The sequence below is a fragment of the Bubalus bubalis genome, chromosome 11 (assembly GCF_019923935.1).
Source record: "Bubalus bubalis isolate 160015118507 breed Murrah chromosome 11, NDDB_SH_1, whole genome shotgun sequence".
Taxonomy (NCBI): Eukaryota; Metazoa; Chordata; class Mammalia; order Artiodactyla; family Bovidae; genus Bubalus; species Bubalus bubalis.
Genome location: NC_059167.1, coordinates 97186293 through 97329719, shown reverse-complemented (window position 1 = coordinate 97329719; position 143427 = coordinate 97186293). Strand labels below are relative to the sequence as shown.

The 143427-nt window shown below is 48.4% G+C and overlaps 1 protein-coding gene across 10 annotated transcripts; it reads right to left on the bottom strand.

Annotated features, from left to right (window-relative positions):
• Nucleotides 1-59515: 59515 nt before the first annotated feature.
• HRH2 (histamine receptor H2) lies at nucleotides 59516-114575 on the bottom strand. 10 transcript variants are annotated; one of them, XM_044925483.1, is made up of 5 exons: nucleotides 91904-92246; nucleotides 90843-91052; nucleotides 85438-85610; nucleotides 82794-84402; nucleotides 59516-62260 (listed from the first exon to the last, which is right to left on the bottom strand). In XM_044925483.1, the coding sequence occupies exons 4-5, from the start codon at nucleotides 83867-83869 to the stop codon at nucleotides 62077-62079; spliced, it is 1260 nt and encodes a 419-aa protein (XP_044781418.1). In that variant the 5' UTR covers nucleotides 83870-84402; nucleotides 85438-85610; nucleotides 90843-91052; nucleotides 91904-92246; the 3' UTR covers nucleotides 59516-62076. The 10 variants fall into 10 exon arrangements, 5 of the variants coding, with proteins under 5 accessions (XP_044781418.1, XP_044781419.1, XP_044781420.1 ...); XR_006543092.1 differs by lacking the exons at nucleotides 85438-85610; nucleotides 90843-91052; nucleotides 91904-92246 and adding exons at nucleotides 75624-75731; nucleotides 75891-76025; nucleotides 114221-114575 and having other exon boundaries at nucleotides 62127-62260; XM_044925484.1 differs by lacking the exons at nucleotides 90843-91052; nucleotides 91904-92246 and adding an exon at nucleotides 114221-114574.
• Between the last annotated feature and the right edge of the window lie 28852 nt (nucleotides 114576-143427).

Genomic DNA, 143427 nt, shown 5'->3' with positions numbered 1-143427 from the left:
CAATTCTGTTGATGCATCGTTTTTCTCCGGAGCTCCCCAAGTGCACGGCAATGTCCTATTCTACTTTGTATTCTCAGCGTCCCTCGATTAGAGTGAGAATCCCCTGAATTTGTAGAATTAAATCATCTTGTACCTCTTTGATGTTAATAATTTTTGAATCATCATCAGGGGCCTTAGGGTGCTTCCTTGAAAGTTTCAAAGGGGATGAGGGGAAGGAGAGAGGAGTCAGAGTTGGGAGGAAGGCAGAGGGAGAGAAAAAGAGAGGCAGGACCTGGGGCGTCAGGCTGGCTCTTCCACCCTCTCATGGCCTCATTAGCGGCCGGTGACCAGGTGGAAGGACACTGCTGAGGAAGATGCCTGAGATGGGGGCAGGCTGATGGAGATGGAGCTGCTCTGTCAGCCAGAATGTCAGTTTACGTCAGTCACTCTGGTCCCTCTGGCTGGGAACGAAGCTGGTGCCAGGAGCCCCAGGGGAGGCAATAACAGATGTACGGATGGGGACAGGAGAGGGAGTGATGGCATTCTCTGAGGCCTTGCTGTGACTTTGGCACGGTGCTAGGCCTTTTTACCCCATCTTCATTTCCTGCTCGTGTTGACCCCAAAGAGGAAGGCAGTAATTATACTGCCAAGTTAAATATGAGAAGCTGAAGACTAGAGAGGCTAAGGATACCAGCCACAGTCACACAGCTGCAAGGAGGGTTTGAAACCAGATTAGCCTAAAGCTGGGTACTAGGCTTTTTTTTTTTTTTTTTTAGCAAGATGTCATCCAGTCTTCTGCTCTGGCAGAGCCGACCAAGAGCCAACCAAGAACACAGGATCCTGTGAAATAAATTACCTTAGGACTCTTGTCATGGATTGTCACTGACTTAGGGTCAGGAGACCAGTGCAGAGTGCCAACCTTGCCATTTCCTGGCTTTGTGACCTTGAGCACACCATTCCACCTCCTTGAGCCTCACTTCCATCACCTGCAAAAAGGGGCAATAATATGCATCCTGACTAACAAGGGGACATGTTGGAAAGGTGGAAAATATTAATAACAGTTACGGAGTGCTTGTCCTATGTCAGGTACTGTGACAAGCCCCTAAGAGTTTTATTGCATGTAAACTTCACACAAACCTGGGATAGAGGTTACTGTTAGTGCCATCTGAAGAATGTGGAAAATGAAGCTTTGAAATGTTATATAAACTTCTCCCTGCTCACACATTTAGAGTTGGAGGCAGGCTACCTCATAGACCATATGATGCAGAGCCTGGATGCTCACCTTCCCTAAAATGTGGGTAAAAGAGCTTTTTAGAATGTAAAAGAAGCACAGAAATCTATTACTTAGTGAGGCTACCATGGAGCAGGTCTTTTGCTTATGGCTTCATCTGCATCATTTTACATACTCCCCAACTGCCCTGGAAACCAAGGTCCAGCACACCACACCTCAGAGAGGCTGATTCATCTGCCCAAGGTCACACGGCCAAAAGTGGGATACAAATCAGGGGTGCCTGATCCCAAAACTCTAGGGTTGATGCTCCCATTGTAGACAATGATGGCGGTTGACTTGGTCCAGGGGTGATGAATCCAGAACGTGGCCCCAGAGTGAAGCCGTCACCTCCTGAGCGCCTGGATGAGGTCGTGTCCTCAGTGGCCCTCTTGCACTTCCGCCTGGAGACAGCCCTGTGGATGCTGCTGTTTTGTTTTCCTTTTAATGTTTTCACTCATGTTTCAGCTCGGCTTTTCTGTCCCAAGGCGCTTTAATCACCAGGGGCCCTGTTCCAAATGTGCCATGCATAAATAATGAAGGAAATAAAGAACGCCTGCTGCTTCCACTACCAAGTTGAGCCGGGGGTGGGGGTGGGGGGGGGGCAGGTGCAGTGGGGGATGCGGGATGCTGGGGAGTGGCAGGGATCTCCCAGGGTTTGAGCCCCACCCTGCCTCTGTCCTGCGGTGTGACCTCTGCCAGCTCTCGGAAGCTCTCTCTGCTTCAGTTTCCTCACTTGCCAAATGGGGAGGAAAGCACCCCTGCAATCCTCACAGGGATGGCCAAATCAAACCGTCCTCAGGACGTTTGGGGAAATGTGAGCAGGTGAACAAGGCAGGCCGAGGGTGTGCGGTGGTGACTGCTAACTACCCGTGCAGTTTAGGTGGGTGATCTTCCGTCTGCTTCTCTCTGTAGCCCAGCCAGGAGGCACCAGGAGCCCAGGTTTACTGGCACTCAGAGGGGAAGGCTCCAGCACGACACCCCCGATCTGGGATCACGTGTCTCCTAGGCTGGCGCTTTTTACCTGCAGGATGCAACCCCATGGGGAGTGGATGTCTCAAGCTGCTCTTCCCCAGGGAGGAGGTTTTTCCTTTGAGCAGAAACCCAAAGACCTGCAAAGCTCCTGCCTGCTCAAGACAAGGGCTTGTCAGCTGGAATGGAAGGGGCCCGGTGCCTGTCTGCACCTTGCACGTGCAAGCCAGATGTCCTTAGAGGCACTCAGGATGGTCGGGGTAGTGAGTGATTTCAGAGGGAAGCATGCTGAAGCTAGGCCCACTGTTTAAAGAGCAAGGACCACCCAGGGCCTGGAGGTAGGGGACAGGCATGGCACAGAAGAGGCCCCAGGAGACCATCCCTGGGACAGTGGTGGACCTCGGGGTCCTGGAGGGGTCATCCAGCCATATCCCTTTGCTCTCAGGATTGCAGGCTCTGAGGCTGGTGGGATTGTATCCTATGGTCTTGTCACCTCTCAGCTGTGCCCTTGAGCAAGCGACCTAACCCTTCCGAACTTCACTTTCCTCATGTTGATACTCTTGTCTCATAGACTGGTCATGAGGTTGAGTGAAGATACATAAAAGGCTTGGCGTGATGCCTGGCAAGCTGTGACTATTCAAGAATTTCTGTTGGTTATTCATGTTTGCAAAAGTAGAGTTTGAATATCCTCCCATCCATACACTAATCCATCTGGTCATTTGTCCTTCCACCCATTGGTAAATCCATCTATCCACCTATTCTTTATTCTTTCATCCATTTATTCAATGAACTTTCATTGAGCCCTACCCACGTTCTAGCTCTTATCAGTGCTGACCCCTGGAGTCCTGCGATTAAAAACAAAACCAAGCAGAATGGAAACACACAGTTTTCATGTGCTGGGAGCTCATAGTTGAGCTGCGGGGTTAGCTATGTGTGTCAGATCAGGGCCTTGTCAGGAAGAATGTGAGTCCAACTGCGAAAGGCTCAGTGGAGGAAACATTCACAGGACAGGGACCAGGTTAAAGGGCTAACAAGAGATGGTGTACTACCTGGGAAACTGTTACCACCCTCAGGGGACAGAGGACAAGAGGAAGAAATGGTTACTGGAGCTCTACCAGAGCTGTGGCACAAGCTGGAATGAAGCAAAGCTGGAATCAAGATTGCTGGGAAAAATATCAATAACCTCAGATATGCAAATGACACCACCCTTATGGCAGAAAGTGAAGAAGAACTAAAGAGTTTTTTGATGAAAATGAAAGAGGAGGGTGAAAAATCTGGCTTAAAACTCAACATTCAAAAAACAAAGATCATGGCATTCGGTCCCATCATTGCATGGCAAATAGATGGGGAAACAATGGAAACAGTGACAGACTTTATTTTCTTGGTCTCCAAAATCACTGCAGATGGTGACTGAAGCCGTGAAATTAAAAGATGCTTGCTCCTTGGAAGAAAAGCTATGATCAACCTAGAGAGCATATTAAAAAGCAGAGACATTATTCTGCCAACAAAGTTCTGCCTAGTCAAAGCTATGGTTTTTCCAGTAGTCATATATGGATGTGAGAGTTGGACCATAAAGAAAGCTGAGTGCCAAAGAATTGATGCTTTTGAACTGCGGCATTGGAGAAGGCTCTTGAGAGACCCTTGGACGCAAGGAGATCCAACCAGTCCATCCTAAAGGGAATCAGTCCTGAATATTCATTGGAAGGACTGATGCTGAAGCTGAAGCTCCAATACTTTGGTCACCTGATGTGAAGAGCTGACTCATTGGAAAAGACCCTGATTGAAGGCAGAGGAGAAGGGGACGACAGGGGATGAGATGGTTGGATGACATCACTGACTCCATGGATATGAGTTTGGGTAAACTCCGGAAGTTGGTGATGGACAAGGAGGCCTGGTGTGATGCAGTCCATGTGGTGGCAAAGAATCGGATACAACTGGGTGACTGAACTGAACCAAACCAGACCAGAGCTATGACTCTAGGAGGAGCATTGCCTGAGGGTGGGGTGGGGTGGGGAGCAGCTGGAAGGAAGCCAGAGACTCAACCCCCACCCAGTCTCCTCCTCACTCCATCCTTTACTGGTGTCTCCCATTTGCTAAGCCAACCAGATTAAGGGGGTGAAGGAGCCCAGCTGCGAGGAAGGTGCAGAGGGGGAGGGCAAGCGGCAGTCAGTGTGGGATCTCCACTCTGTTCTGTAAACAGCCGGGAATGATGCTCGCATCTTGCATGGGGAGACAGTTCTGTGGCATCACAGCAGAGGACTCTAAATGCTGGTGGGAGTGACGAGGGTTTCTTGGACGACAGGACCCTGGGGTCTAGGGATGAGTACGTGTTAGATTGCATTCCTGACCGAGAGCTGCCTGAGCATAGAGATCTAGGTGCAAAGCAGGGCAGCATAGGGTGCATATGCAAGAGGAGGGGCAGACAGAGAGGCTCCCCTGGGGCAGGGCGGTGGGGGGGCAGAATGGGGTGCAAGTGCTTACTGGTGGTCCTAGAGCAAGGAGGGGAAGGACTGGGATTGGCTCCAGGTCCAAGGGCTTCTCCAGTCTTTTCCTCCCTCTAGGACTGCATTTCCCAGTTAGAGTCATTTTTGAAAAATTAATTTTTAATGACACAAGTAAGCCCTGAATATATTCTCCTTGTCAAAAATGAAAGTGCTGTGGATCCATCACTCCTGCTGCACTGCGTGCCGCACGGCTGGGGTTTGGTCTGTGACTTCCTTTGTCTAGTAGTTCTCCACCAGGGGCAACTGTGCCTTCCAGGGACATTTCTGATTGTCACACGTGGGCTTTGGTACTACCTGCAGCGAGTGGGTAGAAGCCAGGGAGGCTGCCAAACACTCTGCAACGACAGGACAGCCTTATACAATGAAGACTTCTCTAGCATGTCAGTAGGGCTGAGGCTGAGAAATACTGGCCTAGGCTAGGAATTCTTAGCTTGTTTTTTTCACTATTGCCCCCCTAAAGAGTCTCTCTCTTTTTTCCTAAATACTAAAAAAAAAAAAAATACTAAATACATCTCCTCTCACCCATGACGTATTTTTATTATATCATTTATCTGCTATGTAGTCTATGCATATCTGTGCTTTATATACAAGGAGGGTAAGACTTCTTAGCCTCCCTCAAATTGACTTTTGACCCTTGGTAATTTTGAACTGTGGTGTTGGAGAAGACTCTTGAGAGTCCCTTGGACTGCAAGGAGATCCAACCAGTCCATTCTGAAGGAGATCAGCCCTGGGATTTCTTTGGAAGGAATGATGCTAAAGCTGAAACTCCAGTACTTTGGCCACCTCATGCGAAGAGTTGACTCATTGGAAAAGACTCTGATGCTGGGAGGGATTGAGGGCAGGAGGAGAAGGGGATGACAGAGGATAAGATGGCTGGATGGCATCACTGACTCAATGAACGTGAGTCTGAGTGAACTCCGGGAGTTAGTGATGGACAGGGAGGCCTGGTGTGCTGCAATTCATGGGGTCGCAGAGTCGGACGCAACTGAGCAACTGAACTGAACTGAACTGAATTGAATATTGCTGTCATTGAGAACATAGGGTGTGGGTATTTACACAGTAACCACGCTCTCTGTGTGTGTGAATTTTAATCTAAATGGTACCATGCTACATAAAGAGTTCTGTGACATAGCTTTTCGGGTCAGAGAGAGGTTTTTTTCGTTTTCCTTTAGGTTCTACACAATATTTCATTTTATGGAGCTGATGTTATAGACAACCATTCCCCTTCTTGAAAGTGAAAGTGAAGTTGCGCAGTCGTGTCCGACTCTTTGCAATCCCACGGACTGTAATCTACCAGGCTTCTCTGTCCATGGGATTTTACAGGCACGAGTACTGGAGTGGGTTGCCATTCCCTTCTCCAGGGGATCTTCATGACCCAGGGTCATGAAGGCAGGTTCATTGCAGGCAGACGCTTTATCCTCTGAGCCACAGACAACTATTCCCCTTCTTAAGAATATGTAATCTGTTTCCAGGTTTTTTCCCCTGAATACAAGCAATATTACAATTATTTTTTAATTAAACGGTCTATTTTGAGATAATTGTAGAGTGACATGCACTTGTAAGAAATGATACACACAGACCCCATATACCTTTCAATCAGTTTCTCCGATGGGAACACCTTGCAAAATTATAGTACAGTAACAAAACCAGGATATTAACAATAATAGAGCTGAGATATAGAACAATTATAACAGTGAAATGTATATATATTAAATTATATTATATAGTATATATAATGTTATTATATATAAATTACATACTCTTAGAACTTCTCAAATAATACATATAATAAATATATTCTTCATTTACCCTAGATACTCGTCCTTGTTGGATACGTAGTTTGTGATATTTTCTCCTAGTGTGTAGCTTGTCTTTTCATTCTATTAACAGGATCTTTCACAGAGAAACATTTTTTAAAAAATTTTAATGAGATCCATCCAACATATCAATTTTTCCTTTTATTGATTTGACTTTTCACATCAAATCTAAGAACTCTCTGCCTGGCTCTAGGCCCTGTAGATTTTCTCCTATGCTTTTTTTTTTTTTCCAGAAAGTTTTATAGTTTTACATTGAACACTGAAATTCATTTTTAAGTTAATTTTTATATAAGCGATGAGATTAAGGTTGAGTTTTTTTCTCCTAGGAATGTCCAATTACTTTAGTATTGTTTGTTGAAATCCAATGAAATGCTTTTGCACCTCTGTCAAAAATTGGTTGAATGTATTTATGTGGATGTGTTCCCCGGTTCTCTATTCTCCTCTTTTGTTTGCTGAATATTTATTGGAAGGGCTGATGCTGAAGATGAAACTCCAATACTTTGACCACCTGATGCGAAGGACTGACTCATTGGAAAAGACCCTGATGCTGGGAGGGATTGGGGGCAGGAGGAGAAGAGGACAACAGAGGATGAGATGGCTGGATGGCATCACCGACTCGATGGACATGGGTTTGAGTAAACCCCAGGAGATGGTGATGGACAGGGAGGCCTGGCGTGCTGCAGTTCATGGGGTCACAGAGTTGGACACGACTGAGCGACTGAACTGAACTGAAGTGAATACCTCCATCAATCCCATACAATCCTGATTACTATAGTTAAATAATAAGTCTTCAAATCAGCTAGAACACTTTTCCCACTCTGTTTATTTATTGAGGCCTCACTGCATGGTGTTCAGGATCCTAGACCCCTGCCCAGGGATGAAACTCTGAGACGGAAGCATAGCATCGCAACCACTGGGCCGCCAGGGAAGTCTAGTCTTCTTTTCAAAACTTGCATTAACTATTTCAGCTCCTTCACCTTTCCACATAAATTTTAGAATAATCTAATCTATATCCACAAAAATATTGCTTAGATTTTGATAATAATTTTTTTAAAACTTAAATGTTAATTTGGAAAAAATTGACCTATTAAGTCTTCTACTCTATGAACAGAGTATGCCTTTCCACTTATTTAGATCTTCAGTTTCTTTCATCAGCATTTTATAATTTTCAGTGCACAAGTCTTATACATGTTTTATTAGATTTATGCCTAAATATTTCTCTTTTTCCAAGTGTTTCTAAATGGCATTGTGATTTTAATTCTGGCATCCATGTGTGCATTGTTAGTATATAAAAATACAATTGATTTTTATGTGTTTATCTCATATCTTATGACCTTGCCAAACTCATTTATACTCAATATGGTATAGGTTTGCTTTTGGCTTTTTTTGTTTGTTTTAAATTCCTTGGAAATATTTGTGTGCTTATGTGTGCTCAGTCATGTCCAACTCTTTGCAGCCCCATGGGTTGCAGCCTGCCAGGCTCTTCTGTCCCTGGAAAAATACTGGTGTGCAGTTCTGCTTCCTACTCCAAGGGATCTTCCAATCCTGGGATCAAACTCGTGTCTCTTGTGTGTCCTGCATTGGCAGGCAGATCCTTTACCACTAGTGCCACCTGGGGAGCCCAGGAAATGTTTACATATAAAATTACAATCATGTCATCTGCAAATACTGACAGCTTTATTTCTTACTTTCTGGCCTCATGCCTTCTTTTTATTTCCTTATCTTGCTTTATGCTGCTGCTACTGCTGCTGCTGCTGCTGCTAAGTCGCTTCAGTCGTGTCCGACTCTGTGCGACCCCATAGACGGCAGCCCAGCAGGCTCCTCCGTCCATGGGATTTTTCCAGGCAAGAACACTGAAGTGGGGTGCCATTTCCTTCTCCAATGCATGAAAGTGAAAAGTGAAAGTCAAGTCGCTCAGTCGTGTCTGACTCTTTGCAACCCCATGGACTGCAGCCCAGCAGGCTCCTCCGTCCATGGGATTTTTCCAGGCAAGAACACTGGAGTGGGTTGCCATTTCCTTCTCCAATGCATGGAAGTGAAAAGTGAAAATGAAGTTGCTCAGTCCTGTCCAACTCTTCACGACCCCATGGACTGCAGCCTACCAGGCTCCTCCGTCCATGGGATTTTCCAGGCAAGAATACTGGAGTGGGGTGCCATTGCCTTCTCTGTCTTGCTTTATTGCACTGTCTAAAACTTCCAGCATTGTGTTGAATAAGAAGAGTGATGAGATCAGACCTCTTGGCCTTGTTTTTTAATCTTACATTGGGCTTTCAACATTAATGCTAGCTTTTGATTTTGTGTAGAAGCTTTCATCAAGCTGAGGAAGTTTCCCCCATTTCTGTTTTTCTGGGAGTTCTTATCATTCATCATGAATGGATATTGAATTTTATCAAATACCTTTTTTGAATCAGTTGGTATATCCTGTGATTTTTCTTCTTTAGGCCGTTAATATAGGCTTCATTAATTGTTTTTCAAATATAGACCAGTGTGGTGTTTAATTCTTTTCATATAATGCAAATTCTATTTGCCAATATTTTGTTAAGCTTTTTGTGTCTATATTTAAAAAATTTTTGTACTGCATTTATCTGATTTTGGTATAAGAGTAATAGTAGATTCATAACATGAGTTAAGAAGTTTTTCCACCTGTTCTGTTTTCTGGAAGATATTGTGGAGAATTAATGTTAACTTTTCTTAGACGTTTGGTAAAACTCTCTGGTAGTCCAGGTCTGGAGATTCCCTTTTTGAAAGTTCTAATATTAAATTATGAATTTAATATCTTTAATAATTTTGAAAGTGAAAGTCATTCAGTCTTGTCCAACCCTTTGTGACCCCATTCACTATACAGTCCATGGACTTTTCCCGGCCAGAATACTGGAGTGGGTAGCCTTTTCCTTCTCCAGGGCATCTTCCCAACCCAGGAATTGAACTTAGGTCTCCCACATTGCAGGTGGGTTCTTTACCAGCTGAGCAACAAGGGAAGCTCAAGAATACTAGGGTGGGTAGCCTGTCTCTTTTCCAGTGGATTTTCCTGTCCCAGGAATTGAACTGGGGTCTCCTGCATTGCAGGTGGATTCTTTACCAACTGAGCTATCAGGGAAGCCCTTAGGGCTATTCAAATGATCTATTTACTCTTTGATGAGTCGGGGGTAGTGTGCGCTTTGCAAGGACTGACCCACTTTATCAGAGGTGCCAACTGATGTGTGAAGAGTTGTCACAGTGTTCTCTTCTTCTCCTTTTGATGACGCAGGATCTGTAGCGATATCCCTGCCTTTAGTCCTCATTTTCCCTTCTTCCCTTTGTTAGTCATGCCAGAAGTTTGTCAATTTTATTGACCTTTTCAAGGAACCAGCTCTTTCTTCCCTTGACTTTTCTCCATTTTTTAAATGATTTTCAGTCTTATTTATTTCCCCTCTTTATTATTTCCTTTTCTTTGCTTACTTGGGGTTTATTTTGTTTTCTTTTTTCCTAAGTTCTTGAGGTAGGAGCTTTGATTACTGTGAGGCTTTTCTTATTTTCCATTGTAAGCACTTAGTGCTATAAATGTCTGTCTTACCCTGAATTGTGGCACAAATTTTGATATACCCTACTTCCATTTTTACTCAGCTCAATGGGCTTTTTTGACACCCCTTGAGACTATCTCTTTGACTCATGAATTCTTTGGAAGCATGTTGTTTATTTTACAAATGTTTAGAGATTTTTCTGCTGTATTTCTGTTATTGATTTCTAGGTTTACTTCATTGTGTTTGAAGAGCATACTCTGTGTAATTTCAGTTGTTTTAAATCTGTTGAGATTGGTTTTTGTGTTTGTTTGCTTTTTAATTTTTTTGAGTATTGATGGCCCAGAGTACGGTCTATCTTAGCACATGTCCTGTGGGCACTTGAAAAGAATGTGTATTCTGCTAGTGTTGAGTAGCTGCTGCTGCTGCTAAATCACTTCAGTCGTGTCCGACTCTGTGTGACCCCATAGATGGCAGCCACCAGGCTCCCCCATCCCTGGGATTCTCCAGGCAAGAACACTGGAGTGGGTTGCCATTTCCTTCTCCAATGCATGAAAGTGAAAAGTGAAAGTGAAAGTGAAGTCGTGTCCAACTCTTAGCGACCCCGTGGACTGTAACCTACCAGGCTCCTCCATCCATGGGATTTTCCAGGCAAAGTACTGGAGTGGGGTGCCATTGCCTTCTCCGAGTGTTGAGTAGAGTGTTCTATAAATGTCCATTAGACCCTGTTTGTTGTTGTTAAGCTCTTTAATATCCTTACTGGCTTTCTGTCTAATTGTTATGTCTAATAGTTTTCTCAGTTATTGAGAGAATATGTTAAAGTCTCCAGATATACATTAGAATTTGTCTTTTTGTTTCAGTTCTATCCAGTTTTACTTCATATATTTTGCAGCTGTGTTTCTTTGTGGCATACACAGTTAAAACTGCTATCTTCTTATTGAACTGACTTTGTAATCATTATAAAATGTGCTTCTCTGTCTCTGGTAATTTTCTTTGTTCTGATGTCACTTTATCTGATATTACTATCACCACTCCTGATTAGTTTAGAAAATTTCATCTTTGTCTGGGACTCCAATGATGTAAATGTTAGATATCTGTTATAATCTCATATGTCTCCAAGGTTCCCTTAATTATATTTTCAATCTATTTTCTCTCTGTTGTTCAGATTTGGTAATTTCTACTAGTCTATTCTCAAGTTCTCTGATTCTTTCTTTTGTTCTCTAATTCTACTGCTGAACTCCTTCACTGAGTTTTTTGTTTTGTTTTTGTTTTTAAGTTCAGTTACTGTATTTTCAGTTCTAAAATTTCCATCTGATATTTTTTTATAGATCTCTACCTCTTGCTGAGGCTCTGTATTCCTTTCCCCAGCTTTCTATATTTGAATTTCCTTCAAGCATATTCATGATTGTTTGTTGAAGCATCTTTGGGATGGCTACTTTAAGATCCTTGTTATATATCTAACATCTTTGTCATGTTAGTTTTCGCATCTGTTGATGCCTTTTCTTGTTCAGTTTGAGATCCTCCTAGTTCTTGGTATGATAAGTGATTTGATTGAAACCTAGGTATTTTGAGTATTATGTTATGAGACTCTGCATCTTAGTTAAGCTTTCTGTTTTAGGTTGTTTCTTTTGAAACTCCTCTGGCAAGAGAAAGTAGGTGCTATTGTGTAGTTGCCAGATGGGGACGAAAGTCCAGATTTCCTGTCTTGTCTCTTTGATACCTGAGGTGGTGGGAACTCCTCATTACTGCTGATTGCGTGTGGAAGTTCCAGATCCCCATGCTGGACTCCACTGACACCTTCCTGGGTGGGAGAAATAGGAGTCTGTATTACTGCTCCCTATATGGCTTCTGGGACGTCATGGGGGAGTGCGGGCTCATTTCTGCCCCCTGCTTGGTTTTCTTTGACATCAGCTGGGGTTGATGGGGTGGCAGATTGGGGCACATTCTTACAGCCTTATGAGGACGTCACTCTAGGCTTCCTGATTGGTTGGTATGGGTGACGCTGGAAGGATGATTTTTCTGGAATAGAGTGGTAATTGTCTAAAAGTTTTTGGTCTTTCTCAGTTGTCCCTTTTCCAGTCCACTGGCTACAGCAAGCAAGCTTTTGTTGAGCCTTTTGTATCTATGCTTGTTGGCATTTCTTGGTTGCTGGCTTCTTCAGCTCTAAGTCAGGAATGTATGAGGCAAACAATACAAAACAAAACAAACAACAAGAAAACCCCAAACCAAAGCAAAAGAAAACAAAAAACCCTGGGGAACTTACCATCATGTTGTTCCTTGGATTCTGAGGTCCCTAGCCAATTTGCCTTCTCTCACCTTTCCATCTTTTAATGTTTGTCTTATGTATAACATTCAGGGTTTTTAGTTGTACTTTGCAAAAGAAATAGGGAAAGTACAATATATTTACTCCATCTTCCTGAAAGTGAGAGTCTTCTTTTGTTCATTTATAATTGTTAACATTCCATTTTATGCAGACATAAGAATTTTTTTTACAGGTAGCTGCTGAGAAGTGGAATTGCTTGGTCAGGAACTGTGTGTGTTTTAAGGTTAAAATTACCTTCTGAGATGGTGGGCTCATTCACACTCTCATTAGCTGAGTGTGCAGTTACCCCTTCCCCATATAGTCTTGCAATATGCAGCACCCTCAAACTTTAGAAATTTTACCAACTTACGTGAAAAAGTAACCTGTCATTACTTTATCCTGAAATTTCTTTGATTACTAGTGAAGGCAAATATCCTTATCATAGATGTATTGACTGATTACATGGATTTTACATTTTAATAAGGGAGAGGAACAAAAGGCAAGCAAGCCAAGTAACCAGGTAATTTCAGAATGATAAGTATTATGAAGAAAATAAAATAGAGTAGTGGACAAGAGTATTTGTGGTTTAAGAAATTTGGGCCTCTTCATAGGAAAAAGATGTGACTGAGAGGTGGTAATGTGGTGCTTAGCCAGGGTTGCATATGGTGTGAAGTCTCTCATAGTAGGAGTCTGTCCAGAGGCTTATGGCAAGGAGGCCACATCCAGAGGGGAACTCCTGGGGGGCCAGACACAAGGTTTTAGGTCTAAATGGCGTCACTCAGCATCAGGGTGAGGAATCCCTGGATCAGAGACTTTGGAAGAGCAATAGTAACTTAGTTTTTGCTTTTTTTTTTTTTTTTTTTTCTGTTTGCACCATGCAGGATGTAGGATCTTAGTTCCCTGATCAGGATGAAACCAGTCCCCCTGCAGTGGAAGCATGGAGCCTTAAGCATTGGATCACCAGGGAAGTCCTAGTAGCTTTGGTCTTATAAACTCAAGCCCTATCTTGTCAATGACCAGTAGATACTAGGTATAGTTTTGTGGAGTATGCAAATCAATCAGGCCTTAATTGACTAAAATCTGTCTGTTGGTTTTTAAAAATTGGTACATCTATAAAAATTTGAGTTTGGTGGGCTTTTGAGCTAACAGGTCTCAAAGAAATAACCTAGGGGCCAATATGCAGTGGCTGTCTTTGGCTGATTTATAAAACAAAGAGTTATGGGGGTCAGAGGACTCCTTTAGATGGGGCAGTTAGGGAAAGCTTCTCTGAACAGGGGACTTTGAGCTGACACCTGAGGAATGAGAAGGAGGCAGCTGTAAGAAGATACAAAGGCCTTGGAAGTAGGAAAAAGCTTTGCCTGTGTGTTCAAGAGACAGAACAAAGCCAGAGGGGCTGGAGCTGAGTGAACAAAGATGGACCCATGATCAATGAGATGAGGTGGGAGGACAGAACAGGGGATAGGAGACGCTGGTATGCCAGGATAAGGAGTGGGCTTCTATTTTAAGTCCAGTACAAAGCCTTTGGAGGATTTTGATTAATATTTTAAATATTCCGGTTTATATTTGGAAAAACCTCGGGCTGCCATGCGGGGAAGGAAGCGGGGACAGGGGAAGCAGGGAGACTAATGAGGAGGCTCTAGATAATAGAAGATGGCGGCTTGCATCGGGAGGTGGAGCGGAAACGGCGCGAAGAGAGCCGCTGGTGGGGGCTGGGGTGCACCAGAGGACTCGGGGATGGGTGGGCCGGGGAGATGTGAGGCAGGGAGATGACCGAGGATGATGGGGGTTGGGGGATGGGGTTCCATTTCCCGCGATGGAGTAGTCCAGGAGAGGAGCAAGTGTGGAGGAAATCAAGAATTGCCAGTGTGAGTCTCATCCTCCTTGCTGTGTGGATGGATGCTGAGGGGCAAGATGATTCTTCACTGGGCCATTGGCTCCAGAGACGACCTGTTCTCATGTATGGATTTAACTGGGGCATCTGGACTATGTGCAGAAGACTCCAGAGGACTCTGTGTAGCCAACCAAGAAAATGAGATACCAGCCATTAAACTGTTACTCGATCAAGGAGTAAAAATACATTCTGAATTAGCCTCTGCTGACTGCATGTGAATTACAGCTCCATTTAAATGGCTTCTTCTTAAAGGCAGGGTGGTGGGGGGCTTGGGTGGGGTAAGGGAGGGCGAAGGCAGTGTCTCAGATCACACAGGGCATGCCAGCATCTGTCTCCTCCCAGGAAGCCCATCGTGTTGTTTCTGTTCTCTCTGTATTACAGGTGGAGAGTCTGAATCTCCAGAAGGGAAATAACTTGGCCAGGGTCTTAGAGCCTGTAAGCAGCAGCACCAGGTCAGAATCCTGCTCTTTGGTTTCCAAAGCCTCTTCCTTTGTTTTACCATCCCTGTCACGTGCACACCTTTCTATATTCCTTCATTTTCTTTAGCTTGGTTTAAGTTAAAATTCAACCCCCCATCTCATTTGACAGACCAGAAGGTCAGTGTTGGTCATTAGGGGAGCAGCCTGCCCCTTGGTTTAAGGCAAAGACCACACATTCTTAGGCCTTGTCGCAGCTTCCGAGGGGTCCCCACTCTCACTGGGTGGGCATCAGTGGTGCCCGTCAATCACCATGGAGACGTCCCTAGTCCTGGCTCCAGCAGAACTGGTAGTTCTGAGGTTTCTATGCTGCCTGTGGGATTCAAGGGACTTTGTCAAGGTGGAGCGCTGTCCAGATTGAGAAAGCCTCTCCTGCTCCTCTCTGGCCAATCAAATTCTGCCTGCCTGTCACTGAAGACCTAAGCAGCCTGCCTCCTGCCCTGCCTCGGCCTCTCTGTGAGTCAAGGAGCACAAAGTTGCCAACTTGTATGAGATGCAGGAAGAGAAAAACCTCTCTTTGAGCAAAAAGCACAAGTGATTATCTCCATCAATTATCCAGGAACACTTCTTTCACTTCGCTTGGGCTGGGCCCTGTCCCAGGTTATGGTGGAGCATGTTGAAACATGTCAGAGCAGCCCACACTGATAGCAAGCCAGGAGGCTTATTTTTATTTTTTAACATTTTATCTTGGACATATCAAACCTATACAGAATTAGTTGTTGTTCAGTCGCTAAGTTGTGTTCCTGTCATTCACTTTCTCCCCGTTTGCTCAAATTCATGTCCATTGAGTCAGTGATGCCATCCAGCCATCTCATCCTCTGTCACTCCCTTCTCCTCTTGCCCTCAATCTTTCCCAGTATCAGGGTCTTTTCCAATGAGTTGGCTCATTGAATCAGGTGGCCAAAGCACTGGAACTGTTCCTTTGGTATCTCTAATTTTCTTGAAGAGATCTCTAGTCTTTCCCATTCTATTGTTTTCCTCTATTTCTTTACACTGTCCATTTAAGATGGCTTTCTTATCTCTCCTTGTTGTTCTCTGGAACTCCACATTCAGTTGGGTATATCTTTCCCTTTCTCTCTTGGCTTTTCCTTCTCTTTTTTCCTCAGCTGTTTGTAAATCCTCCTCAGACAGCCACTTTGTCTTCTTGCATTTATTTTTCTTTGGAATGATTTTTGTCACCACATCCTGTACAATGTTATGACCCTTTGTCCATAGTTCTTCAGGCACTCTGTCTATCAAATCTAAAGCCTATTCATCACTTTCACTGTGTAATCGTAAAGGATTTTATTTAGATCATAACTGAATGGCTTAGCAGCCTTCCCTACTGTCTTCTATTTAGGCCTGAAATTGGCAATAAGGACCTCATGATCTGAGCCACAGTCAGCTCCCAGTCTTGTTTTTGCTGACTATGTAGAGCTTCTCCATCTTTGGCTGCAAAGAGCATAGTCAATCTGAGTTTGGTATTGACCATCTGGTGATGTTCATGTGTAGAGTCATCTCTTGTGTTGTTGGGAAAGCATGATTGCTATGACCAGCATGTTCTCTTGACAAAACTCTGTTAGCTTTTGCCCTGCTTCATTTTGTACTCCAAGGCCAAATTTGCCTGTTACTCTGGACATCTCTTGACTTTCTATTTTTGTATTTCAATCCCTTGTGATGGAAAGGACATCTTTTTTGGTTGTTAGTTCTAGAAGATCTTGTAGGTCTTCATGGAGCCAATCAACTTCAGCTTCTTCAGCATAGAGAAGTATTTAATAAGCATCATATATCCATTACCCCATTTTCAACAGCTCCTGTCTATTCTTGTTTAATCTATACCTCTATCCATGCTCTCTCTTCCATACAATTTTGAAGCAAATCACAGACCTAGTATCATTTCACCCATAAATATTTCAGTTTGTGTCTATAAGAAGTGCATATATATATATAAGTACATATATAAATATATATTTACATTGAAGTATATCTTTGCCACTCCATGGACTGTGGCCCACCAGGCTCCTCTGTCAGTGGAATTCTCCAGGCAAGAATACTGGAGTAGGCAGCCATTTCCTTCTCCAGGGGATCTTCCTAACCGAGGGATCAAACCTGGGTCTCCTGCATTGCAAGCAAATTCTTTACTGTCTGCGCCACCAGGAAAGCCCACATAATTAAGTTACAATATTACATTAGTTTCAGGTATATAAAATAAATAAGCAACAAGGACAGATATGTTTTTAGAGGAAGAAAAACTTCCCAGTTGAAAACCTTTACTTATTTGGAAATGGAGGACCATGATCCCCAGTGAGAGATGGGAGATTCCAAGCTCTTCCTGACCCTTCCACTGTGCAGGTTGATCAAGTTCTGTCCCCTTACTGCTTCCTTTTCCTCATCAGCAAAATGCAAATGAAAGTATCCACTTTACAGATGAAAAAACTGCGGCCCAGAGAGGGAACAGGATTTTTCCAAAGTTACCAGATTTTAAAGTCCTCAGGCTAGCTGGAGAAAAGGTCACTTAAGCAGGCTAATAGTTTCTTCAAATCAGTATTTTTTAAATACGTGGTCAAGATTTATTTAGAGGTGATGCTTAGTGTTGCCCAAATTAGGATGAAGAAAGGGGATTCTGGTGGCTGCCTCAGCCTATCCTTCTCTCTAGCAATTCCATTCTAGTCCCAGCTTGTGTAACTTACCTGGCAGAAATCCTGCAGTTCCCCTGCCCACTCTCCTTTGAAGGCAGTTTAGCAACTGCTTGTTATTCAATCAGCCCAGGGCTGGGGGGTGGTAGTGTCTCACTCTTGCCCCAGCTTCTTCAGTGATTCCTCTCAATCTCACAGAGTTCTCTCACTGAGATGAGTAGAGGTGATGCAAGTGACAGAAAACCCAACTCAATTATCTCAGCAAAAGGGAAAATGTATCGGTCAATATAAGTCCAATAGAATCTCCTTCAGGCTTGGTTGGATCCAGGAGGAATCTTTCACTTCCCCCTCTGGCCTTGCTTTTCCTGATGTTGGTGCCCTTCTCAGGCAGGCTCTGCCCTCTGGGGCAGGATGCTGGCCTCTTTCTGGCTTACATCATCTCCTTTCATCAGCCCAGCAGAAGGGAGAGATTCTCTTTTCTGGCTCTCATTGGCTCATTTTGGGTCACATGCTTATGCCTGAGCCAATCACCATGGCCTGGAGTTGAGGTGTGCTGGTTGGATTAGATCCAGATCATCTGGGGTGGGTCAGCCTCTCACAAACCCCAGTGGAGTGGGGCTAGAGGATTTTGATTCCCAGAGGAGAGTCAGTAGGTTGGCTGAGGAAGAGGGGTAGATACTGAGCAGCAAATAATGGATTTCCACTCTCCAGTTATATTTCTAGGGATGTTTAATGCCTCTTAGTTGAGCTCTGGGCAACCACCAGCTGCTCTGTCCTTTACTGCAGCGCTGGCTTTGTCGGGGCTATAATTAGAGGCCGGGACTCCCGGCTCTCAGCCCGTGCTCTTCATGTCCTTTACCTCCCACTTGCTGCAGATATGGTCTACAGACAGACTGCCTGGGGCATCTCTTCTCTGGGCAGGGCCGCCTGTGGCAGGCCTGCCTCTCATCTTGACCAAAAGCAACTCTCAGCCTCTTAACCTGAGACTCAGGGAGCTCTTTCCTATTGAAACTGTCATCTGGTTTGCTATGACCTTGAGCAAGCTCTTCACATCTCTGAGCCTCAGCTGTATATTTTAAGACATCTGTAAAATGGAGCTAGTAGTGATACCTATCTCCCAGGGATGTGAGATGCTAAAATGAGCTTATGATTTGTAAATGAGTGTAAAAATGGAAAGAATAATACTAACCATTACTATTGCTACCTGCTTCTTCCTCCAGGGAAATTTTTTTTCTCAGCCTACCCGTTTTTTTTTTTTTTTTTCCCTCCATTTCCCCCAGGGGAGCAGCCACTTGCTCATGGCTTTGATCAAGATGAGTTTTGATGGCTTGGAAGCTTTCAGAGCCTCCCACTCTTCCTCCTCTCATCCTGCTGAGCTGACAATTTCGTATGACATCAATTCCTCTGACAGCCGTGTAAACAGATGGTGGTCTCCGCTGCCCGGGGTGCTGGGGGGAACGATACCATGGTAACCTGCTAAACTGTGACAGGTGCCAGGACGGGGGGAAATCCAGGGCCTTCAGACGTGCACGCACATGGCTCCGGCAGCAGGCCCTGGGTTACAGGTTTATCTCAGACACGGGGAGGTGCGACTGGCCCTGCGGCAGCAAGGTCATGGGCTCGAGTGACAACCCGCCCCCTTCCAGCCATGTGACCATAGCTAAATTGCTTCCTCTCACCTGGTCCATGGGGGATAAACAGCGTTATCCTAGAGTCAGCAAGGGTATGGATGAACGTGCCTAACTCTAGAATGGGCATGTGGCTGGTGCCCAATAAACGTTTGTTGAATGAATAAAAAAATGAGTGAAAGAGACCCAGAAGATCAACTCCCTAGAAGCTGGTTGGAAACAGGGCTCCTGGCAAGTACTGGCTGGAAAAAGTCAAAGTGTGTGAGTATTTGGGATCTGGCCACCACACCAACTCTTTCTCTGAACAGTTAGGACCCGGTGCTTTGCAAGTGGTAGGATCCATTCCCAAGTGCCCCCAGGCCAGGAGGATAAGCCCTCACTCCCAGCTAGCAATCTGGTGAGTGGACCTAGCTTTTTATAAGTCTGCTTAATGACCTTAGTTTCCCAAATTGTCCTCTCATCCCTGCTAGGCCTGGAGCTCTGCTTTAAACTGTGGGCTATTCCAGGCTCAGAGAGAGACAGGACTTGACTAAGGCTACACAGCTAGCCATACAAACCACCTGAACCTGGGGAGCCTCTCTCATTCTACAGCCAGGCTCGGTGTGGGTGTGGACGTGACCTCCCAGCCTCCCATCAGCCCTGTGAGCCCTGCTCTTTCACATGGCGGCCCCAGACCAGCCCCATCCCCTCCCCTTTCTCGCTGTCCTCCTCTTGCTCCGCATGCATGCCTGCTGGGTTTGCCCCCTGCCTGAATGTGCTTAGTCACTCAATCATGTCTGACTCTTTGAGATCCCATGGACTGTAGTCCGCCAGACTCCTCTGTCCATGGGGATTCTCCAGACAAGAATACTGGAGTGGGGTTGCCCTTCTCCAGGGGATCTTCCCAACCCAGGGATCAAACTCAGGTCTCCTGAATTGCAGGCACATTCTTTACCATCTGAGCCACCAGGGGAGCCCTGACTGAATAATAAGGATCAGAATGAAGCGGAGCTCAAGCTCACAGTCAGGCTGACTTGGCCAGCTAGCTGTAGCCTTGGGCAAGTGACTTCAACTTTGGAAGTCAGTTCCTTCATAAGTCAATGGAGAAAGATAATTTAATAGATGGATTAAATTAGATAATTTCTGCAAAGTGCATGGAAGAGTGCCTGGCACATAGCCAACTTTTAATAACTTGTAGTGATTTTTGATGTTATGAAGACAGGGTCTCTCTTCCCTGTGGAAAGATTGCTTTCCGCCAATGGGACTGACTTCAAGCAGGATGCAGAGTGGCAAAAGCACAGGTACAGGAGACAGCAGGACGTGAGTCAAGTTGCGTGACCCCGAACAAGCCATTTACCTTCTCTGAGGGTCTGTAAAATAGGCCCAGTGACCCCGACCTACAGAGTTGTTGGGATCGGATGGGTGTGTGGAGCAGAGCAGGTGCTCAGTTCGTGCGAGCGTGATGCCGACTGCGGTACTCTCCTGGAACAAGGGTTGTTTTGATACCACTGAGTGCCAGGATCCCTCACATTGCATTCCAGGAAGGTGGCAGCATGGTGGCCTCTGCTTGCATACCTCTGGGGACAGGCAACTCGTTCCTGAGTATTTGGATAGCTCTGCTAGAAGCTGAACCTCTGTGGAGTTCAGATTTGCTCTGTGTGGGTGGCGCTAGTGGTAAAGAACCCACCTGCCAATGCAGAAGACATAAGAGACGCAGGTTTGATTCCTGGGTCGGGAGGATCCCCTGAAGAAGGAAATAACAACCTACTCCAGTATTCCTGCCTGGAGAATCCCATGGACAATGGAGTCTGGCGGGATACAGTTCATGGGGTCGCAAAGAGTTGGACATGACTGAACGGCGGTGGACATGACTGAACGGCTTAGCACTTAGCACAGGCATCTTCTCTGGGGTCTCTAGATCTGCCCTTGGGGCCACCAAGACCAGCTTTCCCTCCACTCTCTCAGGGCTTGGCAGCCTGCTCCTCTGAGCTGATAGGAACCAGCATGGAGGAGATGGCCCAAGCCCATGCCTACGGCACCCCCTTCTCTTCCCTCCTCACCCCCAAAAGCTCTTTCTGACCTTGTTGGCCAAGCTGGAAGGTTTGTGAGCTGACAGGCAAGTACAGAAGATTGTCTTTGGGAAGGCTAAATGGGCCATCTGTCCTGGCTGAATCCCAGAGTGGACCTGGGTGAAGGACCAGATCACAGCCGTGCCCAGGATGGATACCAAGGCATGCACGGCTGTCTCACAAGCCCATGTATGCATCCAACTCCTGTATTCACGACTGGGTTGGAGGGAATGGTGACAAAAATTCCTGCATCATAGAGTTCTTCGAAGGATTAAATGGTTGGAGATATTTTAATGTCTAACAGACTTTTTGGAATCTGCTAATAATCACTTTTTTTGAATCCCTAATCAGTGAATGGGTTAATCTGCTCCAGTGAGAAGCTTCAAACGAGGCAAGCTTTTAAACATTCATTACTTTTTCAGCTTCAGGTTTTTTTTTTTTTTTTTTTTTTTTTTTAATTATTTTATGCTTCTTTTAAGATTCATCAGCTTGGGGCAAGCTGGCTGCCTTAATAACAGCACTAAAGAAACATTGATAAAGTTCTGCCAATAACAGCTATCCTCTGGCTGGAAGGCAACATCAAAACAGACTCTGGAGACTTCCAGTCTTCCCTTTAGGTTTTCAGGTGAGACCTGACACCTCTAGACCCTTTTCCATGACTGTGTGAGCCATGTGGCTCCTGCCTTGTCTACAGGAGACAGGGGGATTGAAAAGAAGGCAAGCAAAGACCACAAAGAAAGGAGGAACTAGGTCATAACCTCCCTTTACTTGTGTTTCAGGTTCCAGTAAAATTTGAGGCTTCGACTATCTGCTTTTCCCACTTTTGTTTGCATTTCCATCACACATCGTTATACTCACAGGCATTACCGGGGAGGACACAGATGGGAGAAGAAAGACTTTCAATCTTTCCTTTACATTCTGGTTCTGAAAAAGCTATGGAATCCTGAACTTGGAAGAAAACTAAGAATTATTCAGCAGAGCTGACTGCCTACAGAGGGGTGCTGTTGTTTGAATGTTTGTGTTCCCCTCCCCCCTCCCACTGCCAAATTCAGAGTTAAATCCTATTCCCCAAGGGGATGGGTGTGGGAGGCAGGGCCTTTGGGAAGTGATTGGACCATGAGAGTGGAGCCCTCAAGACTGGGAGTAGTGCCCTTATAAAAGAGGCCCCAGAGCACTCCCTGACCCTTCCTCCCTCTAAGGACACAGTGAGAAGTCTGGCCCAGAAGAGGGCCCTCCCTTGACCATGCTAGCACCCTGGTCTTAGACTTCCAGCCTTAAGAACTATGAGAAATGAATTTCTGCTGTTTGTCAGCTACCTAGACTGTGGTGTTTTGGTATTGCAAGTTTAACAGACCAAGATAACTGCAGGAAGTGTCCCTGGAAGGATGTGGGCATCCAAGGCCCCTTGCACACTTCCTCTGTGATGGAGCTTCCAACCTTGCAAAAGGCTCAGGAGAGGGGAAAGACCTCTGAAGCAAGAATGTTGAAATATGAATTCTAGTCTTGCCTGCACTGCTGAGCTACCTGATTTGGACAAGTTGATTCCTCTCTGGATCTCCATTTCCTCACAGATCAAATCAGAGGGCTGGACTATCTGATAACAATAATAATCTAGAAGTCATCTTTGCTTGGGCTTCCCAGGTGGCTCAGTGGTAAAGAATCTGCCTGCCAATGCAGGAGGTGTAGGTTTGATCCCTGGGTTGGGAAGATGCCCTGGAGAAGGAAATGGCAACCACTCCAATATTCTTGCCTAGGAAATCCCATGGACAGAGGAACCTGGCTGGCTGCAGTCTTTGGGGTCACAAAGAGTCGGACATGACTAATTGAGTGCACACACAGGTCATTGCTTGGGCGCTTTGTGTGGACTGGATTCTGAATTACATTTATGATATAAATGATCCATTTTCACCCTCCCAACAGCTCTAAGTTTCTTTGGAGAATCTGAGTGTCAATAAATATCATATTAAATCTTAGGTCTTTTATGTATCTGAAAATTATTTCAGTCACGTTTTTATGTATTTGCAGACATCGGCCTCTTGATAAAGAACAAAGAATTTGCAATTAGATATGTATCAGATAGGATTAGGTGCAGCTGTTTGTAACAGAAATCCCAAAGAAACAGGGGCTTAAACACACAAGGATTCACTTTACTACATAAAATAGTCAAAGAAGTTGGAGTGCAAGGTTGGTATGGAAGCTTTAGAAATTCATCAAACCACAAGGGAAGCCCAAGAATACTGGAGTGGGTAGCCTATCCCTTCTCCGGTGGATCTTCCCTTCCCAGGAATTGAACCAGGGTCTCCTATATTGGAGAAGGAAATGGCAACCCACTCCAGTATTCTTGCCTAGAGAATCCCAGGGATAGGGGAGCCTGGTGGCTGCCGTCTATGGGGTCACACAGAGTTGGACACGACTGAAGCGACTTAGCAGTAGCGGCAGCAGCTTCTGTATTGTAGGCAGATTCTTTACCAACTGACCTATGAGGGAAGCCCCTTGTGGCTCAGCTGGTAAAGAATCCTCCTGCAATGCGAGAAACCTGGGTTCAATCCCTAAGTTGGGAAGATCTCCTGAAGAAGGGAACAGCTACCCACTCCAGTATTCTGGCCTGGAGAATTCCATGGACTGTATTGTCTATGGGGTCGCAAAAAGTCAGACACGACTGAGCCGCTTCCACTTTCTTCACTGACTACTAGAAACAAATAAATAGAATGTGATGTTAGAAAGAAGTGTACTTTGGCTGAATCAGTTCCCTAGAGGCAGCCTGCCTGGAGTGCCCACAGTTCACTGTCATTCACATGCCAGAACTTAGTCCTGTGGTTACACCTACATGCACGGGGACAGTGGGAAATGTAGTTTGTTTTTAAACTGGGCATGTTGCTACCCTCAATGAAATCTAGGTTCTGTTCCTAAGGAATAAGAGACCAAGGGACGCTGGCTGACAAATGGGACTCCGTTACAGCTGATTATCTGCAAAGGGCTATCTGCATAATCACAAACCAAGTGGACCATTTGGCAGATGTATTGATGTACTGATTTGAACCTGGAACCTAAAATACCAGTGTTTGTATGTATCAGTTAGGATTCTTTTGGTTGTGAGAGAAACCCCATTTCTAACTGGCTTACACAATAAGAACGTTTGTTAGGACACATGTTTTACTTCCAGAGGAAAGGTTAGCTTCAGAGTTGGTTGATTTAGCAGTTCAACGTCATCAAGCCTGGGGTTTGCCCACCAATCTGCTCTCTGGTACTGATGTTGACTTTTTCTTTTTTAAGTTTATTTATTTATTTTGGTTGCACTGTGTCTTTGTTGCTGCACATGGGCTTTCTCTAGCTGTGGTCAGGGGCTGCTCTTCAGTGCAGTGCTCAGGCTTCTCGCTGTGGTGGCCTACTCGCTGTGGGGCACGGGCTCTAGGGGCATGGGCTTCAGCAGTTGCTGCCTGCGGGGTCAGAGGCTGTGGAGCATTGGCTTTAGTTGCTCTGCAGCATATCTAATCTTCCTGGATGGACCAGGGATCAAACCCGTGTCTCCTGCACTGGCAGGCAGATTCTCATCCACTGTACTACCAGGGGAGTCCAGAGTGAACTCTATCAGAGGTAACTGGCTACACTGGTTCCAGGATTCCCATCCAGACCCAACAATATCCAAGCAAGGACAAAAGAACCTTATTCAGTGACTCTCTCTTAGGAGCTACTAAGTCTTCTCAAAAATCTCTAATGGCTCAGTGCCAGCCTTGGATCACAATCTACCTTTGGCCAAATCATTGGCAAAGGGAAGGGGCAATTAGGCCATATCCAGAGCTGAGAGCAGCTTTCCTGAAGCTTGACGTGACCTGGGGGAGCAGTAGAGACCTTAAAAAAAACTGGGTTCTATTCACAGGTGCTGAAGGAGGAAGTGCGCTGATAGGCAGCCTACAGGGTTAACTACAGTTTGGAGACAGGTACTGTCATCTCCATTTTGCAGCAACAGGATAGAGGCCCAGAGAAATGAAGTGCCGCCAATGCACAGCAGAGACAGAGCCTGAACCAGGGAGGGTTGTCCCAGATTTAACATGCCTAGCACCATGTTCTGCAACCAGAGGAGGGAAGGGTTTCAAGAGTCAGCCATATCCATGTTTCCGAAACTTCAGCCACTTGTCCACCACCTCTGTGGCACTCTCCTCATATTTACTTCTATCTGCACTATGATTTAGTCAATATTTTTATTTAGGTAATACAACTTTATAATTCTTGTTCAAGTAAAATCACATTTTTACATCAACAACAGTGTTTAAAAAGAAACTAACACACTGACATAAATAGAACATTAGTCCAGTCCTCTCGCCTGGAGAATCCCATGGGCGGCGGAGCCTGGCGGGCTGCAGTCCATGGGGTCACTACGAGGCAGACACGGCTGAGCGACTTCACTTTCACTTTTCACTTTCATGCATTGGAGAAGGAAATGGCAACCCACTCCAGCCTCTTGCCTGGAGAATCCCAGGGACGGGGGAGCCTGGTGGGCTTCCATCTATGGGATCGCACAGAGTCGGACACGACTGAAGCGACTTAGCAGCAGCAGCAGCACTGCTTGCCAGAAATGGAACGTAAATCATCAGAAGACGCACAGTTGAGACGGCACTCGTGTCTATTCTAGGGAGATGCCTCACCTGATAGAGGGCCTGAGCGCAAGTTCTGCTCTGTTATGAAGACATGACCAGGAGTGAGGAAAGAGTGAAAGACTTACCAGGACCAAATTGAAACCTCCTCCATGATGAAATAAGGAGTTTAAGAGAATGGACCACAGCAGTGCTTTCTTATGATGCAATGAACGTCACGGAAGGCTCCTCCATGTTCTTGGGAAACCATCCCACATGCCATTATTTGAGAAACTTTAACTTGGAGCGAAGCCCTACAGGTTAGAATTTGCTGCATTACTCTCTGACAGGATCTTGGGGGCCATACAATAGTAACACTCATTCTCAGAGATCTGTGCTTTAGCAGGTGCTTGGGAATTGATTAGGTAACTCTTCTGTCTAGCTGAGAACAGGGTCAGCAAACTTCTGTAACAAATCAGAAAGCAAACATGTTAGAATCTGTGGAGCACACAGTCTCTGTTGCAACGACCAAGCACTGCTGTGGTGGTGTGAGGGCAGCACAGACACCACGGAAATCAGTACTCAGGCATGTGTTTCAATAAAACTTTATTTATGAACACTGACATTTGGATTTTTCTCAGACAGTAGAGAATCTGCCTGCAATGCAGGCAATAAGGGTTCAAACCCTGGGTCAGGAAGATTCCCTGGAGATGGGAATGGCAACCCACTCCAGTATTCTTGCCTGGGAAATTCCATGGATAGAGGGGCCTGGTGGGCTACAGTACATGGGGTCATAAAGAGTCAGACACAAATGAGCAACTAACACCGCACTTTTCAAATGCCACATCATGTATTCTTCTTTTGATTTTTTTTCCCAGTCATTTAAAATGTAAAAACTTCCTTAGTTGCAGGGTCAAACCCAAACAGCTGATGGACAGAATTTGACCTAAAGAATGTCATTTGTTGGCCCCTTATGGCAGAAACTGAAGAAGAACTAAAGAGCCTCTTGATGAAAGTGAAAGAGGAGAGTGAAAAACTTGGCTTAAAGCTCAACATTCAGAAAAACTAAGATCATGGCATCTGGTCCCATCACTTCATGGCAAATAGATGGGGAAAGAGTGGAAACACTGTCAGACTTTATTTTTTTGGGCTCCAAAATCACTTCGGATGGTGATTGCAGCCATGAAATTAAAAGACACTTACTCCTTTAAAGGAAAGTTATGACCAACCTACAGAGCATGTTAAAAAGCAGAGACATTACTTTGTTAACAAAGGTCCATCTATGGTTTTTCCAGTGGTCATGTATGGATGTCAGAGTTCGACCATAAAGAAAGCTGAGCACCGAAGAATTGATGCTTTTGAACTGTGGTGTTGGAGAAGACTCTTGAAAGTCCCTTGGACTGCAAGGAGATCCAACCAGTCCATCCTAAAGGAGATCAGTCTTGGGTGTTCATTAGGACTGATATTGAAGCTGAAACTCCAATACTTTGGCCACCTCATGCGAAGAGCTGACTCATTTGAAAAGACCCTGATGCTGGGAAAGATTGCAGGCAGGAGGAGAAGGGGATGACAGAGGATGAGATGGTTGGATGGCATCACTAACTCAAAGGACATGAGTTTGGGTAAACTCTTAGAGTTGGTGATGGACAGGGAGGCCTAGCATGCTGTGGTTCATGGGGTCGCAAAGAGTCAGACACGACTGAGTGACTGAACTGAACTGAACTGATCTAAAACAAAAGCTATCACTGCTTCTGCCAGGGCTGGCTTCCTGGGTATGTGTGCTGTGAAATTGCACAGGGTCACGCGTTAAAAATCATTGATCTTTCAATTGTGAGTACTTTCAAAATCAGAGACTATACCTTTGCATTTTGCAGTGAGGACCTGCTAATTATGTAGCCAGCTGTGGCTCTGCTCACAAGATGTGTGGTTTGTAGTTGCTCAGTTGCTCAGTTGTGTCCAACTCTTTGCGACCCCATGGACTGCAAGGCATCAGGCTTCCTTGTCATTTACCGTCTCCCAGATCTTGCTCAAAATCATGTCCACTGAGTCGCTGTTGCCATCCAGCCATCTGGTCTTCTGTCATCCCCTTCTCCTCTTGTGTGGAGGAGACATGGAGAATTAGCCCCCAGCAGTGGTCACACTGGCACACATTCTCCCGGTGGTGATGACAACCCTGCGAGAAGCTTAGTGGAAATGCCTGGGTCTGGTAACGTCTAAGCTTGGGACAGGCTCATCTTCACTTCTGTCCACCGGTTTTGGCCAAAGCAAGTCATATGGCCAAGCCCAAAGTCAAATAAAAGGCAACTACGCCCTACTCTTTTGATGAGAAGGACTCATCATATGAAAAAGAGGTTAGATGCAGGGAGAATTGAAGAACTGGAACCAATAATCTACCACCAGCCCAGGACAAGTATGTTAATCATTCTGGCTGTTTGCACACTTCAGTATCAAAGAACTCATTACTCAGTCCTATTGTCTCTTAAGTTCTATTAGTCCCCTATGACTGAAGCGACTTAGCAGCAGCAGCAGCAGCAGCCATCAGCCCAGGCAGAGACAAGGACAAAAGATTTGTGTGTGCCCTGAGGTTGATTTCAGGGAGCAGCCACACACTAATAGACTTTCTTCCCCGTCTATAGGAGAAGGGAGACAAACAGCACAGGACTGATTCAATTTGTGCAGAAATAAGGGACTAGAACTAGCTGGCATTTTGAATGTATGAGCCAGCATGCCAATCTCCTCCCACAAGACTTAGCATGCTTCCTTTCCTGGAAGAGTCCTCTTGGGGATCTCAGTACCTTGGATAGCACCTTCGTGCAGAAAAACTGGAGAAGAAAAACGTCTGGCTCACTTCCTACTTGGGGAAGTCTTTCTAGGTTTTAAACACATTTGAATAAACAGAGTGAGCCTACAGATATATATATCTGATTATACCACTCCCCTGCTTAAATTCCTTTTCTGGTTCCCATCACTTATACTTGGCTTAACATTACAGCCCTCTGTGACCTGGCCACCAGCCATCTATAAAACTGCATTTTCTTCCACAACCTGCTGAGTGTGAGTATCTGGACACACTGGCCATCTTCCACCTACTGTCACAGGTCTTTGCACTCACTGCCACAACCCTGGAGGTCACCAGTGTGATAAACCACCTCAAATACTTAAAAAAAATAAAAGAGAAAAAATTGGCTGTGCAATTGAATATCTAATGGTGGAGGGAGCTTCAGTCATGCAGAGGGCTTATGCAATGCCTTTAAGAGGATGCTTTCCTCTGTGTCAGCTCCATTCTCAGGCAGGCACTCCCTTCACAGTGATCAGTAGCAGCTCCAGAGGAAAAAACCAGTCTCTTTGCTAGACATCCCAGCAAAAGTCCCAGGGTCGACTCTGGTTGGCTGATTGAGATCATGTGTCCATTATCAAGCCAATGACTGTGGGAGCTGGCATGGACTAATTAATTCGGCAATGTCAGAGTCTGTGCAGTTCACACCTTCCTTGATTTCTGCCTGCTCCTGGCTTTCTTCCTACATGGCCCTCAACTTCTGCATCTGTGCATGTCCCTTAAGATCAGTTACTGGTGTGTGCACCTCAGCATACCCTTCATATCCACAAAAAAAAGAAAAACCCTATGACTTGTGATTTTATGATTTTAATAGCTTGACTGAAGATTCGCACCTTCTGCCATTAGGCTGGCTCACCACCTGCCTCTTGCCCCCTTCCAAGAGCACCTTTCTCCCCAGTGTGGCACCGCCCCGGACTCAGCCTTGATTCCTCCTGTCCCCCTGCAAGGCACTGTCTGTACTTACTGCTGGCCCTCCCCACACTGGCCCCTCCTCCTAATTCTGGTAAATAATTTACATGGTGCAGTTCTAATGGTCTGCTGAGTCTCTCTCTCTCCTCTGCAGGATCTGAGTTCCCTGCGTGCAGGGCTGTGTCCAAATCATCTCTGTGTCTCTGCTGCATAAGACTGAGCGCAGCACTGAGGAGGTGCTTGGTGGAGGGTAAATACAAAAAGTATTTTCAATAAAAGACTGCATTTTTTAAAATCAGAAAGAATTGCTTTGGCTCTGCAGGAGGCACAGAGAGTGTGGGTGAGTGATGATTTCAGCAGAAATGCCAGGGAATGCACGGGTTCCCAATTATTTATGGGGCTAAGGAGACGTGTTCCCAGAGCAGGGCAATATATTCTGAGGATGTCAGGGTAGACTGTGAGTGACTTTGTTCATTATCGTCCCTGCAACCCTATGCTGCACATGAGAGGGAGGGGGCCTATTAGCTTCTTTTTGCGCAAAAAAAGAACTGTATCTTTTGGAGCTCAGCTCTGCTCCTGCTTGGTTACCATTTCTCACTGAGCTGGAAGGGTGCGAGTGTGCAGTGAGGGGAGAGTTGCAGTCTCTGGAGGCAGAGGGATCCAGGTTCAAGTCCTTCTCTGCCCTGGGTCGCTCTGTGCTTGCCTCTCTCTGGGCTGCCGTTTTCTCATCTGTGCGACTGAGACCAGCACTACTTCCCTGCTAAGGACTGGGGCACTCGGGAAGCTCAACCCAACACAGGGTACAAGAGCAGATGCCCACTGGACTGCAGCCCTGTGCTCTGTCCTGCCTAAACAGGGTCCAGCATGACCTTACCTGAGTTCGTCGTATCTCCCATCAGTGCAGAGTTTCTGGATGCAATGTTGAAAGAGATTTACAAAAGATTTGTCTGTCATTTGAACCAGTGGGTAGAGACTGTATAATGACCTATGCAAAGGATTTCTTCCTTTTTTTATGGAAGAAAGAGACAGTGGGTTTTCAGGGAAGACTACAAGTGCTTTTGTTGAGAGCAGCGAGTACGTCAGTTCTGGTCTTGGGGCCAGAGGGTGTGCTGGTCCTATAGGACATGCATAGACTCTGAAGTCAGTCTTGAACCTTCATTTTGTCCTTTGGAGACCCCAGAAGGGGTGGGGGATGGAGGCCGCCTTTGGAGTCCAGTCCCCGTTGGTAGTGGCCCTGATTTTTACCATGGATTTCTACTTTGGGGTATTTTCTATAATGTTCCTGTGATGACCACAGAGGCTGTGATCAAAGAGGTATCTTAGGTGCTGGTAGTAAATTATTGTTGAATGCTTTATTTGATCAGGAAATAGACTTGGTGTGAAATGGAGTTTGGTGCAAATTTTATATGTGCTTGGCTAAGTGTCTATTCCTTCTGAACATCAGTTTCCTCATTTTTGAAAGTGGGTGTAGAACCACTAAGTGTGCTGGCTGTTTTGGGATGGTATGTAGTCACAGTCAGAGACCCACCTACCACCGTTAGCATGTGTCTTAATTCATGATGGCTTCTCCACGATGATTTCTCCCTGGGAGCGCCCCGCTGCCTTCTTCAGAATTTCAGAAGTCTCCATTTTCCCCTTATGCTTCCCTAAATAAATCATTTTCTCCTTAAGTACTATCTTCTGGATAAATAAAACTCTCTTGATTAATTTCATTGTTTTCCCGTTTAATTACTACCATTAACATGTTAGTGCTCTCTTATACTTTTTTCATGGCAAATGTGATATGTTAGCTCCTGTTTGGGTTACTGTAGTCATCAAGTTTCTGCTGTTGCTAGGATCAGAAACTTGATTCAATATGGTTGAAGGAAAGTGGGACATTTATTGGTTTCCATAATTAGATATTCTAGAGGATTGCTTAAGCCAAAGATAAGGCTGTGTCGGATCAGACGATGGGCCCAGGATGCTGCGTCTGTTCCTGGCTCTGCTTCCTTTGCTGTCCTCACTGGTGGGTAGACCAGCATTTTTCTTCCATCTTCATTTCCTAATAGCTCCATTGAAAGAGCTTTCCTTTCCCACTAGAGACACCAGGAGTCTTGGGTCTGGAGTCCTAACCCTGCAGCTGGGGGACTGTGACATGCTGGCCAGCCCTGCTGGGTACTGTGCCTACAGCTGGGGGTGTTGGCTCAGCCCCATCCTAAGCTCCTAGGCTGTGAGAGGCATGGGGTGGATTCCAGAGGTAAATCAGGGCAGGGCTCTGCTCTCCAAGACAAGGGAACATCAAGCAGTAGGATTATTTTCATTCCTATTTTACAAGTGAAGAAACTACCTGTATCCAAGCAGCTAACTCACCCCCTTTTGATAAGCTTATTTCCTCTGAAAGATGGAACTTTGGTTTCAAATAGTCAACCGCCCCCCATTTGGAGCCAGCTTGCCTGTGTGGACTTTTGGCTCTGTCCAGGGCTCTGTTTGGAGCCAAGTAGCTGAGGTGCTCTAATAGGAGTGGGGAGTGTGTTGTCCTGATCTTGTCAAAGGGGGTCCTTGATGATCTTGTGCAAGAACCCCATCCTGGGTCTTCGTTCCCTCATTCGTGAAATAAAAGCAGTCACTTCATCCTCTTAAAGATGTTTGGAGGATTTGCCAAGGCAGCAAATCTCAGAGCACTCTTGGCAAGTGCTCTGTGAGCACGAGGTAGACTCTGAACCAGTGTGGCCTTAGGCAAGTTGCTTCTGCTCATTGAGCATCTTTGCCTGTACAATGAGATCATGGTTGATCTCTGCATCCAGGATCAGGCATGCAGGAGGCACTCAATAAGCATTTGGAGACTGAGAGGAGAGAGAACTTTGTAAATGATAAATACCTACCAGGTGCCAGATGTTTTCATCTACCTAGTCTCACAGTTACTAAGCTGTTTAGATGAGGAAACAGAAGCTCAGGAGGTGAACTTATTTCTCTAAGATCACACAGCAGAGGGACAGAGCCAGCTTCTGAGCTCTGTCCCTTAACTACTGTTCCAGTTGCTTCCTATATAAAGGTCTCGCCCTCAGGGCCTGGCTAAACGTTTACCTCTTGTGCAGTCTCCCCAGGGCTCCCAGCTCCCCAGGGTTGGGGTTGCTCCTCCATTGCTTGCCTTTCCCCCGCTCTCTAGCTCCCTAGGCCCTCCACCACAGCTCTTACTCCCTGGAGTTGGAGCTATCTGTGTGTGTGTGTCTCCCCACTGGACAAGGGATCAGGTCTGTGTGCCTGAGAAGCCCTGGTCCCTGGTGTGCTGCTGGGAGTGAAGATGGAGCAGGTAAGAAGAGAGTTTCTGGTTTCATTCCCAGATCTCCCTAGATGGACCTTGAGCAGAGTTCTGCACCTGGCTGAGCTTCAGTTTTCTCTTCTGGGGAATGGGAATAACAGGACCTTCTCAGCTGAGTTGTTGTCAGGATAGAAGTAGTTTAATAGTAGTAAGTAAAAGGAGTACGTCAAGGCTGTATATTGTCACCCTGCTTATTTAACTTATATGCAGAGTACATCATGAGAAATTCTGGGCTGGAAGAAGCACAAGCTGGAATCAAGACTGCCGGGAGAAATACCAATAACCTCAGATATGCAGATGACAGCACCCTTATGGCAGAAAGCGAAGAAGAACTAAAGAGCCTCTTGATGAAAGTGAAAGAGGAGAGTGAAAAACTTGGCTTAAAACTCAACATTCAGAAAACGAAGATCACGGCATCTGGTCCCACCACTTCATGGCAAATAGATGGGGAAACAGTGGAAACAGTGTCAGACTTTATTTTTTTGGACTCTAAAATCACTGAAGATGGTGACTGCAGCCATGAAATTAAAAGACGCTTACTCCTTGGAAGAAAAGTTATGACCAACCTAGATAGCATATTGAAAAGCAGAGATATTACTTTGCCAACAAAGGTCCATCTAGTCAAGGCTATGGTTTTTCCACTGGTCATTTATGGATGTGAGAGTTGGACTGTGAAGAAAGCTGAGCACTGAAGAATTGATGCTTTTGAAGTGTGGTGTTGGAGAAGACTCTTGAGAGTTCCTTGGACCGCAAGGAGATCCAACCAGTCCATTCTAAAGGAGATCAGTACTGGGTGTTCATTGGAAGGATGGATGCTGGAGCTGAAACTCCAATACTTTGGCCACCTCATGCGAAGAGTTGATTCATTTGAAAAGACCCTGATGCTGGGAGGGATTGGGGGCAGGAGGAGAAGGGGACAACAGAGGATGAGATGACTGGATGGCATCACCAACTCGGTGGACATGAGTTTGAGTGAACTCTGGGAGTTGGTGATGGACAGGGAGGCCGGGCATGCTGTGATTCATGGGGTCGCAAAGAGTCGGACATGACTGAGTGACTGAACTGAACTAAACTGAACTGAATATTGTTTGAGGGTTTACTCATTTTCTTTAGTTCTTCCAACAGTCTTTTAAGGCAGACACTAGAATCGTGCACACTTTATAGAAAAGAAACAGACCAAGAGAGAGGAACAGATTTGCCCAGAGTTGCAATGCTGGAACTTACAACATGCATGGCGGGAACCTGATGAGTGGGATCTACAGCAGGGATAAGTGTTCGTGGAGTGACTGAATGAAGGCGCCTCACACTGACTCTCTCTCCTCTGCCACCGTGTGCCCCTTTGCTGTTTTCAGTCGCTCAGTCTTATCCGACTCTTTGCAGCCCCATGGACTGCAGCACGTCAGGCCTCCCTGTCCTTCACAGTCTCCTGGAGCTTGCTCAAACTCATGTCCATTGAGTCGGTGATGCCCTCCAACCCTCTCATCCTCTGTCATCCCCCTCCCCTCCTTCCCTCAATCTTCCCCAGCACCAGGCTCTTTTCCAATGAGTTGGCTCTTTGTATCAGGTGGACAAAGTATTGAAGCTTCAGCTTCAGCATCAGTCCTCCCAATGAATATTCCCTTGGCCCTTGTTAAGTACAAAGCTTACCCAGGGCAGGTTACTGGGCTGTGAGAGGTTGGGAAGGAGAGTATGGCTTCATACCCCAGGGCTGGGGTGACTTCTGGAAGGAAGGTGGTTTGGGGCAGAATAGACATCTTACTCGGCCAGCTCTGAGAAGCTACCTGGCTTGTGAAATCTGATGTTCTGATCTGGAGAAACAGGGTGCCTCTTCTCCCATCTCAAATTTTCCTTGCCTCTTCCCCTTAGCCACACCCTCCTCCTCCCACAGGAAGAGCTGCAGCCGCCACACGTAATCTTTCAGGAGCAGCTGGTGACATTGCTGGAGCATTTATAGTCTGTGCTCTCCTCAAAGAAGGAAAGGCAGAGAGACAGGGGGGCCCAACACTGAACAGGCTGGATTCAAACCCCCCACTCTGACGTTCACAGACTGTGTGACCTTGGCCTTGTCCCACTTTCTCTCTGAAGGCGGGAGAAACTGCCACCCTGTCTCAATGGATAAAGTGAGTGAGGTCTCAGTAAACGCCCCCAGCATATAGTAGGTGCTCAGAAATGCTTCCTTCTCCTTCCTGCCACTCCCCTTCCTTCCTGAGACATTTACTGAGAGCCTGTACCAGCTGTATCAGAGGGATCACAGGTTCTTTGGAAGCCTGGAAGAGCTGTAGTGTTGGATCCAAGGATCAATGCTGAGCCCAATACATCACCTCTCCTGGGCTCAGTGTCCCTAACTGGATCCAACTAAATGTCCCTCACCACCAAATGCAGTGTCCTAGCCTCCCTGGAGGCCCCAGGTGAGAGACCATCTGTCTCCTTGGTCCCCTAGGTGAGGATCTCTTAGGATTCAAGGAAAGAAGGTGGTCTGAGGGTGGGGACTCTTTGCTAATCTCTGCTTGCCTTGGCTAAGGTCAGGCACTTAGCTAGGTGAGGTTGGGAACTCTGGAGGTTCTGGAACCTTCTGGTTCATGTCATGGCTACATGACATGCCAGGGATCCCTCAGGAAAGAGCTGGAGATATTTGAAGTAAAAGGGTGGGAACTATGGAGATATGGGGGGCAGAAGTGATGAGGAACTTGAGAGACATTCCCAGTGCACCGCTGTGAGTGCTAGGACTGGGCCCGCATGGGGAGTGGAGGGGCAGTGGGAGAGGGACGCGCTCAGGCTTTCCCAAAAGACTGGAGGAAAAGTAAGTTTAGGGGGCAGACTTGGACCCACTGTCCAGGGAGAGGATGATTTGCCAGAGAAATGGTAAGCTCCCTGTCTCTGGAGGCGTTCAAGTAGAACCCGTGCCTATCAAAGACATGGAAGGGCTAGGTCACTAGGAACCTTGAGGATCCTTCCTGATTCTCTGTCCAGGGCTGATAGATGATCTGCTGCTCTTCTGCTGGGTGACCTTGGCCTTGCAGAGAAGACCCCAAGGTGAGAAGCATTGAGCTGCCTTTTGGGATCCTTCAAGGACAGGGCACAGCAACCCCCGGCAAGGTGCCAATGACTCCTCCTTTTCCCTGATCTCGAGGATGGCAGCTGCTGCCTCTCGCGCAGCTTAGCATCTGGTTCCGACGGATTCGTGCTCCAGGAGCTGAGTAGCCAGAGAGCAGACGGGCAGCTCACTCCCTGAGGGTGAAAGGACAGGGGAGGTCAAGAGGGCTCTGGGAAGGTACTTAGGTGACGTGGTCACCTGGAAGAGGTCAGGATCCTATGGGAAGCATTCCAACCAGGGCCAGGTGAGTTGGGAGTGTGGAGAATCAGGGACACCTTCCTTGGAAAGGTGGCATGAACCACAGTCTTGAAGAATTGGGGAAATTGAGGAAGAGTGGAGAGATGTTGGCTATACCCCCTAGACCTAAGAGTAGTGCTGGAGACTGGCCATGTCAACATCCATTTGGTTGCCACTGCTAGAAAGAGGATTAAGCCCAAATGGGATTTTCCTGTGTTGTTATTGTTCACATGATTGAGATGTTGGCTTCAGGTATAGCTAGATCTAGATTCTCAAACAATGTTATGATTTCTTTCAATATGACTCAAGTCTTCTTTCTCCATGGATTATCTCAGAGGAGTTGGCCCACGATGGTCACCAGCAGCAATTTATTCCCCAGCCACTCCACAATAACTTACAAGAAATCTTTCACTGTCCTGGCTTGGACCAGTCCCACCACTAAACCAGGCATGAAAGACTCTGGTTGGTTTCAACTTGGTCATGGTCCAACCTCCAAGTTAAGAATGTGCGAGAGTATCTCCATGAAGAAATTTGGGTTGCAGTTACCAGAAGGGGCAGAGTGAAGGTAGGCAAGGCACAAACAGCTGTCCATGCATAGGGGTGATGAACTTCCCTCTGGGGCTCTGCCGCCTTGCCTTCTGACTTCTGAATATGCTCATCTTCCTTGTCACTGCGCTTGGTCACCTGCATGGATGCTCGTTTTCTTGTCTGATCATCCTCTTGGTGATCATAATGCCCCCCAAAGATGTCCATATCCAAAACCCTGGAACTTGTGACCTTATAGAGAAAAAGGGTCTTGGCAGATGTGATTAAGTTAAGGATCTTGAAATGAGGAGATGGTTTTGAATTACCTGGGTGGGCTCCACATAATCCCCTAATTATGTAAGATTGCTTTAAGTGAAAGAAGAAAGCAGGAGAGCCTGGGGTTGGGGGGGGGTGGTGGATATGGGGGCAGAAGCTGAGATGGGAGGGATGCAGCAGTAGGCTGGGAGCCAGGAGCCAAGGAAAGCGGGCTGCCTCTAGAAGCAGGAAAGGCAGGAAACAGACTCTGCCCTGGAGTCTTCTTGAGGCTCCTTTTGGACTTCTAACCCCTCAGAAAGGTCAGAAAATACATTTGTATTGTTTGCAGTCATTAAGCTTGTGATAACTTGTCACATCAGCCCCAGGAAACTAATAACCCCCTCAGTATCTCGTGTGTCCACCTTGTGAAGCTCTGCCCCACTCCGGTTCCCTCCATCAGCCGAAGATTGAACCATCTCCCAGGGACTCACTGAGGAAGGCAAGCGAGGACTCCAGTCTGTTCTTCTCAACCCACCGCACTCTGCCTGGCAGGCTGGGCCAAGCTCTGCACTGCCACCCTCCGTCGGGGCCATGGTCACACATCTTGCAGGTCTCAGCCTAAATGCCATCTCCAGGGAGTCCTTACACGTGTTATCAGCCGTCTTGCTGGTACTATGTCCATCAGTTCCGTCATCCTGGGGTGCACAGTTTTGATCATACTTTGGTGCAATTGCTCATTTTTAAAGTCTCTCCATTGAGCTTTGAGCTCACCGAGGACACTGATGGTGTCTGATTCACTGATGTATTGTTGATTTCCCTCACTCAGGGCATGAACACAATCGGGTACTAAGTAAATATTTATTAAATGAATGCATGACAGTAGATGCATCCCCGGCCATGTGAAGTGGGCCAGAGAGACATCTCTAAGGAAGGGGTTGGACTTGGCCGTTGCCTGTTCTCCTCAGATTCACCTTTCTCACTTCCTGGTTCTTCCGCCCTTGTGGCTGGATGTGGTCATGGGCTGAGTTCTGAGTTCTGGCCCATGAAACGCAGGCAGAAGCAATGGACTTCCTTTGCGAGGCTGAGCCTCTTAAAGAGCAGGTGTGTCCCTCCTCATTTCCGCTCCTTCCTAAAGCTGAAGGAGACGGTGACAAGGCCCTTGTTTTCAAGGGGATGCGGCTACAAAGTGAAGCCTGCTCCCTGGTCACGAGGAAGAGGAAGCTCCTACTGACTAGGAACACAGGCTCAGGACTCTCATGCAAAGAAGAAACCAAATTCTGATGCTTTTAGCCCTTATTTATTTGGATCTATGTTTCAGCAGTTTATATGATTCTAATTAATACTCTAATAAATTGGCACCTTGAAGTGGAGGTGTTGCCATAGCAACAAGCCTAGAGTGTGTGGCATGGCCCAGCGCTGGGCAGTGGGTGGGGAGGACGTGGAGGTCACAGGCAGGAAGGCGGGGCGCTCGTGTCCTGCAGTTGAGAACACCTAATGAATAGTTGCCTAAAACGGGCATGGATGTGGTTGTCTCCGGAGAAGGGGTAAAGAGTCTGAAAGCTAGTGGGCATTCACTTCTTTCTGCTGCCTGTATTAAGGCAATACAAGAAAGACATGCGTTTAGGCAAGAATGGTCCAATCTGTAAACCAAAATGAAAGGAAATAGAGTTTGGAAATGCAGGGCCTCTCTGGCTGGATTTTCCAGACTTGCACATTGTGCGAGAGAAGAAACGAATGTCTGCTGTGTTTGAACAGTCTTCTCTGGGTCTCAGTTTTGTGGCTAGCCCCACACACGTGGCGCTGGCTGAGTCATCTGGCATGTAAGCATGGACCACACTGAGCCATCTTCTCACGGGGTGGCTCCCCAGGAACCGGCGGCATGAGTCTGCAGACTGAAAGCAGGACTCAGGCAGCTGCGGGATTCCTGAGAAGCAAGTTGCAAAACCCAGAGAGAGAAAAAAAGGGCTTTGTTTATTCCTAAATAAAAGGCCCTAGGCTTTGTTTTCAGAACCAGCTCCCACATCACCAAAGGGAAAGGCAAAAATAACAACTTGGAAATACACAGTTTAGAAGCTATCTTGTCTTTGCTTAGTTCCACAATTGACAGAGTTCTCACACATCTGTAATCTCATCCGATGCTTCCACCAAACCTGTTTGCAGTAAGATGTTAGTCACATCACATATTTTAGCTGAAGAAATAGAAACTTCTTCAGACGTAGATAACAGACTTATGGTTACCAAAGGCAGAAGGGGAGGGGAAAGTCAGGAGTTTGGGATTAGCACCCCACTCCACTACTCTTGCCTGGAAAATCCCATGGATGGAGGAGCCTGGTGGGCTGCAGTCCATGGGGTCGCTAAGAGTCGGACAAGACTCAGTGACTTCACTTTCACTTTTCACTTTCCTGCGTTGGAGAAAGCAATGGCAACCCACTCCAGTGTTCTTGCCTGGAGAATCCCAGGGATAGGGGAGCCTGGTGGGCTGCCGTCTATGGGGTCGCACAGAGTCGGACACGACTGAAGCGACTTAGCAGCAGCAGCAGCAGAAGCACATGACTACATATAAAATAAATAAACAACAAGGACCTACTGTGTAGCACAGGGAACAATCTTCAACATCTTACAATAACTTATAATGGAAAAGAATCTATATATCTATAACTGGACCACTTTGCTGTACACCTGAAACTAACACGTTATAAATTATGCTTCAATTAAAAATTGCAGTTCAATTCAAGATTAGTGGCAGCTAACGAACAAAGGGGCTAAAGCTCAAGGCTAGCTTCCCATCTCTGGGAGTTTGCTGTTTAATGAATGAGGTATGGAGGGGCTTCTGTTCCACTGGGGCCTGGTGAGTACGTGTGAGTGCGTGTGAGAGGTAGTGGATGACAGAGGAACCCTGGCATCGCTGTAGGCCGTAGTGACCCCATCTATTGGGATTCTGCTGGACGGAGGGGTCAAAGTGGCAGAAAGGTCTTTACTGACGATACAGCTGAGGCCCAGAGGAGGCAGAGGTCTGCCTGATGTTGCACAGCAAGTGGCAGGTGCGCTGCCGTGAACACCCAGGACTGTCTGCCCCAAGGGCCTCTCTCTGCCCGCCATCCTCTGTGAGCCTCACCCGCTCAGCCAGCTCTCACACTCTCAGAAGGAGGAATCTTGCCTGCTTCCCCCACACCACAGCTTTCCGTGTTCCACACTGCAGAGCTGGGCAGAGGGACAGGAGAGGACGTTCTGGTGGCCCAAACTCGCTGTATCAAATGATGTCGCGGATTTTCTCTGGTCTCTAGCCTCCCTGCCCCTTCCTCTGGGGGCCTTGCCCCTCCTGAGCTCTCTGGGGGTGTGGTCCTGGGGCTGCCATCAAGATGCACGTGTTTCCCAGGCCAGGCCAGGCTGGGGGTGGTGTTGGGGGCTCACTCCAGCAGTCTTGAACCACAGGGAGAGACCCTGAGAGGTCACTCATCCCAGGGATGGCAGCCGGGCCGCCAGGAGAAGAGTTCTCTCCATCTGGGGCCCCCAGAAATGCTCCAGCGTTTGCTCAGCTCCATCCCCTGAGCTCCTTTCGTTTTTTGAGCTGACATCCTTCCAACAGATTCAGTTCCCTTAAGTCAGGGTTTAGGGCTTGCAGCCAAGTGCTGCTGAGAATGCCGTCAGAAACCCTAGTGGGTAGTTGGGGAGAAAGTGTTTCCCAACGCCCTCCTCAGAGCAATGCAGTGTGGACTGATTGAGCTCCGACTGTGCGTGCAGGGCGGCACTGCGGCTCTCCTCTGTAACAAGCCCAGGGAGCTCCCGTCTGTGGGCAGGGGGAGAAGGCAGGAGAGGGGCAGGGCCCAGCGGAAGGGCTCTGCCGAGCCCGCTGTCTCTTATAGAATAAACTCCCAACTGCTAATTCAATTGGCACCCCGAAGGGTTTGCTTCTGTTTCCTCTCATTTCCCTTAAAACAAAATCAATAAACTGTTCACGATGTCTTTAATAGAGGCTAAATCAGAGCTTTTCATAAGCTTGTTATGGGGCTTGGCATTTCAACATTTCTCCCCTAAAGCCAAAGTTGGGTTAATGTGGCATGCTCTGGGAATCAGACAGTGGACTGAGACTCTGGGTGAATGATAATTGGCCGATCACCAATCCGCACGTGGCAATTTACCATTTCTGGAGGCTCTCCAGGGCGTAGCAAGAACCCCAAAGGTTAGGAGACGGAGGCTCAGAGAAGGGAAGGAACTTGCCTAAATTCACACAGCCAGGAGGGAAATGAGAGAGCTTGGGTTTGATCCGGGATCTGCTTGATCGCACAGCCTTGATTTTCTTGTTAAACAGTGCAAAGAAGCGCGGGAACTCAGAACTGCGGGGTGGCCGCGGCTGGGCGGAGACGGTTTCTGCAGGGAGATGGGAACCTTAGGGAAGGGCGTTCGCAGGGGCTGCTGATGGGCATGTGTGTTCCCGCACTGCCCCCTGGTGGCCGCCCCGTGCTTGGCCTCTGGGGGCTGAGAGTACTGAGTTTCGGAATTTCAGGCTGGTTGGAGTGGTAAGAGGAGGCTTCCCTGGTAGCTTAGAGGGCAAATAAGCTTTTGCCTGCAATGCAGAAGACCCGGGTTCGATCTCTGGGTCGGAAAGATTCCCCTGGAGAAGGAAATTGCGTCCCACTCCAGTCCCACTCCAGTATTCTTGCCTAAGATTCCAGGAGAAGTTTAATTCCTGCTTTTGGAGGGGTTCAAGACTGGATAACAGATGTTCATGTATCACCATATTTGTGGGAAAAGTGTTCCTTCATTAGATCAGTTCCTCAGGTCTCCAGAGACATCTGTCTGTAAGCCCCAGGCCTGCCCTCAGGGAGCCCCCAGCCTGTGGGAGGGTAGGGTCCTCAGAGAGACAGGAAAGATGCAGAGAGAAGTGGACACCATGTAGCCACGTGCAGAGCATGCTGGGAGCCTTAAGCTGGCAGGAATGGGGTGTGGAGGGGGGGTCAAGGAAGGTAGCAGGTGGGGTGCAGGTTAAAAGGGAGGGGTCCAGCTGACCCCAGCAAGGGAGAGGTAAGTCAGCTGTGATCCAGTGGCTTGAAGCTTCGGGGGCCCTCACTTTCCAGGGTTCTGGAATTCATGTTGCATTCATCATTCTGTGTTCTTTTCTCTCAGGAAACCCACCTGCTCCCTCTGCCAGATGGAATAAGCTTCAGGGGCTCCATCAGATCTGGAGGAGCCAAGGCGGCAGCGGGGTGGGGTGGGGAGCAGCAGAGAAAAAGTGACAGAAGCAGAGAACGCAGGTTGGCCCAGCCAGAAAGTGTGGATTCTGTCCACCCTCCTTCCCTGCCCTTCCCCGGCCCCTCCCTCCACTCCCCATTCCTGCCAGCTTAGGGCTCCCAGCATGCTCTGTGTGGCTTCAGAGTGCCCACTTCTCCCTGCGTCTTTCCTGTCTCTCTGAGGGTCCCATCCTCCCACAACGCTGGAGGTTCCCTGAGGGCAAGAGCTGGGCTGGATCATCAGCCTTTTGGTCTGAGGCTTACAGGTAGGTGTCTCTGTAAGGGCGTGCATGCACGCATGTGTGTGTGTGTGTGTGTGTGTGCACTAAGTCACTTCAGTTGTGTCTGACTCTGTGTGACCCAACAGACTGTAGCCCGTAAGGCTCCTCTGTTCACGGGACTCTCCAGGCCAGAATACTGGAGTGGGTTGCCATGCCCTACTCCGGGGGATCTTCCCGACCCAGAGATTGAACCTGCATCTCTTATGTCTCCTGCATTGGCAGGCTGCCTCCTTACCACTAGCGCCACTTGGGAAGCCCTGTCCTACGGACAATGAAAGTGAAAGTCGCTCAGTCGTGTCCGACTCTTTGCGACTCCATGGGCTATACAGTCCATGGAATTCTCCAGGCTAGAATACTGGAGTGGGTAGCCTTTCCCTTCTCTAGGGGATCTTCCCAACCCAGGGATCAAACCCAGGTCTCCCACATTGCAGGTGGGTTCTTTACCAGCTGAGCCATAAGGGAATCCCAAGATTACTGGAGTGGGAGCCTAGCCCTTCTCCAGTGATCTTCCCGACCCAGGAATTGAACTGGGGTCTCCTGCATTGCAGGTGGATTCTTTACCAACTGAGCTATCAGGGAAGCCCTTTCAAGGGCTATGGGGGCCTATTAAAAGCTTGGAACAGGTCAGGCCACTCCTGAGTTGGAAAGTTTTCTACAGAACAAGGAGCTCTCACAGTGCAATGCCCAGTCCCAGGCAAGAGGGACCCGGGCCATGGTTCCCAAGCTTTGAAAGACCCTATCTTGGTATTCCAGCTGCGCCGCTCCCCACAGGCGAGGAGTCTGTGGGCCCAGAGGATGTGCCCACCTGGAGCCCATGGCCTTACCCTCTTCCAGATCACACCCCAGGGAACTGGGATCTGATTCCAGAATCTGTTCAGGCCTTGCCCCAGCTACGGTCTCCCAAAGGTGAGCCATATTGACAGAGTGTGTATGGCTTAGGCCCAAGGATGGCTATTTAGGGGACATAGCGGGGGAGTTGGAGGAGGGCTAATGCAGGCCAGCGGGCAGCTGGAGCTGCTCTCAGTTGGGGGAGAGGCCATTCTCTGGCCTCCCTGCGTGGACCTTCATCCCCTCTGTGGTGACTTCTGAGCTCCTGCACTGTGCCCTGTGCTAGGCTGACCCGGGGCCGGGCCAGACTTGGCTGGGTTGGACATGCTCTGCGGGCCTGGGTGCAGCAAATGCCCAGAATGGGTCCTGCGGGTGGGTTGTGGAAGCGGTGAGGCTGGGGCGGGGCGGGGTGGGGAGGCTTATTCCAAGAGGAGCCGGGCTGCAGACAAGCTCCAGGCCAGACAGGGGAGACAGGGCCTCCAGGCTGACCGTGTCTGCCGTGCCGACCCGTGGGGGAGGGCAGTGCAGGGTGAGGGCCAGGACCGGATGCCAGCACACAGCAACCTCTGCTCGCGGTTGGTGATGGACTGCAGCACAAGAGTAGGTCTAGCGACTCAGGAGTCCTTGGGCAGAAACCCAAGGGGAGAAGCCACTGTCCTCTGGGAAGCTTGATCTGGGGTTGCCTTCTGGTCTCTGGGATACAAGCCAGACTTCTTGTTTCCTCAAGAATGGGATTCCCACCATGTCTGTAGACCCCAGGAGGCAGCAGGATCTCCCCAGAGGTGGGAGGAGGCACTATTCTGGCCCAGCCTGGTAATTAGATTCTTCAATTGCAATTACTTTTACAATTAGCTCAGCTGGTAATTGGAACTGGAGGTGGTAATTTCTGTCCTTCATGGAAGCTGCCTCTGAATGGGGCTTTACTGATCCATCCAGGGGGCAGGGTGGAGCTCCAGGAGCCCTGGGCTCTGTGGAAGAAGCCGCACACACTCAGCCCAGGGCTTGGCTCAAAGTAAAACCAAAGTCTGGGTTCTGCTGGAGCCCCTGGGGAGGGGTGTTTGGGGCCTGGCTCCCTTGAGTGTGGACTGGCTTAGTGACTTTCTTCTTACCAGTAGTGTATGACAAAGGTGAGGGTGCCCCTTCCATCAGAGTGCACAGAAGACTGTGCCTCCTGGCTTGCTGGCAGACGCTTTCCTGCCTCTGGCTTGCATGCTTTCATGATGTCAGCTTCCATGTCGGGGAGGCCCATGTGGCAAGGAACTGACCTAGGGCCTGCAAGAGACAGAATGCTGCCCACAAACCCTGAGTGAGCCCAGTCGGGCCTTCAGATGAGACCATAGCCCCTGGGCCGACATGTACCTTAACTGCAGCCTTCGGAGACTGAAGCAGAAAAGTCAGCCTAGAAGGCCCCAGCTTCCTGACACGAGACACTGTGAGATGATAAATGTGTGTTGTTTTAAGCTGCTAATGGGGGGCAATTTATATACAGCAATAGGTAAGCAGTACACAAACTACTAAAATTAAGTATGTTCTATCCTTTGACCTTGACCAAGTATACTGTAAAAACTACCTGGAAGGTCAGGCTCAAATCTAGAATCTTTGGGCTCCTTGGGGCTGGGTACCAGAGCATGATGGGAGGGGAGGGCTGGACCTTGGCATGAAGCCATCCCTCCTCTCTTCCCAGCCTGGCTCCGCCCCCTATACCCCCAGTCTTGCACCCACTCAAGGGTTAAAACCCCACATATCCCCTCCTGCAAACAGTCACTCAGGGACTTCCTTGGTAGGGTCCGTTGGTTAAGAACCCGCCTGCCGATACAGGGGACATGGGTCCGATCCCTGGTCCAGGAAGATTCCACATAGTGTAAAGCAATTAAGCTTGTGTGCCATAGCCACTGAAGCCCATGCGCCCTAGAGCTGTGCTCTGAAGCAAGAGAAGTCAGCACAGTGAGAAACCCTACCACACTGCCGCTGCTTGCTCACGGCAACTGGAGCAAAGCCCAAGCAGCAGTGAAGACCCAGCGCGGCCAAAAAAAAAAATTAGCCAGCCGGGCCCAGGCATGTGTACGGTGCCTAAGTCTGTCCCATGGAGGCTGGTTCCTGGTATAGAGCCTGCACAGACCCTACAGTGGGCTTTAGCGAGTTCGGCTGAGGAAATCCAGGGGTCTAATTCCTCCAAGTGTGCTTGACAAGGAGGAGCGGGTGGGCTATCGTGGGCACAACCTTTTGGCCCCACAGACCCCGACTCCGGGAGGTGCAGCTGGAGGGCCAGGGAAGGATTTTCCAAAGCACAGGAACCACAGGAGGGGCCCCTTGCCTGGGGTCCAGGCCCAGGCAACCAGGCATCCACCTTCTCAGTGAAGCAGGGACGACGCACCTGAAGCAGATCCAGTGCTTTCCCCCAAGCATGCACGTGGGTTCTTGAAAAGCTGTGCCCAGCAGAGGTTTTGGTTCGACAGACCCTCATTCAATGAGAATTCACTGAATACCTAATACATGCCAGGAGCTGGGTATCAAGCAGAGAGGGATTTATCAGCACAGGGGTTATTAGAAAGCTCATAGGTTTGTGGCAGAACCGGCTGGCTGGAGCTGTGACTGCGTCCCACCCTCCAGCCCGATGCACTGCCTCCTGAGTCCACTGCTTTTTGCACACAGCTTCTTTTTAAATCAAAGGTGCTCCCTGCCTTTGATCGGGAGATTCTAAGTCACATGTCTGCATTCAAGGAGTGAAGGAGGCTGGCAAAGGCAGATGTGTGCATTCTCCATTGGGCAGGAGAAATTCACAACAGAGAAAACTACAGAAAAAGGGAGAGAATGCTTACAGATTTGGGCAGCCATGATTGACAGCTGCCTGCCAGGGCAAGAAACAGACTAAATAGACTGAAGAACAAGCTGAGCAGTGGTAAACCCAGCAGCCTTAACTCAGCAATCTACAAAAGTGAAGCATTTACATTTTCTCCTAATAGCATGTCACTTTTGTTTTTGGAGACCACTGGTTGGAAGAAGAAAGATGGATCTGATCTTGCCAAATAAAAGATTTCAATCCTTTCCAATTCTTTGCAAGTCACATTCTATTTAAATGTTGAGTAAATATTTAAACAACCTCATGAGTGCTCCTATGGCAGTTGCTGCCGTTTATAACCTCCGGATCAGCACTTCCTGCCCTTCTCACTGGTTCGTCACCCTCCCCCTGTCTAGCTTCTGCCTCATTTTATTCCAGAATGTAAAAATAAGACTGCAAAATCAAAGCCAATCAATGTTTATATTTAAACATATTCTGCAAGCAGTAATATTAAGCCAGCTGGTGAACTGTAATTGAATTTAACACTAATCGAGTCATTTAAGGTAGGGTCTGAAAACATCCTCATATGTTGATAAGATGTAGAGAAAATCCCCTAGATGGTATATCTTCAGCACTCATCAAACTACAGGATTATTTTAAACCCAGAAAACTTTACTAGCTTCAGCTGGTGACATGTGAAAGTTATTCACTTTAAAATTGTGGGACTTTTAGAGCAAATATTTATGAGGTACCAAATAGGTGCTGAGTACTGGTAAACATTATCTCCTTCAATCATGACCTGATCCTTAGACTAATGGCCACTCCCATTTTATAGATGGGGAAAACCAAGGTACAAATTAATAAATTATACACTCTCAAGTTCCCTTAGAACTTGAACTGGAATAGGAATTCAGCTCTTACGGTGTTGAGGCTTAGAGAGGAGTGTATCCTTCTTAGCAAAAACCTTGAGACCTGCAACTTGTGTGTTTGCTTTCTCCTATCCTGGGTCAGAAGAGAATTTGGCTTTGTCAACAACGATATGGTGGGTTTGACTGTAGTTTCAGAGAAGTGAGAAAGGGAGCCTCAACCTCCACCCCATAGTTGTAAGAGTGACCTTAGAGGGATTCAGTTTCTTTTGCTTGAAAGAGATGGTAATGCGAATGGTGGATCCATGGTGAATCAAAATTGATACTTGTAGATGAAGATTGATAATTCTAGATGAAGATTGAAATGAGGATCTTAAAAAAAAAATTAGCTAAGGACCTTGTGGACATGAGGATGTGAAATCCCTGTTGAGACTTCTTCTTGGCCCCTAAGCATTACCATGGATACCAGTGGTGAATGGATTCCCCAGAAGACAGCTCAAGACCAGAGTACTCTTAGCATTTCTTATTGCCAGGTCCTCAGAGCCTGCAGCAAAGATCCCATGAGGCCAAATCAGTTGGATGTCCGTCATCACCACGTAGAAGAAGGAGCCTCCTATTAGGATGCTCTCCCACGAAGTCTGGCGGGTTGTGCGAGGGGGCAGTGGATCTTGTTGCCAGGATGCACAGCTGACGTGCATCTTGACCTGAGCCTACGCCAGAGGCCCTGAAGCATGGCAACTGACCAGAGAGAGAGAGAGGACAGAACGTCCTGGAGAGGCAGGAAGTCAGGGGAGGGCATGAACTGTGCCCACCCTCTCCTGCCAGATCCTGGGAGCCCAGGCGGGTTTGGTATGTGGACCTGGGGTTCTGTAGAGTCGAGTCAATCTCATCTCAGAAGCAGGGCAGGTGGGACCAGCTGTCCCTCTAAGAGATTGTCTCCAAGTGCGGAGCTATTTTTATTTCCATTTTGCTGCTGGTAAAACCAACACAGAGAATATGCCTCCCCTTCTGTCTTAAGGGATTCCTGATATCAGAAGTTGTGGCCACAGAGATCTCATATTAAAAGTAATTTCTATATAATCCTGAGTGGAAGTGATCTATGGTTGATAAGCTATACTTTACATAGACACTTAAAATAGTGTCTTTTGTCAATATTTAACTAAGAATCGATCGATTCCTTGGTTTACATGTTTCTTTTCATACTTTGGAGGCTCTGAATTTTTTCAGGCCCCAAATATCTTTGTACATCTTGGACAAGCTTGTGCTCATTGGAGCTTCCCTAGTAGCTCAGCTGGTGAAGAATCTGCCTGCAATGCAGGAGACCCCGGTTTGATTCTAGATCAGGAAGATCCCCTGGAGAAGGGATAGGCTACCCACTCCAGTATTCTTGGGCTTCCCTGGTGGCTCAGCTGCTAAAGAATCCACCTACAATGTGGGAGACCTGGGTTCGAACCCTAGGTTGGGAAGATCCCCTGGAGAAGGGAACAGCTACCCTCTCCAGTATTCTGGCCTGGAGAATTCCATGGACTGTGTATAGTCCATGGGGTTGCAAACAGTTTGGACACGACTGAGTGACCTTCACTCTCACTTTCTTTTTCATGGTGTCTGAAGAATACAACCACCCCACCAGCAGCATTGCTGCTCACTGGCTGTGGTGAGAAACCTAAGGTTTTGTTAAAGCATAATTTTTGAAAGATTAAAAACATGACTCCTACAAATGTATAGTCAACATGTGAAAGATTAATTTATCCCATTAGTAAGGGAATAAGCAGGAAGGTAGAACCAGCTCAAACAAGTGTGTGAGAGACAGCTAGATATCTGGAAAGGAAGAATCTCTAAATAAGATTGTTAAGTTAGATCCCAAACTGGTTGGTGTTCCATAGAACAAAAAACCATAACTTTTAGCCTTGTCTTTTCTATGGGACAGAAGTCCTCTGCATTTCTTCTGGGCCAGAAGAAAATTATTTGCAGCTTAAATTACTCTTATACAAGCTGGGTTCAGTCCCTGCTGCTGCTAAGTCGCTTCAGTCGTGTCCGACTCTGTGCGACCCCATAGACGGCAGCCCACCAGGCTCCCCCATCCCTGGGATTCTCCAGGCAAGAACACTGGAGTGGGTTGCCATTTCCTTCTCCAACGCTTGAAAGTGAAAAGTGAAAGTGAAGTCACTCAGTCGTGTCTGACTCCTAGCAACCCCATGGACTGCAGCCCACCAGGCTCCTCCATCCATGGGATTTTCCAGGCAAGAGTACTGGAATGGGGTGCCATTGCCTTCGCCTGGGTGGGGAAGATTCTCTGGAGGAGGGCATGGCAACCCACTCCAGTATTCTTGCCTGCAGAATCCTGTGGACAGACAAGCCTGGAGGGCTACAGTCTATAGGGTCACAAAGAGTCCGACACGACTGAAGCGACTTAGCATGCATGCACATACTCTTATACAAGTTAACCTGTAACTTTGCAGAGTCTGGTCCTTAATCAACAGTAAATAGGAAATAAAGGGATGTGTCCCAAGAGAATCAGCTAATTAATCCTGGTCAGGCCTGCTAGGTATACTCACGTATGACATTCAGAGACGTGTTGTCTTTGGTTAGCCTTATTCCCAAGTTTTGATGAATTTTTGTAACAAGAGAAAAGGGGTTTTCTGAGCAAGTCTTGCCAGCGGCAGGTCTGGACCTAGGTCCAGGTCAGTTCAGCTCAGTCATACAGTCGTGTCTGACTCTTTGTGACCCCATGGACAGCAGCACGCCAGGCCTCCCTGTCCATCACCAACTCCCAGAGCTTGCTCAAACTCATGTCCATGAAGTCAGTGATGCCATCCAGCCATCTCATCCTCTGTCATCCCCTTCTCCTCCCACCTTCGATCTTTCCTAGCATCAGGGGTTTTTCCAAGGAGTCAGTTCTTTACATCACGTAGCCAAAGTACTGGCATTTCAGCTTCAGCATCAGTCCTTCCAATTTATATTCAGGACTGGTTTCCTTTAGGATGGACTGGTTGGATCTCCTTGCAGTTCAAGGGGCTCAAGAGTCTTCTCCAACACCACAGTTCAAAAGCATCAATTCTTTGGCACTCAGTTTTCTTTATGGTCCAGCTCTCACATCCATACATGACTGACTTTGACTAGATGGACCTTTGTTGGCAAGTTAATGTCTCTGCTTTTTAATATGCCGTCTAGGTTGGTCATAGTTTTTCTTCCTAGGAGCAAGCATCTTTCAATTTCATGGCTGCAGTCACCATCTGCAGTGATTTTGGAGCCCAAGAAAATAAAGTCTGTCATCGTTTCCATTGTTTCCCCATCATTTGCCATGAAGTGATGGGACCAGATGCTATGATCTTAGCTTTTTGAATGTTGAGTTTTAAGCCAATTTCGATCTCCTCTTTCACTTTCATCAAGAGGCTCTTTAGTTCCTCTTCACATTTTGCCATAAGGATGATGTCATCTGCGTATCTGAGGTTATTGATATTTCTCCCAGCAATGTTGATTCCAGCTTGTGCTTCATCCAGCCTGACATTTCACATGATGTACTCTGCATATAAGTTAAATAAGCAGGGTGACAATATACCACCTTGACATACTCCTTTTCCTATTTGGAACCAGTCTGCTGTTCCATGTCCAGTTCTAACTGTTGCTTCTTGACCTTCATACAGATTTCTCAGGAGGCAGGTCAGGTGGTCTGGCATTCCCATCTCTTTCAGAATTTTCCACAGTTTGTTGTGATCCATACCAGGCAAAGAAGTGGTTTGGTACTTCTTTAAATCCATGTCTTTCAGTCTCTGTTCCACATTTATACAGATGGATCAGTGGAAAACTGATTTTTCTGTGAGTAAAAACTACATACAGAAGGAAAATCACTTAGTCGTTAATGTCCATGATCCTAGTGGAGTCAGTTCTGAAAATATTCAGCAAAACATTTCCTTTTGTGTGTATGTGTGTGTGGTCAGGAACTTCCTTAAGTTCCTTTGGAGAGTATCCAAATCAGATAGCTTAGTGGGACGTATAGCAAAGAGTTTTAATTTTACATCATATATATTTTATTGGTAAGCAGCATGATTTTTATTGGTAAGCAGCAGAAATGACTGAGGTTCTGAATTTCAGCAGATATCACTGTGGATTCCACTGCTCTCTGACTGTAATGTATGTGTGGCAAAATGTACCGAAGAGGCAAATCCATGGAAAAGAGAAAGATCAGTGGTTGTCAGAGCTAGGCGGGTGACCGCCAGTGGGCACGGGATTTCTTTAGACAGTGGTGAAGGCTGCCCAACGTTGTGACTATATTACAAAGTACTGAACTGTATACATAGTTTAAAATGTTTAATTGGAGGATAATCGCTTCACAATACTGTGTTAGCTTCTGTTGTACAACAATATTGAATCAGCCCTGAGAGTATGCATGCTCAGTCGCTTCAGTCGTGTCCAACTCTTTGCAGCTTCATGGACTGTAGCCCACCAGGCTCTTCCGTCCATGGGGATTCTCCAGGCAGGAATACTAAAGTGGGTTGCCATGCCCTCTTCCATGGATCTTCCCGACCCAGGGATCTAACCCAGGTCTTCTGCATTGCAGATGGATTCTTTACCACTGAGCCACTGGGGAAGCCCAGCCATGAGTATCTATCTATCTATCATCTCCCCTTCCTCTTAAGCCTCCCTCCCAAACCCCTATTCCACCCCTCTAGGTCGTCCCAGAGGGCTGGGCTGGTCTTCCTGTGTGATATAGCAGCTTGCTGCTGCTGCTGCTAAGTCACTTCAGTCGTGTCTGACTCTGTGTGACCCCATAGACGGCAGCCCACCAGGCTTCCCCGTCCCTGGGATTCTCCAGGCAAGATCACTGGAGTGGGTTGCCATTTCCTTCTCCAATAGCAGCTTACTGCTAAGTATCTATTTTATACATGGTAGTGTGTACATGTCAATGGTACTCTCTCAACTGAATTATATATTTTTAAAGGGTAAATTTTACAGTATATGAGCTATATCTCAATTTAAAAAAATAAAGACCTGGAGAAGAATTAGCACAGAAAGAGTTTTTTTTTTTTTTTTTAATTCCAAAAATCATTTACTTTGTTGCAAGTATAGGAGTCAATGCACATTTTGCCATTTAAGAGGAAAGAATGTCTGCATATCTGAGGGGACATATTTGTGGCTTGTTTCCATGTTATTTCAGAGCTCCCTACCCTGCCTGCCTGGTTCAAACCAGAGTTCAACTTGGTCTGAGTCTGTCTTTAGTAACCTGTTGCTGGGGAGACAGACTCCAAGAACTGAGGGGACCCTTCCCTCTCCTCTACTCACATGTAATATGAGTCTAAACTTTTTCAGACCATTTGAAACACCTGCTTAGATCCATCCGGTGCTTTAGTATTTTATGCTGTATGAGGCCTGCTCTTCACGTTGGAAACTCCAGTTTCATTGTTTCTGGTGCTGTGAGGCCCGCCATTCTCTGCAGGATGTAACCATGAGGAAAGAGCACTTCAAACACTTGTGTCTCCATGTATCCATTAGATGCTTTTATTAATCATATCTCTTAAATCTACAAGGAAGGTTTTATGAATACTCTATAACCAAAATGACATCTGAGGCTCCCCAGTCGCTTGAGATCCGGACAAGGTTGGTTTGACCCCACTCATTCCTTTCTCTCTAGGAAGTCCAGTCTTCCCCCGACTCTGGTGACTTCCCAAAGGGCTCTGGTTCTCAGGTCCTCACAGTGTTCTCTGCCTCTGGGCACCTACACCCTCTGGGGTCCCTTCTGTTCTGTTCTACACGGACCTGGCTACCCCCTTCCTGGATGCCCCCCAAGAGCCATATGTACTGAAATATGCACGAGGACAGTGGACTCTTCTGGAGATCTTGTTGTCAGAGGAATTGTGCAGAAGGAGTTGCCTCACATCAATGCTCACAAAAGTAACCCGCACGCTGGGCTTTCCCTTTTCACTGACGTGTCCTTTTGGAAATGTGCGTGGTCTCCACCTTGGTGCCTCTCTTCTCTTCCCTCTTTTCCCATCCCTCCCCCACACCATTTGCTACCCCAGACCATGCCTCAGGGACTCCAGATCCTTCTCCTATCATTTTTCGAATAGAAGTTTTCAGACTCATCCAGGTGCTCAACAAAAACAAGGGGACTCAGTGAACAATAATGGCCTTCTCTTGGAAAGGCCATGCAGGTTAGAGAGAGCGTAAAGGAAAGGTCCGCAGCACTGAGGTCTCATGGGTGAGAAAGTGATGGCCAGAGAGGACTGCGTGTATCACTCTCAGCCCTGCCTGGCTCAGCCCACCAGGTCAGATGCACGCTGGGTCCCTGGGACAAGGGTTCGGAGTAAGCTCAGCATATTCTCCATCCCTAAATCTCTGTGAGATATTGGATGCCTAGGGCAGCCCTGAGTCAGTCTCACATCCTGGGCTAAGCTCCAAGGGTGGTGGTAGATTTCCCCAACTTTGGGGAAGGGATCGTTTGCCAGGTCTCAGTATTTAGAAGACTCAGAACTGACAAAGCAACAACGCACAGCCATTCAGAGTAGGGTGTGTGTGTATCTCAAGGGTGTGTGTGGAACCTCTGTCCACGTGGGAGCACCAAGGGACAACGTGGCCTAGATTAGGCAAGGCTGTGAGAGCCGAGCCAGGGAGCCTGGTCTGTATCCACAGGTGATGAAGGCCCCAAAGACATTTAAGTACGAGAGTGCTTAGAATGATTTGCCTTTCAGCAATAACAATGGTTGACGTTTATCAAGCATGTCCTCATATCTAAGTTCTTTTATTGCATGGTTCGAAGCCCCTTGCGAGCCTGATCTCCAACAACCCTGGGAGATACTGAAATTACTCCCATTTTATGGGGAAGAAACTAGTGTGCAAGGAGGTCAAGTGTTCATACAGAATCAGATTTCAAACCCAGACCGAGATCATGAGCTACTCCCCCTTTGAGGGTGTAGTGAGGTGGCCAGACATATTAGAGGAGGGGAGAATGGGAAATAGAAAGCTAGTAAGGAGCCCAAGAAAGCTGCAGCAAGGCCTGATCCACGGCGCTGACCACGGAGAGGCGAGGAGTAGGCACCGCGAAGACCCTTTTGGAGGACCAGGAGGCTCTTTGGATCTTTTGAGCACTGAAGAGAAAGCTTTTTTCAAGGCAGAAGCAATTCACATTCTCGCCAAGAGTTTTCTCCTCTGCTCTCTCCCGCTCTGTCCACCTCAGCCACAGGGAGAAGGGTAGCAGGGAGGCTGGGAGTGTGGGCAGTGGGGGGCGTCCTCAGGGGGGTCTGCTCTGAAGGGGAAGCCACATGCCATGTCCCCACTCTGTCCTCCAAGGGTTCCAACAAAGAAACAGGGCACTTCTCCTGCTCTGAGTCCAAGAACTGGTCCTCTGGTCAAATGTGGCCTGTGAAAAGGCTTGATTTTGTCTGTACAGTGTTTTTTAAAAAAAATTTTTGCCATCTTTTCAAAGATCTTTATATTATCTAAGTTAGTTTTCTATTATCATTATTAATTTGTCTGTCTTTCTATTATGATCTGTCTTTTCACCCATTTATTCTAATACTTCTATAAAACTTATTACATGCCCATCACTTTTCTGAGATCTTTAACATGTTAATTCATTAAAATGAATTAAAAATGAATTAATTCATTAAAATGAATAAAAATTACTAATAGAAATCCAGACTATGGCTTCTCCTAAAAAATAGGCTCTGGCTCCACATCCCCATCAAGTTACATCACTGTGCACAGAGTTGCTGCAGCCCCTTGGTAAGGTGAATATATATGCACACAAAATTAGTATGGCAGGGGCATAAACCAACTGCAGGGATATTATTCAAAAACTACCAGTGTGTCGTTTTCTGTTTTTTTTCCACCAGTGAACTTTGATGGTCCCTGAGAGCATCTGAGTCTGGGAACCCCTGGGATAAGAGAGATGTGTCCTCTGACAGAGCGAGCACCTAGGAGAAAGTGATTAGCTCTTCTAGGAAGGGGCAGGGATAGTTTTGAAATGGAGGTGAGGGCCAAGCTGAGATTGCAAGAATGGCTAAGAGGAATTCTGAAGATTGGGAAGGACATTCTGCAGGGGACATAGCCATAGAATGAGACTGTGTAAGAGGTTAGGCCCTTGGGCTGAGTGGGCAGGATGAGCAAAGGGAGAGAGGTATGAGGTGAGCCTGGAACTTTAGGCAGAGCCAGACCATAATGTGACCCTGAATGCCCTGCCCAAGTGCTGATAATTTGAGGGGGCGGTAAAATGGTGGTGGTGGAGCACAGAAGGGTCTTCAGCTAGCAACCAGATTTGAGTCTTGGAGACCTCGCTGTAGGACAGGATAGAGAATGGGCACAGGGTGTGTGGGGTACTGGAAATGGAAGCAACTACAATACTGTGGTGTGCAAGGTGCGGAGAGCTCTAGGGAATTTCTAGTAGTTGGGAGATCCAGGTCTCCTCCATCCTGAGGATGCTGAGCTCTAGAGTCAGGCAGCCTTTGGTTCCTATCCAGGCTTGGCCACTGTAGTGGATTAGATGGTCATCCTGTAACATGCATCCCTCTCTCCACCTCACTTCCACAGAAGGGGTAGATATACTCACTCCATCTTTGCCTGGGCCATGCAACTGACTTTGGCTAACAGTGTGTTGGCAGGCACGATGCTCAGGAACCTGAAGTGCACTCATGCTGCTGGGCTTGCTCTCTCAGGTCCCTGCCATTTCTGCAAGCAGAGAATACCTGGATGGGCATTCGGTCCCAGGAGAGGATAAGAGACTTGTGGAGCTAAGATGAGCCCCCGCAGCAGAGCCCGTCCTCCATTAGCCAGCCTACAGATTTCCAAGCTACATAAATGTTACTGTCGTCTGCTGAGCATGTTTGTGGACGTTTGTTATGCAGCACTACTGTGGCTTTTGTGAAATGATACGGTCTTTCGCCAGTGATATGACTTGGACAAGTCTGCAATGGCACCCCACTCCAGTTCTCTTGCCTGGAAGGTCCCATGGACAGAGGAGCCTGGTGGGCTGTAGTCCATGGAGTCGCTGAGAGTCGGACATGACTGAGCGACTTCACTTTCACTTTTCACTTTCATGCATTGGAGAAGGAAATGGCAACCCACTCCAGTGTTTTTACCTGGAGAATCCCAGGGATGGGGGAGCCTGGTGGGCTGCCGTCTGTGGGGTTGCACGGAGTCGGACATGACTGAAGTGACTTAGCAGCAGCAGCTGTCCTCCACAGAGAGCCCAAGGAGGAACATGAGGCTTGGGAAAGCTCGTGGGAAACCCAGGGTGAGCCAAGGGAGCCTCTGCTTGCCCTGACTAGAGGTAAGGCATCTCTAGAAGGACTATTGTGACTTCCTGGGGGTGAAGGATACCCCACAGGGTATGGTACAAAAGGTACAAGTGGATGATGGAGCTGTGAGGAGTCAAGCCCTGCCTCGTGCTTTTGGTGGAGTCTGAATGAGCTGTGCCTCTCTGGAGGACTACTTAGCAACACATATCCACAGTTATATTTGTAGGTGTGCTAAACACACATGCACAGACACACACAGACACAAACACAGGCAGACAGACAGACAGACACACACACCAATGATAACAAACCCACTTGCAGGTGTACACGAGGAAGCATTGTTTCAGATGATCAGCATATTGTTACTTTTTAAATTGAAATATAGTTGACTTACAATAATGTGTTAGTGTCAGGTATATACCAAAGTGATTCAGAAGAGCTTATTTACAAGACAGAAACAGACTCACAGACATAGGAAATAAATTTATGATTACCCAAGGGGAAAGGGCCAGGGGAGGGATGAATTAGGAGTTTGAGATGAACAGATACAAGCTACCATATAAACGATAGGTAAACAACAGGGGTCTACTGTATAGCACAGGGAGCTATATTAAATATCCTATAATAACCTTTAATGGAAAAGTGTGTTATTATTTAAACAGAAACTAGAAATGATTCAGATGTCCATGGCTAGGGGGAACAGCTAAATGAACTGTGTGTACCAATACCATGAGACAAAATAAGTAAGGAGGCCCTTTATGTGCTAATGCAGTTGAAACTTGAAGACAGATTATTGAGTTCAGTTCTGAGGTGCAATATAACTTTTATGTTGAAAACCAAACAAAATTGAACCAAACACCATACGGCAAACTTCGTAGCAGCGGTTGCCTTGGAAATTGCTCAGGGCTGGGGAGAGGTGGTCCAAGGAACTCTGGCTTTTCCTGGAATGTCACAATTTTGAAAAGAGGCTATATCTGGTTATCGCTTAATCCTTACACATACATTTCATAATATGAATGGTTAAAAAAAAAAAAGGTCTGGACTCAGGAGACAAGGGGGTCTGGGTTGGAAACCCAGCTATTTCACTTGGATTTGTAACTTGGGAGGCACCCTGTCTCTCTTCAGGCCCCAGGTGCTGGGGATGCTCCCCTCTGCCTGTGTCCAGGGGAAAGACCAGCTCTGTGGAGGAGCTGACCTAATGTCTGGGTGCATGACAAGGCTTCTAAAAGTTCAGTTGAATATGAAGGATGGGTTGATTTGGGAAATGTGCAGCTCAAAGGGCGTGTCCTCTGGGGCCCTATTTCCTTGGGAATCCTGCCAGGCCCACCAGATAGTTTTGGCAAAGCCCCAGGGAGTAAGGGCCGAGGGCCAGCCAGGCCTGTGCAATGGCTCACTCTGGCATCTCAGGGCCTGAGAAACACTGTTCTCCACGACCCTGAGTGGAGAGGCTGGAGCCCTGGCGTCAACATCTGCAAAATGCTGTTCATAATAACAAAATTATGAGCCCCGGAGGGCTGCTGGCGCCCAGAGAGGGCCTTTCCCCAGTTGTCCTGCTGGTTACTGGTGACTGTTAAGGGCTCTTAAATTATCACTGGAATTCTTAGAATTCTGGTGGGATTTGGGAACTGTGGTGGGAGAAGGGTGTCCTAAGCTGTCATTCCCTGCTTGCGGGGCCTGGAAAGAGCCCCCTCAAATGGACAATGAAGATGATAAACTCTCCCCCAAACTCCAGCTGGAGCCTGAACAGCCAAGTGTCATCCACTAGTGGCTTAGCTGGGGTGGGGTGCCAAACGGGTGCCCTGCATCTGCCCTTCCCTGATGGCTCAGTGGGGAAAGAACCTGCTTGCCATGCAGGAGACACAGGGGAGGCGGGTTCGATCCCTGAGTTGGAAAGATCCCCTGCAGAAGGAAATGGCAACCCACTCCGGTATTCCTGCCTGGAAAACTCCATGGACTGAGGAGCCTGGCGGGCGTAGTCCAAAAGATCGCAAAGAGTCGGCCATGGCTAAGCATACAGGCAAGGGCTCTGAGCGGTCTACCGCCTACTGCGTGTCTAACCCGAGTTTAAACGCAGTTGCGTGTGCACCAGGAATGTTTCCCCGTAGAAGTTCACAGCTGCCTTGGTCCACATCTTTCCACACTATAGACACACACATTTTCTTCTCTGGGTGACCCCAGCCCTGGCCTTCATGTCCCATTCCTTCTCTGATTCCTGGCAATGTTTAGGCATCAGCCCATCTCTCTGGAGGGTGGGAAGGGTCTGGTTCCTTCGGGTACCTGGCCTGGAGCCTGAAGTCTGGTCTAGGGTCTGGGGTAGATCTGATGTGACTGTCGACCCCTCCTCCCCCCACCCCCAAAGTGGGGCTGCCCTTGCTCACTCTGCCTTCACCCCTTCCCAAGCTGGACTCTGAAAGATCTCATCAGCTCTCTGTCAATGCAGGCCTTTCGAAGCCTTCCCACTACTCACAGGATGAGGCAATGTCCCTGGATGCAGCTCCATCTGGAACCGCTCTGCTCCATGACCCACAGCTGTGTTCAAGCCTCCCAGCGCCTCCTTCCTCTCCTCCTGTCCCTCCCTCCTTGGCCTACTTAGCAACAGTGGTTTTGCTTCTCCTCCACTTCCCATTGGTGGAATCTGAACCTGTTGGGGTGAGATTCTGGAAACTTTGGTCCCCAGGCTTCTGGCCCTGGCTGGGCTTCTATAAAGTGCCCCAATATTCAACACACAGAGTTTTCCTTCAGCAGACATCTCCTCATTCTTTTTATACTGCCTACATAGAACTGTATGACATTATCTAGTGACTGCCTCGGTCTGCTACTTTCGTCTTCCCCAAGGACCCCTTAACACACTTTGTCTTCTCTGCTCTAAAATATATGAAAATCCATTTCAGGCAGATCAGCTCCTGTAAACTTTGATTACGATTTCTTCAAACGATTTCTTCTCTGCTTCCTGTGGGAATTCATCAAGGTATGTCTTGGTGTGTCTTTCTGCGAGGCCCCCGAGGTTCAGGATTCCACGGCCTCCCCCTTCCACCCCAGGGAACACTACTCAGTGCTGATGCTGCTTTTGCAATGGTGACCTGGACTCTGGTCAGCTCCCTCCCTCCCTTTTCCAAGCCCTTTCATGAGTGCCTTTGGGAATCATTCCTTGCATAGAATCCTTTACTTGGTTTTTCACTTGCACTTCACTTACTCTCCACTGCAGAAGACTTCTTTGATTGACAGGTTTTCCATTTTAAAGATGTCTTTGTCTCCCACCTAACAAAGGCATCACTGAATCTGACAATTTCACAAATATTCCCTTCTGCAAACACTGAACGAGTGCCTACCACGTACCTGGCTCACCAGGTGAGTCAGATGAAGATCTGAACTTCTGACCAGCCTGTCCTTCATTTCCAACACGATGTTTCAAGATAAGACCTCCTTTCCTGAGGACTCTTTTACCTTTCAAGGCAATTTCTCAGTTGGCTTCTACCCCAACATTTTATCATAATTCTTTTTCTAAATCAAGACACACTGTATGATGAAGTTTGGGGAGTATTTCCTCACCAGGAAGTTAAAAAATAAAACCACAAGGCAGCATCTGTTTTGATAGCTTTATTGGAACATCATGATAACACAAAATGTGGATTTGGGGGCGCAGTGCAGATGCTTCTCCTCTGGGCAGCACACGCCCCACTTCTGCAGCCAGCAGGGGACGCAGGGGGTCTCCAGGAGGGTGGGGCAGCTCAGAGAAAGGTCTGCACTGGCAGGTGGCACGTAGGCACCCTGACATCAGCCCTGACCAGCTAAGTCTGTAATCAGCCAGACCCGTCTTATGCTCCATCTACCTGGGCCATAACAGAGAAACCCACCTGTCTCAGATTCCTGGGAAAATTTCCAAAAGAGGGATTCTGAGATTTCCAGAGGAATCCAGCCAATAGATTGAGCATCTCTGGGGAACGCTGGGGCAAATCATGCCTTCAGGTGTATTGGCAGAAAAATTGCTTAAAGCTCCCACTAGGTGGGCCAAACAGTCTCCGAGGAGCTAGACAGACAATGGTCAACAGAAACAGGCAGGAGTCACTGACAGGCAAGGGTCAGGGGACCACACAGGCATGACAGACATGCCCGTGGCTTCCGAGGACAGCTCCAGGGGTGTGGGTGGGAGGCCAGACCCAATAGGGACAGTCAAGGAAGACTCCGGAAGACTCCCTGAAAAGTGATGTTTCAGCTGAGATCCCGTGGCTGAAAGGACAAGAGCAGCTTTTCAAGTGATGGAAACAGCTCTGTGCGAGGCCTAGCTGGAAGGAGCAGCGAGATAAATAAACCCAAAGGAGAACGCCGGTGGGGCTGGGGTGAAGAGGTAGAAGCCAGGGTCGGGGGAAGGAGGAGGCTGAAGGGCACGTCAGGGCCCACCGCGCGGGGCCTGCGGGCTGGCTTTCTCCGCGCCTTTGCGTTTTGCACAGCCCTCTCTGGCTGGAGGACAGGGAGTGGTCGGGGAGGGGTGGGCCAGTGGGGAATGCGGGAAGCTTTCCCATTTTCCTGAGGGAGGGGATGGCAGCGGGACCAAGTGAGGGCTGGACAGGTGAGAGAACCAGGTGGAAACACGTGGGAGCTAAGTCCATCGAAGAGCGTGGAGCCTGAGGAGCCAAGAGGAGGGTGGGGTCAAGACGGACCTTTGAAATCAATGGTAGGGTTTCTGTCTGAGGAGGGGGACCCTGGGGCAGGAGCAGATGCAGGGCAAAGGTCAAGGTGCAGAAGCGGACATGCTCCAGGTGAGGCTGAGAAACAGCGAGAGCTTCCAGCAGGAACCTGGAGGAATTTTCGAGCTAAGCTTCCTGGTAGCTTCGGCAGTGCTGATGAGGCCACAGAGAATGAGGAATGGCAGTGAGGGACAAAGGCTCAAGACTGAGCCTTGGGCAATGGCCACGTGTGAAGACTGGGGAGGGGGACTGAAAAGGCATGAGTGGGTGGGGAGGGGGACCCCAGGAGGGGGTCTTGCAACCAGGGGAAGAGGAGGCTCAGGGAGGGGCAGTGGTCATGCGGGGAGCCCATGGACACCCTCATCTCCTCCACCTCCTTGGGTCTCTTCAACAACCCTGAAAGGAGGAAAGGGGAGCGGGGAGCCCATGGACACCCTCATCTCCTCCACCTCCTTGGGTCTCTTCAACAACCCTGAAAGGAGGAAAGGGGAGCGGTGCCCCCCGGGGCAGAGTGAGTAAGGGGCTGGTCCAAGGAGGAGGCCGCCGCAGGTCACCCCGCCTCCAGCAGAGGGCGCACCGGGGCCAACTTCCTGACTCGAGCCTGTTGGGTCCCCCTCCCCCAACCTGACCCTCCTTGTTGCCCCTCACGTTTTCCCCAGCAAATCTGCTCCACGCCACTCCTTCTTGATGGAAAGCACCAGAGAGAGTCAGAACTGCAGCATGAAGGGCGCCCCCCCAGGCTCCAGATCTGAGCCTGGCTTGCTGGAGGGTCGGCTGAGTCAAGGAAGTACCGAGGCCTCTCTGCAGAGGCAGGGTAGGGTCCCGTTGAAGAGCATGGGCTGGAGGCCTGGATTTCTATCCATCCTCCTGTTCGTCTGTTTGTTCCCTCCTTCCACAGCGATTCTCAAGTGTCCCGTGCGAGACGCACCTTCTAGCTGAGCGGCCCCACACTTCTCTGAGCCTGTCTCTACCCCAGATCCCTGCCGCGCGTACTAAGGACGAAGTGAGCCGACTCCGGGGAAGTACCAGGCACACAGAAGGTGTTCACTGAAGACCGACGTCCTTCCCTTCCCTTCCCTCCCTGCATCCTGCAGAGCGCTGGGATGGCAACACCCTCTGTGGTGCCCACACGGTACCCGTGTTTCTGCACACACACACAGGTCCTCAGAAGTCCCGCCGTCTCTGCTGGTGACTCAGGGCCAGCACCAACGTGAGCTTTGAACCCGTGGCATTCGGCAGACCTGGACCCAGGGAAGTCCTAGTGCAGGGCGGGCCAGCTCCATTCCAGCCCAGAGGACCCCAGCACCCACCTGCCGGGTGCTCTGGGAGTCCCCAGACTGGAGCTGGGGTATGTCCTCTGTGGTTTGTGGGGCTTTGGGGTCTTTAGTGGCTCCGGGAGTCAAATCCTGGTGCTGGGGAGCAGTTATCGTCAGCATCCTGGGGCCGGGTCTACACCGTCTAGGAGGGCAGCGTCCTCCCCGATTCCTGGGCGGGTGCTGTTGGCGGTTCCTCCGACAGTGGTGCCCCTGGCTGCTCCTCCCAGGGGCCTCCCTCGTGTCTCTGGAGGAACCTAAGCGCCCAAAGGCTCTTGCAGCAGCTGAGAAGGTTGCTGGAGCACACAGTGCGGGACCGTGCTGGATTCCTAGGGGGATACAAGCACAGGGTGGGCTGAGGTGAGCGCCACAGCAAGGCCAGTGGGCCAGACCCGGCCTCTGGCCTTTGCTTCTTCTCAGCTGGGCCCTGGGGAGGGTGGGGTGAGATGGGACAGAATTTGGTGAGGGGGAGCGGTGGGACCTCCCACGTCAACAGGGCTTCCAACACGGAGGAACATTCAGGAGACTGGCTTTCAACTCCCAAGTTGGCTTCTAAGATGCTGTGTACCCTTGGTCGAGTTACCTAACCCCTGTAAGCAGAAGTAAAGATAACCACCTTTCCAATCCTTGCAAGGATTAAGTGTTATAAAATATGTCTATAAGTATCCCATACATTGCCTGGCTCATAGTTTGAACCTAATGAATGTTTGCTATTTCTGTGTCTAAATAAAAGGATTCCTGAACACCTACATCCCGTTTTGCATGAGTGGGGGGAGGCTGGGAGAAGACACGAAGACTTGTTCAGCCTTGCATTAAAACCGATTGTGAATACGTCTGCCTCCCCATTAGAATGTGTGGTCCCTGAAGGAAAGGCGCTTGCCTTTCAAACCCCTACTGAGCGGCCAGCACATAGTAGGTCCTCAGTTAATATCTGCTGAGTCAAGCTGATTGAAGGTCACTGAAGGAAAGTTAGCCAAACACTTTGGAGGAAAGGTTTTAACAAAGTGTTTGATGTACGTTTTCAGAAAGGATGTCCCCCACCTCCAGGTATACAAAAGTCCTTTGCCTGTTTCGAGCTGCAGTGTGGACGGCTGACCTGCTTTTTCCTTCCACCACGTTCAGTTAGTAAGAATTCCTTTATCGTTTTTATCTCGAGCCTTCTGAGGTCAAGAGAGAATGGCTCCACACAGCGGGCCTGTTTTTCAGCACCCAGCATGCAGGTCTCCCTTTATAACCCGGAGCGAGGGCAGGCTCAGAGCTTTACTCAGGCAGTGAAATCTGGACAGACTTGGGGGGCATTGTCTTGTGTCACTGTTTCTGTGTGCACAAGTACTTCCGTTTCCCACAAGTGATATTGAGTTTCCATCTGTGGTGATAATATAAAGTCCTATCAATCTACTTTGGTGAAAACAGCCAGGGGTGTGGAGATCTTAGGTGCACATAATACAGTTGGGAGAGGACCGTGGGCTGCACAGGGAAGGGGATCTGCCAGCAGCTGTGGTTCTGGCGGTGTCCTTGCAAGTCCTGGCCCACCCTGGCTCACCCATGGCCCCTGGAGACTCTGCCCGGGTCTCTGCAGCTCCAGGGCAGGCAAAATCTGGCTTCGGCTCTGTCTAAGGCAGCGGCTGCCGCCTAGCTTCGTGCTTCCCTGCCTAGGCTGCCGGAGCAGTGGCTTTCCGTGTCCAGTGTCAAGCTGGGAGCTAGCCTTCGCTTTGTCCTGAGATCAGGTCCTCTCTGGATGTCTTACAGAAGCTCGTGCCTGGCCTCAGCTCTAGTCATGATCTGTTAAGGGATTCTGGCCAGCAGAGGAATCAAACTCACTGCCTTCCCCAGAGAGAGAAAGAAGAGCATCATTGCTCTTCTTAGAGTCCTTCCTAGTGACGCTGTAGATACGGCTGTGACTCTGTAAGACGTTGTGGACAGGGACTCAGCCAACACCCGAGCCTCCCTCAGCGCCTGGCGTGTCCTGGCTTAGTCAGTACTGAAGGCCTCACGTGACCCAGCCTCTCGCCACGGGTCTGGCCAGCCCCACTCTCACCTGGACGTCAAGGTCACACCCCTGGCATTTCAGAGGCTCCAGTTCTTCTCCATGCCAGCAGGGTACATATTTGACCAAGCAGGCAGGGATCTAACCTTGGATTAACATACCAGATGGAGCCTGAAGTGTGATAAAATGACTTTCACTGAGATTAGTGAAATTATGGAAGACAGGATAGCTCTAGGCTATGCAATTACCTCCCTTCTCCTAAAAGGCTTACGAATCCCTTAAAATAATGTGATTGTGAAGTATCACATGTTCATAGTAAAAGATTCAGAACATAGATGCTAACAAAAAGAAGACAAACATCTCAAATAACTCGTCTACTCAGCTAGATCTTTTTGCTACATGGCGATTCTGTCCTTAAATATTTTTAAATAAAATACATCAAAGAGATTATATAAAAAACACAGATGTGTGGCTTAAAATATTAAAATGCATGCCAGCGTAACCACCTCTCAGGTTAAGTAACAGAATTTACCAGCCTCTGACTTGTTTCAGCAAATATGTATGTGTTCGTAAATAATACTCTGTGTTGTTCTGCCAGCGTTTTACTTTTATATAAATGGAATCATGATTTAGGGTATTTTTTTTATGTACTACCTTTTTTTTAAGTTGTTGTTTAACATTATATTTTGAGATTGAGCTGTGTTGACCCGTGGACCTGTGGTTCATTCTCACTGTCGTAAGGTATTCCAGCATGGGAAGGTACTCCAGTTTATCTATCTGTTCACCTTTTGATGGACATCTGAGTTGTTTCTCATTTTTATGATCTTCCCTCGCAGACTTGTTTTTCAGTTTACACTCTGCTGGTCTCATTAAATGAACAGGAGAGTTTCCTCTTTTCTCCCCTCTGAACAGTCTGAGCAGCACTGGAATGGTCTGTTCCTCGAGTGTTCGGTGGAACTCCTTAGCAAAACCAAGAACTACTCATGTTTCATTCACTTTATTTTTAAAGGTTATAGGATCACTCACGTTCTCTATTTCTTTCCAAGTCAGTTCTGGCAAATTCTGTTTTGCTAGGAATTTGTTTACTGCATCTGAGTTTTCCCTTGTTTGGAGCATAAAATTAATCAGGGGTTCTTATTATCTTTCTTAATCTTTGTAAAATCGATAATAGTATCTCCCTTTCATTCTTAATACTGTTCATGTTAATGATTAATCTCTATAGTTCTGACAATTTTGCCTTTTGAAGCAAATTTATTTGGTATATACAGGTCTAGAATTCTTATCCTTCTAGTGAACTGAATCTTTTTTCAAAAGGTGGTGACCATCTTTATGTTTAGTAACCCTTTTTGCTTACAGTTCACTTTGATATTAATACAGCTACCCAGATTTCTTTTGGTTACTATTTGCCTAGTATATCTTATATTTCCTTCCTTATACATTCTACATTCTTGTTTCCTTAGGTCTATGTCTTGTAAAAATATTTGTTTGGATTTAAAAAATCATATCTGACAACCTTCACTTTTTAAAAATTGGTACAACTTACTCCACCTATATTACCTATGATTACTGATGGATTTTGACTAATTTATTCAATGAGATTTTGTGTTTTATATTTGTCCCATCTTTTCTAAAATTTCCTGTCCTTTTATTTATTTTTTGCCTGTTTTAAACAGCCTTTTTTTCTCCTTCTGTTTGCTCCTCACCATATAGAATTTCTATCCTCTTATAAAAGAGTGTTGCCATGCATATTTAACTTCACAGTGTCTGGTGGTATGGAGCTCTTCTGCCTTTACTTAGCTTGCCATCCATGCCAGAGAAGTTGGATTCCCATCCTATGTAGACGTTCTTACATTACACATGTCTAGAGACCCTAGTAAGGTTAATATTCCTTCATGGCCCATTTTTGCCCTGACACTTGAAGCTAGAAGACATTAATGGGGTTGGAGAAGGAAATGGCAACCCACTCCAGTGTTCTTGCCTGGAGAATCCCAGGGGCAGGAGAGCCTGGTGGGCTGACGTCTATGGGGTCACACAGAGTCGGACATGACTGAAGTGACTTAGCAGCAGCAGCAGCAGGAGAGCCCATAACAGAGTATCTGCCATTCAGTACCGGCTTATGGAAACATCTCATTTTTACTTTCCCCTCATCAATTCCCCTTCTTTTGGTAATGGTACCTGGATTCTTTATTGGGATCCAAACTTCCCGTACTCTATCCATGTGGGTGAGGTGAGATTTACCTCTTATTCATTGCCCTGGCTCCAGATCTGTGTATAGCAGTAGAGATATGACCCAAACCAGCCAATACAACTTAAGCCTAAAACTTTCCATTGGAACAGGAGGAAAGGGGCATATTTTGCATGGACGGTGGGTACTAAGGTAGCAAGATGTAAAGCTGGAGCTTCTGGCGGCACCCCAGGGAGACTTTAACTGAAAATGAAGCAGGCTGGGATGGAACTAGTTGCAAGCTGGAGAAAGACAAATGTATGATGACATTTGAGTGACTGAGTCCAGCTTTAAGCTACTCTTGATCTCTTCCGTTCTAAGCCAGTTCCCAAGCTCCACCAATCCCAGCCTCTTATAACTGGGTTTCTGCTAAAGGCATTTAAGCGTCCTAATAGCATTCCTAAGGAAAGTCCTTTGAATCTCCATCTTTTCTCATGAAGGCACTATAATATGTTCAGCCACCAGGGGTCAGGACTCAGTTTCAGTGAGAAGCCTTGCTCTGGCATGCTGTGAGCCTCGGTTTCCTCATCTGTGAAATATGTTAATAGTAGCAAGCTTACAGGACTACGTGAGGACTCCAGACAATGAGTGTCATTGCCCTTTCCCATTACCCTCTGCCTCTTAGAGTACAAATGATCACACAGAACCACCATACCCATACAAGAATCCGCTATTTCTTATAAATACTTGCCCAATTATACATGTCATTGTTTGAAATTCCTTTATCTTCCTTGCTGCGCACTTTGGAGTGATTCAAGGTTCTGTTCAGGCATAGCCTCCTCTGGGGAGTTGTCTCTGAGGTCTCCCAAGGTTACTGATTCCCTCCTGCCTCCTGGAGCCCCTCTGCTGAGACACTAACCTTCTTGGGCTAACGCTCCGTTTACCTGTCTCCCAGACCACAGACAGGTGTAGAATCTGTCATCGTCTACCCAGTGTCCAAGTTTATAGCAGGGTTCAGTCGTGTGTGTGAACTAGTGAACGAACGGCCCATCACTCTCAGTTTAGACGGTGATGCTCCTGTCTTCTGACTTTCCGATTTCACAGATGGGCCGCAGCACTGCTCCTGGCTGCGTGGCAGCCTGTAGCCCTCTGGGTGATGTCACCTGCTGGTCTTGTTTCTACCTTCCCACCGCTACCAGCCCAGAAGAGCACTCTGAGCCAGGGCCTCGGGACCGAGAGGCAGCATTTCAGCCAATCCCTGCTGAACACCAGCCCTGTGTTGGGCTGACTGGGACCAAATGTGAGATCTGGAAGCTGGAGTCCTGCATTCTGGTTGAGGCTGCCTCACTCCCCTGCTGTCGGTCTCGGACAATTCCACCTCCTGCTGAAACTCATCTCATCTGTGAAATGGGTGTGGTCCCAGGGGAAGGCTGTGGAAGCCAGGAGAAGGGATGGGAGAAGGGAAAGGCTGAGGAGTTCTAGAAGATTCTTCTCCTCTCCCTCTTCTTCTCTTTCCTGCGATGGGTACAGTCGTTAGCTGCTTTGCCCTGAGGGTCAGCAAGGACTGGTGAGTGAGGGACTGTGTGCTGAAGGCTGGGCTGGCCCCTGAACCCAAGCACCTGGGAGAGCCGGCACACCCAGGCGGGCTACCTACATCCTGGGAGCCGGCTCCCTGGGAAGTCCTATCTCGTTCTTGAGAAGAGGGAAGTAGAGGAGCTTACAAAGGGGAAGTGATCCCCTAGTACCCTGGGAATCAGCTACAAACCATGTGTCTGACTCCTTGCCTTGTGCTTTTATGAAAATCAGAGGTGACCCCTCTTCTCCAAGGAGACCTAATTTCTGGTTGTCCTAAAATAAGCTTTGAGGTGGAAATTCCCAGATGCCAAGTTACCAGAGCCCACTCGCATGAGTGTTATCTTCATTGAACTGTTTACTATCACAAACCAGTATTACCCAATATTTGGCTGAAATAAACAAACTTCCGCCCTTCGCCCATGAGAGAACTGATTTTTTTTTTCAGTGCATTCTCATACTTTTCTGCAAGTAAACACAGAGCCTGCTTTGAAGAGTGGAGGGCCAGGACAGGCTAGTGGGCACTCAAGACTAAGTCCACAGATGGAGCTTTCTGTCTGTCCTTCAAGCATCAAGAGCAAGCTGGGCAAAGGCTTCCTGCAGGAGCTTGGCAAAAACGGTGTTCATTTTCATTACAGATAAGACACCCACAGAACTCCCCGGGACTAAGTTGAGGTAATAAGTAACAGTCACAAACTATTATCCCTTTTTAGTTTTTTTCCTGTGACAACGGAAAGGATAGTGAGGGTCAGGGTACTTTAGTCTCCTGAAAGTGATCTTGAGTAGAGACCTCCCAGAACATACACCCCTAAATGCTGGTGGGCCACAGCCTGGGACCAGACTAGGAGCTCAAGGGAAGGGCTGGTAGTGACTCTAGCAACCCCGGTGGCCTGGTACACGGCCAGCATCCGTGACTTGTACTGGTGAATGGCTAGTAAGTGAGTGAGTGACAAGCGAGCCTTTACTGAGTGCGCCTGTGCTAGGTCCTGAGCGGGGTGCTTGGCATCCTTTTTCTAGTTAGTGCCACTCCAAGGTAAGTGTGGGTGTCCCGTTTCACAGACTAGGAAACTGGGGCTCCAGGCGAGTAAGTGATGCCCCCAGATTACTCAGGAGCAAAGCTCAAATGTGAACCAACAGCTGTGGACTCCCAACTCTGATCCCTTCCAGACCAAATCAGTACGACAGAGAACTAATATGAGAGATGCGGAGATGGTCAGGGCAAGGTCACTGGTCTCGAGGTGCTCAAGGATGTGAGTGGGTATGTGTGTGTGAACACACACATGTGTGCACCCAAGAGCGTGTATGCCAGTGCCTGAGTGTGCATGGCAGTGTATGCATCAGAGTGTGAGTACGTGTGCGTGGGCAGGCGGTCTGGAACAGCAGCCATTTCTGGCCCTGGGGATCCGGGCAGGTGTCGTGGAGCAGATGTCATTGGAATCGGGTCTGGGGCAATGAGTGGAAATTGAACAGGTGTGTTGGAAAGGTGGGTAGTTTCTCAAGGCCCAGGGAGGCAGCACGAGCCGTGCGTTGTACTCTGAGAACTTGGAATGGTCTAGGTCAGCTGAAGTTGCAGTGGAGGGGAGTGGAAAGGTTTTCAGGGGCCAGAACAGCTTGGCCTTACTGGAGCTGACAGGCACCTGAGCACCGCTGAAGGCTTTCTGCTTGGAGAGTGTTTTGAACTGACCAAGGTATGGTCTCAGCTGTAGCGTGGCCTGGCTGGTCTCCAGGAGTTGCTGACTGCATGGGTTAGTGTGACTGTACCTACCTGTGGGTGTAGGAGCCCTGGCGGGTGGGGGGCAGTGTGCACCTCTGGTACGGAGCATGCACCCCCACTGGGGGAGCCGTGGCTCCGGGGCTGGGCTCTGCTGGTTTCCGTGGGGTCCTCTTTAAGGCCCTCAGCCAACAGTCACACTGAGCGCTCACTGTCAGTCTGGCGTGCCACGGGGGCCCCACGACCCACATCTTTACAGAGGAGGGGACCGGCTTTTTGTAGGGTTAAGCAATCAACCTAACCAAGGTCACACAGCCAGTGGGTGGAGGAACAGGGCTCTGTGCCACAGTGGTGAGGTCTGAAGCCTGTGCTCTGGGCCCTGCGAGCAGCCGGGTGACAGCAAGGCCCAGCTCTGAGCATTTTGTCAATAGTGGCTCAGTTTAATTCACACATCCACCTCTATGTGATGGAGGGGGAAACAAAGGCACAGAGAGGTTAGGCAACTCACGTGAGGTCACACAGCTGGTAAGGAGCGCTGGGCATGTCACAGCACATTGGGTTTGCTGCTTCAGGGACATCTAAAGGCGTGGCAAGCCCTACTTCCGCTCAACCCTTCCTCTGCCTCCGCTGATAAGTGAGGTGGCAGAATAAGAAAGGATGGGAGTGATCACAGGTCAGCCTTAACACTGAACTCTCATAACATCCATGTGATAAGTTTGATACTATGATACTCTTAACCTCCAGCAGTGGAGGGAGTTCCCAAAACCCTTCAGTCACTCCCACAGCAAGTAAGTGGAAGCGGCTCGGGAGAGCGCAGCTTGGCCGCCCGCTGGAGTTCCCTGCCCCGGCTCCTCCCCGGCCAATGGGCCTGGCTCAGATCTCCCCAGTCCTGGGGGGAGCTGGTGTTCACCCGGTCCGGGTGCTCCAACCCTCCAGTAACCTCCATGTGAGACTTCCCTGCTTGCTCAATCCTCAGCCTGAAACTGGCGTTTCTTTTAAAAACTGAAGTCACCTCCCCCCGCCCTCCCCCGACTCACGCCAGTGGATGCCATGGACAAAGAACCCACGGTACCCGAGGCAACTCTCAAAGTCATTTCCTATCATTCATTCCATTCCCATCCCGCCCACCCCACCCCACACCCCGACACCCACCCTCCCCCACCACCCCCTCGCTGGGAGGCAGGCGAAGGGTCACACCCATTTCACGGATGTGAAACTGAGGCCCAGAGAGGCTGCCATTTGCTCCAGGCCAGTCGGGCACTATATCCCAGGCTTGGCTCCTGGCACCATCATGTCAGTCCTTTAGATTTGAGATTTATATGCTCCTGTCAACTACAAACCGGCACTTGCCATGAACCTCCTACAAGGATTAAACCATGGGCAGCCGCAGCTGCTGACTTTCAACAGCCCCTGAAGGAGTTCAGGGTGGAGAGCACCAATGAGGTACTCTGCCCTGGGAAAAACTGGCAGAACTGGTCCTCAGATAGATCCTCTCAGGAGCTGATTCTACGAGCCTAATTCTTGCATCTCCTCATATCTAGAAAGCCCTGAAATCCTTCATGGCGACGAGTCCTCCTCGTGACTAGCAGAAACCTTCTGCAAAAAAAATATGTGCTTGACTGCATGTAAACTCCCTTCACCAAAATCACATAGATACTGACTTTCCCCTCTGCCTCTTTGGAGAAGCTTCTCAGAGCTGTCTGAAATGCTGTCCCGCCAGCTACAGTCTTCATTTTGCCCGAATAAAATGTAATTTTCAACTCACACGCTGTACATTCTCTAGTCTCTGAAGGGCTCAAGCCCTGGATGTGGGCACCCTGATGGCTCCTCCTCAGCCCATTCTGCTCCCCTCTTCTCTCGCCCCTGTCCAGCCTAAATGGCAGAGCCCTCTCCTCCTTGCTGAGGATGCCCTCTGTCCTCGTCAGCCCCCCTCACAGTGGCTCCAGGGCCCTCCTGGCTGCATGGTCAGAAGTGGCTGACAGCGACCCCTCCCCCGCACAGCACAGCCAAGCTAGAAAACAAGTAAAGTGTAACAAGGCCGAAAACATCCCTCCCCTTTCACCAGCAATTCCTGTTCCAGAAATTCAGTTTCTAGGGAAATAATCTGAAAGAAACAAAATGTTATTTGCATGGAGATGTTCATCACAGGGTTGCTTATAATAGCAAAAATAATGCCTAGACAAGGGCAAAATGCAAACACAGGGGAATATTTCAGCCTGTCTCAGGCTCTGTGGGCAACCCCTCCCTGACCAGAACTGCTGTGGGTGACTCTCTTCTCAGGGCCTGTGGGTCTGTTCTCTCCGTGAACCCCTGCAACTCCCATTTGAAGTGGGCACTTGCCCCGTGCCCATTTGACACTTGAAGGAACGGAGGCATGGAGAGGTAGCCTGCCTGAGGTCAACCAGCTCCCAGGCAGTCAGGCGCTACCAGGCTCAGCTTCTGGCAGGGCAGCGGGGGTACTGGTCACCACCACCGGCAGCCTGTTGCAGGCCGGTGTGTCAGCTGGGCGCTGTGTCTCTGGCAGGGCGGGGGGACACTGTTTGGAGACACACTGGCGGCTGGGCGCTGTGTCTCTGGCAGGGCATGGGGGATGCTGTTTGGAGATGCACTGGTGTCTGGGCGCTGTCTCTGGCAGGGCAGGGGAGACACTGTTTGGAGACGCACTGGCGTCTGGGCTCTGTGTCTCTGGCAGGGCAGGGGGGACACTGTTTAGAGACGCACTGGCATCTGGGCGCTTATCTCTGGCAGGGCAGGGGGGACGCTGTTTGGAAATGCACTGGGCTTGCTTGGGTTCTCACCTGGGCCGGTTGTCCCGCCATTCAGGCCACGATCCAGAAGGGAAACAGACTCATGTGGGAGGATCCGAGGGCATCCAGCCTTCAGGAGCCTTGTTAAGAGCGGCTTCCCCACCCAGAGAGGAGGCTGGGCACCAGTTCCCTGCTAGAGTGGGCCCTGCCCCCAGCCCCTCCTTTGGGGTCAGAATGCTCATTGGAGGTGAGGTGAGGGGGGTCCCCTGCAGACATGGCAGAGAGGAGGCTTCATGGAGCTCTGCACTCCAGTTCCTCTGCTCCCAAGGGGGTGCAGAAGGCCCCTAAAAAAACCCCAGACTTACAGTGAGTCTCAGTGTGTGGTTGGGCCTTGGGGCCTTCCTGCCGGGTGGTGTGGGGGCCTGCAGTAGAGGCCAAGGTCCGTGGGAGGATATGGCTGGTCCTCAGCAATGCCAGGGGCCTGAACAGGCATGGCATGGGCGCCACAGATGAAGACGGACACTGTGGAGCCAGACAGCCCCCGGGAGCTTAGCTTACCCTGCAGGGAAGGAGCGGGCAGGGAAGGGACTTTTGCGTTGGTGGGGTTCCACTTCCAAAGTCACCATGGTTACAACTGGAAGTGACTGAGATCCCCTGACCTGGAAAATGTATGTTTCCCCACCATCTGTTAAGTGTGGTGGCCTATGGGCACACAGAGGAGAATGAAACAGCCTTACACCTCAGCACTGTGCTCTAAGCTTCTGTCCTAGGCCAGACATTAATGCCCTTGGTCTTTCTTCCAGCCCTGGAAAGGAGAGAGGGGCTGGGGTGATCAGTCCTGCTTTTCAAATGGGGGCAAATTTTAGAAAAGGAAGTACCTTTTCTATTCAAGCAAGTTGGTTGGCTTCCCAGGCCCTGTGGATCTCAGTCCCTCTCTCCTCTCCTCCCCGACTTCCAGCCTCTATTGCCTAGAATGGCACCTCCAACCTCTGCCCTTCAGCTTAGAAAATTCCTGCCTGTCCTTCAGGAGTCCGCTGAGCCATCACCCCTTCCAGGAGGCTTTGTCCAATTGCTGGGCCCCCCAGGGCCCTCTTGGCCCCCACCCACCAGGTCCCAGCACTTACCCCACGTGTTTGCACCCCGACAGCTCATCTGACAGCTCCATTAGTTGCACCCCCTCTAACCACCCCCCCACCGTACAGGGCAGGGGCTCTAAAGGGCAAGTGAATGAGTGAATCAGGAAGACTCAGCAGCCCCTGAGACAGACCTCTCTTAGAGAACTCCATGCATGGATGCTCTTGTCGCTGTGACCCTAGGACCACATCTGCTCACAGAGACAGAAAGGGAGTACAGAGCGTGACTTCAGGGCTTGTGGAAGATGGCCCCATGACGGGGGTTTCTCTCTGACTTTTAATTTTTGTGTTCCATTTCAATGATGATGAAGTATTTCTAAATATTCTGTGTCTCCCAAGTCAATGTGGAAAGGGGAAGTTCCTTGAAACCTCTGGGTGCTGGTTTCTTGAAACTGCTGCCCACGCAGAGCGCCCACCTCCAGAGGACGATGGCACACCCCATCCCGGAATGAGGAAGGCCCGGGTCTCACCCGCCCGCTCACGAGTCCCAGCGCCTGCGGTCCCCACTGCAAGCTGCAGCCTTCCACACTAGCAGATGTAGGCAAGCAGAGCCACCTGCCCGTTTGTGGAGCTAGGACAACCCCCACCCCCATCTTTCTGCACAAAAACGGGCAGGAAAGGAAAGGCCCTCTCATCCCAGGGGAGCCTCGGGGACTCTGGACTCCCTAAAATGCCCAGCGGGTCTCAGGCACACCCTGCCCCAGTCCCCTGACCCTGCCACAAACAGCTGCTGTGGGTTTAGGGAACACAGCATTGCCTGTGACCCACTGCTGCCTTGTCAGGAGCAGGGACAGCTGCTAGGAGCTAGAGCCCTCTTTTGCAGATGAGCACACCGAGGCCCAGAGAGGGGTGCAATCTTCTCACACAGCTGTCCATGCCAGAGGCAGTGAAAAAGCCAGGCCCCCTGTCTGCCAGGCTGAGGCCCTCCTGGCAGCCCCTTCCACACCCCATCTTCACCCCTACCTGCGCATGCCCCTGCCCGCAAAGCTCAGGCTGCAACAAAGACACGTTTTACTGAATTTGCCTCTTCATCCTCAGAGCAATTCATTAATATGAAAAACAGCTTCCTCCCCATCCTTGCCAGAAGATTCTTGACATAAACCCTATTGGGGGTTTGGCATAATTTCTCTCTCTTGTTAAGCATTTATATATAATTAGTGTTGGAATGGTCCCTTGAGATGGATCCAAGCCCCCCCATTTTCAGAGAAGGAACACGAGGCTCAGGATCAGGGTCCAAATTGAGTGCTTCAGTGGCCCAGCTGAGATACAAGTCCACGGAGCCTGTCTTGGACTTTGCAGCTGCTCATTTACAGGGGGGCCACAGGAGGGAAGGGAGGAGAGGCAGGATTGGGGGGAGGAGGAGAGGAGGAAGGGAGAAAGAGCGGGAAAGAAAGAAAAACCAGCATTTACAAGCATCTACCCTGTGCCAGGCCTTTGCATCAACTGGTGCTGAGCCTCATCAAAATCCTCACAGGAAAGTATTTTAATACCCATTTTGCAGATGAGCAAGTTGAGGCTCAGAGAGGGCAAGCCACCTGGCCAAAGACACAAAGCCAGTAAATGCTAGCACCCTTTCCGTCCCCCACCTCAGGGATTGGTGGGCTTCCCTGGTAGCTCAGCTGGTACAGAATCTGCCTGCAATGTAGGAGACCCCGGGTTGATTCGGGGGTCAGGAAGATCCCCCGGAGAAGGGACAGGCTACCCACTCCAGTATTCTTGGGCTTCCCTGGTGGCTCAGATGGTAAAGAATCCACCTGTAATGTGGGAGACCTGGGTTCAATCCCTGGGTTGGGAAGATCCCTTGGAGGAGGGCATGGCAACCCACTCCAGTATTCTTCCCTGGAGAATCCCCATGGACAGAGGAGCCTGGCGGGCTGCAGTCCATGGGGTTGCAAAGAGTCAGACATGACTGAGGTACTAAATAGCACAGTATGCAGGGGTTGGCAGACACTAGCCTGATATGGTTGACAGAAGTGAATAGAAGAATTATATTTTGTGACTAGTGAAAATGATATGAAATTCCTATTCTGGCGCCCATAAATAAAGTTTTATTGGAAGGCAGCCAGCACCGTTCATTTCTGTATTGTCAGGGGCTGCTTTCCTGCTATGCCAGCAGGGTTGAGCAGTGGTTACCACAGAAGACAGGCACTGGAAAGCTAACTTACTTATCCTGTCTGGCCCTTTGAAGAAGAGGCTTGCTGAGCCCTGCCCTCTACCTTGCCTTTTCCCAGGGGTCTGGAAGGCATGCAGGACCTCTCTGCGACTCTGTTCTCTGCACGAGGGTATCAGGGCTGAAATCCAGACCTCCTTCTGCTCGCCAAGCCATGTACTTTCAAGCTGGGTGCCCTGGAGAAAAGGCCTTCTCCTAATTTGCTCACCCTTTTCTTGTCGGTGCAAAGCTGCTAGCAGTGGGTCCAACGGCACAGTTCCCCCTCCCTCCGCATTGCAGCCCCCGAGAAGGAAGCCCCATAGCAGTCCTGTCAGACCTGCGACAGAAGGAGCCAGAAGGGAGGGTCAGGAAAGGGCAGGCGCCAGGGTCTGTGCCAAGCCAGCAGGAGGGAGGGAGGGTAGCCGGGCACCGCTGGGGCCTCCAGCCTGCTTCAAAGGCGCCGTCCCCAGAGGGTGGGAAATGAGCGGTTCTCTACCTTTCAAGTGACTCCTGGGGGGCCACGGTTTATTCTCCTTGACTTGTGAGGCTGTAAAAGGCTTCCCACCTCCTTTCCCTCTGCTCTCCTTCCCCTGACTCCAGGGCTGGGAGGGGGTCTCACTCCCCAAACTCTCTGAAGAGACAGAAGATGAAAAGGATTAATGCCTTGGTGCAGCCCATGTGCTCCGCTGTGCAGCAGGACAGACCCCCCCAGGCCTGAGCAGGACCTTCCCAGCTCACCCAGGCAGGAGAGGGGACAAAGGCCTTCACACGGTCCAGGAGGTAGCCTCACACCTGGACCCCCACCCCTAGGGCTGTGAACGACCCGGAGCGGCCAGGAAGCCCGAGCACTCAGTGAAAGAGAGATGGGACCTTGGACACAGAGGGAGTGGGGAACTGGAGGGAAAGACAACACAGAGCAGAATGGTAAAAGGAAAGGAAATTAAGAAAAGACAGAAAATGCAGAAGGCACCTCAACAGAACACGCTAAGTGAGGCAGCCAGGCACGGAAGACCATGGATCATCTGAAATGCCCAGAACAGGCACGTCCATGGAGACAGGAAGTGCATTTGTGGTTGGGTGGGAAACGCAGGGACTGGGAGGTTGATGGCTAAAGACTACAGAGTTTCTCTGGGGTCATGAAAATGTGCTAAAATTGCCTGTGGCGATGGCGGCATAGCTCGGTGAATAGACTCAAAGCCAGTGAAGTGTGCTTGAAATGAGTGAATCCTACAGTATGTGAAGTGTATCTCAACAAAAGTGCAATATAAAAGAAAGCTAGAAAATGACAGAAAAGAGACGAAATGAGAAGAAAGGAAAAGCGATGGATGGCAAAGAAGGAAAACTCGTGCCTGTTAAAGCACCTGCCACATGCCAGGAACTGTGCTAAACGCCAGTATCCTTGATTCCATTTTACTCTCACAGTTCTGCACAGTAGGTCTGATAACAGTCATCGTTTTACAGGTAAGGAAACTGCAGCTCAGACTGTCTGTGACTTGTCTCACATCACCCAACCCCTAACTAGGGGAAGACCAGGGCTCCTATAAGGTTCCCTAAGTTCCACCCCGAGACAGGAAGACAACCCAATAGCCTTGGGGTGTGACCGTCAGGCGCAGAGGGTGGGGTGACAAGGTAGCTGACCTCAGGGCTCCAGTGCAGGGGGCAGGGAGGCCCCTTGGTACGGCGGGGTGGGGGTTGGGAAGGGATGGGGAGTGGGGTGCAGGATACCAGCTGCTCTGGGCACCTATGCCAAGAGTGTTGGGGAAGGCCCTTAAAGAAATACTGGAATCAACGTGCCAAAGATTAGTCTATTTCAGAACCCAAATGGTATGAGTGGACAAGTTTGGGGTAAATTATGCAATGCTTCCTTTCTGAGCAAAGCTCCTTCTTAAGAAGAAGTGTGTACCACTCCAGTATTCTTGCCTGGAAAAATCCATGGACAGAGGAGCCTGGCTGGCTGCAGTCCATGGGGTTACATGACTGAGCATGTGTGCATGAGGGTGGAGGGTCACGGGTTGGTAGCAATAAACTGGTAGAACTAAAAAAAAAAAAGAAGAAGCGTGTATACATCAGTCATGCAAACTTTTTACTGCTAAAAGGATCCCAGCCTCCTCTGCCAGACCAGACTGAACTTGGAGCAGAAGATAAAGCCAGCTCCGCCCTCCCCTGGCTCCCAACCTCAGGTCAAACTGGGTCACGGCAGCATGGAGATGCAATGGACCACATCCAGGTTGTCTGAACTCTGGATTCCCACCCCAATTCCCGGATCCTTTCACCACGCCTGGGGGGCATGTCGGGTGACTCTGTGATTCACAGCAGGCTGTGGATCCCCCAGTCAGACCTGTTGCTGATGCTGCTAGTTGGAGGCAAGCCCTTTAGTGACGTCAGAGTTAGAAAAAGGAACCAGGAATTTCTGAGCTTCCACTAGGTTCCAGGAACTTCCCTCTGAGACTGGGTTCCCTGATCTCTTAAGCAGGGGTGGTGTTAGTCACCTCTCTGGGCTCCTATGGACCTGGGACAAGACGTTTACGCATTCACTGATTCATTCAACAAACACTACTGAGCAGACTGTGCCAGGCCCAGTGCTAGGTGTTAGGCAGGAATCGCCACAGATGTGGGCCTGCCCTCAGGCGGCTTACGGTCTAGGGGAGCAGATAGGTGGTGCCAGGAGCGGTGAGAAGCTGTCCTGGGCTGGGGGGAGGCGTGGCCTGGGGACAGAACTGAGGGCCGCAGAGGAGGAGGCAGGGAGCGGGGAGAGCTGGAGGGCAGGGCCTCCTGGGTCAGGATGAGAACTCAGGGTCGCTTCCAAGAGCACCCAGGGGCAGAGCCGAAGGTCGTCCTGTCTGAGGAAACGTTCTCACCAGCAGCAGAAGGAAGGAGGGCGGATGGGAGGCAGAGGCCTGTGAGGGGAGAGGGCCGGCCGCAGGGGGCACCTGTGGCTCCCTGCCTCCCTCCGCGCCTCTTCTCCTTCCTGAGTTCTGACTCCCGCCTCTGGGCCTCGGGGAGGAGGGCAGTGGGCACTGGGACCCTGCAAGGAGGTGGAAGACCCCGTCTCTAGAGAGAGACGCATATACTCTGAAGCTCAGAAAGCTTGTCTCCCTGCCTTGGGAGAGAGCATAGGGTGGCTGAGTGTATGGGGAAGGACTCAAGAGCCCTGGACAGGGATTCAGAGAAACAGGGTCTCTTTCCAGCCCCTCCCCTAAGTTGCTCTGGGCCTCAAGTTGCTTGCATCCCTGGGCCTTAGTTTTCCCATCTGCTATCTATGGGACTAGCGCCGAGTCTGGGCTGAACTCAAGTCCATTCAGCGTTTCATCATGGAAAGAGCCTGGCTTTGGGGTCAGATGGGTTTGGGCTGGAATCCTAGCTCTGCACGGATGAGGCAGTGTGGCCAACGTCAGCTACACTGCTCCCGGCCGAGGGCCCACATTCAGAGAACCACTGCCCTAGAATAACATCCACCTGGGACAAGGGCCTCTTCCTGGCTCAATGTGACACCGTCAAACAGTGCTGGCGTGTAGCAAATTCTCAGTAAGTGCATGTGAATGAACTCATAGAATGGTTTGTTCTGGTGAGGGCAGAGGGGGCTGGAGGGTGGCTGTGGGCCAGGGGATGGGGTCAGGAGGTGGTCAGGGGTAAACCATGAAGGGCCTCTAATCCTCATGCTAAGTCAGGGAGCTGGGGCTTCTGACAGTTCCACATGGGCCCCCAGAGGTCTATGTCCTCATGGTGGGACTTGAGAACATTATGTGGCAAAAAAGACTGCATATGTGATTAAGTTAAGGACATTAGGATGGGGAAGTTATCCTGGGTTACTGCAGTGGGCCCTAAATGTAATCACAAGTTCTTTTATTAAAGGAAGGAGGCAGACGGAGAACAGGAGAAGGAGATATGGCCATGGAGTCAAGAGGTCAGAGTGATATGAAGAAGGGGCCACAAGCCAAGGAGCTCAGTGGCCCCCCAGAAGCCAGAAAAGGCAAGGAGAGGGGTTCTCCCCTGAAGCCTCCATTAGAAACCTGCCCTATGCGCACCTAGGTCTCAGTCTCCTGGTCTCCTGAACTAGCAGAGAGGAAATCTGTGTTGCTTCCAGTCACCAAGTTCACGGCCATTTGTTACAGCAGCCCTACCTTGGGAGCTAACCCAGGCCTGTTTCCAGTAAAAGCAGTGGAGTTTACTGAGCAGGGTCAGTGGAGCAGAGGGGATGAGGCTGGGGACCTGGGGTCAAAGATGGGGAGAGGTGATGAGGGGCGAGCTGAAGGCGGCCACCTGGGGTCAGGAAAGGGCAGACAGAGCATCCTGCTGGGGAGGAGGCTTCAGGTCGGCCTCAGGAGGGGAGGACCATCCAGCTCAGCCACTCGCTCCTGGAGTCTCCCCTTGGCTGACTGTGCCATGCCCCTGCCCCATCCCCCATCGCAACCTCCACCACCACCAATCAAGGGCACCCAGCCCTTTGGCAGTGATAAGAGTTCTCTGCCAGGTCAACGCTGGGTTTTGCGCCCAAATGGGGAACAGAAAGGACGTACTATCGGTCATTAAGGAAGCTGGGAGCCAACCTTATGAAGGGTCACACAAGCCCCTGATCACCCTGGCAGCCTCCACTGGAAACGCAACCTCTGGCTGTCCCTAGCTTCCTGAACTCCCACTCCCACAGCCATAGACCAGGCCCTCCAGCCCGTTCACCACCTCCTCCGCTGGACCCCTCTGTTCCGTGCTGCTACATGTGACCCAGGCAGGCCCGGCCTCTCAGTTGGCCTTGGAGGCCAGGGTGGTGCTGACGATCGGAAGAGGAGGTGGACACTCACTGCCCGCCGCGTGCCGGGCACCTGGAGGACAATCAGTAACAGGGCTGCTATTTCTGCTTCTGCTCAGATCTTGGCTCTGGCTGCGTCAGTAGCGGGAGTTCCTTGAACAAGTCACTTCTCCGAGCCTCATTCCCCCCCATCTGTAACGTGGAAGCTAAACACCTACTTCACAGGTGGTACAGAGAACGAACTGCGGCCCTGAGTCTAATGGGGCCCCAGCACCACCGCCTGGAGGGTCGCTCCCATCTGCATGTTGGGCTCAGCTTGGAGGGCTGCTCCCAGGCTCTCTGGGCTGTCACCGCCTCCTCTGGGTGTGCTGCACACTGGATTTCAAGGCTTAGCACATGCAGCGCTGAACCATGGCATCTGTTCCTCAACCAGACCGTGAACAGTTACAGGTGGCGAGGGTGGTAGCATGCGTGGGGGACCGGCTTTATCCCCCTTTGCAACCCAGCACCTGGGAGGGGTGGGGATAAGACGCTGTCACAGATCAGTATATGGAAATAACGGCCAAGGTAAAACTGGCACCTAACGGGTGTTGGATGAGGGCTGGTCAGTGCTGGTTCAGTGCTTACTGGATGTCTCCCTGAGGACCTGGGGGTAAAGGCAGCCTGTTAACCTGGATCCCACTGGTTAGCGCAAGAGCAAGTGGAATGATGACCAGACTGAACCGTGTCAACGGCTTTTTCCTGAGTGTACACTCCATACTTTGTCCTTTGTTCTGTGAACTAAATTAGCTTTGTACTTAAGACTGCTTTTCCTGAATGAAGCAGTGTGGCAGGACAGGGTCATCTCATCCAGTGTCAGACCTCTTGATCTGCACTTTGGAGAGATGTCTTTGGGCAGCTTGGAGGATGGATTGGACAGGGAGAATCTAGAGGCTGGGAGGCCTGGAGGAGGCTGGATGCAGGAGCAATGAAGCTCATTCTGGAAGGATAGCAGGGGACAGGGGAGGGCCTGGGACCTACATTGAAGGGGGGACACTCCACACCCAGCTGCTTGCAAGGCCCAGGAGTTTCATTGGGCAATTTTGTCCCCAACAATATCAGCTCCCAGAGGGTGTAGGTGTGCAGTGGTCATCCAAGCTTTTTTTCTCGAGTCTGGTGCTCAGAGATCGAGAGCAGACAAGTATCCTACCGGGGGGCTCACACAGCTTGTTCGCATCCCTTGGCTCCCGTGTGCTTCGGGTGATTCTGGGAGGTGAGCAGGGCAGGCTGTTTGAGGACAAACCCCATACTCCATGAGAGGAGGACGCTGAGGCCCAAGGGGGCAGAGGTGTGCTCAAGCCACAGAGCCGAGATAAAGCTGTGCAGCAGACTTTCCATACCTGTCTGTCAAAACAGACACCAAAACGTCACTTCTGCATCCCTGCTGCCCAGCACAGTTCCTGGCATGTGATGGGAAGTTGACACATGTTTGCAAATGAATGGATGGATGGGTGAGTGGATGGATGGATGGATGGATAGATGGATCACTCACACAGACCAGCATTCTGGGGGGCAAAGGCACGGTCTGTGGGAAGAGAAAGGAGGGTGACTTTTCCTGAGCATTTGTATGTGTCAAGGATTCTACCAGCATCCTTCACTCCCCTCAACAGCTAGATGGAGCTCGCCAAGACCTGTGAAAGTTCTCTCCAAATGTGAGCTTCCTCGAGCCACTCAAGTCTTTGGGGAGGTTTCCTTTAATACCCCTCAGGGGCTTTGTCACAAGTGAGTTTATCTCAACCTCCTTCTGACCTTATCTTTCCAGCCAGGGTACCTCTCGAGGGTGGAGTCTTGGGGCCTCCTCTCTCTTGCATGCCCTGTGTCTCAGACATCCAGTGGTCTCCAAGCCCACTTTTTACTAGCCTCCTAGATTTTGCTCTATTCTCTTCCCTCTTATGGAGCAGTCCCGGATCCCTCTTCACCAATGTCCCCATCTCATTTTTCAGGTCCACGTCTGAAGGGACAACCAGAGTCCTCTCTCCAAAGCACAGAGGCGATTGGGTTACCCCCATCCTAACTTCTAATCCTTCTATCTTCCCCTAAGACCTACAATTACAATGCCCAACCCTGGCTTTCAAGGCTGCGTCTTCCCGATGCAGCCAAGCCTCTTTCCCCTTCCACTTGAGCACCCCACAAAGTACGAGCTGGTGCATAACAGGTGCTCAAGGCTGGGCTGAATGGGGTCTCTGATTCAAGCCCCCGGCAGCTGCACTACTGCATGGCTATTTGAGGGCTGTTGGTGGATTTAAGTGAACACCTGTGACCACTAACTAAGTGGGCAGAGTTGAGCACACTTAGGCCCCCCAATTGTAAGGATGAGGTAGCTAGAAGAGAGGGCCCACCAGTTCTGAGTCAGGGGCGCTCTGTGCAGATGCCAGCTCTGTGAGGGGCCCTGGCAACATTCTCTGTGATCTGACTTGCTCCTTTTGAAAACGGAGGTCAAAAGTTCTACCTGAGGGGGCGTTTGGGAGGAAGGAGCAACACAGGGTTTGCGAAGTGCTCATGAAGGCTTCCCAGCATGCAGCATCCGAGGCAGCACCTGGGGAATGGCTGTCACCCTGAGGGAGACCCTCCCCTCCACCATGCTCTGTCCCGCACGCAAACTGCCGGGGGAGTTACCTGTCTGCGGCTCCCTGGGGGGCCGTGACCTCAGTCCCACTCCACACCTGGAGCCTCAGGGGCCTCTCTTCCGGCCACCTGGGTCCCCGGCCCGGATGCCTCACCAGCTGAGAGCTGTTGGACCCCAGAGAAGTCCTGCGGGCGTCCTGGCTGGCGGGGCTGCAGCGGAAGAGCTGCTGGTAGGCCGTGCGGAAGTCTCTGTTGAGCGCGGCATACAGCATGGGGTTCAGGGCCGAGTTGGCATAGCCCAGCCACAGGACCACGTCTTCCACGGTCTTGTCGACAGCGCTGTCCCCTCGCAGCCCCCGGTAAACGAACACAGTGAAGTAGGGGAGCCAGCAGACGATGAAGGCCCCCATGACGGCAGCCAGCGTCACTGTGGCTTTGTGCTCCCTGAGCGTGGCTGCCCTCCACGGGCCGACGTTGTGAATCCTCCTGGCCTGTTCCCGGGCGATCCTGAAGATGCGGTAGTATGTAATGCACATGACGAGCAGCGGCAGGTAGAAGGTGACCAGCCCGTCTACCAGACCGTACACCAAGTTGACCTGGACTTTGCACTTGGGGACGGTGTGACCGTCAGTGTGGTTCTCAGGCCTGCTGTTCCATTCCAGGTGGATGGACAGGAAGGACAGGGTGATGGAGATGACCCAGATTAAGACCAGGGAGATGGCGACCCGGACCGGGGTGACCAGCACGGGGTAGCGCAGGGGGTCCGTGACGGCGCAGTACCTGTCAAGGCTGATCATGAAGAGGTTGAGGATGGAGGCCGTGCAGAGCATGACATCCAGGCTGGTATAGATGTTGCAGAAGACCTTGCCGAAGCTCCACTGGCAGGACAGCTGGTAGAAGGCAGAGAAGGGCAGCACCAGGAGGCCGAGGAGCAGGTCAGTAATGGCCAGGGACACAATGAAGCAGTTGGTCAGGCTGCGGAGCCGGCGGTTCAAGCCCACCGCCAGGCAGACGACCACATTGCCGGCGATGGTGATGAGGATGAGGAGGATGAGGACTACGGTGACGGTGACCTTGAATGCGGTGGGGTCCAGACAAGAGGAAGAGGCCGTACTGTTGGACGCCATCCTGGGTCCCTACAGCTCCTTCCCCTGTGGCCCCCCTGCCCCCACCCCGGGCCTGCAGTTGCTCCTCTTCCAGCTCCCCAGCAGATCAGTTATGTCCACCACTGGGCTCCAGGCTGCCCACCAGAGCCGAGAGAAGTATCCAAATGTGGGGAGGCTCCAGGGACCGAGCTAGCGCTGTTTTTTCTTGAATAAATAAAATGATCTCCAAGAAGATGGGGGGCATGAGTAGGAAGGAAGATGAGGGATGTCTAGTCTCGACGTCTCGAAGCGAGGTTCCTGGTTCAAACCGCAGTCCTCAAATCGCCTCCAACAGAGCGGGCTTCCTCCCAGGACTGAACACATCTCCACTCTCTGGCTTTTGCATGGAGACTGAGGCACTGGGGCATGAGTCTGGTGGTGGCTTTGGTTTTATTGGGGAGGTTTCATGTGGAGCTATGGCCGAAGCCTTCTCCATGACGGACAGCTGCCCCCATCCACGTGATGGGGGTCCGGCATGGCTGCCTTGCCCTCTAGGGTCCACTGGAGAGCGTGAGCTAGAAACACAAAGATGGAGTTTTGAGCATGTTGAAACCAGATCGAGAGAATTCAAAATGAACACCTCTAGACCTTGACCTCACTTCAAGATGCCAGGAGGCCAGTCCGGCATCTCCCCTAAGGAGGGACCAGGGCAATCAGGATACACAGTGAGAGGAGGAAGGGAGATGGGATGCCAGGGGCTGACCACCAAGTCATCACAGGACATGCAGTAGGACGGCCTCATGTTTATACTGTTTATATTAGAGATTCTAGACACAGACTCTACGCTCTGAGAAAAGGGTGCTGCAACTGCTGGGTCACTGCTGGTTCCAGGGCCTGGCTCCACCGGTAGGCATTACACCTATGTGGATAAACGATAAAATGAATGAAAAAGTAGGCAACGTTAATACACTGACTCTGCCAAGTGCTGAGAACAGTGTTCTACACTCTAGCTTTGTAAAACGTCACCATACTCTGAACAAGAATCCAACCAGCTTTTTCAGGAGAGGGCCAGCTAGTGAACATGTTCTGCTTTGTATCCGGCAAGCTCTCTGCTGCAATTTACTTAACTCTGTTTCGTGTAAAGCCACCTCCACAGACAATGTGCAGATGAATGATCCTGGACGTTACTATGGACACTGAAATGTGAATGTCACATCGTTTTCATGTGTGGCAACATCTTCTTCTCTTGAATTTTTCTCAAACTCTTTAAAGCAATTTCTGGGCAAAAAAATGTAAAATTGCTATTCTTAGTTCACGTGACACACAAAACCAAAGAGAGGACCAGATCTAGCCTGCTGTCCCAGTCTACCAACTGCAGCCCCAGCCCTGCTCTGGACATCTCTCTAAACCTCACTTTCCAGGTCAGCGGGTGCAGACCTCACTCAGTCTTTCAAACGGCTGCGTAACAGTCTGTGGGGTGGCTGGCTATGGTTTGTTTATCAGCACTCTAACACAGGTGTTTTGGTGGTTTCTAGTTTCTTCCTTCCTCCCTCCATCCCTTCTTCCTTTCCGCCTCTGGTCCCACATCAAACATCACTCCAATGGAATACCTGCACACGCCATGCTTCTTTTGGTTAAGTATCAGGTTAAATTCCTTCTTGGTGGTGATATTCTATGATTTTGATCCATGCAAAACAAGCTAAGGCCCTGCTTGATTCCTGGACGCTTTCTTTCAAGCGGATCCTGGTTTTCCAGAGAACAGCCAGCAGCAGTCTCCTGGGGTCTGGGAGTGTGAAGAAAATCAAGTTGACAGAGGACCTCCTCTCAGGAAGGAGCTCAATGCCATCTGACACAGATGAAGTCTCTCTCTGGCTCTTGGCCAGGAGTGGTTTTGCAATCTGAATAAGAGAGGCATCGTTTAATTGCAACCGCTGTGTCGGCACGGGGACCACGGCTCCTGGTCACCTTCTGCCACTCCAGCTGGCTCAGCCACCTAGCCTAGCAGGCTGGGCCTCCAAGTATTATTTTTAGAAGCTCTTTTCATTACACAAATAGCCCAAATAGTACGGCTGTTACTGCCACACTTAATTAACTTTGGAGGGGGTTTGGTTTTTTTTTTTTTTTTTGAGAACCCCTATTTCTTTTTTTTTTCTTAATTTTATTTTATTTTTAAACTTTACATAATTGTATTAGTTTTGCCAAATATCAAAATGAATCCGCCACAGGTATACATGTGTTCCCCATCCTGAACCCTCCTCCCTCCTCCCTCCCCATACCATCCCTCTGGGTCATCCCAGTGCACTAGCCCCAAGCATCCAGTACCGTGCATCGAACGTGGACTGGAAACTCGTTTCATACATGTATTTTACATGTTTCAATGGCATTCTCCCAAATCTTCCCGCCCTCTCCCTCTCCCACAGAGTCCATAAGACTGTTCTGTACATTAGTGTTTCTTTTGCTGTCTCGTACACAGGGTTATTGTTACCATCTTTCTAAATTCCATATATATGCGTTAGTATACTGTATTGGTGTTTTTCTTTCTGGCTTACTTCACTCTGTATAATAGGCTCCAGTTTTATCCACCTCATTAGAACTGATGCAAATGTATTCTTTTTAATGGCTGAGTAATACTCCATTGTGTATATGTATCACAGCTTTCTTATCCATTCATCTGCTGATGGACATCTAGGTTGCTTCCATGTCCTGGCTATTATAAACAGTGCTGCGATGAACATTGGGGTACACGTGTCTCTTTCCCTTCTGGTTTCCTCAGTGTGTATGCCCAGCAGTGGGATTGCTGGATCATAAGGCAGTTCTATTTCCAGTTTTTTCAGGAATCTCCACACTGTTCTCCATAGTGGCTGTACTAGTTTGCATTCCCACCAACAGTGGAAGAGGGTTCCCTTTTCTCCACACCCTCTCCAGCATTTATTACTTGTAGACTTTTGGATCACAGCCATTCTGGCGTGAAATGGTACCTCATAGTGGTTTTGATTTGCATTTCTCTGATAAGGAGTGATGTTGAGCATCTTTTCATGTGTTTGTTAGCCATCTGTATGTCTTCTTTGGAGAAATGTCTATTTAGTTCTTTGGCCCATTTTTTGATTGGGTCATTTATTTTTCTGGAGTTGAGCTGTAGGAGTTGCTTGTATATTTTTGAGATTAGTTGTTTGTCAGTTGCTTCATTTGCTATTATTTTCTCCCATTCTGAAGGCTGTCTTTTCACCTTGCTAATAGTTTCCTTTGATGTGCAGAAGCTTTTAAGGTTAATTAGGTCCCATTTGTTTATTTTTGCTTTTATTTCCAATATTCTGGGAGGTGGGTCATAGAGGATCCTGCTGTGATGTATGTCAGAGAGTGTTTTGCCTATGTTCTCCTCTAGGAGTTTTATAGTTTCTGGTCTTACGTTTAGATCTTTAATCCATTTTGAGTTTATTTTTGTGTATGGTGTTAGAAAGTGTTCTAGTTTCATTCTTTTACAAGTGGTTGACCAGATTTCCCAGCACCACTTGTTAAAGAGATTGTCTTTAATCCATTGTATATTCTTGCCTCCTTTGTCAAAGATAAGGTGTCCTTATGTGCGTGGATTTATCTCTGGGCTTTCTATTTTGTTCCATTGATCTATATTTCTGTCTTTGTGCCAGTACCATACTGTCTTGATAACTGTGGCTTTGTAGTAGAGCCTGAAGTCAGGTAGGTTGATTCCTCCAGTTCCATTCTTCTTTCTCAAGATCGCTTTGGCTATTCGAGGTTTTTTGTATTTCCATACAAATTGTGAAATTATTTGTTCTAGCTCTGTGAAGAATACTGTTGGTAGCTTGATAGGGATTGCATTGAATCTATAAATTGCCTTGGGTAATATACTCATTTTCACTATATGAGAACACCTATTTCTGATCAAAATTTCCTCTGAGTTTCCTTAATAGCCAGGTTTAGGTATTTTGAACTGATGTTTTAGTTAACGCTTGAAGACTTTCAAATCTGAATAAACAGGCCTCTCATATAATTAAAAATTAATTCTTCTTTCCCTCCCTCCCTCCTTCCCTCTGTCGCCTCCCCCTCTCTGCTCTTTTCAGCAAATATTTCTTTTTGAATCTACAACGTGCCCATTGTTGTTTGAGGTGCTGGGGCCATGGCCACAACCACCACAAAGAAAGCACTGGTTCCTTTCTTCATGGAGTTCCTGGAGTTTCAAAGAACAACCACTTCGGTTATGTTTCTGTTTCCCAGAAGTTTCCAGTGACCTTTGTAAGGCATGAGCTTTCGTGTGGAGCTTTGTGGGTAGAATGATGGCCTTAGAGGATCATGGCCCTTGGGGTCACTACGCCAAGATCACTGTCTTCATGATCACTATCATTGTTACCATCACAGCTAATATAAAAAGCACTTTCTTGAACCTTCCTTTCAAACTTTAAAAGCGATGACATTGCTTATTGCAGTAAACCAAGGGCTCTGAGGTTACAGGAAGGGCCAACTGTTTGGATCATTGCATACCCAAGCCCTCGCGCTGGGAAGGTGACCTTTGCTGACCGTTTGGTGTTACGGGGACCATCCATTCTTTCTCTGAGGCTCTGCCTGTACCAGACACATGTAAAACACTGTTCTGATACTTCCTTTCCTCATTTCTTTCAAAATCTCTACTATATAGTGGACACCCTTCTAGATCACTTAGATCTAACGCTTTCTATTGGGAACCTAGGCTGTGGTACTAACCACCACCATCATGAGAAGAGCCATCAGCAAGGAGGTCTGCTTTAGCAGGCTTGCAAGTGGCAAATGATGGGAGATGATCTGAGTGTCTATCAGCAGGGGAATGGTTCAACCCATGATGGAGCATCTGCACTACAGCAGAGTCCTGAGCAAGGCGATTTCACGCATATTAAATGAAAGATCTTGGCCTCACAATGACTGCTCACAAGGGGAATCTGTTGCTATTTAACAGTTGAGGAGAGCAAGGCTCAGAGAGGCCTGGTGATGTCACACCCCTAGTAAGTGGCCGGAGAGCCTGGATTCAGACTCAGCTCCCGTCCCTCCAGCTGCCTTCAGGCCTACTCTTGCACAGACTTCAACTTGTCCTTCTAAGTGGATCTCAGCAGATAGTCCTGTAGTCGCCTCCCTCACTGCCATTCGGGCACCCCGACTTTGGCCCAAATGCACCCAGTCTCTTCCTATCTGACTTTCCCTTTGCTGTCTTCTTCACTTGGAGTCCTGTTCTTCCTTGTCTTCAGTCAATGATGCCCTTCTCAAGGCCTAGCTCAAACACAGGTCCCCACACCCTCCCTCACCATCTGAAAGCATGGTGTTGTTTTGAAACCTTTCAAAAGCCAACATGGTATAAAGTGAAGATGACGTTATCTTAGGATCCATCTTGCTAACGGACGCACAAAATAAATCAAGATAAAGCACAGATGCTCAGATACAGTTCACAGCTTGATGCTGAGATGCTGAATGTGGCTCCCAGGGAAGGAACTTGAGGGGGCCGTGCATGCAGGCTGCCTCTCTAACAGCTCACCGCCAAACAAACCTGAACATGATTTTTGCTTTTCACCTTTTTTTTTTTTTTTCGTAAAAGCAAAAATCCTCCTTGGATTTCTTTCGGTACAAAACAGGTACTAATGTAGGTCTTTCATGAAAGAGAAGTGAGGTAAAGCAAACTTTCAAAAAGTGGGGGGATCCCTGTACCTCTGTCTCCCTGAAGCCTGCAGGTGGGGGCACCCTCTCCTGTACTTTGTGCTGCGTTATAGTGGCTCAGACTGTAAAGAATCTGCCTGCAATGCAGGAGACCCAGTTCGATCCCTGGGTCGGGAAGATCTCTTGGAGAAGGGAATGGCATCCCACTCCAGGATTCTTGCCTGGAGAATTCCACAGACAGAGCCTGGAGGGCTATAGTCCATGGGGTTGAGAGAGTCGGACTCAACCGAGCAACTAACACTTTTACTTTCACTTCATACTGTTGGTGCCTGGCTTTGTTAATATGGCTCAGTGTCTGTCTGCAAGCAGGGCCTGGATCTAGACCACCTGTCTCCAGCTTCCATCCACCTATCCATCTGTTCTTCCATCCTTCCAGCCAGCCAGCCAGCCAGCCAGCAAGCATTTCTTGTTGTCTAAGGGAGAGGCCCAGGGAACACAGAGTGAGTGTGAAAACGATACGGCATTTTCATTAAAACCAGCTTCCCCCACTTCCTGTCCCGGTCTTGCAGGCTGACCACAGGCATTGCCGTTGTACATGTCACACTCTTCCTCTTATGTCATCTCAGTTTTGGCCTTAAGAGCCTCTGAGAAAAGCACTTTCTGAAGAATTTGCTCATGGGTTGCTGTGCCCCTTACTGCCCCCCGGGGAGGTTTCTGACCTTCGTCTACAGTCGTCACCTGGCAAATGCAGCCATAACAAAAAGCAGTGCCCTGCTCAGAGTCTGATTCATCACATCAAGCACCTCTGGGAGGCCATGCTGGCCAGACAGACACTGAGCCATATTAACAAAGCCAGGCACCAACAGTATGAAGTGAAAGTGAAAACAATTAGCCTTCAAGAGCAGCCACAGCTGAGTGTGTTAAAGGCACTCAGTGAGCTCACAGATGTGTATTAAACCCACTGTGCTGGGCTCTGCACAGGGAAGTCTGCTTTGATTACCTCCAATGACCAGCCTCGGTCATCTCTAAGTACAGATAGATCTTTGACGTGACTTGCAAGGTTCTGCGTGACCTGGTTTTGTCTTTTCTCTTTAGCTTTAGCTCCTGCCTGCCCAGTGCCCTTTAGTTGGACAACACTTGGAGAAATAGCTCTGGTGGCATTTGATTTCTCCTGATTTTAAAAGTCCTAGGCCCATATGACTCTGTGCCTTTGCACATGCTATTCCCACTGCCTGGAATGCCCTTCTTCCCTTCCATGCCTGGGGAACTCACACTCTTCCCTGAAGACCTGTCTGTCCCTGTCACCTCCTCCAGGAAGTCTTTCAGAGTCTTCCAGAGGTACCTGCTCCATCTTCTCTCACTTCTGCTTCCCACCTATACCCACCTCTGGTAGAGGCTTGTGATTTCTGGGGTGCACAGGAGAGAGAGGTTCTTTAACTTTCCACTGGGTAGAAATCTGAGTTTCCAGGGCCCTTGGAAAATTCTCCTCTGGATGTGGTCCTTGGTGATTTCTCATCAAAGTGTGTCTCCCTAGGAATGCGCTGTGGTGGGTGGAATCTGGAACACCATGACCCTGCTCAGTCCTCTCCTGTGACTGCAAAGAAAACGGGGGCTTGAAGTGTTGAAGGTCACCCCCCCAGCAGAGGTACAGCCCAAAGGCCCATCAGGTCTGCCTAATGCCCCAACTCCCCTCTCACTGCTGCCTACCCGCAAAATCCTGCAAGAGATGTCACTGACAGTTCTATTTGCCAACAGAGGAGAGAAGCCATCTAGAAGATTAGCTAGTCTGGGGATTGGGGTCTTCTCCCATCAAATTTTATCAAACTGAGTCCAACACTTTTCTTTCCCTTTTCACTAAGAGGTGAAATGAAGCTCCCCTTTTGCAGTTTAAGTACCTAAACCCCCAGGCAAAGCCATTGGGGGAGTAACTAGCAATTTGGGGGAATTAGTTAAAGCTCCTTTGGGTTTCTCACTCAACCTGGAAGATGAATCCAATTCTCCAAGCGATCACTTACAATAGGAAAAGAAAATGATATTCAGCAGGCAACTATTGTGTGCGAGGGGAGCACACAATGGCTTCTGGGGGAGCCAGTGGGCAAGTCTGTGCAGCAGGTCATTTGATCCTTATTGTGCAAAAATTGACATGCCTACAAGTGAAGGGACACCCAGGGGCTGAAAGACAAGGACTTTGACTTTGGATGAATCTGGATTTTAATCTCAGAACTGTCATTTAAGAGCTTGGTGACCCTGGGCATATGACTGCAACCTCTCTGAGCCTTAGTTTTCTCTTCTGTAAAATTGGGGTAATGATATGTCCTTCTTCACTTGGTGGTTGTGAAAATGCAGAGCAAAGGTGTGTAAAACACTTTGTGCCTGGCATATGGCAGGTTACTTTAAATATAATAATAGTATAAGAATAATATTTCATAATAACAAAAATATTACCTTTTATTATTGTCAAAAGCCCCATAGCCAGGAAACTGCATTCACACATGCTCTATATATGTAGGGAATGGATCCGAGGGCAGACACTGTGCTGGGTGCCAGGGGACAGTGGTGAACATGGGAGACAAATCTTGGAGCTTCTGTGACAGTGTGGTGGTTGGGGGGGAGCAAACATGAAGTAACTCATAGCAGAGCTGCTGATCCAACTGCAGTATGTTGACAGTTCTATAAAGGGCGAGTGTAAGGAGCCACAGGCTTCTCTGGTAGCTCAGCTGGTCAAAAATCCGCCTGCAGTGCAGGAGACGTCGGTTCGATTCCTGGGTTGGGAAGATCTGCTGGAGAAGGGATAGGCTACCCACTCCAGTATTCTTGGGCTTCCCTGGTGGCTTAGACACCTGCAATGTGGGAGACCTGGGTTAGATCCTTGGGTTGGGAAGATCCCCTGGAGGAGGGCATGGCAACCCACTCCAGTATTCTTGCCTGGAAAATCCCCATGGACAGAGGAGCCTGGTGGCTCCAGCCCATGGGGTTGCAAAGAGTTGGACACGACTGAGTGACTAAGCACAGGAGCCACAGTGATATACAGTGGAGGGACCCGTCCTGGTCTGGAGGGTATGTGATTTGAGATCTGAACAGAAAGGAAAAGGGTCGCTCAGTGAAAACAGGGGACGGGCAGGCTCCAAACAGAGGACAGCTGCTCCAAACACTGGGAGGCAGAGAGTCGGGGATGTCCGCAGAGCCATAGGAGCCCTTGGGGGTGGGGGGTGAGTGGAGATTGATGCAACTGGAAGGCCAGAGGTGGCTTTACGTCCAGCAGTCCTGCGGGGACATCAGGGGGCGGGGGGAGGGGTGGCTGCAGGGTGGCAGGGGGCCTTACTGGGTCCTGCTGGCTACTCCCAGCTATCACTGCCGGTAATGAGATGCAGGGGTCACTGGGTTCCTGGTAGGCAGTTCCTCGTCTTTATGAGCCATAATGCCCCAGAACATCGCCCCGTCACTTCGTCATCCAAATGGTACCGGGTGCTGCGGGCATCAGAGGGTGGCCCCAGGGTCAGCTCCCCCAGGAGCGCTGTCCGCTCAGAAGTCCCAGAGGGGCCTGAGAAGTGGAAGCTATGTCAGCAGGGTGACTCTCATTCTTGAAGGAGGGAAGACGGGCCTTCCAAGCCCCGCTGCGGCTGCAGACAAAGGTGCTGAGCAGCGTGACTGGAGGCCAGGTGGTGGGGGCCACGCCACTTCAGAAGGCTGGTGGCACTCTGGGACTCCATCACTGGGAGCCTGGGATGCGGGGCAGGGCCCGGGGGCGCACCCAAAGGGAGAGGCGGGTCCAGCCCCCAGCAGTTCAGACACTGCCTAGCGATGGGGGCAGGGGCCATGGAGGGTGTGGGGAGCAGCAAGGGGCTATGGGAACTGGGAGGATGCTGTGGTGATGTGGGTGGTGGCAGGTGACAACTCTGTGTGTGTGTGCAGAAGGCAACATCTTATGGGGCCTGGAAAACCCCATGAATGCTAAAAAAACAAACTGACCCAGCAGTTGCACTTTGAGGAATTCATCATATGACCTGGAAATGTTGTTCAAGTCCCTGGGACAGCATGCAATGCAATCATCAAAGGGACAATTGCACCAGTTTCTCGCATTTCTCAGATTCCACATATAAGTGATATCTTAGAGTATTTGTTTGTCTGTGTCTGACTTATTTCACTTCAGCATAATACCCTCCAAGTTCATCCATGTTGCTATAAATGGCAATATTTCTTTCTTTGTTATGGCTGAATACTATTCCATGGTATATATGTGTCACATCTTCTTTCTCCGTTCATCTGTTGATAGACACTTAGCTTGCTTCCATACCTTGGCGACTGTAAATAACACTGCTACGAACATTGCGGTACATGTTTCTTATCAAATTAGTGGGGTTTTTTTTCAGATATATATCCAAGAGTGAAATTGCTAGGTCATATGGTAGCTCTAATTTTAGTTTTTTGAGAAACTTCCTTGCTGTTTTCTAAAAAAGAAGCCGACTCACAGATACAGAGAACAAACTAGTGGTTACTAGCAGGGAGAAGGATGGGAGGGAGGGACAATATAAAGGTAGTGGATTAAGAAGTACAAACTACTATGGATAAATAAGCTACAAGGATATATTGTAAATGTTGTGATTCACTATATTTTATGCCTGCAACTTACATAATACCATATATCAACTGTACTTCAATAAAAAAATTAAAATTAAATAAAGGACTGTCGCAGGCTTTGGGGCTGATGTGGAATGTTCTCTGTATGTGTGGGGTGTGACATTCTAAAGGGGGAACGTGTGCGTGTTTTCGTGCTCTTGCACTGACACACAACTGGTCCAGGAAGGGCCCGTGTGAAAAGGGACTGACTGCTTCCATGGAGGTTTATGGGGCTGAGCCAAGGGTGCAGGAAAGACTTCCTTCACCATATGTCCCTTGGGACCTTGGGAATCTTTTTACCTATAGTTAGTGCCATGGTTTTTCCAGTAGTTATGTACGGATGTGAGAGTTGGACCATGAAGAAGGCTGAGCACCGAAGAACTGATGATTTCAAATCATGGTGCTGAAGAAGATTCTTGAGAATCCCTTGGACAGCAAGAAGATCAAACCAGTCAATCTTAAAGGAAATCAACCTGGGATATTCATGGGTATTCATGCGGAAGTTGAAGCTCCAATACTTTGGCCACCTTTTGCAAAGAGCCAACTCCCTGGACAAGACCCTGATGCTGGGAAAGATCAAGAGCAGGTGGAGAAGGGGGCGACAGAGGATGAGATGGTTGGATGACATCACTGACTCAATGGACATGAGTTTGAGCAAACTCTGGGAGATTGTGAAGGATAGGGAAGCCTGGCATGCTGCAGTCTACGGGGTCACAAAGAGTTAGACATGAGTGAGCAACTGAACTATGACAACCGTGGGTAGACATCACCTATGGCCAAACTAACCGCCAGGCCACAGGGCTTGACCAGCAGAGAAGGGCAGGGAGAGGGCACCTAGGTGGAAGGAACAACAGCAAAAGAAAGGCGGCTGTGTGCTCAGGTGACACTTAAGAGCCAGACCTGGTGCGTCGGGGCTCCAGGCCAGGGCTGGCACTTGGTCTACTCAGTCAAGAGTAGAAGAATTGATGCTTTTGAACTGTGGTGTTGGAGAAGACTCTTGAGAGTCCCTTGGACTGCAAGGAGATCCAACCAGTCCATCCTAAAGGAAATCAGTCCTGAATATTCATTGGAAGGACTGATGCTGAAGCTGAAACTCCAATACTTTGGCCACCTGATGCGAAGAACTGACTCATTAGAAAAGACCCTGATGCTGGGAAAGATTGAAGGCGGGAGGAGAAGGGGACGACAGAGGATGAGATGGTTGGATGGCATCACTGACTCTATGGACAAGAGTTTGAGCAAGCTCTGGGAGTTGGTGATGGACAGGGAAGCCTGGTGTGCTGCAGTCCATGGGGTCACAAAGAGTCAGACACGACTGACATATGTTCATGGGTCAGAAGTGCCTCATTGATTGACGGCTGACTGGGATCAAGAGGGTAGTGTCCCACATGCCACTAGTTCTCAGAACTGACTGACTTCAGTCAAGAGCCCCTTACTAGTAAGTCCTCTGCTCCAAGCTCACCCTGAGGGACCCCTCTTCCCGCAGTTACTGATAGGACTGGTCAGGCCCGGCCCCTCTGATTGCTTCTCCTGTCATTTGCATAAAGATGGCAATGGCTGCCAAGCCCTAGCCCTGCATGATCTGGTCTCTGCCAACCTTTCCAGCCAATTCTCAGGGTGGGGAGGGAAATGTAGCTGTGGGGGAAGTGCTGAGGAGTTTGCATTTAGTTCTAAGGGCAGCAGGCCAGCCCTGGAGGTTCCATCAACACATCTGAGATTGCCTAGAGAGCTGTGGGACACCACCCTCTTGATCCCAGTCAGCCGTCAATCAATGAGGCACTTCTGACCGATGAACATACGTCAGATGCTTGCTTCACAACACGCCTAGGGCTATCTGCTCTCTGAACATCCTCTCACTCACGCTTTACCACAACATCCTGTGGCAAGAGGTCTTTTCCTCATTTTAAAAATGCAGAAACCCAGGATCAGGAAGGTGAGGTTGCCCAAAGTCTCAATATCACCAAGTCAAAAAGTCAGAATTTGAACCCCCGTCTGTCTGACTCCAGAATCCTGATTCTCAGCTGCTGTTATTTCAGTTTTCCTACAGAGAAAGAAAGTATGCCCTTCAGGCTTTCCAAAGAGATGGTATGAGTTCCCCAGGCATCCGCAGCAGAAGATACTTCCTCTTTCGCTGTCTTTGATCTTCGTGGTGATAGATTTCTAACTCCTTCCCCGCAATGGGCTTGACGTTCGGTGAAACCTCTTACGGCAGTATACAATTTCTGGCTGGGGTTGTTCATTAGAGAGAAAGGCCTTGGGCTCCTGGTGGTCTGAGTTTTTGTCCCACCATTTCATGTCTTCTGAGCTGACAGGGATCTGAAGCTGGGATTGTTTTCACTTCTGCTCTCAAGCCCAAATTGTCCCAAACACTGCAGCCCACTTGATGGGGGAGAGTGTCGCCCTCTGCACAGGCTGAGAGGTGAAGGGACCCAAATATTATCTGGAATTTGGGGCAGGTTCTGTAACCGCTGCTGTTGGCACATCCAAAGAAGAGCCCCACCCATGTGTGTCCACCAGCCCAGAAAGGCAGCGTGCAGCAAAGCGGGCCTTTTCCTGTGATGACTGTCATCACTTGGGCATCACAGTGCTGGAAAGATGACCTGGGCTGGAAGCCAGAAAACCGACCTCTCCCATCTGCTGAGCACCCACAGGTAGCTTAGTATCTCTAGGCTGCTCTGCGGTGCTCAGTCGTGTCAACTCTTTGCGACTCCCTGGACTGTGGCCTGTAGCCTGCCAGGCTCCTTTATCCATGGGATTCTCCAGGGCAAGAACTCTGGAGTGGGTTGCCATTTCCTACTCCCAGGGATCTCCCCAACCCAGGGAGTGAACCTGCATCTCTAGCATCTCCTGCCTTGGCAGGCAGATTCTTTACCACTGCATCACCTGGGAAGCCCCAAATATCTCTGTGAGGCAGAGATTATTATGAGTCCCATTTGACAGATTGTGAAACTCAGCTTCAGACGTTGTCACTTGTCCAAAGATGCACAGCTGGTAAAGAGGCAGGCAAGGCTCTGAACCAGATCTAACTCCACTGTCTCTGAGTGTCCATAGCCAACCACCATGCCACCCCGCCCCCCGCCAACTAAGACATGCATATAATTCGGTTCATTTGCTGACTATTTGTGTGACCAGTTCTTGCTGAGGTGTTTTCTTTTCAGTGAGAGACCCCAGGCCATCTGCCTGGCCTCTGCCAGCGGTTGATGTGGGCAGCTGAAGCCACATCGGGTGACAACAAATTCCCTTGGTCATTGTTGTTTAGGAGCATCTCTATTTCTCCTTTTTTTTTCCATGTGGGTGAAGGGCACATAAGATCAAAGTGCGCAGTTCAGTGGCACTCAGCCCATTCATGATGTTGTGTAACTCCCAGCTCCACTTGGTTTTCAATCATGGTCATCACCCTGAAGGGAGCCGACGCCCGTTAAGCAATCACTCCCTGTCTCTGGTTCCCGGCAACCACAGACATGCTTTTGGGCTCCATCGAGTTTTCCTGTTCTGGACACTGGGGACACAAGGAAAGGAGGATCTCTGAGTCTCTTTTCTAGCCTCTGTTTCCCCTTCATCCACCTTGGGGCTCAGGCTACATATTCAAGCATCATCTTGGACCACTGTCTTTCCTTCATCCCCAGCATTCAACCCATCAGCAAAGTTGATGGATTTTCCCTCTGAAATACGTACCTCTTGGATGAGGCTACTTTCTTTGGCTGCTGCCATCCTGCCCGAGTCCAGGCCAGCACCATCTCTTGTCTGGACTTTCGTGACAGTTGTCAGCAGGCATCTCTGCTGCTCCCTTTGGTCTCCAGCACTGCCCTCTTGCTCCTGTCTCATCCACATTGTGCCTCACACACGCTCCTTGGCTCACAAGACATCCCCTCCGGGATCCATGCCCCATCTCTCTGACCTCCTTCCTCGGCCTCAGGACTCACTGGGTACCCGGCACTCTGACCCTGCCCCAGAGCCTTGGGCATTCACAGTCTCCTCCTCGGGCCTCTGCTTTGATCTGCTGCTGATGTGGACACTGGCATCTTGGCTCAAATATCAGTTCTGTGGAGGGCATCCTTCTTGACCCCTGGAGCAGCTCCTTGGACCCTCACCATATCTCTTTCCACAGAGAGAGCCAATTTTTTTTGGGCACTTTTTTCTTTTTTTCCCTATTTGTTCACTGTATCTCTCTCCTAAATAGAACATAGGCATCATGAAGGCCAGGATCAATTTTTTGTTCCCTAACAGGCACTTAATGGGGGCTTGATTAATATTTATTGGGTTGACTGATGCATACTGAAAACAACCATCATTGCAAGATAATACCCCATTTGTGGGGTGCTTTGAAAGTGTAGGCAATGCTCTAAGAACTGATATTTACATACTTTATCCCATTTAATCTCTCTGCAACAGCCTTCCTACATGGACACCATTATTTATCTCCACTTTATAGATGAGGAACTTGAAGTTTATGGTGCTTTATAACCTGATCAAAGCCCATGACCAGACTTGAGGTAACAAGTGTGGGGAAGATCTGGGTGGGGGTACTTTCCAAGACAGGCATTGCTGCTAAGTCACTTCAGTCGTGTCCAACTCTGTGAGACCCCATAGATGGGAGCCCACCAGGCTCCACCGTCCCTGGGATTCTCCAGGCAAGAACACTGGAGTGGGTTGCCATTTCCTTTTCCAATGCATGAAAGTGAAGAGTGAAAGTGAAGTCGCTCAGTCGTGTCTGACCCTTAGTGACCTCATGGACTGCAGCCTACCAGGCTCCTCCGTCCATGGGTTTTCCAGGCAAGAGTACTGGAGTGGGGTGCCATTGCCTTCTCCGAAGACAGGCATTGGATGGGGCCAAATGAAAATTCTACCTTGAGTCTTCTGGGGGAGATGATACCCTGGATTGCCAGTGTTTGCAGGGGGACCCAAATCTTTGCCACCCAGGACAAAACTCCGTGGGGTGCAGAGGCTGGGTAGAGAGGGCACTGGGCAGGGAATTTGGAACCTGAGTTTGAGCCCCTGGTGTGACTCTGACTTGCTCTGTTACCTCCCACAGGTTTTATACCACCAGTTTCCTCAGCAGAAAAGAGGGAAGATGGGCTTAGAATATCTTAAAAGTTTCTTGTAACAATTTGATGTGTGTGTGGTGTCTGGAGGGGGTGGGAGGGAAAGAATCACAAACTCCCAGACTAATTAAAATAAGAGGGTTCTGGGTAGAAACAACACTCAGTGGTCATCTGGTGCTCAGGAACTCCTTCTATAGCATCCCAGAGAGGCAATCATCCCCGAGGGCCCTGCATACCTCCAGGGATGGCGGCTTACTAGCTTATAAATTATTTGCCAATCGTGGCCATTTAAAAAACCATATAGAATCCTACCTACTCTTTCATTTGGAAGCATACCCCCATATTGCATACCGAATGCATTAGAATACTCCTAGAACACATTCCATAGAAAATAGGATTTATATTTAGCTGTTTAGTATAAGGAGCTGCCACTGACTAGCTGTCATAAATTGTCAATTAAACAAATATTTGTAATTTGGTGGGGTTTTTTTTTTCTTTCATTTTAGATCTGGTATTTGTGTGTGTGTGTATGTGTGTATATGTGTATATGCGTGTGTGTACGTGTGTGTCTGTGTGTGTGTTTGCAGACATTTTTGTAGGCTACTGAAAGGCTATGAAGCCCCAGAGGACATACCTAAGTCCCTTTTTCTGAACAGCCTCACAGAGCTCCTGACTTGTTGCTTCTCGGTGATACGGAAGTCCTCAGGCCCTCCAGCTGAACACCTCACGGTCCTTGTCACTGCCAGTATTGCCCTCACCAGAACCACCACCACCACCATCACATCACCACGACGGGCATCACCATCAGCGGTGACAGTAGAGTTGGGCACCAGAACCACCCCCCAATACGCATGTTCCTTCCTCTCTGTTCTTCCCCCCAGCCTCACTTCGGCAAGGCGTTGCCCTCCCAGCAGGGCACGTAGCTTGCTCTTACAAGGCGAAAGTCCTGCAGCTCACTGGGTCACCTTAAAGATATCCACAGCAAACAGCAAAGGCTTGCCAGGAACATTCACACACTGGTTATCTTAGGTAATCCTCTCTGCCCTCCCCCACTTTCCACACCCTCCAGTCCTGCAGGAGAACTCCCTGCGGGACTGCCAGGGCAGTCACTATTACTACACTTTGCAAAGATGGCTCGGACATGCCGAATGCCTGGGTTGAGGTCACACAGCTGGCCAGAGGAGGGAAGGGCCCTCTTGGTTTCCAATTGCAAACAGCATACCCTGTCTGAAGCCTCCTATGTTTCCAAACTTCATGCATTCATGGACCAACTCCATGATTTTGCCAAACCCACAAAATACACCAGTTCTATTTTGTACTTAACATTTTTCTTTAAAGTGATGGAATGGATTTATCTCTGGGCTTTCTATTTTGTTCCATTGATCTATATTTCTGTCTTTGTGCCAGTACCATACTGTCTTGATAACTGTGGCTTTGTAGTAGAGCCTGAAGTCAGGCAGGTTGATTCCTCCAGTTCCATTCTTCTTTCTCAAGATCGCTTTGGCTATTCGAGGTTTTTTGTATTTCCATACAAATTGTGAAATTATTTGTTCTAGCTCTGTGAAGAATACTGTTGGTAGCTTGATAGGGATTGCATTGAATCTATAGATTGCTTTGGGTAGTATACTCATTTTCACTATATTGATTCTTCCAATCCATGAACATGGTATATTTCTCCATCTGTTAGTGTCCTCTTTGATTTCTTTCACCAGTGTTTTATAGTTTTCTATATATAGGTCTTTAGTTTCTTTAGGTAGATATATTCCTAAGTATTTTATTCTTTCCGTTGCAATGGTGAATGGAATTGTTTCCTTAATTTCTCTTTCTGTTTTCTCATTATTAGTGTATAGGAATGCAAGGGATTTCTGGGTGTTGATTTTATATCCTGCAACTTTACTATAGTCATTGATTAGTTCTAGTAATTTTCTGGTGGAGTCTTTAGGGTTTTCTATGTAGAGGATCATGTCATCTGCAAACAGTGAGAGTTTTACTTCTTCTTTTCCAATTTGGATTCCTTTTATTTCTTTTTCTGCTCTGATTGCTGTGGCCAAAACTTCCAAAACTATGTTGAATAGTAATGGTGAAAGTGGGCACCCTTGTCTTGTTCCTGACTTTAGAGGAAATGCTTTCAATTTTTCACCATTGAGGATAATGTTTGCTGTGGGTTTGTCATATATAGCTTTGATTATGTTGAGGTATGTTCCTTCTATTCCTGCTTTCTGGAGAGTTTTTATCATACATGGATGTTGAATTTTGTCAAAGGCTTTCTCTGCATCTATTGAGATAATCATATGGTTTTTATTTTTCAATTTGTTAATGTGGTGTATTACATTGATTGATTTGCGGATATTGAAGAATCCTTGCATCCCTGGGATAAAGCCCACTTGGTCATGGTGTATGATCTTTTTAATGTGTTGTTGGATTCTGATTGCTAGAATTTTGTTAGGGATTTTTGCATCTATGTTCATCAGTGATATTGGCCTGTAGTTTTCTTTTTTTGTGGGATCTTTGTCAGGTTTTGGTATTAGGGTGATGGTGGCCTCATAGATGAGTTTGGAAGTTTACCATCCTCTGCAATTTTCTGGAAGAGTTTGAGCAGGATAGGTGTTATCTCTTCTCTAAATTTTTGGTAGAATTCAGCTGTGAAGCCGTCTGGACCTGGGCTTTTGTTTGCTGGAAGATTTTTGATTACAGTTTCAATTTCCGTGCTTGTGATGGGTCTGTTAAGATTTTCTATTTCTTCCTGGTCGAGTTTTGGAAAGTTGTACTTTTCTAAGAATTTGTCCATTTCTTCCACGTTGTCCATTTTATTGGCATATAATTGTTGATAGTACTCTCTTATGATCCTTTGTATTTCTGTGTTGTCTGTTGTGATCTCTCCATTTTCATTTCTAATTTTATTGGTGCTGGGAAATCTGGTCAACCACTTGTAAAAGAATGAAACTAGAACACTTTCTAACACCATACACAAAAATAAACTCAAAATGGATTAAAGATCTAAACGTAAGACCAGAAACTATAAAACTCCTAGAGGAGAACATAGGCCAAACACTCTCTGACATACATCACAGCAGGATCCTCTGTGACCCACCTCCCAGAATATTGGAAATAAAAGCAAAAATAAACAAATGGGACCTAATTAACCTTAAAAGCTTCTGCACACCAAAGGAAACTATTAGCAAGGTGAAAAGACAGCCTTCAGAATGGGAGAAGATAATAGCAAATGAAGCAACTGACAAACAACTAATCTCAAAAATATACAAGCAACTCCTACAGCTCAACTCCAGAAAAATAAATGACCCAATCAAAATATGGGCCAAAGAACTAAATAGACAGTTCTCCAAAGAAGACATACAGATGGCTAACAAACACATGAAAAGATGCTCAACATCACTCATTATCAGAGAAATGCAAATCAAAACCACTATGAGGTACCATTTCACGCCAGTCAGAATGGCTGCGATCCAAAAGTCTACAAGTAATAAATGCTGGAGAGGGTGTGGAGAAAAGGGAACCCTCTTCCACTGTTGGTGGGAATGCAAACTAGTACAGCCACTATGGAGAACAGTGTGGAGATTCCTGAAAAAATTGGAAAGAGAACTGCCTTATGATCCAGCAATCCCACTGCTGGGCATACACACTGAGGAAACCAGAAGGGAAAGAGACACGTGTACCCCAATGTTCATCGCAGCACTGTTTATAATAGCCAGGACATGGAAGCAACCTAGATGTCCATCAGCAGATGAATGGATAAGAAAGCTGTGGTACATATACACAATGGAGTATTACTCAGCCATTAAAAAGAATACATTTGCATCAGTTCTAATGAGGTGGATGAAACTGGAGCCTATTATACAGAGTGAAGTAAGCCAGAAAGAAAAACACCAATACAGTATACTAACACATATATATGGAATTTAGAAAGATGGTAACAATAACCCTCTGTACGAGACAGCAAAAGAGACACTGATGTATAGAACAGTCTTATGGACTCTGTGGGAGAGGGAGAGGGTGGGAAGATTTGGGAGAATGCCATTGAAACATGTAAAATATCATATATGAAATGAGTTGCCAGTCCAGGTTCGATGCATGGTACTGGATGCTTGGGGCTGGTGCACTGGGACGACCCAGAGGGATGGAATGGGGAGGGAGGAGGGAGGAGGGTTCAGGATGGGGAACACATGTATACCTGTGGCGGATTCATTTTGATATTTGGCAAAACTAATACAATTATGTAAAGTTTAAAAATAAAATAAAATTAAAAAAAATAAAGTGATGGAATGAATTGCAAAAGGAATTTTGTCTTATTATTACAATAACCACCAGGATCACTTTCCCTCAAATAGGCTACCCTGAAAACAAAGGCAGTGGAAACAGAGCTGATGCTATTAAATTCCATGTAGCTGCTGCTGCCTGAAAAGCCAGCCTAACCCTCTCCTGGTTAGAAAGGCTGTGCTACAAAGGTGTTAAAGACACATTAGCACTTAACTGATAACTTTCTTTAAATAAAGGAGAAAGTCTGAAGGAGAACTAAAAAGCCAATCTATTCACTGTGTGATGGGATGGTTGTTGTTATCTGAGACAACTGACCATCCAAGTCCACCCCAGGGCACTCAGGGCCACCTGCCACACTTGAGTATTTCACTCAACCCAGGAAGCTAACACGGTGTAGTGGAGAGGAACCAGGAACCTGTCGGAGGCTCAGTTTTCCCATCTGTAATGAGCATAAAACCACAGCATGCGATGCTGGCAAGATGAAATGTGAAGGCAGCGGGATGCTAGAGACGTGGTGGCCCCTTGGTAAATATCTCTCCCTGCCCCCTGGCCATTCTCTGGTCTTCTTGCCCGCCCTCCTGCAAGAGAAGGCACCCAGGTAAACACGTCTTCGTCTGGAAGGTCTGAGCACAGGGGCAGCTCCTGGGCAGCCCTGCACGGTCTCCACTGCTGGCTGGGACCATGTGGGGGTCAGAGGGCTTCTCCTCCCAGCCTGCCTCTCACCTCTCCCCAGCTCAGCCCTGATGCAAATAAGGTCTTTCCCAGCAACTGCCACAGGTTCAGATCCTAGCTCTGCTACTTGCCAGGGAGGCACTGTTAGCCAGGCAGCTCTGCCTTGAGCCTCAGTTTCCCTTTCTGCAAAACGGGGATACTAGTCCCAAACACACAAGGGTGTAGAGTGGCTGGTGGGGGGTTAAGAGCAAGGTGCCTCCAGGACCGATGACCTGGGCCACGTTCTGGCCCCACTGCTTCTTTATGCGGCCATAGGGAGCAGGGACTTGGATTCTCCCACCTCAGATTCCTCACCTGGCACAACGGAAATACAAGGAATCTTTCCGTTATCTGACTGTTGTGAGGAGTAGCTGGGCAAATGTGTGTGACGCTCCAGAGACCACTAAGTGCTGAGCGCAAGTGAGTGCTCTACAGATGCACAAACACTCGCACAATCGGGACAAGAGCCCGCCTCCCTCCAGCTGCCCGCTGGCCTCCGGGTCCCTTCAACCCCCAAGGCCCCGCCCACACCCCCTCCCTCAGCTACACGCTCCCAGCCCCCAGCCCTGTGGGACCAAATGACTGCTGCCTGGCTTCTACTCCGGATGCAGGCTTTCTGAAGATGCTCACTCAACACAATTCCAAATACACACAAACTGTAGGCTTAACTGTATTATTTATGACAGGTGATGCTGCAGATGACTTTTATATGTTCAAAACTGGAAGAACAGAGGCGTAAATTGTGTCCTAATGGAATTACTAGACCTGTTGCTAGCACATTTTGGAAACTATGAAATAAGGGGAAATGCTTGCATTTAAGTAGTAAAACAGTAGGATTCAGATTGTATACAGAGGATGACTGTAACTGTGAACTCCTACCCTGTTAACCGGCTGGGGAGAAACACAACAAATAAAGTTTATGTCTAGAAGGGAAGGCTGGATGGTAAGAGTGGTTTTCTTTGGATGGTGATACAATTTTTTGTTACTGTTTTCTTCTGTATCTCCTTATTCAAAATCTTCTACCCTTGAGAATTAATCCTACTGGGACTAAAAAGCAACAAGAAGATGCAGAAGTGTATCTAATATATTCTCCTTATATCAAAGGTGAGAATACACCATATATATGTAAACATGTGTTTATATATTATGCTTCCCAGGTGGTGATAGCAGTAAAGAACCCACCAGCCAACGCAAGAGATGGAAGAAACATGGATTCAACCCCTGGGTCGGGAAGATCCCCTGGAGGAGGGCATGACAACCCACTCCAGTATTCTTGCCTGGAGAATTCCATGGACAGAAGAGCCTGGCAGGCTACAGTCTATAGTGTCACAAAGAGTCAGACACGACTGAGGTGACTTAGTATGCATGCATGTGTTTATATATGAAGTGTATATGTTTTTGCATGAAGAAAATCTGAAAAGATATATTGCAACAAAATAAAATTGACCCCCTCTTTTGGGCAAGGTAGATGGAGCCTTTGTATATTATATCATGTACCTTCGTATGGGCTTCCCTGGTGTCTTAGCTGGTAAAGAATCTGCCTGCAATGCAGGAGATCTGGGTTCAATCCCTGGGTTGGGAAGATCCCTTGGGGGAGAGTATGGCAACCCATTCCAGTATTCTTCCCTGGAGAATCCCCACGGACAGAGGAGCCTGGCGGGCTGCAGTCCATGGGGTTGCAAAGAGTTAGACACGACTGAGTGACTAAGCACACACACACCTTTGTATGTTGTACTTCTGAGCCATATCAGTGTTTTATTTAATGAAAAAGTGAGAAGAAAAAGTCTTAGCTATCTAATAAACCTTTAGCAAAAGGCGGTATTTCCCCAAATAGGGGCAGGGTACTGCTTAAACAAAGGAATCTGTACTGGGAATGACTCAGGGGTGAATCAAGTCAGCTGGGGTCTTGCTGGAATGAGTCCACCAGCATGTGCTGTGACTGACAGGCCCTGTGGATTGCAGGGCTTTCCAAAAAGCCAAATCACATCCCAGACCCACCCTCTTTCCGCCAGCCCTACTTTTACCATGGAGCCTCCCCTGACAATGATACTCCCAGGACCTGTCAGGGAATGCAGGGCAAGGGAAAGGTACTAGGGCAGAGAAAACTAGGAGGCTGGTCAGACCTCCTAGGTCCGAGGGTCTCCTGACCCAGGCAGGCTGTGTATGAACAGTCTACATCCTCTGGGACTGTGGGGTATGCAAGCATGGTGACTCAAAGAGCAGATCGGGACTTGGGCCAGAGGGAAGGACACTGTGGTTAGTAAGGGCCCAGTGCCACGGAATCACCACAGTCTTCAGGAGAAATGGGAAATATGATGTTTAAGTGAGTGAGTGAGAGTCGCTCAGTTGTGTCCAACTCTCTGTGACCCCATAGACTGTAGAGTCCATGCAATTCTCTAGGCCAGAATACTGGAATGGGTAGCCTTTCCCTTCTCCAGGGGGTCTTCCCAACCCAGGGATCAAACCCAGGTCTCCCCCATTGCAGGTGGAATCTTGACCAACTGAGCTACCAGGGAAGCCCATAAATGAGTACTTCTGGCTTTAAAATAAAACATCTAGGGGACTTCCCTGGTGGGTCAATGCTAAGACTCCGTGCTCCTAAGGCAAGGGTGTGTGCATGCTAAGTCGTTTCAGCGTCCAACTCTTTGCAGCCCCATGGACTGTAGCCCACCAGGCTCCTCTGTCCATGGGGATCTTCAGGTGAGAATAATGGAGTGGGTTGCCATGCCCTCCTCCAGGGAATCTTCCCCACCCTGGGGTTGAACCTGTGTCTCTTATATCTCCTGCATTGGCAAACGGGTTCTTTACCACTAAATGCAGGGGGGCTGGGTTCAGTCCTTGCCCAGGGAACTAGACCCTGCAGTCCTAGAAGTAAAGATTGAAGATCCCGTGCACTGCAACTAAGATCTGGAGTAGCCAAATGAATAAATAAATATTTAAAAAGAAAGAAAGGAAGGAAGGAAGATCTGAAAATATATACAGTCTTTGAAAAAAATAAATAGAAGACCCAAACTTTTCAATGAAATCTCATTTTAAAATAATGGCTTAAAAAAAAAAAATCTTACAGTTTCCTGAGAAAGTCCTCCACCAGCAGGCGTCTAGGACCTTGGCACATTCCTGGTGCTCTCAGAGAGCAAGGTCAGCCCCCAGGATCTGGTTGCTTTTCTAACCACCCTCCCGCCTTTCATACAGCTTTGCAAATTCTGCCCTAGACCAAATCCATCGGTCAGTTGTTCAGGGTTGCGGGGGCTGGGGAGTGTGGTACGGAGTCCCAGAAGAGGGGTGATTGAGTCTAGCAATGGGCTTTCTCTGGGGTAGTGAGTGCTCTACGTCTGGAAGGGACGGGCAGAGGTGCCATAGCTGGGACTCCTACAGCCTTCAGAGGCCAGAGTGTCTGCCCCTTCTGCCCTCCCCAGCCTGTTTCCCCTCCCCTCTTACCACAGCCTGTGCTTCGACCACCCAGAAGGCTTCACCCTTCTTTTCACTCTCGACAGTCTCACAGCTCTGTGCCTTTGCACAACCCAACCCCTCGGTCTGGACACCCTCTACCTCTGCCTCTGTGGTCGTGTCTCAGCCACCAGGAAAACGCCACCCTCACGGGCCAGCTCGCACAGCTCCCATGCCTCCCCATCACAGCAGCCTGGGAGGCTGGCCTTGGCATTTCCCGTGTCGTTCATTATTTAGACTCCCCGATCTCCTTCGGGGGCTTCTGTCTGCCAAACGGCTTTAGGCTCTGCCCCTTCCCTCCAGTGGCAGTGCTCCAGCCTTCATCTCTGCTCATCTGGAAAGAGCGAGGGCATCCAGACGGGGTGCCTGGTCTCCCCTTCGCTCCCCAGCACCATGGCCTCTGTGCTGTTTGGGGAAAGGGCACTTTTCAAAAGTGCAACCTGATGGCCTCTGTCCTCAGCCTCCGATCTCTTCCTGGCTCCTGCAGCCTCCAGGGCTAAGTCCACACTCTTCTGCTTGGCACTGCAGGCTTTCCATGATCAGGATCTCGGCACATCGAATCCTCTGTTACCTCCTTCCACTGTCCCCGGAGCCTCAGGCAAAACCTAATTGCTCTGAATGCCCTGAGCACACCTGGAGGCTTTGCAGCCATGTCTCCACACCTCTTTCTATGCCTTTAATACCCAGACACTCTGCCTACCTGCTGCACTCCCGTTCACCCCCACACCCAGCTCTGCGAATCCTCCCGCTTCCCCGCCAGGGCAGTGGGTATTCCAGTCTCTGAGGTCTACTTGCAACTTCAGGGCTGCTTTTGTCCTGCTGTTGGCTACAAGCCTGCCTCCCCCACGACACCTGAGTCTTTGGGCAGGGGTGGCACTCATCTGCCTCTATGTCTTTGGGGCGGCACCCAGGACTAGGCACAAGCAGACCACCAGGAAGTGTTTGTTAAGTGACTGAGTGAGGGGGCCGGATAGCTCTAATGCTCAGAGAGGGTTTGGAGGTTAGAAGATTACTCTCCTGGGGAAAGTGGGTGACTCTAGAGCTGAAAGTGGCCAAGGTAGAGACCTGGGCAGAGCTGTTGACAATTCTTCCTACTGTTCCTGGCTGCCACATGCTCCTGGAGACTGTCCCCACGGGGCTGGTGATAATCAGCCACGGTGCCTGCTACGATCCGTGACCAACTTGGCTCTAGCCACCTTTCTCTCACTGCCATGGCGCCAGGCCGGCGCCTTCTGGCAGAGCTACCACAGAGAAGCTGGCATCAATGAAGGGCAGAGTTAGAAAGGCCCTATGAGGTCAGCCAGCTCATATACCTGTGTCTGTTTTCAGATGGGGCAGCCGGGACCCAGAGAGGGGCAGCCACTTGCCCGGAGTCACACAGGAGGCCAGTTCTTCTGGATTTTATAAGATATTAAAAGGATACTCAAAAGAAACTTTGAGAGGGGATAGAAAAAGCCTGGGGCGGGGGCTGTCAGGGAAGGCCCTTGAGACCAAGAGAACAGGGAAGCTCTTTCTGAGGCTGACCCCAGACCTGCTCCCCATGCAAAGGAGGATGGGGTGGCAGTGGGGGATAGGGGAAACCCCCTTCAAAGGACTTGCACAGTGACGAGCTTGCTGCTTTGAGGTCGGCTTGGCCATAGCAGAGTGAGGGCAGATGCACTCAAAGATGGGCACAAGGCCCTGTCGTGCAGGCCTGGTACTGCGCTGTGGGGTTTGTCATTCGGTCTAAGCAAGGGAAGCATGCAACCAACTTTTAAAGCTGATCTGAAAAGACAGTGCTGCAAACAAGATACACAAATGGCCAAGAAGCACCCCCAAAAAGCTGTTCAAATTCATTAGCCATCAGGGGAATGCAAATCAAACCCACAATGATATCACTTCACACCCACTAGCATGGCTAGGATCCAAAAGTCAGATCATAAGCACCGGTAAGGATGGGAAGAAACTGGAAACCTCAAACAGGGCTGGTGGGAAGGTAAGATGGTGCCACTGCTTCAGAAAACATTCTGGCGCTTCTTCAAAGGGTTAAACCTAGTGTTATCATACGACCCGATAATTCTACTTCTAGGTATATACCTCAGAGAAATGAAAATTTATGTCCTGACAGAACCTGTACACAGCTCTTCAGAGCAGTGTTACTCATAATAGCCAAAAAGGTAGAAAAGACCCAATTACCCATCAACCATCAACTGATGAATGGATAAACAAAATTTGGTCTATCCATGCAATGGAATATTATCTGGGCCATGAAAAGCGGTGAAGTACCGACACACGCTACAGTAGAGATGGGCCTTGAGGACCCTACGCTAATCGAAATACGCCAGACCCAAAAGGTCAGATGTTGCATGATTCCACTGACACAAAATCTCCAGAATAAGCACAACCACAGAGACATGAAGCAGATCAGTGATTTGTGGGGGTGGGGGATAGGGAGTCACAGCCAATGTGTACAAAGTTTCTCTTTGGGGTGATGAAAAGGCTCTGGAATCAGATAGCAGTCATGGTTGTACAGCTCTGTGAATATACTCAAAGCAACTGGCTTGTATATTTGAATGTTATGACAGATGAATTATATCTCTATAAAGCTTTCATGTTTTTTTTTTTTTTAAAAGACCACTCTGGCTGGTGGTGGGGGCAGAGTGGCAGCAGGGAGGCCAGGAGTGCCATCACGGGCTCCAAGGTGGCAGTTGCTAAATATCCATGGACGCCCTGCATGGGCCAACCCTGTTCAGGAAGGCCCTTCTCTTCTGTTCCAGGGTTTCTCAACTCCGCACCGCTGACATTTTGGACAGGTAAATTCTCTGTTGTGGGGGCCGTCCTGTGCGTTGTGGGATGTTTGGCAGCATCCTCGCCCTCTACCCACTAGATGCCAGTACACCTCCTCAACCCCAGCTGATAATAAAACTATCTCCATATGTTGATAAATGTCCCTGGGCCACCAAACTGCCCAGTTGAGAACCACTGTTCTAGCCTGTCTTGCTCACCTGATGGGGTCTTGCTTATCCTTCCAGAACCATTTCAGATACCATGTTGTCTGAAAGCCTCCATTCTTCCTCCTCTGAGGCCCCATGGTCCCTAAAACAATTCTCCACACCCACCAGGAAAGCCCCGTGGATACAGTTTACATACCACTCTCCCCACGTCTGAGTGGGGTTGACACCTTATGTGCCTTTGGGTCCATAGCACAAGGCCTGGCACTTCAGAGGTCACTGCTAAGCCATTTCTTTTCTTTTAAAAAGGAACTTGATTTAATTTTGGGGGACATGCCCCACAGCTTGTAGGATCTTCGTTCTCCGAAGAGGGACTGACCCTGGGCCCCCACAGTGAAAGGCTGAGTCGTAACCACCGAACCGCCAGGGAATTTCTTGAGTCATTTCTTCCCCTGGAAAGTGCAGAGGAGCACTTCCTCCCCCAGGGTTTCAGTGATAAGTACTAAGATGCCAACTGATGGCATCTGTTGACCCTTCCTGACTGCAGCTAGGAGTGCAGACTCTGAGTTTGGGTGACCTGGGTTTGGACCCTGTGTGACTGGGGAAGTGGCTGAAGGTGTCTTGAAGGTGTCTCACTCTTGGTGTCTTCTCTGAAAAATGGGGCTCTCGCTAGCACCTGCCTCGCAGCCTTACCACGAGCACACAGTAAAAACGTAACTAATGCCAGATGTTGGCGGTATTAAAAATTTAGTATTCCTTCTTCCTTCTAAGATGTCTGCCAGGCCTCAACACAGAGGTGTCTCTATTGCCGACAGGCCCCCATACCCCAGCCGTGTCCTGGGTGCTGGCCAGGAAGAGGTGGGAGTGGGTGGGGTAGATGGTCCTTAAAAGTCAGACAATTCTCTGTCCACTAATTATTATAGTATATGTTCCCTGCATAAAATCTGGAAAGTTCATAAATTATAAAGGGGGAATAAATCTCCCACGGGCAAACACTGTTAATGCCATTTGACTTACATCCTTCCAGTCTTTTTTCTAAGTACTTGCCACCAATTTGTGATGCCACATATTACACATATGCATGTCCCCATCCATGAAAGGGAAATCGCACAGTCGTGCCCGACTCTTCGCGACCCCATGGACTGCAGCCTACCAGGCTCCTCTGTCCATGGGATTTTCCAGGCAAGAGTACTGGAGTGGGGTGCCATTGCCTTCTCTGTCCCATCCATGAAGAGCTGTCCATTTCTCATAGAGGACAGGCTGGTGATTGCCCAGAGGAAGCGGCTGAGGTGGGGAGCAGTGGGAGGATGGGATTAGCAGGTGTAAGCTGTTAGATATAGAATGGGTAAATAAGGTCCTACTGCACACCACAGGGAACTGTATTCAGGAGCCTATGATAAACCATGATGGAAAAGAATATTTGAAAAAAGAATGTCTCTCTCTCTAAAATGTATATGTATATATATATATATATATATATACGTATAACTGAATTACTTTGCTATAACAGCAGAAATTAATACTATGTTGTAAATCAACTATAATTTCAAGTGTTTTTATACTGTGGTAAAATACAGATAACATAAAATTTGTCATAAAAAAACTGTCCATTTTTATTAGCCACCTGACTGTTCCACAGTTTCCTCAGTTGATTTCCTACTTTCAAACATTCAGGTCCTCTCTGTTGATGAATCTCTTTCCAGCTGAGCCTTGGCTTATATTCCCATCATCTTGTTTGGATGTCCTCCTCTTCTCTTAGAACATTTTTGGCAAAGGAACCTCTCCAGCCTGCTGCAACACCCATTTTCCCAGAGCAGGGTGTCCATTTTCCCATCATCATAGACATTCTCCAGAAGCTGAGCTAAATCCTTGAGATTGCGACCCAATCCTGTTTCTGCTTCTCTGGGGCCCTGGCGGGGATGGACCACAGCTGGATTTGTTTTCCCCTCAGACAGCCCAGCCTGGACAGTCAGTTCCATTAGTCATCATGAGAGGATGCAGAAGGAAGATTGCTCTTGCGACCTGGAGAGGCAGCCGAGGTTGAGGTGAACTGGGATGAGGTGGCAGGAGAAGGAAAAGAAGTTGGCGGGATAGAGTGAGTCAGCCTGCTGTCTGCTTCCCATGTGGAGTTGGGTCGTGACCTTCCTTCCTTCCAGACTCCTGGAGAAATCGCCTGGCAAAGGCACCCCCCAACACACACCACAGCCAGAGTTCAGACTTGCTTTCTCCAGCGATTATGTAGCACCTCTTCCTAACACATGTGTCACAAGAAACCAGGCAACGAGCACGCAACTAACCAGGTGCCAGGAACGCCATCCACCACCAGATTTGGGGCGCAGTTTGGTGCTCTGAGAAGCACTCTACAGTCAGACAGGACTGGGGCCAGCCCCAGGGCAGGCACTTCCCACCAGTGTGACGCTGTGGAAATCACAGACGCTGTGAACCTTGGTTTTCTGTAAACTGGGGTTTAATGGCACTGGCTTCCCGATTATTGCAATGACTATAGCCGATACCATATACATGACTCACTGAGTTCCCAGGCCTAGCAGGTGCAAAAAAAATGTTCTTTTTTTATTCTATTCAATTCTCCTCATAACTCAGGGTCAGAGGTGTCAATAAATATCATTTACTAATTGCCTTGCATAACCTCCAACAACAGGAATCTCACGAACAGGAGGAATTCATGACTTTCTATTACAAATAAGGAAACTGAGGCTCTGAGAGCTTCCCTCAGGAGTCTTTACTGGATATAAGCTGTCATCTCAAAGGCTGCACGTTTAAAATAACCACCAGGATGTATCTGGGTTGGGGAGGGGTCTCCTGACACCCCCCCCTCCTCATTCCCTGGGCACTGCTTCATGCCCAGTTGGACCACTAACCAGCTCTGGCAAAGGAGACCAGGACGGATCTGGCACATACAAATGAGTTTTCAGGAGGCAACCAGAGCCAGGACTCTGGGCTCCCGAGTTAGGATATGACAGCTGCCACTGGGGAATACCACGACCTGCAGGTACCTGCCTGCCCCACCTTCTTATCCTTGAGTCTGGCCCTATTCATGGGGGAAGAAGCTGAGGTTCCCATGCTCAAGGTCAGCTGCATGCCTTAGGCGGCAGAACTGCGTTTCCAAGCCTCCAAGCCGAGGCCACCTGCCCGGCTCCATCCTGGAGGCTCGCTGTCCAGAAGCTCCCGGTTCCGGGTCCTCGCTCCCGGGCATCGGGGTGACAGTCCAGGAGGGCGAAGGCTCCCTAAGGAGCTGGGAGCCTCCTCCCTGCCCACCCCCTGCCCTCTACCGGCTTTCCTTAAGCAGAAAGTCGTGCCTTGCGCCCACAGACAGCGCTCTGAGAAAACGCCAGCGCCCAGACATAGGGACAAAACACGGGCTGTTTCTGCGAAAGTGGGTTTTCCAAATCCATCCCCACGGGGGCAGCGGGGACTTCCGCGCGATCCCGCGCCCAGAGCACCACCGCAGACCCACCGGGGCTGCATCCCGCGCTTGCCACATTCCCAGGGCTCCACCCCCGCGAGTCACAAAAGGAAACTGAGTCTCGCCGGCAAAGGGACTGGTTCAAGGTCAGGTACAGCCCGCACGCGGACGGGCCGGGGCTCGAACCTGGGGTCAGGGTCAAGCTGGCGACGGGGAGCCGGGGGCAGCCGTCAGGGGCGCCCCTCCTCTCCTCCAGGGCCTGCCCGGGGACCCCGCCCCGCGCCCAGGCCCGGCGGGGCGACGGCGGCCGCGTTACCTGGAGCTGCTGCCGCCGAGGTGGCTCCGCTCGGGCTCGCCTCCGTCCTGCGCCCGCGCCGGCTGCGCTCCGGGCAGGGATGGAGCGGGCGGCGCTCCCCGCCCGCCCGCGCCCTGCGCCCTGCGCCTCGCACCCACTTCCTCGTCTCCGCCCCCAACTCGCTGCTCCTGGCTCCCGCTCTCTCCTTCCCTTCCTTCCCTCTCCAAGCCTCCTTCTCTCCCTCTCTGTCGTCTCTTTCCTCCACGGCGCACGCACACACTCACGTCCTCTCCTCCTTGGCTTTCCTGCCTCTCCCACACTCTCCCACGCTGTCTTTTGCTTTCTCCTGGACCTTCTTTCCTTCTCTCTGCCTCTGACACTTTCCCTTTTGTCTTTTTTTTGGTCACGCTCCCCCGTCTTTCCCTCACTTTCCCCCCTCCCTCCCGCCCGCTCCCCCCACTGCCTGGCCTGGGACCCAGATTCCAGCTGTGCCTTCCCTGGCTAAGAGGAAGGGGACTCCTGACTGTGGTCCAGCGCTGGTTTCTGCCCCCAGCTGGAGAGCCTGCCCTGGGAGGGCTAGACCCATGGGATCAGGTGGCACCCGCTACCCTTGGGTGTCCAGCTCTCAGCCACCCTGGAATCAAGCTAGAAGAGAGAGGAAGAACTAGTTTCAGGGGGAAAGTCTGGACAATTCTGGGATCTGGACTGGAAACAAAGAACGCCTGAGGCTTAAGGGCACAGAAAAATCTGTTAAGGGGTTATTAATTAAAAGAAATATCAGTGGAGTTTCAGAAATCCCCAGAGTGGACTTGTTCTAGTTGAAGGGAGAGATGGAGAGAGAGAAAAGGTAGGAAGGAGAGTCTTGGGAAAAAGGGCTCTTTGAGTAGGGAAAATTACACCCGCCTTTCAGATGAAAACATAGAGGCCCAATGGGAAAAAGCCTCTATTACAGATCCAAGTATCAAGGCTGCTATGCTAACCCAGCAGACCTTGGTAGAGTGGAGCCTGGGTGGGCAGGGTGGTGAGGGTTGTGCCAGGCCTGGTTTGCTAACCCAGTGTAAGCGAGGCAGGCAGTCAGAGGGGCTGCCCCATCTGATACGTGGAGGGGAGTTTCTGCAGAAGCTTGACAAAGCAGGGGGAAAGGGAGCTGGTTCTGCTGAGTCTAAGTTTCAGGTATGTGCTGCTGCTGACTGACACACCACCCCAAGTCATTCTGTCGCTGTGGACCCCCACCCCCCACCCCCGCCCCAAGGCTATATGTGTGCTGAGATGCAGAGACTAAGGTTATAGTTCCCTGGAGCTTAGAGGTCACAGCTTCTGGGGGAGGCTGTTGTAGATGGTGTATCCAAGTCACCAGTGTCTTGGAATGACAGAAAAAGCCACCAAGCTGGTCTCACAGACTTTACTCCTGCTCACCAACAATTCACAAAGTAATGTATGTGTGTGTGTGTGTGTGTGTGTTGAGTCTCTTCAGTCATGTGTGACTCGTTTGCAACTCTGGACCATAGCCCGCCAGGCTCCTCTGCCCATGGGGTTCTCCAGACAGGAATACTGGGGTGGGTTGCCATGTCCTCCTCCAGGGGATCTTCCCAACCCAGGGGTTGAACCCACATCTCTTATGGTTCCTGCACTGGCAGGCAGGTTCTTTACCACAGGCGCCTCCTGCGAAGCCTCACAAAGCAATATAGGTTATCTCAAACAAGTATAAATTAGATCATGCCTTTCTACTTCCCTGAAGAAAACTCTTACAGGGCTTTGTGTTGCAGTTAGAATAAAATCAAGGCTCCTTATTGCCATCCACATGATCTGGCCATGACCCACCTCTCTGAGCGCATGTCTCACCATTCTCTGCCTCTCTCTCTCTATTCCTCATCCATAGCACCTTTCTCCTTGTGCTCACAACAACCCAGCTGGATCACACCACAGACCATTTGAACTGGCTGTTCTCTCTACTTCCCCTACATCATTTTGCAGCTGCCCCAAAGTCAGTGAGACCACAAAGCCTGATCATCCTACTTACAACAGTCACTTCCTTGCTACCAGTTTTTTCTATCACCCCTTTCTTATTGTAATGAAAACATTTATCACTATGTCAAATTATTTTGTTTATTCATTTGTTTATGTGCTTATTGCCTGCTCTAGCGTGCCAGAATGTAACCAGTGAAGGAGTTGGAAACTTGTTTGTATAATTCCCTGTGTCTCCCCAGAGCCTGGAACAATAACAAATGCTTTAAAAGTATAGGTTGAATGAGTGAATGAAGAGATGCTATAATGAAGAGGTTTAGAAAATGGAAAAGTTGGTTGACCCTGCCAAAGAAAATGAAAATTGTCTATAGAGAGGCATGCTTTTTAAGGCAGATCTTAAAAGGAAAACAACACTTCACAAGGTGGAGAACCGCAGAAGGGCCACAGAGGCGGAGGAAACAGCTCGGTGAGCTGCACAAGCCGTCAAACAGCCTGGAGCATTCAGGCTGGCAGGAATCAAAATGTGGGGACGCTTAAGAGGATGCCCGTGGGATCCTAGACTCGATCCTGTGAGCCATGGAGGCAGGTTTTCACACTGGGTGACTCCCAGAGAAGAGACGGTTCCAACGACCTTTGTCTCTGCTCTGTGGGCAGAGGAAGCAGATGGGGCAACAGCACTTGGGCCAACAGTAGAATGAAAATGAGACAGATTTTGGCTCTGTTGAAGGATTATTATTTTTTTTCAAAGGACTCGAGGAAAATGGGCTCCACGTGGGTGAGATTATTGTCCATTCACATTCAGTGTCCCTCCCAGGAGAGGAGGAACTGTCTGTGACCTGACTGGCCACTGATGCAACCGTGGACGTGATTTGTGTCACTTCTACGCAGAGGCTCTGGGCCAGTGAGTCCTTGTCGATTCCCTTTTCTGTCTGTCATGAGACTGTCTGTTCGGGAGATATGCCATGGAGAGGTTGCTCCCTTACTTTGAGTCCCAGAGTGAGGTCTCAGAAGCCCAGCCAGCCACGTGGTGGACACATAATGTCATTGAGAGACAAATGTGATTTAGGCCATTTAGATTTCTGGAGTCACAGATAACAACTTGGTCCTTGGTTTTCCTTGCTGAGTCAGAGGTTCAGTCAGGCTGGTTCCAGCACTTGCTATCTGGGACAGCCACCACATGGCCCTCTGCCCCTTTGCAGTGTGGCAGCTCCTCCCATTTAGAGTGGCGTCTATGTCCCTTCACCTAGCCTGGGCCCGTGTTATGGCTTGCTTGGATGGACAGAACCCAGAAGAAGTGATGCGGGGTCGTTTCCGCAGCTAAGCCTTAAGAGGCCTTGATCCCCCAGCTTTTACTCTCTTGGGATCATCCCTGAGGCCCCAGGCTGTGGAGACATCTGAAGGACCACACGGTGGGCGAGAGCCGGCTGTCCCAACTCTTACAGACATATATGTAAGCGCTGGTGAGCCCAGCAGAAGAATCACCCAGGCATGCACTGAACTGAGAGAAATGATATATTCTTGTTGGTTCAAGTTGGTGAGCTCTGGGGTAGCTTGTTACAAAACAGTGAATTGCTAGATAAAGGGCCGTGGGGATCAGTTCCCATCTCTAAGCCCATTTGGGCTTCCCAGGTGGCACTGGGGGTAAGGAACCCACCTGCCAATGCAGGCTAGGCATAAGAGATGCTGGCTTGATCCCTGGGTCAGGAAGATCCCCTGGAGAAGAGAATGGCAACCCACTCCAGTATTCTTGCCTGGAGAATCCCATGGACAGAGGAGCCTGGTGGGCTACAGTTCATGGGGTCACACAGAGTTGGACATGACTAAAGCAACTTAGCATGGCATAAGCCCATTTAGAAAATGGGCTTTTCTTTTTTAAAGAAAATACACATTAAAAACCATTGTTTTATTAATTGACATATATTAAGTTCACACATAATCCAAATAAAGCCTTTCAAAATCTACTGTAGGATCCTTAATCAAAATACAGATTACAAGCATTCGGAAACATTATCATTCTTCTGATACTATGGTTTGAGAGTTACAATTTTTATGACTTACAAAACTGAAGCTCATTATTTAGTAACATGGACAGACATTAATCTTATGACCTTTTACTGAAAGGTTACCTATACTTTTCTTGAATATCAGTGTAAGAGGTCTTTATTTCAACAATGTCAACTCACCATTAAATAAGCAAAACAGTAAGGTCGGCCTCAAAAGGCTCACATGGAAGAAATGAATATTAAATGCATACATTCTTTCAACACATGATACTGGACCTACTATGTGTCTGGCACTGAGTTGACTCTGGGATACAGTAATGAACAAGATAAAGATCTGACATGCTAGAAGGTGTAGAAAGACATTGAATAAGAATAAGCCAGATAATTTGAACTAAAGAGAATTGCTATGAGAAAGCAAAGTGGGGTAATGTAACTGAGTATGACGTGGGGAGGCACTTTCTTGAAGACAGTCGGAGAAAGTTTTTCTGAGCACGTGACATTTGAGCTGAGCCAGGAATAGGAAAATAAGGGGCAACAGTGTCCCATGTAGGAGCAGTAGGGGCAAATGCAAGTTGGTAGGCACAGACTTGGACTTGGCAAGGAACACAAAGTTCATTATGACTGAGTGTAGGAGGGAGAGGGGGCATGGTTTGAGATAGTATTGGTACAAGGTCATAGTGAGGAGTGGGGATTTCATCCTAAATGAAATGAAGTCATTGGAGGGTTTTCATAGGCAGCCAATACCCTTCATGCATTGTAAAGTAAGGCAACTCATGGTTGGCCACCCAGCAGATTGGGATGACATTTGCAACCCCTTCCAGCTCTAAAAGTCTCCAGTTCTGTAATAAAGATCTGAAGCCCTTTGGTAACTAAGCGCTTGGCTCATTGAAGTCACCATTATTACAGATAGGCTCCCCACCTCGCTAGAGGGCTTCGGGATCTGATGGCCTCAAAGTCCACCTGGCTCTGAACATGTAAGAACTGTCTTTCAAAGGAAGCCGGAAGAACCTTCTTGTTCTGAGGAACCCAAACCACTATTTGACCAAAATAGATTAAAAAAAAAAAAAAAAAAAAAAAAAAAAGGGCCTTCTTTGGATGAGTAATCTCTGACGAGTCTGACAGCTTAAAATTGGAAAAAAGAAAGATCGTAACAATTAAGATGACGAATGGCATAGTGATGACATTTATTGAAGTGGTCTGCGGAAAATTCCAGGGAAACCCCACTGGTTTTTGCCATGAGTCGTTTCTTGTCTCTATCCTGAGCTCTGAGGTGGCTCTGGGTTTGTGGTAGGACACCTGAGACTATGATTGGGGTGTGTGAGGTGCAGTACTTCCTGGCTGTCATGTGCTCTGGGTCTTGAGAGAGGTGTTGGAAGGGTCTCGGGGCTGGAGTCCTCAGACAGATGCAACACATTCCCACCCCACTGGGCAACTCCAAGGAGCCTGAACTTGACTATTTTCGCTGGTGACTTTAAGACTTCATTAAGTGCCCATTCTTACTCACAAGATAGGAAGGAACATAATTTGCAGAGCAGGTACCATCTTCTGTATCTATGCTGTGTTCTTTATATAACACATCAACTCAAATAATTCTTATCAAAGCCCTGGAAGGCAAATGCTATTATTTCTCCCAGATTGCAGATGAGGAAACTGAGGCTCTGAAAGTCAGAGTTTTCTCCAAGTTTTTGCAGCTAGCTGCGGGATTCATGTAACTACCTACCTCCAAAGCTCCTGCTTTTAACTAATTGGCTCTCCCGGCCCACTCCAGTAGAAAATAGACTATTTCGTGGGAATCCAAAGTAGATGATGCATTCATCCTGGGTCTCTAGCCAGCCAGCCCACCCTGTGGATTTTGGACTTGTCAGCCTCCTTAATGGCATGAGCCAGTTCCTTAAAATAATTCTCTTTCTCTCTCTATCCACATTCTATTGGTTCTGTTCTTTGGAGAGCCCTGACTAATGCACAGAAGAGGAGCTATTAGCCATGTCCTAAAGCAAGGGTGGGACAGAATATTTAGAGCAGATGGACACAGGCAGCCTAGAACTGGGGACTCCTGGAATAAAGAAAAAGTTAGTCCAGGACCCATGCTAGGATGATCCTCTGGGAGCCTGGCTGTGTCATTAATCAGAGTGTTGGGAGGCAAGGAGTTCGGAGGTGAGCCTGGGCCCAGCTCAAGAAATCATGGGCAGCTTGTTCCAGGTCTAGGCAGGGGCAGCATGGGCAGAGCTGTTGTCTGCTACAGTGATTTCCACCACCCTTTGTCCTTGCTTTACCCACTGTCAAGGCTGGAAATTTAGAGACTTGCTTTGCAAGCCTCCATTTTGGATAGAGACTCTCATGTGACTCAGTCTGGCTAATGGGACAAAGGGTTGGTCTTTGGGGCAGGGATGGGGAATTTCCTGTCTGTAACAGGAACAAGGGACAGAAGGCATGCCTTCTCCTGCTGCCAGGCCTGCTTGCTCTGCCACTTCCTTCTTTGGATCTTGCAGCTGAGGCAACCATGTTGTGCCCGTGACAGAAAAACTATGGAAGAAATGGACTCAGAACCCAAACACAGTAGGGCTCCCGCATCAACCTTGAAAACACTGACTTGCCAACTTTTCCCCTTGTGAAGTAATGAAACGCCCAAATGAGGTAACCAAATGAGTCCAGGTTTTTACAATTTATAGCTGAACACATCTCGCTTTAAGGAGGAAATATTCACATGTGCAGAAAATATGATCCTATCCTTAATTTGCTGCTCTTTGAGGACATGGTGACTGAATTTTCCTCTGTTGGGGCATGCTCCCTTTCTCTCTCCACCTGCTCCCCTGCCAAGTCTAGGTATCAACTTTCTCTGAAAGTTCCCAGGCTAGATCACATGCCCTTCCTTGACGCCTTCTTCATCTGACTGATGCCCCTTCGCTATCATAGCAGATGTCACATGGGGTTCCAATGGCCTCTTTCCACCAGAGTGTGCTTCGTGAGGCAGGAAGAAAGGGAAATGGGAGGGAGCTGGGAATATTTTCCCCCTTTTTGGACTTCTACTTATGGCTCACTTGCCCAGACCTGTTGTAGCCATCCCTAGCCACAGGGAGACTTGCCAGGTGGCAGGGTGCCCTTCTAACCTCTGCGTGGATGCAGGGAAAGGAGAGGAGGACTGGGGTGGAAGTATCGGGTTGGTCACTAAGCAGTATCTGCTACACACAACAAAACATACTTTTCAAAGTTCTTTGATGTTTTAACCCAGGTATTATTATTGTTTCTTCTAAATGAAAATACTTCCATTATTATTATTGATTCTCAAAGCAATAAAGTTTGTTGTAAAAAAAAAAAATTCAAATCATATGGCTTTAAAGAGTTTCCTGAAATCTTATTCCCCCAGAGATAAGCTTATGGATAATTTGATCTATATCTCATTCTAGACTTTTATTTATTCATACAAATGTTTTTAGACATTTATTTGTAAAAATGGGATCTTATATATTACTCTGCCACTTACTTTTTTTAACATAAGAGTAGCATGGATAGTTCCCCATATTTATGCAAATATATCTAATGTAACTCTTCTGAAAAGTGACATAGTTTCTGTGTTCTATTGATGCGAAAAAAAGGACTGCAAGCCTTGTGGCTCAAAGCAACACACATTTATTGTCTCACTGTTTTTGTGAGTCAGGACTCTAGGTGCAACTTAGCCGAGTCCTCTGTTCAGAGTCTTTTCCTAGACTGTAACCAAGATGTCAGCTGGGTTAGGTTCTCTTCTGAAGGCTTGAGTGGGGAAGGATCTGCTTTTAAATTTACTGACAGAGTTGTTACGAGGATTCGGTTCCTTTTGGATTGATGGCCCCAGTTCCTCAGTGACTGTTGGCTTGAAGCCATCCTCAGTCCCTTGCCCTGTGACCCTACCCACCATGGCAACCTGTTTCATCAAAGCCAGAGAGGCAGAGACTCTGCTAGCCGGACAGAAGTCAGGATCTTTTGTAATCCGCCACAGAGTGATATGCAGTCAACGCTGAGGTGTTCTGGTGGTTAGAAGTAAGTTATGGATCCTTCCACACTCAAGGGGAAGGGATTAGACAATGATGTGAAGAGCAGGAGCCAGGGTTCGCTGGGTAGCCGTCTGACATGCTGACCCACTTGTTTAATGACTCTTCTGTTGACGACAATTCTCTTCAGTTCTCCCAGGCTGTTTCTAGTTTTCTCACCAATGCAAACAATGTCATCATCTGTGAACGTGAATCTTCCTTAACTGGTCCGAGACAGTCTTTGGAAAATTCTTCCAGATGGAATGTCTAAATCTGAGAGCAAACAGATTCATGGGTAAGTGCTCTCCCAGAGGTTGACCAAATACATACTTTCAGCAGCAGCCGTGTGTGTGTGTTGACTCTTCCCACCTCCCTCACCAACACTGAGCTTTTAACAATCTGTTAAATGTTTCTCAATACGATAGGCGAAAATGGGTATCTCAGCATTCTAGTTTGCAATTCTTTGTTTCTCAGTAAGGTTGAGTGTATTTTCTTATGTTATCAGCTACATGTTTTGGTCAGAAATTTTTGGTTACCAGGAGCAAAAAGCTATTTGAACTAGCTTAAGTTTAAAACGAAAAGGAAAAAAAAAAAAAGGAAGAGGTTGTTTGTTTTGTAAGAGCACAGAGCAATTACATAAACAAATCACTGCCTTGCCTTACGGGAAGCTGAACATCACCCATCCCTACTCCCTACAGCTACTTCCTTCACTGCTCACCCTTTGGGGACCAGGAGGGGTCTGTGTCTCTCCACTCTTTGGCTCCACTCTCTCCTCCTCCTTTACTGAAGCTCCTCCACTTAGAGGAGAAAGCGCCCTCTTTGCTTTCATTTTCAAAGAAAACGTACTTAAATGTAATAGTGTCATCCCCATCCCAATCCCTTCCCTCACAGGCAAACGGATTTTTCATATCCTTTTAGTTTTTTGGATTTTTTTGCTCTGTGAATGATGATGACGGTAGCTCCTGGTAACTGAGCATTTAATATGTTCCTACGGCTTCCAGGTGGCGCAATGGTAAAGAATCTGTCTGCCAATGTAGGAGACGCAAGAGACCATGTTCAGTCCTGGGTTGGGAAGACCATGCCCCCTGCCAAACCTGGAGCAAGAAATGGCAAGCCACTCCAATATTCTTGCCAGGAAAATTCCAGGGATAGAACAGCCTGGCAAGATATAGTCCATAGGGTGGCAAAGAGTAAGACACGACTGAGCAACTGAGCTCATATACACAGCATTGTTCTAAGATATCACATGTTTTAATACTTGTAAGACAACCAATTGAAGATAATACAGTTATTCCTCAATTTTATAGATGAGGAAACTGAGGTTAAATAATTTGTCCAAAGCCATACAGCTAATAATGTCAGAGCCAGGATTTCAATCCAGGCAATTTGAATCTGAAACACACACACACACCACAAAAACAAGAAACAAAAACAAAAAAACCCCACGTCTTTAGTATAGTTTAAAATATCACAGTTCATTTCCTGCATTTTTTCATGTGTATGTATGTATAGATTGAATCCCATTCTTATCAATTGCAAATCCTACTTCATTATACGGAACAGGCAGTGTGTCCAGCAAGCCACCTGCCTGATGCTCTCTGAGTCTTTCTCCTTCCGTTGTTGCCTGCTTTTGTGTCTTTTGCCTGTTTTTCTATGAGGTTCTTTTCTTTTCCTCATGGACTTCCATGAGCTCCTTGAATAGCAACTGTTGTGAATGTATTTTCTCATTTTGTTCTTTGTCTCCGTGCCTTGTACTGCAAAGGAGTTTTAAATCACAATGTGATTGTATCTACTGATCCTTTCTTTTATCATTACTGACTTTCATGTCATGCTGTGAAACCCCTTTCTCAACTCAATTATACAGCCTTTCTCTCCTTGGTATTGTCTTCTCTTACTATTACTGACCCTCATGTCGTGCCGGGAAACACCTTTTAAAAGTCAACTCAAATTTATAAACCCTTCCTCTCCTCGCACCCACCTTTATATTCTCTATTTCTTTCATGGCTTTTGTTCTACGTTGAAATATCTGATCCATTTCCCTTTGTTTTCTCTATTGCTTTTATAGTTTTTGCCTTGTCTTTAAATATATAATCCTTGCCAAATTTGTTTTTAAAATCAAAGTAATCATCTCTCGAATAATTATCCCAAAACAGTCAGTTGACTAATCCACTTTCACGCTGACCTCAGTGTCTTGATGTCCGTGGCATTACTGTCTGTAGAGCTCCAGAGCAGGGCCTTGGAGTTGGGTGGACTTGGGTTCCGGGCCCCGCTCCGCTACTCGCTGGCTGTGTGACTTTGAGCAGGTCGAGTTCTCTGGGCTTATGTTTCCTGCTGTGTACAGCGCAGATCATCAGGATTCCTGAGTCACAGGACTTCTGGGGGATGCAGTGATGCCACACATTCGGAGCACTTAACAAACACCGTCGGGATTATTATTCCCTAAGTCCCCACCTCCTGCTTCGCAAGAGCCTGTGTCTGGGCCCCACTGTTTCTGTCCACTTCTGCCCCATAGTCACACCATTTACATGCCCCTGCTTACAGCATATTTTATATCCACTGGACAGTAAGCTTCTTGAGGACAAAGATGATCTTTTAATCTTCAGGCCTGTAGAACAGGTGTTCAATAAATACCCACTGGAAGAGGAGTGAGTAGCATGAACTCCCCTCCTTCTTTCATTTCTTGCCCATTTTCTTGGCTCCTCTTGAGTATATTTTTCTTCAAATTAATTTTATTTAATTTGCAAAGGTCTTCTCCTAGGCACTAATGGGATTTTTATTGGCATTACAACAAGTGAACAGGGTAATTTGAGGAGCATCAACCTTACAACCTAGGAAACTTGATGATCTGTGTTGCAGTATCCCAGATCTCCTTTGTTGAGTTTTGCTAAGCTGTGTTGGCCTTGCCTGCTTGCTTGTAACTTCATTCCTGGGTATTTTTGCCATTTGCTTTGCTCTTTTGAAGCCATCTGGTCTGTGATAGTGACTGAACACCGAGGATCTTGGGTTAGATTCCTTCCTGCTGGCATCAGTGGTTCAGACCACTGGCTCTGGTGTTCAGGAGATCTGAGTGTGAATCCACATAAAAAGTGTGTGACCTTGAGAAATCACCCACCACCCTTAGTCTCAGTTTCCTAGTCTGCTCCACAGGCTCACTGTGAAGATTAAATAAGACATTATAGGTACAGCTTTTAGGATGCTGCTAAGTAATGTGCAAATATGCAATAAATATCTGCTATTATGATTACTTAGTAATTTTAATGACATAAATATTTCATAACTCTAAGCAATGTACTATCATGCTGGGTGTTTTACTATTACTATACACAAAAAAATACTTCTAATTCCTCTCCCCACCTTATCTCTTTGGTTGCAGGGAGATCTTTCTGTTCACTAAGCACATGTGTCAAGTAGGCAGTCAAATGACTTTCCAGATTCTTAAAGATGATGCTGATGTGGAGATGTAGTAAGAGTGAAAGTGCTTTGCCCGAGATCAGATGGAGACTTGGGCTGCAGGACAGGAAATCTTGAGAGGGACTAGGAGGGTTTAGGAGAAAGATTCTGGGGAGTGAGAGAGACCAGAGAGAGAAGGGCAGAGCAGGAATATCAAATGTCAAGAGGATTTGGGAAGGAAATCCACACCCCCTCTTATCTCCTCCACTCCTACTCATCTTCATGGCTACCATGAGTGGGTTTTTTTTTTTCCAACACCAGCAAGTGTTTCTCTGAAACCAATTCAACTGATTCTGACACTGTCTATCTGGAAGTAGCATCAGATCCCACACCCGTCCTATGAGACTGTCCCCCTGCCCCATTTCAGATACTAATCACAAGTCCAAGTTGTCATCCCTGTATCTGGCTGAATGGGTAGAGATTAGAGGCACCGATAACGCCCTCCTACATTCAGTGAATTTCCTAGAGTGGCTCACAGAACTCAGAGAAACCTTTTACTTTCTAGATCCCCAGTTAATTACAAAAGGATGTAACTCAGAAACAGCCAGATAGAAGCGACGCACAGGGCAAGGTACCAGGAAAAGGTGCGGCGCTTATAGGCGCCCCAGGAGTGCACCTCACTCCCCAGATCTCCACTCATGTGCCATCCCAGGAGCTCTACAAATCCAGTCCTTTGGGGCTTTTATGAAGCCCTCATTACATAGGCAAGATTGATTAAATCTTGGCCGTTGGCGATCGATTCAACTTCTCAGCCGCCTTCCCTTCCAGGAGGTGGGAAGGACCAGAAGTTTCAACCTTTAATCATGTTGGTTTCCCTGGCAACCAGCCCCCATCCTTAGGGGCTTTCCATAAGTCACCTCATTAGCATAAATTCAGGTGTGGTTGAAAGAGGTTTGTTATGAAGAGCAAGACACTTTGGTTGCTTTTAATGCCTAGGAAATTCCAAGGATTTTAGGGCTCTGTACCAGAAACTAGGGACAAAGACCAAACATATATTACTTATTATAATCATAATGGAAAAGCAGGAAGTTTTGAGCCTCCTCCTCCCCGGCCCAGATATCTGTCTGGGTCTTTGCATGGGGCCCTTTTGTCTCCAGACAGAGCAACTGACCTACCTCTGAGCTTTACCTGCTTACAATAGGTCCATGAGGCTGCAGGTCTCTTGCAGGACCCCCAGGCCCTCTGGCCCTGCAGAAACCTGAGCCCACCAGGAAGCCATGCAGGTCCCTAGTGGCATGGGAGCAGGGGTGGGAGGGTGGGGGGCTGGGGTGTGGGGGTGCTGTGTGCAGCAGGAGTGGGGACTTGGCTCACTGGTCCTGGTCCTGGCCTGGCCACAGAGTCCCTGCCTAGGGGTGGGGATTGTGGGGGAGACGTGCGACCCTGTCAGCCTGGGTGTGGGGACGGAGCCCAGAGGCTGGTTCCCTGCCCGGAGCCCTCCCCACTGGCTGCTCCTGCCAGCTGGGCACCATTTCCGCAGTTCAGCGAGTTTACCAGGAGTGGAAGAATTTAACTACCACCATCACCCTCTCCCCACTCTCCCGACCCAACCCACCCCCGCCCCCCAGCAATTTGCAGCCCTGCCCCCACCCTTGTGTCCACCCAGTCTGAAATTCAGCATCAAGTCCCTCTGATGCCACAGCTTATTTCTTACCAACACCATGTGTGAATAAGTGTATTCTCTTATTGCTGGGCCCCAAGTGAGTTTCCTGACAGAGCTCCCACAGGGCGCATGCACGAGGAAGTGTCCTGGCAGGAACCAGATGGCACACTCTGATTGGGTAATTTGCAGAATGAGGCAAAGGGGCTTTTTACAAAGAAGAAGACAGGGTGCAGGGAAGCCCCCAAAAGATGGTATGGCGCCCTCAACTGGCTGCAACTGGGCACCTTTCTCTCTAAGGCTGAAGGGACAAGGGAGCTAGCAGGTTCCAACACCAGGATACAAGCAGGGGTCGGGGGAGAGGGGAGAACGGCCTAGAAGGAGCTGCGTCCTTGAGCAGAGGGCAGCAGTCATGCCCTCGGGGCACCCACCTGCACTCTCCCTGACCTCCTGCAGCTCTGCCCCTTGGCTGTGCACAGTGAGGAGCCAGGGGGCAATGGAGCTCTTTGAAACAGTGGGTCTTGTGGCTGGAGAGGTGTGGATCGCCAGGGTGAGATTGGCCACCCCAGCCAAGAGTCACACATCAGTCCCCAGGGAAGTAATGGCAAACACACCACAAGGCCCGCGAGCCAGACTCTTGTAAGTTGCATTTGTTTTTTTTGTTTGTTTGTTTTTTGTTTTTTTAAATTTTATTTTATTTTTAAACTTTACATAATTGTATTAGTTTTGCCAAATATCAAAATGAATCCGCCACAGGTATACATGTGTTCCCCATCCTGAGCCCTCCTCCCTCATTTGTATTAACGTATCTAATCCCTACTACAGTCCTCTGAGGTGGATGCTATTAATGTCAGCATTTCTCAGGGAAACTAGGCTCAGAGAGGTAAGATCCTTTCCCAGGGACACCCAGCTACCAAGAGGCAGAGCTGGAAGCCAGATCCAGGCAGCCCAGCCAGAGTCTGAGGTCCAGGACACAGCTATGTGCTGTCCCCCAACTCCCACATCAGGGTCCCCAGGAGAGCTGCCTTCCCATGGCTCTGCACTGTAAAATGCGCTCCGGACCCTAATCGGAAGGCAGGACCCCTAGTAAGGTAAGATATACTCAAGAACTTCACTCGGGGGAGCCGACGGCGAGAGATCGAGCTGGCAGCAGATGAAAAGAGCAATCAGGTTGGCTGCATCAGCTGATGGCCTGCAGCCCTGTGTGTGTTAAAATCAGCGTTTCAGCTCCCCAGTCCCAGTGAGAACCCTGGACCCAAGCCCTCAGCTGTGAATTTGCCCTGTATCTCTGGGCCAGGTGGGTGACCAGATGCCCTATGTGAGTCCCAGCAACATTGCTTATCAGCTGGGTCTGGGCTGCCATAACAAAATATCAAAGACTGGATGGCTGATATTACAAACGTTTATTTCCCACAGTTCGGGAGCCAGAAGTCGGGTGTCGCAATGCACTGGTGGGCTTAGTTCCTTCGAGCCTTGTGAAGGAGAATCTGTTCATGCCACTGTCCTGTTCCTCCGCTTGTAAATGCTGTTCTCCCTTGTCTTCTTCCCTCTGTATAGATTTCTCTGTGTCCAAATCATTCCCCGCCTCCCGTCATCCCACACACACACTGTGTTTTTTGGCTGCACCATTTGGCCAGTGGGATCCCAGTTCCCCAGCCAGGGGTTGAACCTGTGGCTTCTGCAGTGGAAGTATGAGGTCCTAACCACTGGACAACCAGGGCGTTCCCCCAATCTCCCCCCTTTTATAGGGACAACAGTCACACTGGGTTAGGTGCCATCCTAGACGATCTGTGGATCCTATTTCCAAATAAGTGCCCATTCCCATGTTAACAGCATCTTTTGGGGGGACACAATTCAACTGATAACATTGTCACTCCAGCCACCTTAAGAGCTGAGACATTTATTCAGTCCTTCATTTGCTCCCTTCGTGCCTGTAATGTGTACTGTGCCCTGGATGTTTTGAGACGCAAAGACATCGACATTAAGGACGGGTTCCCTGAGGTCAATATGCTCATAGCCCAGGGAGGCAAACCCATAAACAGCTAACAGGAGGGAAGAGATAGAAGGAGTAAGTGGCCAGGGAGAGAGTTAGGGGGTACCAGGAGATGCCAAGAATCGCTCTGGCTGTTCTCAGGGCTCTAAGTCTTGTGTAAACCAACCTTCCATGAATCCACTTGCATTTATTGTCCAAGTCACTGGCTTCACACTTGCCGTGCATTTGATGGGGTGGGGGGAGATGAGGGGGGTGGGGAGGGGCGCAGAGGAGGGCTTCCTTTTTCCTTATTGAACAAGAAATTTTTTTAAAAAAAGTAAGTCTTCCAAGCATATTCCAAACTGATTCTCTCAATAAATTCTTGAAAAAAAAAAAAATCTCTCAAAACCTGAATCTGGTGCCTGGGTTTTTTAGTCTGTTTCCCCAAGTTCTAATCCTGGCTCAGGTCTTACTGAGGAAAGCATGAGCTTCCATGATTCTACTCCTGCCCAGCTCCAAAGAGAGGGGTCCTCCCTTCCAACCGTCAGCCAGCATTCTCCAGCACAAAGAAGTGTGTTTCCCCAGGGAGCCCGTACTTTCAGCTGGAGTTTTCAGAATTACTCTAGAGTAAAAAGAAAATGTCCTGTTTTGAGTATTTACTGTCTGCCCAACATTGAGCTAAGCACTATACCCATATAAGTTCGTTTTTACCCTCATACGTATTCTGATCTACAAGTGATGGGACTTGGAGAGGAGAAGGCCCTTGCTTATAGTTACAGACGAGGCAACCATAAACAGCTGCTCAGGCTGTGCACTGAACAGCCCCAGATGGTGACATTCATGAACTCTGTGAATTAGCTGGTAAGATCCAGTGCTAAGATTTGAACTGGCTCCCCAGCCCGGGCTGTCAATCACTATGCTGCATGCCTGTTTTTCAAAAGGAAATGCTGGGAGGGACTTCAGGGACTACCTTGCCCAGAGGCTGCAAACTGGGGAACCAAAAACTCATGTCCAACCTGTTTCATCTGTCTGGCACATTGGAGTTGATATTTACAAATTAGAAAATATTTACAAATTATTATTTCACATAAAAATCCAGAGTTTTTGTCTTCTCAGAAGACATTGGGCTCATTCTTACAAGATGGCGTTTGATGGGCCTGAGTAATGTCTCTCCTTCCACGGGGCATGAGTTCTCTACTCCATGGATGCTCCCACACATCCTTTGGTCTCAGACACCTGCTTGCCTCACTCATGTACATCACCTACCCGGCCCCCGCAGGCACTGGACTCTATGACTTTTGCTGCAAATACCCAGCATGCATACACAAGTCCTTGCCTGCTAGGTACTCACCAAACAAAAGACACCTCCTAGCCACCACTTCCTCCCCCACATGTCCTGCTTCTCTCCCCGGAGATACTCCTACTCATTCTTTGAGGTTCGGCTGTCACACCTTAATGAAGCCTCCTTCCATCGCACCTCTGATTGCCCCTCAAGCATTAAGATCAGCTCTTTACTTGTCGCCTCTCCAGATAATGGGCTTCCCGAGCACGCAGAGAGGCTTTGATCTCCGCCTCCCCAGTGTCCAGCGTGATGGCTGGCCCAGTGGCTACATGACTCTAATCAGCATTTATTCCGTTCTGTTTCTCTTTCCCTCTTCCTCCCGACAGGCAGGAAAACTGAGGATCAGAAAGGACATGTGACTTGTCCCAGAGCACATAACACAGACCAGAAAGAGGACAGAAAGAACCTGTTCTTTGGTGACCATGAATTCCCACTCTCCTGTTTTCTAGAATAGTGCATTCAGGGAGCAGGAGCTGGCTCAAAGACAACAGTTGGTCTTCTAATGTCTAGTTTAGGGCTCACAATCTCTTTTTCTACAAACAAATTCTAGTTCATGTCTTGCCCACAGCAGAAGTGTGAGCTCCCTGTCTGACTCTACTCCCATCTTAGCTCCAAAGAGCGGAGTCTTTCCTTCCAGACTCAGCACAGAGGGCACTGCTCCCTCAGGAGGCCCTCAGATTCCACTTGACATGGGAGTCAGCACCTGCTGAGCTGTTAGTGACATTCCTCTTGAGTTCTATTTCATAGCAGATTCAGGAAGTTTCTCTGGATTTCTAGAACATTTAATAACATAGCTGGGCAAGCAAGGATGATGGGGACCATTGGCATTTTGCAATTCTCTGAGCTAACAGAAGGCCATCTGACTTAATCCATTTCAGAGTTGCTGATAAGAATGCAGAGGAAAAGCTCAGTCCCAGGGCTGGAGGTCATTCCTGACCCAACCACATTGCTGTCCTTATTAATAGAGCACTGATTCTAGTCCCAGGACCTCCAGCTCTGCTGGGTTCCCCTGTGTGATGGCTATTCATAGACTCTGAGAGGTCTCAGCTTTCAGGCAGCCAGCCAAAGCCTGCCCGGCTCATTTCCCCTCCTGCGGGGGCCGCATTGCCTGCTAAGGCCAGCGGTCCAGATTGCAACCGGTACTGTTTCACTCACTCTCTTTCCTTTGGTGATGAACACTCTTCTAGGCCCCATCTGATTCTGTTTACCATTCACTAAGCTCTTCTCAGACTTTTAGTTGGGGGCTGGATGGGGGTCTCTGCCCTCACAGAGCTTATGGTCCTGTGGGAAGGACAGAAAATGAGGAGTTATCATAAAGCAAATTGTTGTTACTCAGTCATTAAATCACATCTGACTCTGGGACCCCATGGATTGAAGCACGCCAGGCTTTCCTGTCTTTCAACATCTCCCAGAGTTTCCTAAAGTTGTGTTCATTGAGTCAATGATGCCTTCCAGCCATCTCATCCTCTGTCGTCCTCTTCTCCTCCTGCACTCAATCTTTCCCAGCACCAGGGTATTTTCCAATGAGTCGGCTCTTCACATCAACTGGCAAAAGTACTGAAGCTTCAGCTTCAGCATCAGTCCTTCCAATGAATATTCAGGGTTGATTTCCTTTAGGATTGACTGGTTTGATCTCCTTGCTGTCTAAGGAACTCTCAGGAGTCTTCTCCAGCACCACAGTTTGAAAGCATCAATTTTTCAGTGCTCAGCCTTCTTTATGGTCCAACTGACATCCATACATGACTACTGGAAAAACCATGACTTCGACTAGACGGACCTTTGTCAGCAAAGTGATGTCTCTGCTTTTTAATACAATGTCTAGGTTGGTCATAGCTTTTCTTCCAAGGAGCAAGCATCTTTTAATTTCATGGCTGCAGTCAATATCCACAGTGATTTTGGAGTCCAAGAAAATGAAATCTGTCACTGTTTCCACTTTTCCCCATCTATTTTCCATGAAGTGATGGGACTGGGTGCCATAATCTTCGTTTTTTGAATGTTGAGTTTTAAGCCAGCTTTTTCACTCTCCTTTTTCACTTTCATCAAAAGGTTCTTTAGTTCCTCTTGGCTTTCTGCCATAAGGGTGGTGTCATCTGCATATCTGACGTTATTGATATTTCTCCTGGCAATCTTGATTCCAGCTTGTGCTTCTTCCAGCCCAGCGTTTCTCAAGATATACTCTGCATATAAGTTAAATAAGCAGGGTGACAATATACAGCCTTGATGTATTCCTTTCCCAATTTTGAAATAGTCCATTGTTCCAGTTGGATTCTAACTGTTGCTTCTTGTCCTGCATACAAGCTTCTCAGGAGACAGGTAAGGTGGTCTGGTATTCCCATCTCTCTAAGAATTTTCCATTGTTTGTAATGATCTACACAAAGGCTTTTGCATAGTCAATGAAGCAGAAGTAGATTTTTTTTTGGAATTCCATTGTCTTCTTCATGATCCAGCAGATGTTGGCAAGTTGATCTCTGGTTCTGCCTTTTCTAAGTCTAGTTTGTACATCTGAAAGTTCTTGGTTCATGTACTGCTGAAGCCTAGCTTGAAGGATTTTGTGCATAATCTTGTTAGCATGTGAAATGAGTGAAGTTGTGCAGTAGTTTGAACATTCTTTGGCATTGCTTTCCTTTTGGATTGGAATGAACACTGACCTTTTCCAGTCCTGTGGCCACTGCTGAGTTTTCCAAATTTGCTGGCATAATGAATGCAGCACTTTAACAACATTGTCTTTTAGGATTAGAAATAGCTCAACTGGAATTCCATCATCTCCACTAGCTTTGTTCATAGTAATGATTCCTAAGGCCAAATGATACAAATAAATACAATAAAGCAAAACAGTTACCGCATATGATGAGATACCATGCCAGGAAATATGTGATAGAGATTATTAAAAAATGAAAATGGGACTTCCCTGGTGGTCCAGTGGTTAAGAATCCACCTTCCAATGCAGGGGACGAGGGTTTGATCCCTGGTAGTGCCAAAGAATTGATGCTTTTGAACTGTGGTGTTGGAGAAGACTCTTGCGAGTCCCTTGGACTGCAAGGAGATCCAACCAGTCCATCTTAAAGGAGACCAGTCCTGGGTGTTCAATGGAAGAACTGATGCTGAGGCTGAAACTCCAATACTTTGGTCACCTCATGCGAAGAGTTGACTCATTGGAAAAGACCCTGATGCTGGGAGGGATTGGGGGAAGGAGGAGAAGGGGACGACAGAGGATGAGATGGCTTGATGGCATCACTGACTCAATGCACATGAGTTTGGGTGAACTCCAGGAGTTAGTGATGGACAGGGAGGCCTGAGGTGCTGTGACTCATGGGGTCACGAAGAGTTGGACGTGACTGAGTGACTGAACTGAACTGAAGGGAACTAATATTCATTGGAAGGACAGATGCTCAAGCTGAAGCTCCAATACTTTGGTTACCTGATGCAAAGAGGCGATACGTTGGAAAACACCCTGATGCTGTGAAAGATTGAGGGCAGGAAGAGAAGGGGGTGACAGAGGATGAGATGGTTGGAGGGCATCACCAACTCAATGAACATGAGTTTGAGCAAACTCTAGGAGATAGTGAAGGACAGGGAAGACTCGCGTGCTGCCATCCATGGGGTTGCAAAGAGTGGGACACAGCTTAGTGACTCAGCAACAAGGGAACTAAAATTCCACATGCTACAGGGCAACTAAGCCTGCATGCCAACAGTAGAGAAAATACCACAGCTAGAGAATCCCACGTGCTGGAGCGAAGACTCAGTGCAGCTAAAAAAATTTAAAAGTTAAAAAAAAAAAAAGCTTGAAGTAATATAGGTGTTGCCATCCAAAGCAGTCATGAAGGAGGGGTTAATAGCCCTAGGGATGGATAAGGAAAGGTGCTGGAGATAAACTGTTATCAAGGGCCTCATCCAAAGACCACCAGGGGCAACAGGTAGGTTGTCAAAGGTCGTCAAAAGCTAGGTCTGTTTATCTTGCAGTGGTAAGGGAGAGTCGCCCAGAGGAACCACGAGGCGGGATGGGGGGGGTGGGGGTTGAGAAGGTTACTTAGAGACTTTGGCTTTGGGTGATTCTATGGTGAGATTAAAGAAGCAGGTTCTGGATTGGATATTGTCAAAGAGCAAGGGCAGTTCGCTCATGGGGTGTCTTAACACACTTTACCTAGGAGACAGTAAAAAAGCAGGAATCATTCACATTAATAAAAGGAGGGGGTGTTCAGTTATTTTTGTAGCTCTGAATGGCTTTTTCTCTGCCATGCTCAAAACACAGATGCGGCATGACCCTGGCTGAGCCCAGCCTTGCTGGGACTCAGTCTGTATTCTGTGAACACTGAGTGTTGTTTATACTCAGATGGGAACATCAGGGTCTGGCTGACAGCAGAGCCAGTTTTCACTTCCTCATTGATAAAAGAAAAAAAATCTGATTTCTAAATTTGGAAAAATACACACACACACGTATATATGTGTGTGTGTGTGTGTGTATGTGTTACACCACACATGTATATGTATATACGTGTGTGTATGATGTGTTTGTAGGACAGAAATCAAATACATGATTTATTAACAGTGCTTTTTCTTTTTTTTTTTTTTTTAGTAGTTGACAAGCCTTTGCGGTATTTTTAAGGTCTGAAAGTTTCACATAAAATAAATTCTGGCTTCTGCTGAGTAAAAAGGGGAAGATTTGGCAACAATAAGCTCACATGAATTTCTTTTCTAAAACAAGTTATACCAGGATCTTTTGGATAAAGAAGGAACCAAAACCCTCAAGCCCTGCCCTGCTCTCTGATATTTAAAACTAGGAAAGTTCATTGTGATGCTCCTGACCCCATAGAGACACCATATGCTAGTCATCCCCATAGAGAATTCATAGTAAAGAAAAGGAAATCTGGGTTTATGGGAGGAGCTGAGTTCACATGGCTGAAAGCTCCTCTGGATCCAACTACCACGCTTGGGATAGTGCTTAGAAAGAAAAGCTGAGTGTAGGATGTTCCCCAGGGAAGTTGAAATTTGGTGTCAAGCAGAAGGCACATCTGTGGCATCAACAGGAAGGGTCAGACCAGCCAGAGTGAGCTGCTGCAGTGGACAAGCGTCCAGAGGACTGGGCAAGACCCGTGTTCAATAGCGGTGCCTTGCCAGGTCTCCCGCATTGCAGGCAGGTTCTTTACCAGACGAGCCGCAAGGGAAGCCCATTAGTTGCTCAGTTGTGTCCAACTCTTTGTGACCCTGTGGATGGTAGCCCACCGGGCTCCTCTGTCCATGGAATTCTCCAGGCAAGAATACCAGAGTGGGTAGCTAGTCCCTTCTCCAGGAGAACCCCCCAACCCAGGGATTGAGCCTGGGTCTCCTGCAGTAGAGCCCAGATTCTTTACCGTCTGAGCCACCAGGGAAGCCCTAGGTAGCAGCAGGCACAATAGCAGAGAAGGATGTATCGGAAGGCCAGGCAGCCTCCAGTAAGCAGACTCTAGGCCACTGAGTGGATAACTGGGACCTCAGGCTTTGCAACCTGCTCTCTTATCTCAGCAAGTGGACAGTCCACCTAAGTTCTGTGACAAGTGCTCAGCTGACATTTCTCTGTGTGGTCAGTCCTGGCTTCTTTCCTGAATGAGAAGTCTTTATGTGACTGGGTTCCAAAGTCACTGCAGATGGTGATTGCAGTCATGAAATTAAAAGACGCTTACTCCTTGGAAGGAAAGTTATGACCAACCTAGACAGCATATTAAAAAGCAGAGACATTACTTTGTCAACAGAGGTCCGTCTAGTCAAGGCTATGGTTTTTCCAGTAGTCATGTATGGATGTGAGAGTTGGACTATAAAGAAAGCTGAGCACTGAAGAATTGATGCTTTTGAACTGTGGTGTTGGAGAAGACTCTTGAGAGTCCCTTGGACTGCAGGAGATCTAACCTGTCCATCCTAAAGGAAATTAGTCCTGAATATTCATTGGAAGGACTGATGCTGAAGCTGAAACTCCAATACTTTGGCCACCTGATGTGAAGAGCTGAATTATTGGAAAAGACCCTGATGCTGGGAAAGATTGAGGGTAGGAAGAGAAGGGGACGACAGAGGATAAAATGGTTGGATGGCATCACCGACTCAATGGACATGAGTTTGAGTGAACTCTGGGAGTTGGTGATGCTGTCGAAGGCCTGGCATAATGTGGTTCATGGGGTTGCAAAGAGTCGGACACGACTGAGCGACTGAACTGAACTGACATGACTGGGTCCCATCTGCCTCTCTGCCTTCATCTCATAGCATTCAGTCTCTTCCTCACTCTGCTTCAGCCACACTGGCTGTTTCATATGCACACTATGCACATTCTACCTCAGGGCCTTTGCACTTGCTGGTTTCTTGGCCTGGGCTCTTCATAACACTGGACACTTTTCATCAGTCAGGACTTCTCTGCCCACTCTGTCTGAATAAGTCTCCCCTCTCACCTCCCGTCACTCTCTATCCCATGACTCTGTTTTATTTTTCTTCATAGCATATGTTACACTCTGAAATGGTTCCATTTACTCTTCTTGTGGTCAATTATTGCTTATCCTTTTTCACTGAAATTCATGTTTTTCTGTCTTAATCATCGACAAATTGCCAGTGTGTAGGATCGTGCCTGGCACATAGTAGGAGCTTCAACAAATTCATTTGTTGAATAAGTGGTGACCCTTTCATCCTTGTCACTGGGGGCCAGCTCACAGCTGCCTGTCCCTGACTGATCTCTCGTGCGAAGCTGTGCTGTGCTGGACAAAGCCTTGGACTTGGGGTTCACTCCACTGCTGCCATTTTTTTTTTAATGCTTTGAGGCTCTGTTTTCTCTTCTCTAAAAGAGGTACAATGAGTTAACCATATAGGCTGTGAACTCGCTCTTAGGGGGAGGATAAGTCAATCTTTGGTGTGTTTGTGAACTCTGGAGGGGGTGGAAAATATGAGTTACCAGCTTCCTGAAGCAGACTGAGAGCCAGAAAAGTGCATTTTCTAAAAAAAGCCTCTATGGGCACAGAAGCTGACTCGGCTGTACCTTCCTGGAAGCCTGAGGCCGGCGTCGTGCCAGTGGGCACTTTGGGGAACAGTGAAGAGCCCAGCCCTGGAGGTCCCCCTGCAGCAGAAGTGAGGAAGGTGCCTAGAGTGGGCAGATCTGCCTTGCTGAGCGAGGGGGCAGCTGGCCCCGGAGTTCCCTGGGGCAGGACGCCCCGGGAGGAGAGGAGGGAGGCTGTGGATGTTCGAAAGTCTCCCAGATTTCAGTTCCTGTCTGTTCTGAGGAGCCTGGCTTACCTCCTCTGGGCAGAATTAGCTGCTCCTTCTCCAGTGCTCCTGCTGAAAATGGCCCATGAATCTGTGAATGCCATCATCTGGCTATACTGGTATTTTTATCCATGTATCTCTTTCTGTTCTAAATTCTAAACTCTTGGGATGAAGGAACCATGAGTTTTCAACTTACATCCAGAGGCAGCATCAGGCAGGACTGCTTTTCCAGGGCTGCCATTGAAAATGGTCCACATGTGGGTGATGGCGATTATTGGGTTGATTGGGATTGTTTATTCACAGGGATGCCTCTCTGTTGGCAGGGGTCATGTGTTTCGATCTTGTGTGCCCAGTTCTGAGAATGTAGAATGGACAGTCAGTAATGGTTTGCTGAATGATAAAAGAACAATCCAGATTGCCTGGTGGCATTCCCATTGCCACGTGAATCCTATGAATGTACACACAGCCATGGCTCTGTCTGTGGCATCTCTCTCCGTAACTTTAGATTAGAAGGACTATAGCCAGCATGGAGTTTTGTCTCTTTCAAAACACCTACTACGGGTTTTTTGAACAGTAAAAGGCAACTGAAGGGTGCTATGGGAAGATGACCATCCACTGCGCTCTTGCAGTAACACCCTCAGGACAACGCGTTTTCTGATTGATAGCGGGAACCACTCAAAACAAGATTTGAACCCAAGTCAAGGGGAGGCCAGAGCCAGACACTTCTGATGCTTTAGGCCACCTGAGAGGCCATAATGGAACCTCTCTGATTCAGTGACTGTGAGCTCGAATGATCTGCCCTCTTCCAGCGCATGTGGGGAGAAAGTTATTCAGGCCCATGGCTGGGAGCCTAGCAGAACCAAGATTCCTGCAGGGGAGGCTGAGGGGGTATTTGGGCACTTGCTGGCCACAGGCTGCTCTGCAGAAGGGCACAGCTTCTGGAGGCTTCTAATTATCAGCTAATGATTGACATGGCTGCCAGGGCCCCAGACTAACAGGCAATGGGCCCTCCAGTGACCTCACCCACTGATCTTATCTGCAACAGGAGGGCACCAGCCACACAGTGGCTTTGCTTCTAGGACACATGCAAACTGCCATCCTCGGGGGCCTGGTGTGGCCAGAAGACCGCCCCCTTGTCCAGTCCCTGCCTGTCCTGGCCTTGCTGAGCAGGTGGCCCATCATCTCCCGGCAGCACCCCACACCCAGTGTCAATGATGGCAATGTATCTGCACTGCTCTCCATGGCCTCCAGCCCTTCAAACTCTACTGCAGCAGAGATGCCTGTTGTCTTTGGAGAGGTTCCCAAAGCTCAAATCAAAGTTGCTCTCTCTCCCATGAACGCCACTCCCAGATCTTTCCGTCTATTGCTAGGATCTTCTTCCTGGATCTACTCTTTCCCAAATCCGCCAGCTGAGAATTTGGCAGTTCATGGGCTGAGTTCCTTGTGGTTGTGAATATTCAAGCCGAAATATTCAAGCTTGGGGAGGCTTTCTTTGTGACTCTGAGGCCTGTAGTTCTAGGATCCCCCTTATTTCTGATAAGCCCTGCAAAAGGAACAGTGTGGACCCTGGAGTTGACCCTCTTCTCCTTGGAAGCCATGCATCAGCGGGCACACTGTTCATCCATCTCCCTGGAATTCCAGTTTCTCATCTGTACAATGGGATGTTAACAGCCACCTTACAGGATTATTGTGGAGCAAGTGGAAGTTTATAAAACTCCTTGCACAGTGCCAGACATATATGGGGTGGTTGTGGGCCAAGGTAGATCTGCTATCTGTGCAGGAACTCTGGCCACGGGCCTGAACTGAAGCACTTGAGGGTGGACGAGAAGCCCAATGCCCAATGGCAGGGCAATTCAAGTGCCTGCTCCCTTATTTCTATACTCCTTAGGTATGGATTTCATGTTTCCCTATTTCCCAAACATAAACAGCAAGTGCAAAGGTCCTAGGGCAGGAATGAGCTTAAGGAGTTCCAGGAACAGAAAGAAGGCTAGAAGGTAGGGAAGCAGTGGGAGAGGGAAAGGCCAGGAGGACAGGTGGGCAGGAGAGTTGCCATGCTTTGCATGGCTGCCAGTACTGCAAGGCCCCTCCTCATTCATCTCCTGCCTCCCAAAATTCAGAAGAAACTGCTTGGCTCTGAACTCTTTCCACGTTTGAGTTGCACTCTCGTGTGTACATCACACACTTTCTGACCTGGAAGTTATTTCTGGGCTTGTCCGACTGAGAGCTCCCCGAGGGCATCACAAGCATTATATTTTCATCTCTCTGTCTCAGGACCCAGGGACTGGTGGGCATGGGAAAGTTCTCAGAATTGATTGAGTGATTGAATCAGCTGTCACAGCAGGGTAGAGACTGTTAATAATGCAGGAACCTGTATCAGGAAGCACTAATGTTTCCAGCTTTCATGTGAATCTTGTACCACGCAAGCAATCAGAGCATCAGTCTATGTGTGGCCAATGAGAAACCTCCTAGCATCACTATGCTTTCTCAGAGTTGGGCTATCAATCCCTCATCTCAGAAACGTTGATAGACATTGGGGATTGGGCTTCGCAGGTGGCGCTAGTGATCTGCCTGCCAGTGAAGGAGTCTTATGAGAAGATGTGGGTTTCATCCCTGGTTTGGGAAGATCCCCTGGGGGAGGGCATGGCAACCCACTCCAGTCTTCCTGCCAGGAGAATCCCGTGGAGAGAAGGGGCCTGGCAAGCTATAGTCCATGGGGTCACATTGAGTTGGACACGGCTGAAGCGACCGAGCATGCATGCATCTGATTGGCGCACCTAGGGCTGGCCAGGCATCTCTCTTTAGGCAGGCCCTCTCCGTGTGGAATCGCTGCAATGGCTAGTTGGGCCTCTTCACAGTGTGGCAGCCTCATGGAAGGACTGATATAACAGCTGAGGATTGCAGCACATAGGCTCCAGTGAACTGAGTAGAAAATGAATCTCCTTTTATGACCTAGCCTCCGAAGTCACATGATGTCATTTATGCCATGTTTTATTGGTGAAGAAGTTCCTAAATTTGGCTCAAATTCCAGGGAACCCCACTTCTTGATGAGAGGAGTGACAAGAATATGCAGATACTCTTGAAAACTGCCGCATCATGTTATCTCTACTTTCCTTTATCACAGATTGGTTTAGGATTGTTTGTGACCTATTTCTGGCCAATGAGAAAGTTTCTGAGGACATTTTTTCTTTCATGATAGGAAAGAATACTCCCTTTATGTAATCTCCCTTCTTTCTTGGGATACATTTATGATACTTGGAGCTGTGGCAGCCATATTGCAAGCATGAGTGAAGATACTGGTGATAGAATGGTAGGGATAGATTTGGGAGCTGGGAGGTATGTGGGTCCTTGATGACATGACTGAACTACTGCCTCTAACTTGCAATCACTTATGACCAGATTCCTTGACATGTGGAAGTAACAATCCCCCACTGTACAAACACCTTTGTCTGCACTTTGTTTCTTGCCACTGACCTCATCCCAACTAATGCTGGCTAGTGATATGATGAAACACACAGGCTTTGAAACAAGATCTCTCTGTGCTTAAATTCTACCTCTTCTTTTAGCCACTGCATGACCTTGGGCAAACCCTTAACCTCTCTGATCCTCCATTTCCTTACTGAGAAATGAAGGGAATAACTTTGCTTACCTCACTGGAAGGATAGGAGGATTACAGAGATCATGTATGTAACATTTTGCAACACAGAATTGGACACATCCTCCAAGCTCAATAAATTGTTACTAAGGATAAGTAGTGATTCTAAACCCAAATGGCAGGAGCTGTCACCTTTGTGAACCCCACAGCTCTGTGAGGTGGGTGTTTACATCTCTACTTTTGGAAGATGGAAATTAAGGGTCAGGAAGGTAAAGAGATTAGTCATAAGTCACATGGCCGGTTGGGGGGTGGAGTCAGGGCTTCCTGTCTGTTGTGTCTATCTGAGCCTTCCTTATCCAGTCGGGCGTTTCATAATGACTCTTACAAGTCTTTGTTTCCTTGGAGAACCAGCCTGTTGAGATGGTGTTCTCTGAGACCCAAAGTTTCTTCATGATTCACGCTTTCCACCATAACCCTCTGTCAACTATCCATTCCTGTTAATTCAGCTTAGCTATATCCTCCCAATGGAAACAGTAAGACACTTCCTTTTCTTGGGCTCCAAAATCACTGCAGATGGTGACTGAAGCCATGAAATTAAAAGGTGCTTGCTCCTTGGAAGAAAAACTATGAACAACCTAGACAGCATATTAAAAAGCAGAGACGTTACTTTGCCAACAAAGGTCTGTCTAGTCAAAGCTATGGTGTTTCCAGTGGTCATGTATGGATGTGAGAGTTGGACCATAAAGAAAGCTGAGCGCCAAAGGATTGATGCTTTTGAACTGTGGTGTTGGAGAAGACTCTTGAGAGTCCCTTAGACTGCAAGGAGATCCAACCAGTCCATCCTAAAGGAAATCAGTCCTGAATATTCATTGGAAGGACTGATACTGAAGCTGAAACTCCAATACTTTGGCCACCTTATGTGAAGAACTGACTCATTTGAAAAAGACCCTGATGCTGGGAAAGATTGAAGGTGGGAGGAGAAGGGGACAACAGAGGATGAGATGGTTGGATGGCATCACTGACTCGATGGACATGACTTTGAGCAGGCTCCGGGAGTTGGTGGTGGACAAGAAAGCCTGGTGTCCAGCTGCAGTCCATGGGGTCACAAAGAGTCAGACACTACTGAGTGACTGAACTGACTGATATCCTCCCAAAATTGCCTTCTCTCCATCCCCAGGGCCAACACCTGTCTAGGCCAACCTCCCTCACTGGGGTCACTGCAGGGTCCTATGAATGGCCTTCCCATGACTTCCCACGGTCTACAGGATTCTTTTCAAAACACAATCAGCTTACATCCCTCCAGCAGCTCTCTTCACTCTTAGTAGAAAGTGCAAACTCCCTGTGAGGCCTCTGGCCTGCAGTCCCCTGCTGAGTTCCGCATACCCCACCCACTTCCTCACTAAAATTAAAGCCTTGCCCCGCGGCTGCCCTGCTCATATCCGTTTCTCCAGGCACCGGCCTCCTTCAGGTCTCACTCCCGCCAACTCCTCCTGTCTCTGTCTCCTGTCTTTATACCACACAGCTTTTCAGTGTGTGACTCCCCATCTGATTTTGAGTCGTTTCAGGCCTCACCTCAGCTGTGAGCCCCATGTGGGCAGTGAGGCAGTGTGGACTAGTGGCTAGGAGGCTGGGCTCTGGACTCAGACAAATTCATAGCCTAGTTTGCTGCTTTTTGTAGACCTGTCCCAGGAGAAGTTTTACAGCTTCTTTCTGCCTTATTTTCCTAGTCTGTTAAATGAGGCTGAGGAGTGGACCCACCTCATGGGGTTGCTATGAACATTAAATGAAGCAAATCCATGTAACATTATTAGAGCAGAACTTGGGTCCTGGGCAGTGCCCAGTGAAAGGAGCGACTTATTCTTCTGGTTCTGTGGGCTGTACCACCCCCCCCCCCCCCCAACCCTCCTGCGGTCTGACATGGAGAGCCCCAGGAAGTGCTTAGTTGAGGAGCAAATGGCTTGTTACTCCTGTTCCCATCGCAGGCCTGTTGAGGTGGGAAGCTGGATGCTGTCCCTGTTTTGCTAAGAAGGAAACACAGAGTGGGGAAGCAATCTGCCCGGGACACAAAGCAAGTCAGAGGTGGAGACAAGG

Coding starts and splice junctions, on each gene's coding strand:
- HRH2 (XM_044925484.1), bottom strand. CDS start 83,869: ATGGCGTCCAACAGTACGGCCTCTTCCTCTTGTCTGGACCCCACCGCA. Junction 62,261..82,793: donor CCCCAGGGAGCCGCAGACAG/GTAACTCCCCCG, acceptor GTATCCCCCTAG/GAATCCAGCACGGTCCCGCA.